The 144,179-nt window shown below is 44.8% G+C and overlaps 2 protein-coding genes across 10 annotated transcripts; one reads left to right on the top strand and one right to left on the bottom strand.

The window, feature by feature from the left end:
- Window positions 1–44,085: 44,085 nt before the first annotated feature.
- AMPD3 (adenosine monophosphate deaminase 3) lies at window positions 44,086–99,117 on the top strand. Of its 8 annotated transcripts, none has more exons than XM_055423389.2 (15): window positions 44,086–44,944; window positions 56,541–56,766; window positions 68,632–68,836; window positions 72,383–72,545; window positions 74,964–75,183; window positions 77,059–77,188; window positions 80,960–81,154; window positions 82,446–82,577; window positions 84,384–84,547; window positions 85,460–85,586; window positions 88,709–88,872; window positions 89,871–89,991; window positions 91,079–91,252; window positions 92,936–93,046; window positions 94,083–99,117. In XM_055423389.2, the coding sequence occupies exons 2-15, from the start codon at window positions 56,546–56,548 to the stop codon at window positions 94,257–94,259; spliced, it is 2,304 nt and encodes a 767-aa protein (XP_055279364.1). In that variant the 5' UTR covers window positions 44,086–44,944; window positions 56,541–56,545; the 3' UTR covers window positions 94,260–99,117. The 8 variants fall into 8 exon arrangements, with proteins under 8 accessions (XP_055279364.1, XP_055279362.1, XP_055279363.1 ...); XM_055423387.2 differs by lacking the exon at window positions 44,086–44,944 and adding an exon at window positions 45,003–45,101; XM_055423388.2 differs by lacking the exon at window positions 44,086–44,944 and adding an exon at window positions 45,126–45,184.
- A 1,538-nt stretch (window positions 99,118–100,655) lies between these two features.
- RNF141 (ring finger protein 141) lies at window positions 100,656–140,320 on the bottom strand. 2 transcript variants are annotated; one of them, XM_055423379.2, is made up of 6 exons: window positions 140,166–140,320; window positions 130,053–130,246; window positions 126,019–126,127; window positions 116,270–116,451; window positions 106,826–106,933; window positions 100,656–101,163 (listed from the first exon to the last, which is right to left on the bottom strand). In XM_055423379.2, the coding sequence occupies exons 2-6, from the start codon at window positions 130,193–130,195 to the stop codon at window positions 101,013–101,015; spliced, it is 693 nt and encodes a 230-aa protein (XP_055279354.1). In that variant the 5' UTR covers window positions 130,196–130,246; window positions 140,166–140,320; the 3' UTR covers window positions 100,656–101,012. The 2 variants fall into 2 exon arrangements, with proteins under 2 accessions (XP_055279354.1, XP_055279355.1); XM_055423380.2 differs by lacking the exon at window positions 140,166–140,320 and adding an exon at window positions 139,791–140,158.
- Window positions 140,321–144,179: the final 3,859 nt, after the last annotated feature.

The following is a 144,179-nucleotide window of genomic DNA, read 5'->3' as shown; positions in this document are numbered from 1 at the left end:
AGTGTTCGGAATCCAGGTCTAGAGCACCTGAGAAGTGAAACCATGGCTGATGATCTTTAGGGATTCCCACAGCGCCTGCTGAGACGGAGGCAGCCCAGGCCCCAGGATGGCACAAAGAGGCCTGGAGCCTGGTCCTCCTGCTCTTACTTGTTTGCTGTGAAATGTAGGGTAAGTCACTTTCCTTCTCTGGGCTCAGAATACTCGTTTGTTCATCTACCATTCATCCACCAGCATAGTAAACATTTTGACAACTCTCCATCTCCTGGCACTGTTGGATAAAGTCTCAGCCCCTCAGCACGGCATTTAAGGCCCCTCATAGTCTGAACCACTGGGAGGGAGCTGGATGAGAGATTTTGTTTGCTGAACTGTTTTTATTCTGCCCTGACTGCCCAGCCCTTCACACACCACCCCTGGAGCCACGGCTGGTCTCCTGTGCCAGGTAGTCTGGCAGGGACACACTCAGGGTACCTGAGTGCAAAGAAGCTCTGTCCTTCCTAGAATTTCCTGGGAATTTTGGCTGCCTGCTACTAAAAGACCCAGGGGTTTTGAAAGGTCTCCAGTCCCTGAATTCAGGTCTAAACCTGGCGATGGGGTGGGGCACAGAGAAGCAGGTTATGATGAGAACCAGCTAACCTGAAGAGGCTCAGTGGAGTAGGTCTCTGGATGCACAGTCCAGGGAAGAAAAGGAAAGGTGGGAGAAGAAAGAGTTCTGTAGGAGTCAAAACCAGGAGAGACCTGGAAGTGGTCATGGGCAGGTTGGTGTGACTCAGAAACGGGGACTTGAGTTTGCTGCTGCCTTGGTGTCCAGATTGTCGGGGAGAGACGGTCTGGGCAAACTGGGTGTGTGTCCTGTTCTGTGTCACTTGATCCACAGTGCTTAGCTCAGCTTATGACATGTGGCTCAGGACATGTGTGGCTCAGAGTAAATTCCGGGTCTTGAACGAGAGCTTTGGGGAAGAGACTTGATCTTTTCCCCCTGGACTTGTATCCAGGAAGATGAAGGCTTGGAGTTGCTGGGAGCCATTTTCCCTCAGCTGTGACATCTGAGATTGAAGTCAACGAGGAGAGCAGAGCAGAGGCAGAGCTCAACTATCATCATTTGAGCCTCTTATGCTGCTTTGCCTGAAGCTGCCCATCCCTGGGATTTTTGGTTTCAAACCCCTCACCTATTATTATTATTATTATTGCTTGAACCAATTAGATTTGTGTGTGTATGCATGTGTTTTCAGAGAAGGCAATGGCAACCCACTCCAGTCCTCTTGCCTGGAAAATCCCATGGACAAAGGAGCCTGGTAGGCTGCAGTCCATGGGGTCGCGAAGAGTCGGACATGACTGAGCAACTGACACACACACACACACACACACACACACACAGAGGGAGCCAGGACCTCTAGCCTGCAGAGGTCTTCAAATGCAGCAGATGGAAGTGAATACTAGAACAGATTATGTAGAATTTGTAGTTTTCTGGACTTACACTCAAAGCAGAAGTGAAGTTCCCTCAATAGTAAATGGTCCCCTACAGAGGAGGACTTTGTTATCCTCAATAACTTATTTGCTGCCTGTATAAATGAACCACAACTTTTATATGTTCCAACTTTCATAAAACTTTCACTTGTGTAACTACATATTGATACCTTGAAACTAGTCCTTTGTCTATCTGCTGATGGATTTTGTGTTTCTTCTTGGTGGCCAATTGCTCCCTGCTGCTGCTAGCAGATGAAAGTCTGGGTCTCTGCCTTGGGGTGGGGTAACAGGAAGTATGTATGGGGAAGTTGGCCTCATTGCCCTCCATGTGCCAAGGGGACCTCTAGTCCCCTGGATGCCCGGGGCCTGGAACTTGCCTGTTGATATAAGATTGCTGAACAGGGTAGTTGCTTCCATCTCCCTTCTTCCCTCCTGTGGTCCTTGCATCTTGTGGGGTGGGGAAGGAGCTTGGTGGCTTGTGTTCTTGGTGATGGCAAAGGTGGTCTTCTGCCTGGGGATGGTGGAGATTTTGCTAATCTGTAGTAGCGGAGAAGATGAGGGTAGCAAGGGATGGTGGAATTTTGGAATAGAAGCCACAGCCTGGACTTCCCCAGGCCCCATGGAACAACAGGAAGATGTCCATGAAGGCTTGCACCTGCCAGGACCCAAGGTGAGTAATAACTGTGATGTTTTTGCAAATATAAAACTGGTTTGTTTAATTAATTATACCTCCTACGTCATTGTTTTCCCTCGAAGAGCCAGTTATAAAGATGATCACTAGAGGGCAGGAGAGACTTCTTTAGCAAGACAGCCGGCTTCCAGTCTGGGCCTGCACTTTTCTCATACCTGGGGCTGAACTGCCTGATGCGTCCCCATTCATACACAAAATGAGAATATGTGTATGGCACACTAGGGTAAGCTGAAGGGAACTTGGGGATACCTGTTTGGGCTTAGTGAAAAATGCACAGCATTTTTTCACATTTTGTAATTATAGTAAGATACAAAGTAAAGGAGAATTCAGTTCAGTTCAGTTCAGTAGCTCAGTCATGTCCGACTCTTTGCGACCCCATGCATCACAGCACGCCAGGCCTCCCTGTCCATCACCAACTCCTGGAATCCACTCAAACTCATGTCCATTGAGTCCAACCATCTCATCCTCTGTCATCCCCTTCTCCTCCCACCCTCAATCTTTCTCAGCATCAGGGTCTTTTCCAATGAGTCAGTTCTTTGCATCAGGTGGCCAAAGTATTAGAGTTTCAGCTTCAACATCAGTCATCCCAATGAATATTCAGGACTGATCTCCTTTAGGATGGATTGGTTGGATCTCCTTGCAGTCCAAGGGACTCTCAAGAGTCTTCTCCAACACCACAGTTCAAAACATCAATTCTTCGGCTCTCAGCTTTCTTTATAGTCCACCTCTCACATCCATACAGGACTACTGGAAAAACCATAGCCTTGACTTGACAGACCTTTGTTGGTAAAGTAATGTCTCTGCTTTTTAATATGCTGTCTAGGTTGGTCATAACTTTCCTTCCAAGGAGTAAGTGCCTTTTAATTTCATGGCTGCAGTCACCATCTGCAGTGATTTTGGAGTCCAAAAAAATAAAGTCTGCCACTGTTTCCACTGTTTCCCCATCTATTTCCCATGAAGTGATGGGACCAGATGTCATAATCTTAGTTTTCTGAATGTTGATCTTTAAACCAACTATTTCACTCTCTTTTTTCACTTTCGTCAAGAGGCTCTTTAGTTCTTCACTTTCTGCCATAAGGGTGGTGTCATCTGCATATCTGAGGTTATTGATATTTCTCCCAGCAATCTTGATTCTACCTTGTGCTTCCTTCAGCCCAGCATTTCTCATGATGTACTCTGCTATAAGTTAAATAAGCAGGGTGACAATATACAGCTTTGACACAGTCCTTTTCCTATTTGAATCCAAAGGAGAATAATAATGTTGAATTTGTATAAAATTCTAAATAAAATTATGTCAAATATTTTACTGTTAAATATGAGTTGACATCCAGAATTGATGGTTTTGAACTGTGGTGTTGGAGAAGACTCTTGAGAGTCCCTTGGACTGCAAGGAGATCCAACCAGTCCATTCTAAAGGAGATCAGTCCTGGGTGTTCATTGGAAGGACTGACGCTAAAGCTGAAACTCCAATACTTTGGCCACCTCATGCGAAGAGTTGACTCACTGGACAAGACTCTGATGTTGGGAGGGATTGGGGGCAGATGGAAAAGGGGATGACAGAGAATGAGATGGCTGGATGGCATCACCGACTCGATGGAGGTGAGTTTGAGTGAACTCTGGGAGTTGGTGATGGATAGGGAGGCCTGGCATGCTGTGATTCATGGGGTCGCAAAGAGTCGGACATGACTGAGCGACTGAACTGAACTGAACATATCTTTCTATATCTAATTTTAAACTTAAATGGAGACATGAAATTTCTGATCAAGATTTTTAGCTATTTCTTCAAATGATGACTATCAAAAATAATCATCATTGATGAGAAAATTCATTCATACAAACTGGTGATAAAGAAATTAAAAACAACTTTATAATGGCTCAAGATTTACAGCAGTTGAATTTAGGTTTAAAGACTATAAGTTTTTGCTCTTCTTCCATTGATTAATGCAGTGCTGAAATTTCTTGTGATAAGGCATTGGATTTAGCATCCATTGAATCTCTTGGATTTAAGTATACTGAAATAATGATGATGCATTAATTTGCATAATGCACATGCATTCTTAGAGCAATCACCCTGCAGCCAGCCTAGATGTAACTAAAAAAAACTCAGCTGCTGAAAAAGATAAGAAGCAGCCCATATACAGAGAGTAACCATTGTCCCGATTTGTCCTGAAGGGTTCTGAATTACATCTTCCAACTTGACATGACTATTCATAGCGCCTCCTTTCAATCAAAAAAAAAAAAAAATTGCATCATTTTGTCAGTTTGGTGTTGATACACATAACATGGATGAATCTCAAAAACATTCTGAGTGAAAAAAGCCAGACACCAGAAAAGTACATGCTGTATGATTGATTTCATTTATTTGAAATTCTAGAACAGGCACAACAAATTTGTATGATGGAAAGCAGATGAATAGTTGTCTGGGGTAATGGGGTGGGGCAGGGGAGTGGGTGATGACTGCAAAGGGGTACATAGGAAGTTTTGCGGCAATGGCAAGGTTTTCTATCTTGGTTGTGGCAGTGGTCACCCTGGTAGATTACCCACATATACACTTGTCAAAACACATAGTTTTGTATAATATATTTAAAATGGATGTATTTTATTGTGTATAAATGATACCTCATTAAAGTTGATTTAAAAAAATAAGATGGAGACTTCCCTGATGGTCCAGTGGCTAAGGCTTGGAACTCCCAGTGCAAGGGGCCTGAGTTCAATCCTTGCTCAGGGAACTAGATCCCACATGCCACAACTAAAAGATGTCACGTGCTGCAACTAAGGTCCAGCACGGCCAAATAAATAAAGTAAAATAAAATAAAGAAAGTGTTCTAGTTTGGTTAAGAGACTATATGGTTTCTGTTCAGGGCTGCCATCTGATGCTGTGCCCACCAGGAACTCCCTCACCTGCCCCATCCCCACCCCTTGGTGGGCACTCTGTCGTCTCTGGGCATGTGGGACACAGTTCTTCTGATCCACAGCGGGCAGCAGCACACACTACAGCTGGTGGCCAGGAGACATATGCTGGTGGGGGCCCCCTCTGCTGATTGGGGGAAGATCACTGTCCTTGCTGTCTAAGGGGCCTTCTTGGGGGAGGGGCAGCCCTCCAAGGAGCTGGAGGTCAGGCTCTCCCCAGGAGTGACCAGCTCACATGGTTTAGCTGCCAATGCACCCCAGGGCTGTGGGCATCACACCATTTTGCTGCACCTCCTCAGTCCACTGGAGGCATGCCTAGTAGAAAGCTCTGGCCTAGGGAGGGTGTCTATGCCAGTCCCTAAGGCTTAACCATGAGGCTGGAGTCAGAAACAGGGAGGACCTTATGTAAAGGGAATGAAGCAACTCCCGTGTCTTGGCCCCAGGAAGTAGGGGAAGATGAGAGTGGGAAGGAGGAGAGACGTGGGAGCTGTCAGATACATGGGTCTTCAATCCCCTTTCCGAACTTTGGTGTAGAATGGGTGTCAGGCACACTTTTCTCTAAAGGCTAGATAGTAAGTGTTTTAGGCTTCCAGGTAGCCCTAGCTCTGTTGCAACTACTAAACTCCACATTGTAATTTGAAAGCAGCCATGGACAATACAGAAGTGAATGACTGAGGCTGCATCAATACAGCTTCATTTATGGATGCTGAAATTTGAACTCACGTAATTTTCATGTGTCACAAAATATGATTTTTCTTTTGATTTTTTCCCCCAACCATTTAAAAATGGAAAAAATATTCTTAGCTCACAGGCCTTACTTACAAAATAGGTGGTGGGCTGGATTTGGCTGACTGGGCACAACTTGCCAACTACTGGTCTAGAGAGGTGTGTTTAGTATGGGGATACTGAGGGTACATGGAGAAGAAAATGGCAACCCACTCCTGTGTTCTTGCCTGGAGAATCCCAAGGACAGAGGAGCCTGGGGGTCTACAGGCCATAGGGTCACAAAGAGTTGAACACGACTAAAGTGACTTAGCACACACTGGGGGTGCAGGGCTTCTGGAAAGGGATGGCTCTTTGATTTCTGGGTTTCGACATAAAGAGGCCATGACCTTTAGCGTTACCAAGACATTCTTAGTTCCTGCTTGATTTGCACGCGAAAGTTCTCTCAGCCCCTGAGGAACTTTCTGAGTACAACCCCAATTCAGAATATGCAAATATATTGTTAGACTTTTGGTCATTTGTTTTTGACTTTCAAGTAAGTTTTTGGAAATCATTTGGCACGACATAATTAAAATAATAAAAGAGGGCCATAAATTGACATAAAAATGTGTGGGGAACCAAAGGTTATGAATAACCAAATTCTGTGTTTTGAGGTCTACAAAAAGGTGTGTGTGAGGTGGCTACCTGAATAAGTTCCAGGGTGGGGGCCTCTTCAGGTACCATTCAGTTCAGTTCAGTTCAGTTCAGTCGCTCAGTCGTGTCCGACTCTCCGCGACCCCATGAATCACAGCACGCCAGGCCTCCCTGTCCATCACCAACTCCCGGAGTTCACTCAAACTCATGTCCACAGAATCGGTGATGCCATCCAGCCATCTCATTCTCCGTCGTCCCCTTCTCCTCCCGCCCCCAACCTTTCCCAGGTACCATTATAGGGAGCTAATTCGACGTGTAGCATCAAGGGTCCACAGTAGTCACTGCGCCTGGCACCCAACGCAGGCAGGCCAGGGAAGCTGTGTTCTGACCGGAAGAGGCAGATTAGTCCGGGCCTGTTTGCGCATGCGTGATGCCTAACGCCGGCGCGCCTTAGTGCAGCCTGCATGCACAGGCGTCCTTCAGCCAACTGTGTTTTCTGCTGTCTCCCTCCTTCCTGGGCCCCACGTCTCACTCTCATTCTGCAGCACCAGATCCTTTCTTCCCTTATTCCTTTCCTTCCTCCTTGTCACAGGCAGTCGTTGGTTTTGCTCAGTTTTGCGTGTGTTTTTTTTTTTTTGACATCACGAGTTGGTGTCCTAGGTTGGCACTGTGGCAAAGCTTTTGGCCCTCCTGCTCTGTCCCTGGTGGGTCGGGGGGAGCTTTCTACTGCACCCACTGCTTGTGAGTTGAGTGAGGGAAAATGGCGGCGTGACTCAGAAATCACTGAGGCTAAACAGCATACCTGGCTACCTCACTCAGTCTTCAGTTGGAAGCCAGCCTAAAAAGTCCTGCTCCCAGGACCGTGTGGTCATCGGAGGACTGGCTGCCCTGACTTCTCTGTTCTCTTCCCTCAGTCCCTCTGCTCTTCCTGTCATTAGCTATGTTTCCTGTGTAGTCAGTAGATTATAACTGTGGGTTCTTAGACCCGCCTCCCCACAGGCGCTGGGCAGGGCTGTGTGTATCCCCCAAGGACCTAAACCAGGGCCAGGCCCAGAGTGGGCCTTGATGATATTTGTTGGCTGGAATTGAATCAGCAGTTCACTAGCAGGATCTGTCCAGGCTGGCTGGAATCTGGGAGCTTTAGCCAGCCCCTGCTGCCTGTCCTCAAGGGACCTTAGTCACCGAGGATGCCTGTGGGTCACTTACTCGAGAACAGTCTGTTGTGTTGACTAACAGGGCATCCTGGGGCGAGGAGGGTTGGGGACCTCGGAGGGTGGGGGGATGCAGATGAGAACAAGGTCAGGGCTCCAGAAAGGGACTTTGGTAGGAACTTTGCCATGGGGTAGGATCAGAGACAGCAGAAGCAGAGAGCGGGGAAGTGAGATCCCAGCCCCAGCCTTGGTCCTGGTTTTCCTGCTGGGGCCCTGCCCTGCTGGAAAGAGAAGCTGGCAGCCTCTCCCAGGGAGAACCAGGCCTCATAGGGGGCAGTGTGAGTGCTCCGGCAACGTCCCCTGGTGACCCAGTCCCTCACCTCCCCTGGGGTCTGACAAGAGGGAGTTTCAGCTCTCAGGTTTCCTCTGCTGAGGTCTTTGGGGGATAACTGCTGTGGGAAAGGGCAATTTTGGGTGGCAAGAAAGGAATTTCTGTGAGGCCCACTATTTTGTGGGTTGGGTGGAGGCACCTGGGAGGCGTTGGAAACTTGGTGGGTGAAACCTGCAGCTTGAGCCTCTGTGGCCTCACTTGGACCTCACTGGTCTGAGTTATGGCTTCTGCTTTCATCTTTAACATGCTTGTTCTTTCCTCCACAAAGGATGGTAAAAGGAGAACTTTTAGCATCCAGCTCTGTTTAGAGACTGACAGGAAGCTCACAGCCTAGAGGCATGGAGGGGGATGTACGATTTAATAAGAAACTGCATAAAATGAAGAGGTGGAGCTTGGGAGGGTTGCCCAGCTCTGCCTGGGGATGGGGCTTGTGGGGACACCTTCCCAGAGCAAATGGTGCTTTTGCAGAAGTGGGTGGGGAGGCAGGAGGATGGTAATTCAAGCAGAGGGAACAGCATTTGCCAAGGCGTGGATGTGAGAGAGTTGAAGCTGTCATCCATCCTTTCATGCAGTCAGGAAGCTTTGCCACAGTGCCTGGGAGGGGAATTCAGGATGTTCTTTTAAGAACTCCCAAGGGGCCCACCATGAGGGGTATGGTCAGCATTTGGGTGGTGTCTGAAAGCATTAAATACTGCTGCTGCTGCTAAGTCACTTTAGTCGTGTCCAACTCTGTGCGACCCCATAGATGGCAGCCCACCAGGTTCCCCCGTCCCTGGGATTCTCCAGGCAAGAACACTGGAGTGGCTTCCACTAAAGCCTCCAGCTGCCAGACCTTGGTGTGCATTCTATTCTTCCAGTCTAGGGGGCTCAGCACTCCCCCTGCTCCTTCACCTCCCCTCAGCCCCAACTGCAGTCCCTAGGGAAAGCCTTGACTTATGAGAAGAAGGCTCAAAACAAGGCCTCTGTGTTTGATGGCTGTGATAGCGGCCACCGCCAGGGTTGGATTCTGTGTGTCTGGTGGGTACAGACCAGCCCAAAGGAATGTGGGAGCCAGTTCCCACGTTTTATATTAATTTTTATTTTATATCATAGCATGGTTGATTTACAATGTTGTGTTAGTTTCAGGTAAGTGATTCAATTATACATACACATATATCCATTCTTTTTCAGATTCTTTTCCAACATAGGTTATTACAGAATATTGACTGGAGTTCCCTGTGCTATACAGTAGGTCCTTGTTGATTATCTATTTTATGATAATAGTGTGTATATGTTATTTCCAAACTCCCAATTTCCCCCCATCTCACCCTTTGGTAACCATAAGTTTGCTTTCTATGTCTGTGATCTGTCTCTGTCTTGTAAATAGGTTCATTTGTATCATCTTTTTAGATTCCACGTGTAAGTGATATCATAAGATATTTATCTTTTTCTGTCTGACTTACTTCGCTTAGTATGACACTTTCTAGGTCCATCCATGTGCTGCAAATGGCATTTCATTCCTTCCAGCTTCCACTTAACACCTGTGTCTGCTTTGATCTCATAACTTCTAAGACAGCAGTATGCTACCCAGTATGTCTCCTGGGAATACTGGCCCCCAGGATTAGGTGTTGGAGGAGCTTAAGCTCAAGAATCACCTTCTCTTCCAGGCACAGATGATTTGGGGATGTTGGCTCCTATGTTGGCAAAATGGAGATCAAACTTACTGAAGTTTGAGAAGTTTTAAAGAATGTTAATAGCTGACAACAGAGTTTTTGTCCTGGACGTCTCAAATTGGAACACGCAATGCTGTACCGAGAGTAAGCTGAGTTAGGATAAATCTGTCCCTACATCCTGGGGCAGCAGCATCGTTCATCTTCACTGCTTTCTCTCTCCTCTCATCTTGACTGGCTCCCTCTGCTTACACATAGCCAGCTTGGCTGCCAGCCCAGCAAGGGTGTTGCCCACAGCTCCTCAGGCTGCTACAGAGAGCTATAGGGAGCTGCTGGCTGGGGAGCGTGATATGAGCCTCGCCAATCAGTATGTGAGTCTTTTTCACTTCTCCTGCTTTCAGCTCAGTGCCTCACCTTTACCTTCCCCAAGTTAAGGATCTCTTATCCTTGAGTTTCTCGGGATCAATTTCTGCAGAGACTAAACCATTTATTTCTCAGCATGATAGTTTCCTGGCAGGGTAGGATTAGGAAAGGGCTCTGGGAGACCCGACTCTTCCTTACAAAGACTTTCTCCCAATCTCCTATTTTCAGCCCGCTTCTCACCTTGGCTCAAATTCGTGAGCCTTGCTGGGGTTTGCTGATTGGAATCAGCGTGCTGCTTGTTGGCATCCCCACCCCTCCCCCGCAGGCACTTTGGTTTCAGTTTTCTCTGCTTTGCTTCATCGACATTACCCAGCCTCTTGCCTCTTCTCAGGATTTGTTAACTCCCCTTGTCCTCTATCACCTTCATGCCATTCTCTTTGCTCTTGTGGGATTCATTCATTTTCAGTTCATCACTTATACTTTAGTGGGTGTCAGGAGGGAATGGAGACACACATGCGTCTAAACCCCTCCACGCTTAAGGGGAAGTCCTGGTCACCATTTAAGACATTCTTTCATCTCTGACAGTCCTTGGAAACTCTTCTTGTCAAGGACACACATTATTTTCACATTGCCAAATCTAGAGGTCACTTCCCTGTCCTCAGCAATCATGTCTCTCAGCAGCATTCCACATACTTTTTCATTGCAGTATAATTGCTTTACAATGTTGTGTTATTTTCTGCTGTGTAACCACATGCATTAGCAATCTGTATATATATCCCCACCCTCTGGGGCCTCCCTGCCCTCCCCCCACAATCCCACCCCTCTAGGTCATCACACAGCACCCAGCTGAGTCCCCTGTGCTGTACAGCAGCTTCCTGCTGGCTAGCTGTTTCACACATGCTGGTGTGTATATGCCAGTGCTGCTTCCACATTTCGTTCCCCGCTCTCCTTCCTCACCCGTGTCCATAAGTCTGTTCTCTACATCTGCATCTCGATTCCTGTCCTGCAAATAGGTTCCTCGACACCATTTTTCGAGATTCTATATATATATGTATTAATATACCGTATTTTTCTCATTCTGACCTACTTCACTCTGTATGACAGGCAGCCTTCCATGTACTTGACCCTCCCTTCTTGAACAACTGTTTGACCTTCATGGTGACCCATTCTTCTGATTTGTCTACTTCATACACTTGCTGCCTTCATTCTCTTTTGCTAATTCTTCCCCTTCTGAGAATCCCCAGTGGACACTTTTCTTGACCCTCTTCTGTTTACCTGTGTACTTTCCCCAGTGAATCTTATCTAGTTCTGGAGCTTTTAATGCCTCCTAAAAGGCAGTGACCCCCACGTATCCATCTCTAGTGCTGATGTCTCTGAACTTCAACTTATTGGACCTCTCTATTTGAATACCTAACAGGCAAAACTAGAACTCCTGATTTTCCCTTAAACCTGTTCCTTCCTGGTGTTCTAAATGTCATGCCCACACATCCAGTTGTTCAAGATCAAAACCCAAGGTCATGCATCACTCTGTTCTTTCCTTCTCCGCTCCTATTCACTTTATCAGCAAGCCCTGTCAGTGCTTTCACAATGTACTATTATGTCTGTTGCTGCTGCTGTTGCTAAGTCACTTCAGTCGTGTCTGACTCTGTGCAACCCCATAGACGGCAGCCCACCAGGCTCCCCCGTCCCTGGGATTCTCCAGGCAAGAACACTGGAGTGGATCGCCATTTCCTTCTCCAATACAGGAAAGTGAAAAGTGAAACAGAAGTCGCTCAGTCATGCCTGACTCATAGCGACCCCATGGACCACAGCCCACCGGGCTCTTCCGTCCATGGGATTTTCCAGGTAAAAGTACTGAAGTGGGTTGCCATTGCCTTCTCCACTATTATGTTTACTTCTTTCTAATTCCACTGCAACTACCCCACGAAGGCCGCCATCATGTCTTGCTTGGATTACACCAGTTACCTCCTGATTTGATTTATCTGCTGTCACCATGACTCCCCATGTCCCTTGAGCCACCTTCCACACTGTAGCCAAAATGATTCCATTAAAAATGTCTATCAGGCCCCAATTCACCTAAAGCAGGCATCAGGAAATGATGGCCTGCTGGCTAAATCTGTCCTGCCACAGGTTTTTATATGAACCCTAAGGGTTCGATCCTTGGGTCAGGAAGATCTCCTGGAAGAGGGCATGGCAACCTAGTCCAGTATTCTCACCTGATAAGTCCCATGGACATAGGAGCCTGGCGGGCTACAGCCCATGGGGTCACAAAGAGTCGGACATGACTGAAGCGATTTAGCACACACAAGCCAAGAATAGTGCTAAAGTCTAGCAAAAAAATCAAAAGAATAATAATATTTCAAGTCACATGAAAGTTATTGTTGTTATTGTTCAGTTGCCCAGTCATATCTGACTCTTTGCAACCCCATGGACTGCAGCACGCCAAATGAAAATTATATGAAATTCAAATTTTAGTGTTTATAAATAAAATTGTATTGGAACACAGCTATAGGCAGTCACTTAGGTATTGTCATAGCTGCTTTTGCACTATAAGGACAGAGTTGTGAGGTTGTGATAGAGCCCTTATGGCCTCAAAGCCTAGAATATTTACTATCTGGATCTTTACAGAAAATGTTTACTGACCCCCGACCTAATCACAGAGAAGGCAATGGCAGCCCACTCCAGTACTCTTGCCCGGAAAGCCCCATGGACAGAAGAGCCTGGTGGGCTGCAGTCCATGGGGTCGTGAAGAGTCAGACACGACTGAGAGACTTCACTTTCACTTTTCACTTTCATGCACTGGAGAAGGAAATGGCAACCCACCCCAGTGTTCTTGCCTGGAGAATCCCAGGGACGGGAGCCTGGTGGGCTGCCATCTATGGGGTCGCACAGAGCTGGACACGACTTATGTGACTTAGCAGCAGCAGCAGCAGCAGCCCTAATCACAAATAGAGTTTAATGCTATGACCATTTAAAATTTGGTGATGGGAGTATATAGACAGCATGTGTTTTCCTTGTGAGAATTAAGGAGTTATTCAAAACATTTGTTTCTTTGGGAGAAACTCTTTGGATTGGGCTAAATCCAACCAGTCCATTCTAGAGGAGATCAATCCTGGGTGTTCATTGGATGGACTGATGCTAAAGCTGAAACTCCAATACTTTGGCCACCTCATGCGATGAGCTGACTCACTGGAAAAGAGTCTGATGCTGGGAGGGGTTGGGGGTGGAAGGAGACAGGGACGACAGAGAATGAGATGGCTGGATGGCATCACCGACTCTGTGGACATGAGTTTGAGTGTACTCCGGGAGTTGGTGATGGACAGGGAGGCCTGGCATGCTGTGATTCATGGGGTCGCAAAGAGTTGGACACAACTGAGCGACTGAACTGAACTGAACTGAAATCTACAATAATTCTAAATAAGGAAGAAAACAATTCTTTCATCTTGTTTGAAGTCTAAGAGTGAAGATGCACTAATTATCAGAAGTTATTTAAAGATTCAGTCAAAACAAGACTTGCTAATGGATTAGAATGAATAATTTCCTCACCTGACTTGTAAACATGCCACTCTCTTGTTTAAGATTCTCCAGTGATTTCTTTTTGCATTTAAAATAAAACCAAAGAGTTTTACCATGGTCTCTGCTCTTCTAGAAACTCTTTTACCACCCTCCATTGTTTCACAGGCTTCAGCCACTTTGGCCTTTCTGTTGTTCTCTCATTTCTGCCTTAGACCTTTGCATTGTTCTTCCTTTTGTCCAGAATGTTCCTTGCAGCCACAACTCCTTCTCATTCATGTGTAAGCTCATATTTACCTCTTCAGAGAGGTTTTCCTAGTCTGTTCTATCTAGAGTAGGCAGCTCTTCTCTCAAATGACTCCCTAGAACATCACTTTGTTTTGTTTGCATATGAAAAAATTCATAGCAAGTGTCATTATCTAAAATTATCTTCTTTATTTGCATATCATTTAACTCTTCCACCAAAAAATTAGCTCTGTAAGGAAGGGCCCTTGTCTGTCTTGCTCATATTTTTGTATCTCCACTTACCACAGTGCTTGACATACGGAGGTGCTGGATAAATATCTGCAATAGATGAATGAGTGACCACGTAAGTTAAAGGGACTAGAGATGGGGACAGATCCTAGAGAAGGGGTTGTAGGTAGAGCAGGCACCTCTAAATGTGTCTCTTGAACTTTTACTTCTTTTCCTCTTTCGAAGCCAGAGTATTACATGAAGGCTGGCAATTTTTTAAAGAGTCAACAAACAGAATTGAAGGGTAAAGGGGAGGACATGACGACTGGGGAGGGGGCTGGCTCTGTAGCACACCTCTGCAAAGATTTTTGTTCTGCTCCTCCACCCCAAGCAGTGCAGCTTTCCCTTGTGATGTTCTGTAACTTTCGTGCAGCTTTCTTTCACAGCTCTTTGTGGGTAATTTTCCATGTGGTCAGTCAGCTCCATCAAGTGTAGGATGTGGAATGGCTGCGATGGTCCTGAGGGTATCCGAGGGAAGGTGTGGTGTGTTATTTGTGCCTGGAACCAATTCCCAGCACTTCTTGGTGTAGGAGAGTCCAGGAGTGACACATAGGATGTTCCTCTGTGGCTCTTTTTAAAGGGAATGGTTCAAAGAAACTCATTTTGCCTCCACATTAAAACTGGAACCTGGGAACTTCTCTGGTGGACTAGTGGTTAAGACTTTGCCTTCCAGTGCAGGGGTACCAGTTTGATTCCTGGCCAGGGAGCTAAGATCCCACATGCCTTGTGGCCAAAACTCCAAAAAACATAAAACAGAAGCAATCCTGTAACAAGTTCAATAAAGATTTTTAAAAATGGTCCACACGAAAAGAATCGTAAACAAACTGGAATCTGTGGTCTACAGTTCCAAGGAGACACAGTGACACAAATTTTCCCTAGGAGTTTGGGCTGGAGTCCTGGAAATGACTACTTAGCAGTTTCCTTTCATTTGTGTTGCTGTTTGGTTATTGAAGTGTTTGATTTGGAGGAAGAAAACAAACAAAAATAGCGACAAATATATTTATAAAAAAAACAGCGAGAGAGAAAATGTTCACCTTTGAAGAAGGCAAAGCGGGAAGCTGGGCCCTTGAGCACATTTCCTTTGTGAGTGACTTGAGGCTCTAGGGGGTCACAGCGCTGCTGCAGAATTTTCTCAAAAGTAGGGAAGTGGTGGGCTAAGCTTTTGGAAACTCTGCCTCCTGTTCTGCTGCCCACAGCCCAGGGCAGGCTCTACCCTGAGGTGAGCTGGGGAGCAGCAGCTCCTGAGGGGGTTTTGCAGAGCTCTCCCACCCCCTCCTCCGTGGCCTGTGTTCCTGGGGCTGTGATTGCACTCCTTCAGGGCTTGGGGAAGAAGGATGCTCAGTCAACTTGCAAGACTAGACCTTTCCTAGCAACACATTCCTAATGACCTAATAGCACAGCTGCTGGGAATTTCCTTGGTCATATCTCAGTGATCTGCGTGCTTGTTGTTTCTTGGGCCCCTTTATGTCTGTCGGACCCAGTTTTTAGTCTGGACTTTGCTTCTTAATTAACCCACGTGCTTGTGTAACAAGCGGCACACCCACATGGGGATGAGGCCGATCCAGGCCTCGTTCTCTTATGTTCTGGCTTGTTATATGAGTTTCTAAGGGTGTGGGTGGGGTAGGTGGGGAGAGTTTTTACTGGATCTGCTTAATCTGGAACCAGGGTCAAAGCAGTGACTGCCTGTTGGAAGCCACCAGGCCAAGGTGTCTTTCTGTCATGGCAGGTGTCTTATCACCATACCCAGAGAGGGGCTTCCCTTGGAACTCTAGAAAGACAATGACAGCAAAAAGGTGAGTCTAGAAGGACTGAGCTGATGCTGGGCAATTAGAACTGTACGAGTGGACTGAAGCGAACGTGTGTACACAGGAAACCACACAGAAGATGAGGAGCTGTTCAGGTATTGATGCTAATTCCTCTTCACCAGGGGACGGTGACAGTGACAGCCAGCCGTGGCTGAGGACTCACCTCTGTCCTGATTCTGTCAGGATCCTCTCCTTTTGTTGTCTCACCCTGGGTTTAGTTCTTAATCCTCTTCTTTGTCTCAAGCTGTCTGCATACCGCATTATCTACTCTGAAATGATTTACTTTCTTAAAATGGGGTTCAGTGTTAAGAGAGGAGAATTTTGAGTCTCTCCACCAGCAGTTGCTCAAAGCTCACAGTGAAGGAGCAAGTCTTCAGCGACTGTGTGTTTGAAGAGGTTTAATTTCACTCAGTGCCTCTGGTTCTGCATGAACTCTTTAAAATATCAGGAACAGCCTTTGGGCCAGGGAGTCAGTATGACATTGAAACAGGCTCCAATCTATAATCCTCCCAAAATGGAAACACTAATTCGAAAAGATATGGGTACCCCAATGGTTCACAGCAGCATTATTTACAGCAGCCAAGGTATGGAAGCAACCTGAGTGTCCATCAACAGATGAATAGATAAAGAAGAGATGACGTATATATGCAATTGAATATAACAAAGAATGAAATTTTGCCACTTGCAACAACATGGATAGATTTGGAGGCTATTTGATTAGTGAAATAAGTCAGATAGAGAAAGGCAAATACTGTGTGATCTGACATATATTTGGAACCTAAGAAAGAAAAACCAGTGAATAGAACAATAAAGAACTCACAAGTATAGAGGACGAACAAGTGGTTAGCAGTGGGGAGAGGGAAGGGGAAAGAGCAGTATAGGTGTAGAGAATAAGAGGTACAAACTATTATGTACAAAATAATTAAGCTACAAGGATATACTATACACCACAGGAAATATAGCCAATATTTTATAATAACTATAAATGGAATACAGCCTTTAATTATTTGAATCACTGTGTTGTACATCTGAAACTTATAATATGTTGTGTATCAACTATACTGCAATTAAAAACAAACAAGTAAACCTGGCCCCAGTGCCGTCTGTTTTACAACTTTGGTTCTGAATCTATCCTGACCAGGTGGCACTAGTGGTAAAGAATCCGCCTGCCAATGAAGGAGATGCAAGAGAAGTGGGTTTGATCCCTGGGTCAGGAAGATCCCCTGGAGAAGGAAATGGCAACCCATTCCGGTATTCTTGCATGGAAAATTTCATGGACAGAGGAGCCTGGTGGGTTACAGTCTATGGGGTCACAAAGAGCCAGACACAACTGAGCATGCATCCATACACTCTCCTGACAGCTCTGCACGCTGTGTTCTGGCTTGCTCTTGATCCTTCCTGTTCTCAACCTGACATTTTTCATCTTTGACCTCACTTTACTTTTTTTTCCTTTATTAGAGTGTAATTGCTTTACAGTGTTGAATTGGCGTCTGCTGTACAACGAAGTGTACCAGCTATATTCACTTTATCTTTTGTACCTGTGCATATTGCTGGCTCTACTCTGCCTACTGCCACCTGGCTGAAATCTTTCGTTCCAGCCTTGCTTCCAAGTGAGTGAAAGTCTCTAAGTTGTGTCTAATTCTTAATGATCCCCATGAACTGTAGCCCACCCAGTTCCTCTGCCCGTGGAATTCTCCAGGCAATAATACTGGAGTGGGTTGCCATTTCTTTCCCCATGGGATCTTCCCAACCCAGGGATCGAACCCAGGTCTTCTGCATTGAAGGCAGATTCTTTTTTTTTTTTTAATTAGAGGCTAATTACTTTACAATATTGTAGTGGTTTTTCCATACATTGACATGAATCAGCCATGGGTGTACTTGTGTGCCCCATCCTGAACCCCCCTCCCACCTCCCTTCCCATCCCATCCCTCAGGGATGTCCCAGAGCACCAGCCCTGAGCACCCTGTCTCATGCATCAAACCTGGACTGGTCATCTATTTCACATATGGTAATGGACAGGGAGGCCTGCATGCTGCGATTCATGGGGTTGCAAAGAGTCGGATACGACTGAGCAGCTGAACTGAACTGAATATACATGTTTCAGTGCTATTCTCTCAAATCATCACACCCTCGCCTTCTCCCACAGAGTCCAAAAGTCTGTTCTTTACATCTGTGTCTCTTTTGCTGTCTCACATATAGGGTCATTGTTACCATCTTTCTAAATTCCATATATATGCGTTAGTATACTGTATTGGTGTTTTTCTTTCTGACTTACTTCACTCTATATAACAGGCTCCAGTTTCATCCACCTCATTTGAACTGATTCAAATGCATTCTTTTTAATGGCTGAGTAATATTCCATTGTGTATATGTACCACAGCTTTTTTATCCATTCATCTGCCAATGAACATCTAGGTTGCTTCTCGTATGAACTACCAGGGAAGCCCAGCCTTGCTTTCAAAGTTCCCCAGTTTAGATCCCTCTGGGGAGCTTCTGCCATTCTCTCTAGTCGAAGGGCAGGATCTAGATGCATCTGAGTGTCTCTTTCAGCTTCGATCTGTGCCTCACACTGGGCCAGGCCATGACCACAGACTGTTGATCAAGGTGGATGCTGACTGCCAAAGGCTCCTTACTGCCCAGTCATTGATTTCCCACCCTCTGGATTCCTACCATTATGCATCTTCCGACTGAGCGGGGCGGGGTGGGGGTGGGGGTTGGTTTTTAACTATTTCATGACCACATACATGGGCTACACATTTACATTACACTTCTGAGGGTATCCTTCTGATAATTAATAATTAATAGTTCTTACATTTGTCCAGTAACATATAGTCAAAAGAGAACTTTAGTATATTCACACATATTGTCTCATGTCCATACTTCTATTTTCTTTTGCCAGAACTACACTGACATATCATAAAGCCCATATGCATTTGTTTCTTCTGTTCTTTTTATGGTTTGAAAGCTCATTTCTTTTTAGAACTGAATAATATTCCATTGTCTGAATGTACCACATTTTATTTGTCTAGTAGCCTTCTGAAGGACATCTTGGTTGCTTCCAGTTTGGGGCTGTTATGAATAAATCTGCTATAAACATCTGTGTGGACATACATTTTCAACTCATGTGGGAAAATACCAAGGAGCAAAATTACTGAGTGTTGTGGTAAAAGTGTGTTTAATTCTGTAAGAATTTTCAAACTGTCTTCCAAAGTGACTATGCCATTTTGCATTTTCATCAGCAATGAATTAGAGTTTCTGTGGCTCCAAAGCCTCATCAGAATTTAGTGTTGTCAATATTCTGTAGTGGTATCTCATTGTTGTTTTAATTTGGATTTATTACTTTGCCAACAAAGGTCCGTCTAGTCAAGGCTATGGTTTTTCCAGTGGTCATGTATGGATGTAAGAGCTGGACTGTGAAGAAAGTTGATCGCTGAAGAATTGATGCTTTTGAACTGTGGTTCTGGAGAAGACTCTTGAGAGTCCCTTAGACTGCAAGGAGATCCAACCAGTCCATTCTGAAGGAGATCAATCCTGGGTGTTCATTGGAAGGACTGATGCTAAAGCTGAAACTCCAATACTTTGGCCACCTCATGCGAAGAATTGACTCACTGGAAAAGACTCTGATGCTGGGAAGGATTGGGGGCGGGAGGAGACGGGGACGACAGAGAATGAGATGGCTGGATGGCATCACCGACTCGATGGACATGAATTTAAGTGAACTCCGGGAGTTGGTGATGGACAGGGAGACCTGTCGTGCTGTGATTCATGGGGTCGCAAAGAGTCGGTCACGACTGAGCGACTGAACTGAACTGAACTGAATGACATATGATGTTGAACATCTTTTCATATGCTTATTTTCCATCTGTGTATCTTCTTTGATGAGCTGTCTGTTAAGGTCTTTTGCTCATTTCTTAATTGGTTCATTTTTTTATTGTTGAGTTTTAAGAGTTCTTTGGATATTTTGGATAATGGTCCTTCATCAGATGTATCTTTTCCAAATATTTTCTCCTAGTCTGTGACTTATTTACTATTCTCTTATTAACTTCATTTTTGTAGATAATAAATGGTATAAATTGTTTAGAGATTACCATACACAAGCACTGTGCTAAACTTCCTACATATATTATCTCATAAAAGTCCTATGAGGTGCTGTGTTTATTGAGGTTCTGGCTTCCCCAATGGCTCAACAGGTAGACAATCCACCTGCCATACAGGAGGCATAGGAGATGCTGGTTTGACCCCTAGGTCAGGAAGATCCCCTGAAAGAGGAAATGGCAACCTACCCCAGTATTCTTGCCTGAAAAGTTCCATCAACAGAGAAGCCTGGTGGGCTACAATCCAAAGGGTTGCAGAGAGTTGGACAAGACTGGGCAGCTAAGCACACAGCACAGCACAGACTGTAAGCAGCAAAAACTAACTCTAGCTAGCTAAGTAAAGAAGAAATGTATTGAAAGGATAGTAGGGTATCACATGGGATAGGAGGCAGAATTGAACAATCAAAATTTAAAAGAGTAGAACCCACTCTTGCCTACTTTTTGGCTCCTTAGAAGGTGGATTTGAAGATAAATCTGGGCAATCCTGTTGGCTCCTAGTTCCTGCTATCTCTTTGTTCCAAATACCACTTTCCTTTGATGGAGAATATGATTGGGCCAGATATGTATCCTCAGGCCAATCAGGTTGAAGGGACGTACATTACAGCCACAGCCACTGGGGCCCCTCGCCTTTGTATAAGGGGTATTCTCAGAGAAAAGGAATCAATGTGAACCAGTTAGTCACCCAAAGGGTGTCTGCTGCAAGCGCATAGTTCTATCAGTCAAAAGGTCCTGGCACTCAAATGTGGGTCATTGAAGCACATTATTAAGGGGATTAAGCGGGAAGAGCTTAGGGAAAGCAGCCAGATACATTAGAGTATCTTGGGGCCGTGATAGCAGGGAGCTGTTCTGTGCCAGGGTTGAAGAGGAAGGAGGAAGTAGTGGTTTTTGAAACCTGTGGAGAAAGCTATAAAGGAGAAAGTGAAAGTGAAGTCGCTCAGTCGTGTCCGACTCATTGCGACCCCGTGGACTGTAGCCTACCAGGCTTCTTTGTCCATGGGATTCTCCAGGCAAGAATACTGGAGTGGGTTACCATTTCCTTCCCCAGGGGATCTTCCTGACCCAGGGGTCGAACCCAGGTCTCCCGCCTTGGAGGCAGATGCTTTAACCTCTGAGCCACCAGGGAAGCCCATAAAGGAGAAAGCTGGCTAAAAAGTAGCTGTGGTTTGGGGGAGAGGGTCACAGCCAACTTTCAGAAAGCCAGCAGTGTGGGATCTAGGGAAATAAATACCAAGTTTCCACTCTCCTCTCACCTGCCCATTTCTTGGACACAATCAGAAGCCAGAGAGCAATGGAGTCCCTTGACATGATTCTTACAGGCCAGCCTCCCGGGACTCCAGCCTCCCTGCAGCCCTCTGCTCTTCAGTGTAGAGAAGAGTGGAGAGTGGATATGGAGAGGCAAATAGATGGCAGCCTGCTGCTGCTGCTGCTAAGTCGCTTCAGTCGTGTCCGACTCTGTGTGACCCCATAGACGGAAGCCCACCAGCCTCCCCGTCCCTGAGATTCTCCAGGCAAGAACACTGGAGTGGGTTGCCATTTCCTTCTCCAATGCATGAAAGTGAAAGGTGAAAGTGAATTCGCTCAGTCGTGTCCGACCTCAGCGATCCCATGGACTGCAGCCCACCAGGCTCCTCCGTTCATGGGATTTTCCAGGCAAGAGTACTGGAGTGGGGTGCCATTGCCAGCCAACACAATACAAATACAAATTTCAGCTCCTGGACAGTGACTCTCAGGTTTGGAGAAGGTAGTGACTGATTTAGATTCACACAGTTAATTGAGACTCAGAGTTAGGGTTTGAACTCAGTCTGACTGCAGACTGATGCTTTTAACCACTTATCTCAGGTGAAATTGCTGAATTCAAACACTGGACAGGCCACACATAACTTAGGTGAGGACTTTTTCTCTATAGACTCCTTGCAACATCCCCTCTTAGCTGTAGCAGCAGGAAGAGCCCATAGTCCCTCAGTAGCGCTGGTTTCCCTGAGAATCTTTCCTCCTGGGCTCTGTGGGGCCATGTGGCTTGGAATATCAGAGGCAGTCAAGGTAGAGTCCAGGCTTCCTGACACCATACAGGCAGCTCCACTCCCCTGGGGGTAGGCGTGTGATCAAGATTTAAATTGCACTCCAATTAAATCTCTCCTCAGGGGACCATTCTCACACTTGGACCTTGCACTTGTGAGAGCTAATGCCCATTCCTCTCACATAAATAGGCCCATTAGTGGCTTAGCTGTCTGGCCTTACACTTTCCTGCTGCTACGGGACGCTCCAGACAAACACATTTCCAATCAGGCATGCAGAAGAAAATATCATTAATAGCAATAATATTCATTCTATGGTTTTATTTCCTTTCCCATTATTTTCTAACTCTTTAACCTATTTAATAAGAGCTAACCCACTCCAGTATTCTTGCCTGGAGAATCCCATGGACGGAGAAGCCTGGTAGGCTACAGTCCACGGGGTCGCATAGAGTCGGACACGACTGAGCGACGGAACGGAACGGAATACCTATGATATAGATGTTATAATATCATATCATATCACTAGGGATTCCCTGGTGGCTCAGATGGTAAAAAGAGTCTGACTGCAATGCAGGATACCTGGGTTCGATCCCTAGGTTGGGAGGATCCCCTGGAGAAGGAAATGGCAACCCACTCCAGTCTTCTTGCCTGGAAAATCCCATGGATGGAGGAGCCTGGTGGGCTATAGTCCATGGGGTTGCAAAGAGTTGGACATGACTGAGTGACTTCGCTTTCACTTTCATGATATACTTCCATGTGCTAGGCACTGCCCTGTTTTTAAATACATGGATTGTCTCATTTCATCTTGACAATAAACCTAGGAGCTAGCTAGATACTACTTAAACCCCACTTTAAGGTGAGCAACTGAAACTTATAGGAGTGAAGTATGGAGCCATAGGCAATAGAATTATTATTAAGTAGATCCAAGATCTGAACCCAGACAACCTGGCTCCAAAGCCCACAGGCCTTAGCCATGATGATGCCTCTTCCTGCTCTGGATGGCCTGTATTCATAAAATAGTGAATTCTAACTATCCTTGTGCCACTTTAGAGGTGAAACTTTAATTTTTTTAGAGAATAGGGGTAGGTAGGCTGCAGGCTGCCAGGGATCATCAAATATCAATGTGCTCCTGTAAGTTTCCATTTGCATTGCAGTAGAGTTGGAGACATGTAGCTAAGTCTGGCCCATTCAATAATGTGGAGGAGTGATATATACCATTTTCAACCCAGGCCATAACCTCCCTGCACTCCGGGTCACTCTCTCTTTCCTGTTTATGGTTCTAGAATTGAAGAACTCTGAGATGGCTAAACTGCCATTTGTAAGGAACTTGTTACTGCATGGGGAGGGCAATGTAGAAGAGTTGCCTGACTTGCATTGGACAGTGACATAAGTGAGAAGTAAACCTTTTGCAGATTAGACCATTTAGAGTTTTGGGTTTATTTATTATTGCAGTATAGCTTATTGTGCTCTAATATAAATTTCATACTGTTACAGATATTGGTACCTCTAAGTAGGGCACGGCTCTAACAGCTTGTCTAGTGGTATATTGAGCAGGAAACTATTGTTGAAGACTAGAAATATCTTAACACTGTAGTGCTGAAACATTATTAATTGATCTAACTTGGGGGCATAACCCATGTTTATTAATAGGACATTTCTAGGAGAAGAGATTGAAAAACAGAACATTAGTAGTGTATGTTGGCTACTGCTGGCTGCAGTTGTCAAGGTACTGCAAGAAAAAGATGAACTCAGAATAGAATCAGCCAGACTGGCAGAATAAATAAAAATCAAACAGACAAATAAACAAACACCTGTGACCCAACTATATGCTCTGTACAAGAGACATGTGTTAGCTTCAAAGACGGAAATAGGTTGAAAGTAAAAGATATACCCCCTCCCCCAGATAGCTATCAGAGAGAAATGAAAACATACATCCACACAAAAACTTGTACACAACTATTCATGGCAGCATTATTCATAATAGTCCCAAAGTGGAAACAATCCACATGTTCATAAACAAATGAATAAACAAAATGTAGTATATCTTCACAATAGAAATTATTCAGCCATAAAAAGAAATGAAGTACTGATTCATATTACAAAGTAAATGAACCTTGAAAAATTATGCTAAGTGGAAGAAACCTGACACAAAAGATCGCATACTCTGTTTATATGAAATATCTAGAATAAGAAAATATTCAGAGTCAGAAAACAGATGAATCTAGGGCACAGAGGAATGGGAAATGGGGAGTGACTGCTAACGATTACAAGGTTTTTTTGGGGGGTGATGAAAGTATTCTGAAATGAGACGGGGGTGACGGCTGCACAGCTTTGTGGGTATACCAAAAAAACACTGAATTGTACTTCTTAAAAGTGTGAATATTGTGGTATAAAAATTTACATCTCAATTTAAATTTAAAAGCACAAGATTAGTAGCTTTGTTAATTAAATTAAATGCAATAGACAAAGTCCAGGATACTGAGGCCTGCAGAGTTAGAAAAGCTGACTGGTTTTGGTTCCCAAATAGTAAGAGATGGGAATTTAAAAGTTTTTGCATGACAAAGGCCCAAAAGATATCTCAGTTGAAAGTGCATCATGGAAAATATCTGATGAAATGTGGGTTCCTTTGTTCCAGCTAGCTTCACCAGCTAGCTTTAAGTAAATCACTCTCACATTGAGAGTATGTGGGGGCAAGAAGGCAAAAGAATAAAGTAAACATGAAAACTATGTCTTACAAATGGAACACTGAAGGTGAATATTGGCAAATAGAATGGTCAGAAATTAAGCAAATTTTTGAGGAAGCTGTATTGTCAAAGAAACCACAGGTCTGTGTAAAAAGTTTTGAGTTCTTTAGTAAAGCCATAAACAACCTCTGGGAGGAAGTTGCACAACCCCTAAGAGAGCATTCTCCCCAATTCTCTCTTTGGACAAAGAGAATAAGGGTCCAAGAGGAAGCCCCTCCCAGGGTGGTGCCAAGGATCACAAAGAACAGTAGAGGAGAGATCCTGCCTCAGGCTAGGCAGTAATTCTAAAGGCTGCCCGTTGGTACGTCAGTGATGTAATACCAATGTATTCAGCAGAGTCAAACCAGTGTAGCTGTGGGACAGTGAACACTGTGGGACTCTCATTCTGCCCTTTCTGAAGGGGAATGTTAACTGAAGTTATCCTATTCTTGTTCCATCACTGCATATTTGTATGTTGGCATGGGTATGGGTCAACTAACCCAGGTAGTTCAGTGTTAAAGAATCTACCTGCCAAAGCAGGAGATGCAAGATACCTGGAAGATCCCCTGGAGTCGGAAATGGCAACCCTCTCAAAAGTATTCTTGCCTGGGAAATTCCATGGACACAGGAGCCTAGAGGGCTATAGTCCATGGGCTTGCAAAGAGTTAAATACACCTAGCAGCAGAGCACCACACACATGGGTATGGGACCCTTTAGTTCTCAGTCTAACAGAAGCCACATGTGTTCCCAACAGAGAGGACTATGAAACACATGACGGATTGGATTTGGGGTTGTTTTCCATGAAGAGCAATTGAAGGTATTGTATTTGTGGGAGAAGGAAACAAAAGGGATATTCAATGACCAGAAGCGTACACTGTGGTGGAGACTGTTATTGTTTACCACATAGGCTTGCCATTGCTCCTTTAAAATTTTCAGCCTGGGATGTTGGCTAATAATTTTTCTTTCTTATAATGTCTTTCTGATATCCAAGTATCGAGTTTTTGCAAGCCTTACTAAATGAGTATGGATGTTTCTCCTCTTCTATTCTCTGGATTCATCTGTTTAGATTGGTGTTATTTATACCTTAAATTTTTGTGATTCCATTTGGGCTTGCAGTTTCCTTTGTGGAAGAGTTTTAACATCAGATTCAATTTCTTTGATAGATATACAACTACTGGTATTTTCTGTTTCTTCTTGTGGCGATGTTGGTAAATTGTATTTCAACAAAATTGAATATTTCACCTAAAATTTTCAATTTATTGACATAAATGTGTGCATGCTGCTGCTGCTGCTGCTAAGTCGCTTCAGTTGTTTCCAACTCTGTGCGACCCCATAAACGGCAGCCCACCAGGCTCCCCCGTCCCTGGGATTCTCCAGGCAAGAACACTGGAGTGGGTTGCCATTTCCTTCTCCGCGTATAGAATGCCAGTTTAGTGGCATCAAATTGTTTATGATACTCTCTCATTATCCTTTTAAAATATGTAAGGTCTGTTGTGATGTTCCATTGCTTTTATACCTAATTTTGGTATTTGTATTCTCTCTCTCTCTCATTTTTTCCCCTCTCTATATCTGCCTTGCCAGACATTTATTAATTGTATTAACCTATTCAAAGAAAACACTTTTGACTATTGATTTTCTCTATTGCATGTCTTTTTTCTATTTCATTGATTTCTGCTCTTTATTCTTCCCTTCTTTTTGTTAGGGGTGAGAGTTAATTTGTTGTTCTTTTTCTGAAAGTTTTTGAGTTGGACACTTACATCACTAGTGTTCAACCTTATTTATTTTTTTAGATTTAGTAGCTTCCCCAATTGCTCAGTGGGTAAAGAATCTGCCTGCAATTCAGGAGACATAGGATCCCTGGGTTGGGAAGATGTCCTGGAGAAGGGAATGGCAACCCACTCCAGTATTCCTGCCTGGAAAATCCCATGATCAGAGGATCCTGGTGGGCTACAGTCCAAAGGGTTGCAAAGAGTCGGAAACAACTGAGCGATGAAGCATGCACACAATATATAGATTTAACGGTATAGGTTTTCTTGTAGGCACAGCTTCAGTCGTGCTGTTGGCCACACTACCTCCCTTCTCCCATACATCAAGTAGTGAAAGGCTCCTAGCTGGTGAAAGTGCAGGATGGAACCTGCATGGAGCTCTGAGTCACTGTTTGGAGGAAAGCCATACAGGAGAGTTGCCTGACCTGCACCAGCTTGTGATATAAGCAAGAAATATAACTTTGATGTGTTGAACTAAGTTTTGTTTGTTTGTTTTGAATACGTTTGCCATAGTCTGACTTATCTTGGCTAATGCAAGAGGGACTGCATCGGTCTATATTAAAGAAGACTTTTTCTCCTTGATTTTTCCAAATATACATACTATGAGACGGCTTCCTTTGTGGCTCAGCTGGTAAAGAATCTGCCTGCAATGTGGGAGACCTGGGTTTGATCCCTGGGTTGGGAAGTTCCCCTGGAAAAGGGAAAGGCTACCCACTCCAGTATTCTGGCCTGGAGAATTCCATGGACTATATAGTCCACGGGGTGGCAAAAAGTGGGACACGGCTGAGCGACTTTCACTTTCACATATATGAGATTGTTATTGTGGCAGGTTTTTACTGAATATGTAGGGGTGCTGGTGGGGTATTACAGCACAGCACACAATAGGAAACCACTTTACATTGAATATGCACCCTCTTCATCCCATAGGAAATTTTTCATTGTTTCTCTCTTTGGCTTGGTCGTGCCCCATAGCCAGGTTTTGGGTTCCCTTCTCTATTTAAGCTCTTTCTTCACAGTTCATATTTTTTCTTCTTCCCATCCTTCCTATTCCAAAGCACCTCAAAACTCTCCAGTTTTTACATATAGCTTTCCCTTACCTTGGATAAAGTAAAATTCCTAGTGTTCTCTCTAATGACCAAAGTGCACCAGAGGTCTGGGATGGAAATGGGGCTGCGAGTAGCCTGTTGGAGAATCGGGGGTTAGGGGGAGCTTCCAAGCCAAGAGGTTTTTTCCCGCAGAATCTAGAGTTTTGTTGAAAAAAATTTCCTGCCACTTTTTTCCTATTTTGGAGGTTTTTATTTCACTTCTTTTATTTTTTACATAGTTGAAATCATGCTCTGTGCTGTACTTTTATAACTTAATGTTTTATCATAAGCATTTACTATATTACTATATGATCTTGGTAAGCACCTTTTTTACATTCACACTTCTTCCTATTTAAAATCACAGTTATCAATCCCAAGGTGTATAAAAAGGACAAAGCAGCGCCCTGAAATCACACCCACTGAACAGAGAGCATTTTATACACTGGGCTATGTGAACTGTGGTGCTGGAGAAGACTTTTGAGAGTCCCTTGGACTGCAAGGAGATCCAACCAGTCCATTCTAAAGGAGATCAATCCTGGGTGTTCATTGGAAGGACTGATGCTAAAGCTGAAACTCCAATACTTCGGCCACCTCATGCGATGAGTTGACTCACTGGAAAAGACTGATGCTGGGAAGAATTGGGGGCAGGAGGAGAAGGGGATGACAGAGAATGAGATGGCTGGATGGCATCACCGACTCGATGGAGGGGAGTTTGAGTGAACTCCGGGAGTTGGTGATGGACAGGGAGGCCTGGCGTGCTGTGATTCATGGGGTCGCAAAGAGTCGGACACGACTGAGCGACTGAACTGAACTGAATTGAACGCATCTTTGGCTTCCGACAGTTGGACTGAAAGAAGAGTATTCAGAAAGTCTGTGGAGTGACTGATTGGACAGAGCTGTCCCTTGTCGTACTGGAACTGAGCCATGGTCCTGGCAGGATAGCCTGGGGTCCTGGTAATCAGGACTGCCAGGCTCAGATGCATCTGACTGTGTCTGGAGCAGTTGCAGGGAGGGGTCAGGAGCAGTCTGCTCTCAGAAGGATCTAGGAATCACTTGGAAAGGGTCCAGCCTGTGCACATTGCTCCTCTTGCCCTATCCTCAGAGCAAGGGGTTATAATGGAAAGTGAATAAAATCAGGGCTGCTTTGCTGATTTCTGTGGGAATATTGGGCCACCTTGCTTTGTGTTCTCTGTAATCGTGACCCATGAAGGACAGGGAGGGGATGGTGGGAGGTATTCTTCCTTCTCATGGGGACAGATTGCATGCAGCTGCCTGGGCCATGAGTGGACCAAACTACGTTGGTCTGGAAAAGGAGGGTCAGAAGCCCTTCACAGCCTGAAGCCTCCTTCAGGCTGCCACAAAAATGGGCCATGATTTCAATATTTAGCCTGATTGGGTATCAGTCACCAGTTAACACAAAGGTTAGAAGTCAAAAAGAGGCCAGAGGGTCAAGGTGGTAACTTTTACCACTGTTCTCAGATCTTCAACTGAGGAAGACAGAGAAGCTAGAGGGACAGGAGGGCTCAGCCAGGTCCCTTGGGTTCACAGAGTTCATAGGAAGCCCTGCGGGCCAGGTTAGAGATAGGAAAACTATGCTAAGAGTAACTCCCAGCTATGGGCTTCAGAGGCATCTGAAGATGTAGGCTAGAACTGTGAGGAAAAGGGCCTACAGGACAAAAGGAGCTGGTCAGGTAATATAAGACAAGTAAGATGACCTGGAATCTGCCTTTATTGGAGGCCTTCCATGTGATTTGTGCAAATGCTTTTTTACCTTCCCTGTTCAGGCCCAGGGAGGTAACACCCTGATGGTACCAGCCCTTGTTTATCATACAGATCCCCGTGGTTCCCTGCACCCTGCTTACATCTTGGTAAATAGTCCTTCTATTAAAATATCTATTAAATCAATTATCTTGTGCCCTTCTATTAAATTATCTACTATTATCTATGTCCCTAATAGTCCCTCTATTAAATTATCTATTAAATCAATTCTCCTAATGTGAATGTAGTATCTGTTTGCTTCTGACCCTACTGATAAAGAAACAATTTTGTTGATAGCTCTGGAGAGGCCCCCTGGAACTCTAGTTCTCAGCAGCCAACTCTGGTGATGGAGGATGGGATTTAAATGGTGGACATCTAAAGGAGAAGAAAGCACAAAAGGTAAGGTCAGAGACTGTGATTTCATTGATATACTTCAGAGATCACTGGTAGGAATGGAATTTGACAGTGCATTTGGGCCTAAGTCACTGGGATGGATAGAGATCAGACAGATCTGATTTGAATCAGCGGGGTGGGGTAGTGGTTATTAGGAGGCAGGCCCATTAATATCACGCGATCTTATTCCACTGCTCTCTGGAGAAGGACTGATCACAAGTTAAGACCCTGGGGGAGAATGAGTGAGTAAAGGTAGAGCCCACTGAAGTAGGAGTAGGGTGGGGTGGGACCTGGCCTTGGAGGGCCTGCGCAGGGTCTGGCCTCTCTAGAACTTTGGCAGAAGGGACAAAGATCCTTACAAAGCAATATGGGGAGGAAATTCTTCCCCACTGACTTCTAGAATATACTCATATGGAAGGAATGTTTGAGAGAGAATTGGAAACTTCCAGAAAACACAGGGTTTGGGGATAATGGGCATGAGGAATTTAAAAACAGGTTTATTTATAAATAAATTATTCATAAATGCTGGAAAAGTGACAGGATTTGGAAAAGTTAATTGGAAAACATCAGCACCCTGGAGCACTAAATCTGGTTTTATTTACCCAGGCCATGTTGTACTTTCTTTAGTAAAATAAGGAATTTATGAGGAAATCAAGCTGTCACTGTATAATCTTTACAGAATGTCCAATCATGAATACGGGGCAGAAATAAAATGGGAGAATATGACTCAGGTATTGTTCTCCTAAATTCTCCCAGGGCCTTTGCATATACTGTTTCCAATGTGTGGAACTTGGAAGGAGGTCGGTTTTTCTTGTTGTGTTCTGATACAGCTCTTGTACTTCTCTTTCTAGCACTGTCACTGTTGAATTTATGTGTTCAAGTGGTCCTTTGATTAATGTCCTGTCTTGCTAAATAGCTGTAACCTCCATGAAGGCAAGAACTGTTCTGCTGACTGTTGTTGCTCAAGGGCCTAGGGCCTGGCGCCTGCTAGATACTCCATAGGTATTTCATGGATGACTGCCTGAAGGACTTTTAGAACATGTTCCCAAGTAAGAACAAGTGAACCACAGCACATAATTCTGCTAATCTTGGGCTTTGTGTGTGTGTGACTGTGCTGGGTCTTTGTTGCTGTGCATGAGCTTTCTCTAGTTGTGGCCAAGTGAGGGCTACTGCAGTGGCTTCTCTTGTTGCAGACCATGGGCTTTAGATGTGCAGGCTCAGTAGTTGCAACTCATGGGCTGTAGAGCTCGGGCTCAGGAGTTTTGGCGCACAGGCTTAGATGCTCTATGGCATGTGAAATCTTCCTGGACCAGGGATCGAACCATGTCCCCTACACTGGCAGGTGGATTCTTTAACACTGAGCCCCCAGGGGAATCCCTAACCTCAAGCTTATATTTCATTGTTCTGTGTAAAGACCTTTTTCTGACACCACACTAGCGTGCTGGGAACATTGACACCAGATTCAGCATGGTAACTGCCCATATTAGGACTTCATGAAGAAGGGTGGTGAAGACTTCTTAAGTCAGCTAGAATCCTGCCCTCACAGAACAAAAGACACACAACTCCTTTGATTTCCCTAAAATTGTCAAAAGGTTTGTTTTCACCTCAGAGGTCTTGCGTCTCAGAGTGGTTGCCACTAGTATGCAAATATCATGGTGCTCTGACTCCATTGGAGAAGTTCTGGATGGTGATATCTAAACTGTACTGCACTCTTCCCTGTTTTCTTTGATGGGAGATTTTAGGCCTGGTGTAATCAAGTTAATCACAAAATCTATGGCAGTTATATTTGGATGTTACAGATCTGCTCGGTGTGGCCAACAGGAGATAAGCGGGAGTGTGATATGGTGGCTTCACTAAAAGACATTTGGGATGTGCTGTATAGCACAGAGCACTGTATTCAATATTTTTTAATATCTATAATGGAAAACAATCATATAGCTGAAATCAATGCAGTAACTGTCTTTCAATGACTGGCTTCTTTCACTTAGCATCATGTCTTAAGGTTCATCCATGTTGTCACATATTATAGGATTTCCTTGTTTCCGAAGGCTGTATGGATAGATCATATTTTTTTTGTTGGTTCATCCATCAATAAACATTTAGGTTGCATCCTCATCTTCCTATTGTGAATAGTGCTGCAGTAAACATGGAGTGCTAATATCTCTTTGAGATCCTGATTTTAGTACTTTTGGATAACTGTGCAGAAGTGGGGTTTCTGGATCATACGGTAATACAACTCAATAGCAAAAAAAACCACCCTAATTACCCAAAGTATAAATGGGCTAGACACTTGAATAGACACTTCTTTGAAGAAGACATACAGATGGGCAACAGGTAATTGAAAAGATATTCAACATCATTAACCATTCAGTTCAGTTCAGTCACTCAGTCATGTCTGACTCTTTGCGACCCCATGAATCACAGCACGCCAGGCCTTCCTGTCCATCACCAACTCCCAGAGTTCACTCAAACTCATGTCCATTGAGTCGGTGATGCCATCCAGCCATCTCATTCTCTGTCGTCCCCGTCTCCTCCCACCCCCAATCCTTCCTAGCATCAGACTCTTTTCCAGTGAGTCAACTCGACGCATGAGGTGGCCGAAGTATTGGAGTTTCAGCTTTAGCATCAGTCCTTCCAATGAACACCCAGGATTGATCTCCTTTAGAATGGACTGGTTGGATCTCCTTGCAGTCCAAGGGACTCTCAAGAGTCTTCTCCAACACCACAGTTCAAAAGCATCGATTCTTTGGCGATCAGCTTTCTTCACAGTCCAACTCTCACATCCATACATGACCACGGGAAAAACCATAGCCTTGACTAGACGGACCTTTGTTGGCAAAGTAATGTCTCTGCTTTGTAATATGCTATCTAGGTTGGTCATAACTTTCCTTCCAAGGAGCAAGCGTCTTTTAATTTCCTGGCTGCAATCAGCATCTGCAGTGATTTTGGAGCCCAAAAAAATAAAGTCTGACACTGTTTCCACTGTTTCCCCATCTATTTGCCATGAAGTGATGGGACCAGATGCCATGATCTTCATTTTCTGAATGTTGAGCTTCAAACCAAACTCTTCACTCTCCTCTTTCACTTTCATCAAGAGGCTTTTGAGTTCCTCTTCACTTTCTGCCAGAAGGGTGGTGTCATCTGCATATCTGAGGTTATTGATATTTCTCCCGGCAATCTTGATTCCAGCTTGTGCTTCTTCCAGCCCAGCGTTCCTCATGATGTACTCTGCATATAAGTTAAATAAGCAGGCTGACAATATACAACCCTGACATACTCCTTTTCCTATTTGGAACCAGTCTGTTGTTCCATGCCCAGTTCTAACTGTTACTTCCTGACCTGCATACAGGTTTCTCAAGAGGCAGGTCAGGTGGTCTGGTATTCCCATCTCTTTCAGAATGTTCCACAGTTTCTTGTGATCCACACAGTCAAAGGCTTTGGCATAGTCAATGAAGCAGAAATAGTTGTTTTTCTGGAACTCTCTTGCTTTCTCCATGATCCAGCAGATGTTGGCAATTTGATCTCTGGTGCCTCTGCCTGTTCTAAAACCTGCTTGAACAACTGGAAGTTCACAGTTCACATACTGCTGAAGCCTAGCTTGGAGAATTTTGAGCATGACTTTACTAGCGTGTGAGATGAGTGCAATTGTGCGGTAGTTTGAGCATTCTTTGGCATTCCCTTTCTTTGGGATTGTAATGAAGACTGACCTTTTCCAGTCCTGTGGCCACTGCTGAGTTTTCCAAATTTGCTGGCATATTGAGTGCAGCACTTTCACAGCATCATTTTTCAGGATTTGAAATAGCTCAATTGGAATTCCATCACCTCTACTAGCTTTGTTCGTAGTGATGCTCTCTAAGGCGAAGACCATCCCCATAGAAAAAAAATGCAAAAAAGCAAAATGGGTGTCTGAGGAGGCCTTACAAATAGCTGTGAAAAGAAGAGAAGTGAAAAGCAAAGGAGAAAAGGAAAGATATAAGCATCTGAAGGCAGAGTTCCAAAGAATAGCAAGGAGAGATAAGAAAGCCTTCCTTAGCGATCAATGCAAAGAAATAGAGGAAAACAACAGAATAGGAAAAACAAGAGTTCTTCTCAAGAAAATTAGAGATATCAAGGGAACATTTCATGCAAAGATGGGCTCGATAAAGGACAGAAATGGTATGGACCTAACAGAAACAGATGATATTAAGAAGAGGTGGCAAGAATACACAGAAGAACTGTACAAAAAAGAGCTTCACGATGAAGATAATCACGATGGCGTGATCACTCACCTGGAGCCAGACATCTTGGAATGTGAAGTCAAGTGGGCCTTAGAGAGCATCATTAACCATTAGGGAAATGCAAATAAAAATCACAATGAGATATTACTTCATATTTGTTAGGATGGTTATTATCAAGAAAACAAAGATAAGTGTTGGCAGCTGCTGCTGCTGCTAAGTCACTTCAGTCGTGTCCGACTCTGTGTGACCCCACAGACGGAAGCCCACCAGGCTTTCCCGTCCCTGGGATTCTCCAGGCAAGAACACTGGAGTGGGTTGCCATTTCCTTCTCCAATGTGTGAAAGTGAAAAGTGAAAGTGAAGTCGCTCAGTCGTGTCCGACCCTTAGCGACCCCATGGACTGCAGCCAACCAGGCTCCTCCATCCATGGGATTTTCTAGGCAAGTGTTGGCAAGGATGTGTATATCCACTGTAAATAGTATGGAGATTCCTCAAAAAATTAAAAATAGACCTACCATATGGTCCTTCCTCCCTCTTGCTTCATGAGACATGGATGTGATGACTGAAGATATAGTTGTAAGCTTTTCTTAGCAGAGGACATGCATGCCTGTATGCTAAATTCCTTCAGTTGTGTTGGACTTTTTGTGACCCTATTAACTGTAGCCTGCCAGGCTCCTCTGTCCATGGGATTCTCCAGGCAGGACTATTGGAGTGGGTTACCGTGCTCTCCTCCAGGGGATCCTCCTGACCCATGGATTGAACCCATGTCTTTTATGTCTTCTGTATTGACAGGCAGGTTCTTTACCAGTAGCACCACATGGGAAGCCCTAGCAAAAGAAGGGTGACTGCTAGTTCCCACAAGGATGAGTTCACACTTGAGGTCAGGTAAGCTGGTGACTGGCTCAAGTGGGGTTTGTCTGGAATATGGTTGTAGATGGGAACTATGCAGATGGGCCAGTTTTGGGGAACAGTTGACAGGTAATAGACACCAGTGACTTCCAACTGCTTTGTTTCTCTTTCTCAAAGACTCACCCTTCAGACAAATCATGAGCCATGGGGACTTTTGCCCACCCTGAACTGTTTTGGGCTTGTCCAGTGTTCTCTTCCAGCTGTCTGAGGATTTCTGGGTGGAGTTTCTGAGTCATAGTGACCTTTGTGTTCTCATTTCTTGAGATGTGTGGATTCTCTCTCCTCTGGCAGCTACCCTCCATTCTTTCCCGAGTCCTTCCAGTCTGGAGCTCGACTCTTCCTGCTTTGTTCCCTCACAGCACCTCTTAAACCACCTTGCCTGAAAGTTTGGGGATACTCAAATGGTTGATGAACAGCCATTTGCCCTGGACCTGTTCACACTTAATGGTTCAAATAAACAGTGGAGTTGTGAAATAACAGGTTTTTTAAAAATTCAATTTTGGAGGTTTTTTAAACAATTTTTTATTGTAATAAAACATATAAAACATAAAATTACCCATTGTAACATGAACAATGCTGCATACATTTCAGTGGCATCAGTTACATTCACAATGTTGTACAATCATCACAAATTTCTGATTTTTGATTTCCCAGATCAAAATTTTATGCAGAGTCCTCCTCTCTCACCCAGAGGTGTCATTATCCTCAGTGAGATCATAGTAAGGATCATTCTTAAATAATCAAAATTCAGGATCTGGAAAAATGTCTGTGCTTCTCTCTTGTACAATGTAAATTGCTCCTATTCCTCCCTGGTAGAATTTGAGGATGGATTGGGTGTTGACCGTACAATAAGGACTGAGGGTGGCCAAGAGCCTGGAAGCAGGCACTGGGGGACAGGACATCTCCAGGTTCTTGCTTCTGCTTCAACCTCTGACCTTTGATCTTATTGTTCATTAAATGGTTGGGCGGGCAGTTCTGAATTAGGCATTCAGGAATTGAAAAGAGGATGGCCTGGGACTAGGAGGGATTAGAGAGAGGCGATAGCCAGGAGGGATCTTGGGAATGAATATGGCCTAAGGGGAATCTGTGTGTGTGTGTGAGTGTGAGTGTGTAGGGTCAATGAGGGAAGCCTGCATCTTCAGGAGACAGAGGTCATAACCTCATCTGAGGCTCTGCTCTGTTCACTTTCCTCTTTTCCCTCCCTGATGATTCTGAAGGGCTATAGTCATGCTACATTTTGATACCTGAATTTCAAATTATAAAGTATGAGATGAAGGGAGTTTGGGGCAGATAATTTGGGGCGTTCAGATGATGACTTAAATGTGCAAGATGTTTGATGTGATTCCTGCCTATAGGAATCCAACGGCAGAGTCTCACCAAATGGTACAATGGTTAGGCTGATGGTAGAGTTCGGAGAGTATGAAAAACACACAAACATGGGAATGAGCTGGAGCTACAGCCAAGCATGGTCTTGTGCAGAGTCTGGAGGGAAGGCAGAGACAACAGGCCATTCTTAGATGGGGAAGAGGAGTGCTAATCCCTAGGCTTCAATTTAATTACAGGGACCATGTGCCCAGGTGGGTCCTGGGGAACAACAGCCCCTGACTACTGAGTAGGTGTTCTGTGGGCATGCGGTCTTGGCCGTGGACCCCAAGCTTCGAATCCCCACCCACTGGCCCTCTTCACTCCAGTCCAGAGACTGGCTTATACTCTAAGCCCAAGGTCCCCAGTCACCCCAAGTGCACATGCCCTGGGTCTAGACCTAGCTCTCACTCACACTAATTTTCAGAGTGCTCAGGTTTGTCGCTTTCCTTTCTATATTCCATTTCAGGAAGAAGGAACTGGCTGTTAACTGTAAGGGTAGAGTCCTATCAGACTCTAGCTTGCTTACAGCTTATTGGTCACACAGAAGTCAAACATTGCTGGGGAGGAGGGGGTTCCCGGTGGCCTAGTGTTTAGGATTCCAAGCTTTCACTGCAGTGTCCCCAGATTCATTCCCTGGTTGGGGAACTGAGATCTGCTGCGTGCTATGTACAAAAAGAAAAAATTCCTGGGGAGGAAATTGAACCTCCAGCTGGAGTGGCAAGGCAGGTCGGGGAAGGCTGTACCCCCAGTTATGCCACAGTATCAGTGGGGGCCACAATGCCCTTCCACACTGGAGCCAGGAACACTGCCCCAGGCACGCTTCTTCCAGCCACCAGTCGCTCTGGATGGACTTATTTCTGTCCCATTGTTAGATCATATGTCATGATTTCAGTCCATTCAATTAGAAGGCCCTGGGGCACTTTGGTTTAAAAACTGGATATATTTGCTGAGATTCTGCTAAGCACTATCAGAAGCAGAACCTTCTCTTATTTTCTCCTTGGGGAGATTTATGCTTCTGCAGTTCAGGAAAGAGTTGTTGTTATTGTTCATTTTCTGAGCCGTGTCCTACTCTTTGTGACCTCATGGACCGTAGCCCACCAGGCTCCTCTGTCCCTGGGATTTCCCAGGCAACAATACTGGAGTGGGTTGCCATTTCCTTCTCCAGGGGATCTTCCCAACCCAGGGATCGAACCTGCATCTCCTGCATTGGTAAGCGGGTTCTTCACCACTGAGCCACCAGGGAAGCCCTCAGGAGACAGTAAAAGGAAACAGAGAAACTGGTTATTTGGAGGTTGCCGTGCCATCTTAGATGTGCGTGTGTGCATTGTCGAACAGTTACCCAGAGCAGGGTGTTAGTAGGAGCCAGAGGGATGATGCACAGACCCCAAACACCTCTGGGCTCCCAAAAGGCTCAAATAGTCCCCGCCTGCCAATGATATCAGGAGTCAGAGCACTTGGGGAGGTAACCAACGATTCTGAGGCTCTCTGAAGTGTTCAGATCTGGATGACTGGAGGGAAGTGCAGGTTGGAGGAGAGGGCTCAAGAAGTCTCCTTCTGGTGGCTGAAGCCTGGAGGAGACACTGGTGGTACTGCTGGGGGAAGACAGTGGGGCAGGGGAGGCGGTTTTGTTGGCAGCGACGTTTGGTTTTCACGTTAAACTGAGGCTACAGGAGGGATGGATTAAATCAGTGGTCTTCAAAGTGGAGTGTTTAGGATGGATGATCCAGTGGGATATAAAAGAAAAACTTAAACTTGTACTTAAACAGACATAGCATGAGGATATCATGGCTTCAGTTCCAGATCACCATAATAAGGCAAGTATCACAGTAAAGTGAGTCACAAGAATTTTTTGGTTTCTCAGTGCATATAGAAGTTGTGTTTATGTTATACTGTAGTTGGGACTTCCCTGATGGTCCAGTGGCTAAGACTCCACGTTCCCAATGCAGCCCAGGGCCCAGGTTCGATCCCTGATCAGGGAACTAGATCCCATATGCCATAACTAAAATGTCCAGCATGCTTCAATTAAGACCTGGCACTGTCAAATAAATACATAAAAATAACTATTAAAAAGTATATGTTATAATATAGTTGCTTAAGTGTACAATAGCACTATGTCTAAAAAATTATATAATCAAAAAATATGAAACAAAAAAATTACAACAGTAACATCAAAGATTACTGATCACAGATCACCATAACAAATACAATAATGAAAAAAATTTGAAATATCTCGAGATTTTCCAAAACATGACACAGAGACATGAAGTGAGCAAATGCTATTGGAAAAATGCTTCTAGTAGACTAGGTCAACACAAGGTCACCACAAAACTTCAACTTGTTAAAAATGCAAATTTGCTAAGTGCAATAAAGTAAAACAGAATAAAATGAGGTATTTCTGCTTTCAGTTCAGTTCAGTTCAGTTCAGTCGCTCAGTTGTGTTCAACTCTTTGCGACCCTATGAATCACAGCACGCCAGGCCTCCTTGTCCATTACCATTTCCTGGAGTTCACTCAAACTCATGTCCATCGAGTCGGTGATGCCATTTAGTGTACAAATAAATAAAAAAGTCGAGTTTCACCAATACTGTCTGTATGGATTGATAAAGCATGCTTCCTCAACACTTTTGCCACGGGTCCATGTCATGTATCCTAGTAGAGGGTCCCCAGGGAAAGGAGGGAAGGGGGTGACAGTGATACCCTCACTGGTTCAGTTACTTTCAAGTGAATCGTGTAGCCCAGGTTAGATAGATTACATCACCTAGCTATCATTTAACTAATGCTCACAAAAGGGACAAGTGGGTTGAAAAGGTTCCGGCAAAGAAATCCAAAGACTGAAAATGCAGTTGGCCTTCTGTATCTGTGGGATCTGCATTGGCAGACTCAACCAACTGTGAATGGAAAATATTTTTTAAAAGTTCCAGAAAGTTCCAAAAAGCAGAACTCGAATTTGCAGTGTGCCTGGCAATGATTTACATAGTATTTATATAGTATTTGGTATTGTAAGTAATCTAGAGATGATTTAAAGTATTTGGAGGATGGTGCATAGGTTATATGCAGATATGCATTTTATATAAGGGACTAGAGCATCCATCGGAGAAGGCAATGGCACGCCACTCCAGTACTCTTGCCTGGAAAATCCCATGGATGGAGGAGCCTGGTGGGCTGCAGTCCATGGGATCGCTATGAGTCGGACATGACTGAGCGACTTCACTTTCACTTTTCACTTTCACACATTGGAGAAGGAAATGGCAACCCACTCCAGTGTTCTTGCCTGGAGAATCCCAGGGACAGGGGAGCCTGGTGGGCTGCCGTCTATGGGGTCGCACAGAGTTGGACATGACTGAAGTGACTTAGCAGCAGCAGCAGCAGAGCATCCATGGATTTTAGTATCTGTGCAGGTATTGGAAGGGACACTGTAATATGGATAGTGCAATCAAAAGCAAACTCAGAAAAAAATGGCAGAGCTAAAAAGTTCCTACTATTTGTGTGAGATTCGTTATGATGATATCTCTGACATGGAAATCTATCAGAAAAAAAGTTTAAATTTGTTAAAAAAATGCAAAACATGGATTTATATCACTACAGTTAACAACCAGCTGAAGGGTATATCAGACCTTGAAGTATTAACTGATAATAATCTAAATATCCCATCACGATCAGCAAGATATGTGCATTCTATCCACCCACAGTGTGAAGACAAAACTCTACAATTTTTTCCAAGTCATGTGATGCTTAGTTGTGTGTTTTTATGAACTATTATTGGGAAGGATTGGGGGCGGGAGGAGAAGGGGACGACAGAGAATGAGGTGGCTGGATGGCATCACCGACTCGATGGACATGAGTTTGAGTGAACTCCGGGAGTTGATGATGGACAGGGAGGCCTGGCGTGCTGTGATTCATGGGGTCGCGGAGAGTCGGACACGACTGAGCGACTGAAGTGAGTGATTAAATGTAATAAATATGTTTAGAAATCCCTTTTGAGTAAAATATCTTTTATTTAACAAAATCTTTTTATTTAATAGTAAAAGACAAAATGTCAGTCAATATCACTGGGAGAAAACTACTGTTCTATTTGCCATGGTTAAAGTGACTGAAGTGGTACAGAGAGAAGATGGCAACACATAAAAATGCATTCTGTTGAAAAACACATTATCATATTTGAGAAAGGTTTAGAACACATGATAAGCTGTGGAATTTGGCTATATGATCGGATGCCAGTTGCTAACATGTTTCACTTCAGTCTTTTCAATGATGGCGTTAGTAAGGGAATACTTTTTGTCCTCTACTAAAGAAAAAATGTGTTTTTAATGTGAATGATATATCTAGTATAATATGCTGTAGTTTTTATATGTAAGTTCAGTTCAGTTCAGTTCAGTCACTCAGTCGTGTCCGACTCTCCGCGACCCCATGAATCACAGCACGCCAGGCCTCCCTGTCCATCACCAACTCCCGGAGTTCACTCAAACTCATGTCCACAGAGTCAGTGATGCCATCCAGCCATCTCATTCTCTGTTGTCCCCTTCTCCTCCCACCCCCAACCTTTCCCAGCATCAGAGTCTTTTCCAGTGAGTCAACTCGTCGCATGAGGTGGCCAAAGTATTGCAGTTTCAGCTTTAGCATCAGTCCTTCCAATGAACACCCAGGATTGATCTCCTTCAGAATGGACTGGTTGGATCTCCTTGCAGTCCAAGGGACTCTCAAGAGTCTTCTCCAGCACCACAGTTCAAAAGCATCAATTCTTCGGCGATCAGCTTTCTTCACAGTCCACCTCTCACATCCATACATGACCATGGGAAAAACCATAGCCTTGACTAGACGGACCTTTGTTGGCAAAGTAATGTCTCTGCTTTTTAATATACTATCAAGGTTGGTCATAACTTTCCTTCCAAGGAGTAAGCGTCTTTTAATTTCATGGCTGCAATCAGCATCCGCAGTGATTTTGGAGCCCAAAAAAATAAAGTCTGTAACCACTAATGGAGTGGCTGCCCAGACTGGAATACAAAACTATGGATTGGGGGCAGGGAGGGACTCCATATGAAACTCATCAATGGCATCATTCACTTACAAATTGCAACAATATAGAAATTGAAGTTAGAAGAGCCAAAATATAGGATGTGGATAATATGGTTAATTTGAAAAAAATTAAATACAGTAGAATCTTTACAATAATTTATAATGGGATGTGGATGAGACTATGAACATTTTTTATATTAGTCAAGGTTTACTGATCATCCCAAGGGAAAGAACTTAAAAGTTGTGGAATTAAAAGATGTGTTTCTTTAAGAAGAGGGCAATTGGACTTCCCTGGTGATACAGTGAATAAGAATCCACTGGGGACATGGGCTCGATCCCTAGTCTGGGAAGATTCCACATGCCATGGGCAACTAAAGATTTTGTACCACAACTACTGAGCTCTAGGGCCAGAGAGCCACAGCTAATGAGCCTCTGTGCTGAAGCCCTCAAATCCTAGAGCCTGCCTGCTGGTAATACTGAAGCCTGTGTGCCTAGAGCCTGTGCTCTGCAAGGAAGAGTAGCCCCTGCTTGCTGCAACTAGTGAAAGCCCTTGCACAGAAATGAAGATCCTGTGCAACGAAAAATAATGAAAAAAAGGAAAAAAACAGTTATTTCAAATTTGCTGGCCTCTTGCTTGTGACTGTCTCTGTGTGTGAACTCACACGGAAGTGCACACACACATCCCCACACCCACTCCCCCCTGCACACACACACATATATATACACACACACAATGTATCCCTTCAGGTAAAGGTGATGTTTTGGCAATGAATATGACTGTGCTTTAAAATAATCACGTTATGGGGAAAGCACTTTGAAAATTGATGTTTGGAACTGTTTCTATTATTATGTGATTTTAATGCCAAAATGAAGTGTCTCATTGCCAACTATAGAGATTGGCATAGCCACAGCCTTCAAAATTAAGAAGTACATTTTTAAAACCCATTTTGCATTCTTCCAAATGAAGAATTTCTGGAGTTTAAAAAATCCCATTGTTAAAAATATCCACAGAAACAACTGATGAAAATGAAACAGCTTCTAAAACATCAACCAGCTTATACTGGTTTTTGCCTCCCCAACTAGACTGTTGAAACAGCACCAGCTTAAACTGGTGTTGCTTCCTTCAAATAAGTTCATCAATCAAACCTTGACTTATTTTACAAAGACAACAGTGCAAGATGGGAAACCATCTCTCCAGGATGACTCCCAACCAAGAATCTTCAGTCTACAGAACTCAAAGAATCAAAGGTTGACACTGGAACCCTTAACAAAGCAAAGGAAAACCTGGCTTCCAGTAGCATGACTAGCTTATATGTTCTGATTCAAGACTAGCCAATCAGCTTCCAAGTTTGAAATTCCCCTAACCCCTTAAATTTTACCCCAACCCTGGATCATGGAGACAGATTTGAGAGCTTTGTCTCCTGTCTCTCTGCTGGTCAACCTCGCAATAAAGATTTTTTTTTCGCCTCAAAACCAGTGACATATTATTGGCTCCTATACACATGAGGCATTGAACCCTTGCTTGATAACGAAAACATCACTGGGAATGAAGTCTTCAGGGACAAAGAAGAGTTTTCTGGGGGAACATCACATTTGCAAAACTGATATTAGATGGAATTTAAGCAGTGAGAATTATGGTTTAATAAGTGCAGTGAAAGATAAAATTCTTCTATTTGGGTGTATTTATCTTTGTGAGGTTTTCGTTTTGCAATAACAGCCATTAGAACTAAGTATTGACATTAACTGAACTTAAAAGCATACTTTCTAATCTCATAAAATATTAAAGTAAGACTTATTAAAATCATTTTTAATCATGTTGCTTTCACTAAACAGAATTTTGGTAATAACTTTAAAGTAAAGGGGGAAAAGGTATTAAAAATGAAATTATTTAAGATTATTGTTTCATCTTTACCAAATCCTTTAATAGTTTTTGTGAGTGCTCAGTCGCTAAGTCGTGTCCGACTCTTTGTGACCCTGTCTGACTGTAGCCCACAAGGCCTCTCTATCCATGGGATTTCCCAGGCAAGAATACTGGAGTGGGTTGCCATTTTCTTCTCCAGGGGATCTTCCTGACCCAGGGATTGAACCTTAGCATCTCCTGCATTGCAGGGTGATTCTTTACCACTGATTGACCTGGCAAGGGAGAAGGCAATGGCACCCCACTCCAACACTTTTGCCTGGAAAAGCCCATGGATGGAGGAGCCTGGTGGGCTGCAGTCCATGGGATCGCTAAGAGTCGGACACGACTGAGCGACTTCACTTTCAATTTTCACTTTCATGCCTTGGAGAAGGAAATGGCAACCCACTCCAGTGTTCTTGCCTGGAGAATCCCAGGGATGGGGGAGCCTGGTGGGCTGCCGTCTATGGGGTCACACAGAGTCGGACATGACTGAAGCGACTTAGCAGCAGACCTGGCAAGTGTGCGTTATATATTTATACAGCTACATGTACATAAAACTTACACATAAATTGTAAATAGCAGGCTAGGACATAGAAGGAATAAATCTTGGTACATGAATAAGATGATGTGAAGGCAGTTGGCACCATCAGGACACTGATGAATAGTTTCATTCCCCCGTGATGACCAACTTGATGTGAGAAATTACAGGGAGAAAGAGTTGAGAATAGCTCCCAAGTGTGGCCTGCGGAAGTGGGCAGTGGTGCTGTCTTGCGGAAGGCTGAAATGTTACCCAAACAAACTTGGGTCCATTGACCAATCTACTGACACCAGCTTGTTGGGAAGTGAAGGGAAGTGCATCATTTGCTGCAAGGCCAAGCAAGGAGTATTGGTGGCTAAGGCTCAAAAGACCTGAACTCCCGGATGGATTGCAGGGAAGTGTTTTTAAAGACAGGAAATGGGTCACAGGGTGCGTGAACAGCTCGTGGACAGTCTTCTGATTGGTGAGATAGTTGGGAGTCAACGTCATCAACCTTCTGGTTCCAGTTGTTGGAGGTCTATGTGCTTGTTGATCAACATACAGTTAATGTTTTTCAACTGGTGTGGGTTTCAGTGTCTGCAAAACAGCTCAAGGTTATGGCTCAGATGTTATCTATAGCCTTCCAGGAGGAGCTAAACATTCTTGAGTTTGTTTTATAGCTAAATTGTTATTATTTTATCTTACTTGTCTATTTTCCTCTGTGTCAGCATTTTCTCACTTCTCTGATTAAATCTGCTTCTGGGAACTCAGGGAAGGCCTAGATGCTAAGTCGTGTCCAACTTTTGTGACCCCATGGACTGTAGCCTGCCAGGCTCCTCATGGGATTCTTTAGGCTAGAACACTGGAGTGGGCTGCCATTTCCTTCTCCAGGGGATCTTCCCCATCCAGGAATCGAACCCAGGTCTCCTGCACTGCAGGCAGTCTTTACCAACTGAGCTAGGAGGGAAGCCCTAGGATACTAAAGTTTTCCACAAACAAAAAGCGGGTGGAGGGCATGGAAGGCGGGAGGAGGCTGTTCCTTGGAAGGATCTATAGGATCCTGCTTGGTTACAGAAACACAGGAACAAGAGCAGGTTCTGGCACGTTCCTGGGAGGAAATTAGGAGTGTGAGTTTGGACACGTTTTCCCAGGCTTTGGAAACTCTGGTGGAGATATGTCCAGTAAGTTGGATAGACCATTTGCAGCTCTGGAGCATTCCGGAATGATGAGGAGGTTCAAGAGTCATTAGCAGGCAGGAGGCTGTTAAAACCGTGGGAGTGGGTGAGAACCCCAGAGGAGGCAGGCAGCTCAGCGGTAGAAAACCCAACAATGCTGCAACGAAAAGCCAGGCCCTGGAGGCTGAGAACCCAGCAGTCATCACTGGGGTATGTTGAAAATCTGGGGTTGTGGGGGGGCGCGGCCGCCAACTCTGGAAACTGTACTCCAAGGGTTCCAGGAAGGAAGGTGTGGTCAGCAAGTTCAAATGCTGGGGAGGGGCGAGTTGGGGCTACAAAGCACTCACTGGCTTCTGGCAACTAAGAGGTCAGTCCGGACTCGCAGGGACGGGTGCATAAGCCCAGGGTTGGAGGAGAGGGAGAGAGGGAGTGTCAGCTCAGTTCCGGGGAGTAAGTCACCTGTTTGGGGACCGTGACCCCAGCATCTCTCCTTGGGACAAGTTCCGGCAGGGGAGGAGGTTCGGGAAGATCGCACACAGAGGCGAGCGCTTCGGGGGCCGGGGCTGGCCGCGGAAGCGAGGTGCGAGGAGCCGGGCTGGCCCTGACCCCCGGCGGCTGCGGGCGCGCTTCCGGCCGAGGGACCCATCGCCGCCGCGGCGCCCCTGGGGCGCTCAAGTTTCCAGCTGGCCGCGCGGCCCGGTAGCGGCGCTCCAGGTAGCGGCGGCCCGGCGGGCGGGCGGGCGGCGGGCAGGGCAGACCTGCGCGGCGGCGGCCCGGCCCGCACCGCTCTGTCGCCGGCTCCTCGCGTCCTCTCCGCTCCGCGCCCAGGTAGGTCACCGGCTGGGGCGGCGCGAGGACCCCGGGCTTCTCCCCTGCGGGGGCGGCCTTCCTCCTGCCTCCCGGCGGGCCCGGGACGCCGCAGAACCGCGCCCTGGGAGCGCCGGTCCCCGCCCCTGCTGCGGGACTCTCCGCAGGCTCCCGCCCAGCGCCAGCGGCGCGCAAGGCCTGGCCGGGGCCGGCTCGGCCCGGCAGCAGTGCTCGGCAGCCTTTCCGCGGTGCTGGCTGTGCGCCCTGCCCCGCTCCGCCACCTGTGTTCCAGCCTGCGGGCCGCCCCCATCGGCCCACGGCATGGCCCTGTCCCCTGAACCCGGTGAGTGCGCGCGATGCTGCGCTCCTGACCTTGGGCCCACGCCCCGCGGCCCCCGGCTGCCCGGGGCGGGAGTCGGAGCGCCCCGGGGTGGGAACTTCGGTCCTGGGCTTCCTCGCCCGCTGAGAAGGTGGCTCCGACCCCAGGCTCACCGCTTGCCAGGGCTCTGGCGTCTCCCAGTCCCTGTGATAGCCTAGGGTTCAGGGTCCTCGGGTAAGCCCGCCGCCGCATCTCGGCTCCCTGGCGACTGATTTCGGATTCGAAAGGTTTAGAGAAATTAAGGGGTCTGGGACTTGCCGCCACTTAAGTACCTGGACAAATTTCTGGGTGCTTGAGGACTGGCCAGATGCCAACAGCTAAAGACTTCCACCTGAAGGCAGGGGGATGGACAGGATGGCAAGGTGACGGGATCAATGGAGGCCTTCATCCTTACCTCTTTGGCTCTTTCCAGGCAAGGGGGGTAGGTATACTGCATCTGGCAGTCTGCTTTGTGCCCTTGAACTTCCTGGTAGTTGCTTTGCCAGTGGAACTGCTTGATTTGGCAGGCAGAGGCCTCTGGAGTAGGAGAGGCTTGCTAACTAGAGTGTCATTTCCCCTAACTGTTGGGTCCTTGTGTGTGAGTGGAACCTTGGTGATGACAAATTAGCAAAGGAGCTGAGTGAAGAAAGCTGGAAACACTCGGAGGAATTTTAGCATGGTCCTGAGCCCTTGTTGACCATCCCCCTGGATGTGGTAACCAACATTTGGCCACTTTTAGGGAGAAATTGGCTGCAACTGGAACTCTTATAGGAGAAATTCCTCCCCTGACTGAAGCATCAGTGTAGCTGTAGAGCCAGGCAGCCATGGAGCCTCTGTCAGCCCTCACCTTCTAGTGTACTGATAGCTAGTTTGGAGTAGTTGTGTGCTGTGCTTAGTTGCTCAGTCGTGTCCAACTCTTTGCAACCCCATCGACTGTAGCCCTCCAGGCTCCTTCGTCCATGGAATTTTCCAGGCAGGAATACTGGAGGGGGTTGTCATTTCCTACTCCTGATCTGCCTACAACTCTGGCAGAAACTCTGAGGAGCTGCTCTAAAGATGCCTGTTTGGGGCTGCCCTAAGAACTACAGGACTTTCATGAGTGGCCTGTGGGAGACTCTTAGACCTCTGAGCCCCACCCTCAGCCCAACCTTGGTTCTTCAGAGATCCTCAGTAAGGGGTGAGGGACTCTCAGCAAAGTCAAGAAGCTCTTGGAGAGATGAGCTCTGCTTTCCTTGTCTTCACACTAGGTCCGTCCTCTTTAAAATGGCTTTGAAATCAATTCCTGGTCTTGAAAATATCATGGGCAGATAAAATACAGCCTTAGGGTTAAACACGGAGAGTATCTTCTCTCCCTGTAAGCTGCTCATCGGTCTTTTGGTTCTTCCCCCACAAACACTAATCTCTTATTTCTTCTGCGTGCTGCTGCCTATCTAGGACAGGAGACCATGGCTCTGGGCTCTGATCTAGGAGGGGCTAGGACTGGAGAGGGTGGGGTCCTGACTTGAGTGCTGGCCATGCAAAGTCAGCAAGAAGTATCACTTATAGAGGAGAAGGTTATTTTTCCTGATCTGGTTTCACATTTGAACATGGTTTCCTTTTCCTTGAACCCAAATAGGAGTTGAGACAATACCTGGCACATATTAGTGCTCAGTAAATAATGCTGAATGAAAGGATTTGGCGTCTAGATGAAAGGTCATGTTCATTTTCTCTGTTGGACTTTCTCACAGCTAGTATCAGGATGATAATGATGTCAAGAGATGGTACTTATAAAACACATATTATGTGCCAGGTACTATTCTAAGCACTTTACACACGCTAACTGATTGTCATGGCAACCTATGAGGTTGGCACTGTTATTATCCCCATTTTATAGGGAATAAAACTGAACCAGAGAAATCAGTGACTTGTCCAAGGTTATGTAACTTAGTGGTGAAGCAAAATTCAAACCTGAGAAGTCTGGCTTGAGTCCATATTCTTAACCACATACCGTACTGACTCTTGACATTGACGTAGGTAGATTCACCACTTAGCTCATTGACTCATTCATTAAGTTATGCATTCATTCATTCAAATATTTCTTGATACTTACTATGAGGATTCAGTAGTGAATGAGATGGGCAAGGTCTGTCATGAGGGTGATATATAGTGAGCGAAACCCCTTTGCCCAACCTCTCTTTGAATCATGCACACCTCAGAAATGAGAACATGAACCCCATATAGACAAGGCCACTGCATCCTTTTGGGGAGAGGGGAGTGGTATCTTTTTGGATAAGACATAATTTGATTCCAGCCTTTCCTGTTTGTTGGGATTTTGTAAGGGACAGTTAAGTGGTAAAAGTGAATGCAGCCTGATTTGGCACAATAATTTTATATCCTTGAACCTCATAAATATTGTAGGTTTTTATATCATGGAAATGAAAATAAAAAATTGTGTGTAGTCTGGTCTCCTGGCCAGGAAATGCAGGCCTGGGCCTGGTTATCATAGATTGTCTTTTTTTTCTTAAATTCTATTTTTAAAAAATTGAGATATAGTTCATGTATAATATTATATCAGTTATAGGTATGCAGCATAGTGATTCATAACTTTTAAAGGTTATATTCCATCTATAATTATTGTAAATTATTGGCTATATTCCCTGTGTTGTACAATATGCGCTTGTAGCTTATTTATTCTATACATAACAGTTTGTGCCTCTTTATCGCCTACCCCTATGGTGTCCCTCCCCCTTTCCTTTCCCTGCTGGTAATCACTAGTTAGTCCTCTGTACTGTCTTTGTTTTCTTTATGTTATATTCATTAGTTTGTTGTATTTTCCTAGATTCCACAGGTAAGTCGTATCATACAGTTTTTGTCTTTTTCTGTCTGACTTATTTCACTTAGTATAATACCTTCCAAGTCTATCCATATTATTGCAAATGGCAAAATATTCTTTCTTATGGCTGACAATTCCGTTGTATATATGTCCACATCTTCTCTATCTGGCCATCGCTGATGGATGCTTAGGCTGCTTCCATGTCTTGGGGACTGTAAATAATGCTGCTATGATCATTGGGGTACTTTCGAATTAGTATTTTCATTTTTTCAGATCTATATCCAGGAGTGGAATTGCTGGGTCACATGGTAGTCCTGTGTTTTGGAGACGGAAATGGCAACCACTCCAGTGTTCTTGCCTGGAGAATCCCTGGGACGGCGGAGCCTGGTGGGCTGCTGTCTGTGGGGTCACACAGAGTTGGACACGACTGAAGTGACTTAGCAGCAGCAGCAGCAGCATGGTTGTCCTGTGTTTAGCTTTTTGATTTTCCACAGTGGCTGCCCCAATCTACCTTCCTCCTAACAGTGTATGAGGGTTCCCTTTTCTTCACATCCTTGCTGACATTTTTTATTTGTGGTCTTTTCAATGATAGCCATTCTGACAGGTGGGAGATGGTATCTCATTGTGGTTTTAATTCACATTTCTCTTAATGATGTTGAGCATCTTTTCATGTACCTGTTGGCCCTCTGTATGTCTTCTTTTGAAAAATGTCTATTGAGGTCTTCTATCCACTTTTTAGTTGAGTTGTTTGTATTTTTGATGTTGAGTTGAATGAGGTATTTATATATTTTGGTTATTAGCCCCCTATTGGTTATATCATTAGCAGTATATTCTTCCATTCAGTAGTATCATAGATTGTCTTAATGTTCTTTCAAAAGGTAAAAGACTTTGAGTTTGGGACCAGTGTTCCTCAGTCTAGGAGGACTTCTGGGCCATGAGGAGCAGAGATGTGTTAGGTTCAAGGAGGAATTGTTAGTTCCTGAGCAAAGTTTGCTCTCCCAAGACAAAGCCACAGTTTCCTTCAAAACTACCGCTCTTCTGGAGGGTCTTGCATCCTTCCAGTGGGACCCTTGGCCATTGTCCCAGCCTGTGTCATTGTAGTGGGGCTGCTGCCCATCTCTCTTTGGACATGATGGAGTAGATCTCATGCTAATCGCTGGGGCCTGGGAAGGCAGCTTTTTCTAGATTGGAAAATGAAGGCTCAAAGTGGAAGGCATTTTCCAAAGCCTATGCCCAGGATATGCATAGGTATTTTTCCCTAGGGTGTCAGTAGTGGAAGGGTCAAATAAGTGTGTTGGGTTAAACAAAGTCAAGCAGCTTTTAAAAAGTCATGGTTTGTTTATTTTTGTCTGCGTTGGCTCTTCGTTACTGTGCATGGGCTTTTCTCCAGTTGCGCTGAGCGGGGGCTGCTGTCTAGTTGGGGTGCGCAGGCTTCTCACTGCAGTGGCTTCTCTTGTTGCGGCTGCCTGGCTCTAGGGTGCACAGGCTCAGTAATTGTGGTGTGAAGAGTTAGTCACCCTGCGGTCGTGTGGGATCTTCCTAGACCAAGAATCGAACCCATGTCCTCTGCTTTGGCAGGTGGATTCCCAACCACTGGACCACCAGAGTAGTCCCCTCAAGCAGCTTTCTTGACCAGAGGATTTCTAAATGTTTAGAATCTTCTAGTAGGAATCGTGTGTTTGAATTCCCATGAAGGACTATAGTATGCAGTATTGTGTAAGCCTTCTGGCATTTTATGTTCTACAGACTACACTTTGGAAAATGCTTGTTTAGACCAGAACTTTCCATGGTCTGGTTAAAGATCTAGAATAAGACTCCCTGGATGTGCTAGGTCCAAGTCTGTTCTCAGATGCATGGGCTAGGATGCTCCATGGCAGCCCCATCCTAACCCCCCTCCTGTCCCAAACACCCTAGCTGAAGGAATCATTTGCCTCTCTTCCCTCTGGCAAAATAGTACTAAGGGCTCAGGTTTTTTTTTTTTCCCCTCCATTTTGAGGTCATTTAATTATTTAATGAATACACATGACCGTCCCTCTAGGTTGCTTGTAGCCTGCTGGTCGCACTGTTTATGAAACAGCTGTGAGGACAGGTGGGTCGTAATCTCTGGGTAGCTAAAGCCCAGCAGCAGCCCGAGGATCGTGTGTCAACCCGTAATCCCACTCTGTACGCACAGGAATTATTATGCGGCTCAGGAAGGCACAACCTCACGATTGGACATGAGAAGGTGACTCAGGTCCAAGCCAGGGCTGGAGCTAGCCACCCAGTAAACAACTGGTCCCATCCTCTCTGGGCGCTTCTCCCCAGGATTTCAACAGCAGCACAGAAATAGCCCTATTGCTCATGGTTATTTCCCAGACCCACGCCACCGCTCTAAGTCCCTGGGAGGCCGCGTGTCTGTTGAGAGCTTCCCCACAGAGGACTGTCTTTCTCCTAAAGGGCGGGTGAGGAGTGGGGCTTCACGGTCTGGGAGGCTGTAGTGATCCACCCGAACTGCTCCGTGGGTTACCAGGGGCAGGGAGCCCGGCAGCTGCTGGTGGCTTCATCCAGCCGGCCCTCAGGAGGCTTCTCCAAGCTGGAGGCCCACGTGGGAGCCGAGGGCGGCAGTAAGGAGGGGAGGCTGGGGCAGGTGGGCTTGGCTGGGGCAGATGGGAGGCGCTTCTTTCCTGGGTGGGGGGGGGGGGCGGTTGGGTGGGCCAGTAGGCCCGCTGCTCTGGCTGAGCTGGTCGGGTTGCCCTGCCATCTGTGATGTATAGGTCCCTTCCGGGAAAGGAGCCGATCAGGCAGTCTCTCATCCTCCCCTGCTCCCGCCCTTCTCTCCCCTCGAGGTTCTGTCCTTTCCCTCTCTTAGGGGTTGGGGGAGGGGCTCGCATTGGCAACTGGACCAGAGCCCCTTCCCTCCGCACCGCCAGTCTTGGGGTGCTCCCAGGAAGGTTGCTTCTGGGCGGAGGGCCCTCTGAGGGGACCAGGGCAGGCTGGTAAGATGAGTCGGGTGGCGAGGCAGAGCCTGAAGTGGGGTTCAGAAACGGAAGCGTTGCAGGTGATGGTATGGCAGCTAGTGCTCAGCTCTCAGGAGGGGTCTGGACGTTCGAGGAAGGGGGTGGCTTATCGGCTGTGGTTGGTCGGGAAGGCTGAATGTACTCTTGCCTAGGGCAGCAGCAGCAGCTTGAGTTTCCTGCTCTGAAGGGGGTTGTGAGTGGGGCCAGGACACCGCTTTCTGGACACAGCAGCCGTGATAGCTGGCATTACCTGGGCCCTTTAGGACTCTTGGAAATTTTCCACTTCCATTTCATATTCACGGAAGAATTTCCAGCCCAGGCATATCTTGCTGTTGCGCAGGGCTGCTCACAGATATGCAAAGCAGAGACCTCCCACCCCAGCAGCAGACAGAGCCCAGCTAGCTGCACTCACACTGACTCAGCTCAGCCTCCCGGGCAGCACGCAGCCTTTGATCCGAGTGCGTCACCTGGATGGCATCCTCAGGAGCAGCCATGGGGACCCCAGCACCAGGCTCAGGTCTGTGTTGTGGGTTCTGACCATGGGAGTCTGGCAGGAGCAAGAAACAGCTTCATTTGTGTAGCGAGGGGATTTTTAAGAGGCACTGTGCCCCTTTTCTGGAGAGGCTGTGATGCTGTGAAAAAGTGCCTGTTTGTTGAAACTGGTGGCATGTTACAGCTTTCTAACTTTGAGACACTTTGCCGCCAAGCTCACTGGAGGGTGTGGTATTCTATGTCACAACGACATAAGCTGTATCACTAGCCAATGCCAGTGAATTCACAGTTGAGCCTCCCAAGCATGCTGGCTTCAGCTGACAAGTGGTTGAAAGTCAGGCTTGAACTGGCAGTTGGAGCTGAAGCTCTGCTGGGCTTTCCTACACATGCCTGGCCTGGCCGGGGTGTCTGGGTCTGAGAAGAGAGGCAGGCTCTGGAGGGAGGGGTTGGCAGGTGGGACTTGTCTGCCAATGATGTGCAGAAGACAGCAAATATCCAGAAGGCTCCTAAGACCCACTGACTTAGCCCAGCACCCTGACTGGGTTACTTGGTCAATTCTAAGGTGTGGAGTAGTCTTCACCAGTTATTTAAGATGTTGGTAGTAGTGCTGCTGGGGATTCCTATGGATACTGACACAAAGAGGTCTATGGGGAGATGGTACTCTGTGATTCTCTAGTCTTTGGTATGCCCCGTGAATCTGGGGTGAAGAGGCTATGGAAGGAAGCATTTCCCTAATTATTGACCCCAGGACCTGTTTCATAGCAGCAGGTATTGACTTCTGATGAGACCCAATATGGAAAAGATGGACTTAAGCTATTTGAGCTAAAGAAAAAGGAAGATCACTTGTAGAAGGATGCATCCTGTAAAGTATGTTTAGTTGACTTGAGTAAACTAAAAATGCGACGTGGAAAAATTGGCAGGATCTGGCATAAGAGCCCACAGACACAAAAGATACCCCCAAGTGGCCCACTTCTGAGGGGATGTGGCTGGGTCATGCTTGTGCACGTGTATTTAGGGGGGTATAAGGAGGTGGTTGATGAAAGTGAAAGAGGAGAGTGAAAAGGTTGGCTTGAAGCTCAACATTCAGAAAACGAAGATCATGGCATCTGGTCCCATCACTTCATGGGAAATAGATGGGGAAACAGTGGAAACAGTGTCAGACTTAATTTTTTTGGGCTCCAAAATCACTGCGGATGCTGATTGCAGCCATGAAATTAAAAGACGCTTACTCCTCGGAAGGAAAGTTATGACCAACCTAGATAGCATATTAAAAAGCAGAGACATTACTTTGCCAACCAAGGTCCATCTAGTCAAGGCTATGGTTTTTCCCGTGGTCATGTATGGATGTGAGAGTTGGACTGTGAAGAAAGCTGATCGCCGAAGAATTGATGCTTTTGAACTGTGGTGCTGGAGAAGACTCTTGAGAGTCCCTTGGTCTGCAAGGAGATCCAACCAGTCCATTCTGAAGGAGATCGATCCTGGGTGTTCATTGGAAGGACTGATGCTGAGGCTGAAACTCCAATACTTTGGCCACCTCAAGCGACGAGTTGACTCACTGGAAAAGACTCTGATGCTGGGAGGGATTGGGGGCGGGAGGAGAAGGGGACGACAGAGAATGAGATGGCTGGATGGCATCACCAGCTTGTTGGACATGAGTTTGAGTGAACTCTGGGAGTTGGTGATGGACAGGGAGGCCTGGCGTGCTGTGATTCGTGGGTCGCAAAGAGTCGGTCACGACTGGGCGACTGAACTGAACTGAACTGAACTGAAGGAGGCGGTAGTGAGCAGCTCTGATGCTGTTGCAGCTAAAGGGCTGAAGCTAACGCAGAGATGGGTCTTAAAGGTGGGATTCCTTTTGGACCAGCCTCTTTCTGGTGTGGAGTAGGTGGGAGAGGACCCTGATGGCCCAAATATGGGATGTAGACATTTGATTAGTTTTCATATTTTTCTCTTTTTAGAACTCTTGAGTCTATTCATTTTATTTTCTTTGTTTTTGTGCAGATGACATTACAATAGCATCAACGATCAAAATCAGATACTGCATCTCCCACTGGCGGTCCTGCCATCTGGTCATTTAAGGGTGTCTCTTGCAGCCCTGGTCCATAAGGGGACGCAGTTTCGTATCATTGTAATCAAAGCTTGGGAACAGTTTCATGTATTAGTTTTTTCATTTGCTGTTATCTTACAAGGTATTTTTTTATGTGATAGCACTGCCCTCATGATTATAATTTTGGTTGCTTCATGTTCTTTTTCAAGTGAGTGTGCTCTCATCTGAACCTTTTAAAGCTATTTCTATGAAGAGTGCAGGTAAACATCTTTGTGCATTTTCCTTCCTTCAGATTCTTTTCTTAGAAGCAATTTCTCAAGTGGGCTTACTCTTTCAGATGCTTGAATGTTTTATGGCTTTTGCTGCCCCTTGCCTGGAGCCCTTTAAAGATCTGGAAAGCTACACTTGACAGAGGCCTTAGAATGTTGGTCCAGGCTTGTTCACCCCTAGCAGCTCCTCCTGGGTCCAGCTCTTTGTCTTTCTCTCCATTTCTTTCTTCTGTCACCTTCTTCTCTGGCCTCTGCTCTGATGGTTTCCAGCTTCCTCTTCTTTGCTATCAGGGTGTGGAAATCTCCACAGCCAGCCGTTCCTCTTCATCTGCGCAGGATGCTATCGTGGTCTCTGCTGCCACAGACCAGCACAGTTGCGTCCTGAGCTGCCTCTCTCCTCCCACTCAAGCCCCGAGCGGTGAGAGAGGCCCAGGAAAGGCCTGGCCCTGCGGGGGGAAGGAAGGAGGAAATTGGTTTCACAGTCTAAGGGCCGCAGAGGTATTGTAGAATACCTCTCTATATAACCTGCCCTTTAAGCAGCCTGCTTTCCTCCTTCCTGTCTGTGTCATGAATTAGATCCGCAGGCCGCAGAGAAGACCAGAGCAGCAAGCTCTCCTGGAACCAGAAACCTCACTGGTACCTAGAATTACAGTGCTTAGAACTGAGAGGGCCTTGGAGACTGCTTCGTCCGGTCCCTTTATCTCACAGATGAGAACACGGGGAGGCATAGAGTGACTGCCCCAACTGCTCAGCATCCCTCCTCCCCTGAAAGTGCTTCCTCTCCCTGCCAGAGAGCAGCTGGGCACTGTCTCAACCGTCATCCTCTGTCTGCCTGATGAAACTACGTCTCTCTTTAAACCCTCCTTAAAGAAACCAGGTTGACAGAAAGCTCCTCTCCTGGAGCTGTTCCTGGTGAAAGTGGCTTGTGGCAGGGATACAGTACTAGTCTGGTCCATAGGTGGGATGCTGGGGACAGCGAGGGGACCTGCCCTGACCCCCAAATGGGCAGAGAGAAGCCACACAATTTAGGGGTTCAGAGGACAGATGCCAGAACCAGATTCGTGTGCTCAGAGCCCCTGAGCAGAGGCTCAGAGAGGAAAGGGATGGGAGCCAGTGGCTGAGAACAGCGCAGGTCACAGCCTGCTTATTAGAAGTGTGACCCTGGGCAAGTTAGCTCTCTGTGCCTTCATTCTCTCATCTGTAAAATGGGAACAGTAGGATTAACCGAGTTAGTACATGTATAGGGCTTGACAGAGCGCACTTCCTACATGCTGTATAAGTGCTGAAAGACAGGCAAAGAAAAAAATCAACCAGGTGGTTTAGGCCGGCTACTGATGGTGAGAAGCCGGTGTGCAGAGGAGGTAAGGGCAAGCTTCTTTGAGGATGTGAGTCTTCAGCTGGGCTGTGAGAGGTAACGAGTCTCCCTGTCCCCAGATTTTTATTTCACTGGCTGTCCTGTTGGGCGTTCCAGAGGGTTTGGGAGATGGTGCCCCTGTGGTTTCCTTTCAGCAGCAGTTCTCATTTTGTGTCGTGAGGAATGCAGCTGTCGATCTCCTGGGCTCTTGTGCCAATCATTAGACCCTTTGGGCTTTGGCCTTGCACTCCATGCAGTGGGGAGCAGGTTTGTTCAGTGTGGCACCCCACACGGCCTCCTCATCGTCTACAGGAGGGGGTTTTGAACTCTCCCCTCCACAGGAGGTGGAAAGGGTGGGGCTTGCCCCTGCACTGAGGATTCCCTGGGTTTGGGAAAACAGTAGAACACTTGGTTGGACAGTTCATGCTTGCACTTCTGAACATTTGCTTTCTCATGAGATGTAAGTGGGCCTATACCTTTCACATTCACTCGCTTATGGAGCTAGTTGTAAAAATTGGCCTGTTGGGTTTGATCCGGGGAATTCCTGAGTAGACAGCTGACCCCAAAGACTGGGGCACCGGCCCTTTTTGCATGCCTTCTCCTGCCCTGCGCACCAGTGGCTCAGGGAGTCTAGTAGTTCTTGGCTCACGTTGGTTTTCTTTTTCTGCCAGCCGAGATGCCGCGCCAATTCCCCAAGCTGAACATCTCCGAGGTGGATGAGCAAGTCCGGCTCCTGGCCGAGAAGGTGTTTGCTAAAGTACTCCGAGAAGAGGACAGCAAAGATGCCCTGTCCCTCTTCACAGTCCCCGAGGACTGCCCCATTGGGCAGAAGGAGGCCAAGGAGAGGGAGCTGCAGAAGGAGCTGGCGGAGCAGAAGTCTTTGGAGACCGCGAAAAGGTTTGTCCCCCTGACCTGGTGGGATCATGCAGACACAGGTGGGCTGCGGGCGCTTGTCTTGTGATGAGGTGCCTTGTGTGAAATCGGCTGTCCTGGGAGCTGAGTTTAGTTCTTAACCAAGACTATTTAACTCACACGTATTCAGTGAAGGGTGTTGTGCCTTTGGTTGAAAAGATTGAAAACCACTTTCTCTCCTACTCTTTTAGAAACAAATCATATGCCTAAATACTCACGATTCCAAATGACATTTCCATCTTTCTAGAAACTTGAGGATTTCTTGGGAAACATCAACTTTACTTCTTTCATCACTTGATAAGTACTTTGCATTGTTAATTAACTCAGCTCACTCTTTGCCAGGTTTTGTGCTGGGCACTGGGGATATATTAATGAACTAGGTATAGTCCCTGCCGTGTAGAGCTTACAGTTGGTCTAGACAATAATTGACTGGACAAATTAATTGAGAAATGACAAGTTGTGATAAGTGCTGTGTCAGTCAGAGTCTAACCAGAAAAGCAGAAACTCCTTGAGTATTGGAAGTAGGATGTTTTCACAGGAAATTGGTTACAGAGGTGATAGAGAAGCAGGCAGTGGGGAGAGAGGCTGCCCAGAGAGTAGACACGGTAGGAAGCAGCTATCACCCCAGACTGGAGAGACAGTGGAGGGAGGTGGGGTGGCTGGAGCTTGGGGTGGAGGAGTTGGAACTGCGGTGGCCTTTCCAATAGAAACTGGAGCCTAGGGGGTGATGCACCAATTGCAGAGATGGCCTCCGAAGGCAGAGATGGAGACGAGAGATACCTGGCTTTAATCTTTCCGGCATGTTCTGGTTTCCCCCACTGGTTGCCACTGTCCAAGCCTAGCCAGAAGCCAGCTGACACATGGAGAGGGAGAGTCCTTTTTCAGATTAGGTAGTTAGGGAAGGTGACATTGTAGCTGATGCAAGGGTGTAAAGTAGCCAGCTACTGTAGAGCTGGGTGAGCACCTTATAGGTGGAGGAGCCAGGACAAAGGCCCTTAGGTAACTTCAGGGAGGCCTGTGTACGGTAGAGGTGTGGTTAGGGGTGAAGTGCCATGATCTGCATCTGGAGGGGCAGGCAGGGCCCAGATCAGATGGGCCTGTGCTCCCTGATAAGTAGTTTGGATCTTTACGTGCGCTCGGAAGGCTTCACCTTTCAGTTGATCTCACCTGTGTTGTTTGTGTGCTTAGTTGGTCACAGTCATGTCCAAATCTTTGTGACCCCCATGAACTGTAGCCTGTCAGGCTCCTCTCTCCACGGGATTCTCCAGGCAAGAATATTGGAGTGGGTTGCCATTTCCTTCTCTAGGGGATCTTCCCAAACCAGGGATTGAACCTGCATCTCCCCTGTCTCCTCCATTGCAGGTGGATTCTTTACCCTCTGAGCCACCTGGGAAGCCCATCTCACCTGGGAGAGCAGAATTAAAGAATAGAAAGCTTTGAGAAAGTGTCCGGTGGGGCTCTGGCTAGGTGCCTGCCTGGCCGGCACACTGCAGACCTAAATAGCTAAGGTAGTGGCACTTGAGCACTCTCTGCGCCCCAGTCCGTCGTCAGGTCCTTCCTAAGGCACCGTCTGACTTTAAAAGGCAAGTCCTTTCTTCTCCTGGTGGTATAGAACTTCAGTACTTTGGTAACATTTTTTAGGAAAGTAGTAAAAAATCAAGTATTGGTATAAGGGCAAGAACAGAGCTTTATTGTACAGAATGTAAGTGCTTTCCTTCCTCTGAGGGGCTGTAAGCCGTGAAGTGAAGGGGTTGTTGGTGTTGATAGCCAGTGAGGTGGTCACAAGTTACCCTGGAGAGTAAAGCAGAGCCTGGCTGTGGAGACCCTCGTCCATACTTTGCTGGCTGAACAGATGTTATGAAGTGAATGCTCTGCAGGACCTTCTGTCTTCTGAATTGAGCATTTTGGACCCTTAATAATGAGAAGAGAAGGAGTCCTGACATTTTGTATTACTAGAAATGATAGGTTTCTGAGGTCAGTTTCCATTACAGAGAGACACTGGACCTGAAATCTGCAGAAGAGATTCTTCTGTTATCAATGCCCAGGCTAACAGCAAGCCTTCTTATTCTTGAGTCCAAATGATGCTACATGGTTTCCAGAAATTCCTCTGCAAGCTTCTCTCCAGAAGTTTCATTCTTTCCCTACTTGTTAGGTTGTGGTGGTCTTGGCTTGCATCTGTCTGCCCCCTTTGACTAGAAGCTCCCTGAGGACTGTGTCTGACTCCCACTGTATCCCAAGGATCCAGCCCAGAACCTCACCTGTGTTGGAGAGCAGTGGTTATGTGGGAGGAGAAAGACATCCTGTTTCTCCACTGCCATCACAGACACTCCCTCAGAGTGGCCATGGCTCCCTGGATCGCTGTGTTCTGCCACTCACTGGGATGCTCTGTGACTTTGGGCCATTAGGAAACCTCTCTGTGCCCCAGCTTTTCACCATCTGTAAAGTAAGACCAGTCAAGAGCTACTTTCATGGGATGTTGTGAGCAATGAGGGAATTAACATGTAAAAGGCTTAGGGCAGGGCCTGGATGACGGTAAGCCCCATGGAAATTTTATCTATTTGTCCAACTTTCTGTAGCAGACATGGGCAGCAACCTTACTGTGGGCTAAGTTAATCTGTATATTAAACTTTGTTGTTCAGTTGTTCAGTAGTGTCTGACTCTTTGCATTCCCATGGACTGTAGCACACCAGGCTTCCCTGTCCTTCACTATCTCCTGAAGTTTGCTCAAACTCATGTCCACTGAGTCGGTGATGCCATCCAACCATCTCATCCTCTGTCGTCCCCTTCTCCTCTCCCTCAGTCTTTTGTAGAATCAGGGTCTTTGCCAATGAGTCTGCTCTTCACATCAGGTGGCCAAAGTCTTATAGCTTCAGCTTTAGCATCAGTTCTTCCAATGAATATTCAGGGTTGATTTCTTTTAGGATTGACTGGTTTGATCTCCTTGCTGTTCAGGGGACTCTCAAGAGTCTTCCAGCATCACAGTTCAAAAGCATCAATTCTTTGGTGCTCAGTCTTTTTTTATGGTCCAACTCTCACATCTGTACTTGACTACTGGAAAAATCATAGCTTTGACTAGATGGACCTTTGAATGCAAAGAAATGCCTCTACCTTTTAATACACTCTGTAGGTTTGTTATAGCTTTTCTTCCAAGAATTAAGTGTCTTAATTTTGTGGCTGCAGTCACTGTCCACAGTGATTTTGGAGTTCAAGAAAATAAATCCTGCCTCTGCTTGCACTTTTCCCCCATTTATTTGACACTAAGTGATGAGACTGAGTTCTATGATCTTAGTTTTTTGAACGTTGAGGTTTTTTTTTTTTTTTGGAATGTTGAGTTTTAAGCCAGCTTTTTCACTCTCCTCTTTCACCTTCATCAAAAGGTTCTTTAGTTTCTCTTCACTTTCTGCCATTAGACTGGTATTATCTGCTTGTCTGAGGTTGTTGATACTTCTGGCAATCTTGATTCCAGATTGTGATTCATTCAGCCTAGCATTTTGCATAATGTACTCTGCATATAAGTTAAATAAGCAGAGTGACAATATACAGCCTTGATGTATTCCTTTCCCAATTTTGAACTTGTCCATTGTTCCATGTCCAGTTTTGACTGTTGCTTCTTGACCTGAATATAATTTCCTCAGGAGGCTGGTAAGGTGGTCTGGTATTCCCATCTTGAAGAATTTTCCACAGTTTGTTGTACAAACTTTAGCATAGTCAATGAAGGCTTTAGCATAGTCAATGAAGCAGAAGTAGATGTTTTTCTGGAATTCTCTTGCTTTTTCTATAATCCAACGGATGTTGGCAATTTGGTTTCTGGTTCCTCTGCCTTTTCTAAATCCAGCTTGTACATTTGGAAGTTCTCCATTCACATACTGTTGAACCTTGCTTGGAGGATTTTGAGCATTGCCTTGCTAACATGAGAAATGAGTGCATTGGTATGATAGTTTGAACATTCTTTGGGATTCTTTTTTCCAGTTCTGTGGCCATGGCTAAGTTTTCCAAATTTGCTGGCACATTGAGTGCAGCACTTTAATAACATTGTCCTTTAGGATTTTAAATATTTCAGCTGAAATTCCATCACCTCCACTAGCTTTGTTTATAGTATTGCTTCCGAAGGCCCACCTGACTTCACACTCCAGGATGTCTGGCTTAGCTCTAGGTGAGTGACCTCACCATCCCCATTACGTGGGTCATTAAGATCTCTTTTGTACAGTTCTTCTGTGTATTTTTGCCACCTCTTCTTAATCTCTTCTGCTTTTGTTAGGTCCACATTAAGCTTCCGTTCCGTTCCGTTCTGTCGCTCAGTCGTGTCCGACTCTTTGCGACCCCCTGGACTGTAGCCTACCAGGCTTCTCTGTCCATGGGATTCTCCAGGCAGGAATACTATCAAGTGGGTATTCTTAACTTGATTTTACAGATTAGGACACATAGCCAGTAAGTGACCCAGGTCTTTTGAATGTAGAACCTCACACTTTAACCACGAAGCTATCCCATCTCCAGTCAGGCCTGGGGTCCTTGGTTCCATGTGGAGACACTGGGGACTGCTCTCCAGGATGTAATTGCTGGCTGCTGAATGAAATGGAGGGAAACCTGGCCCACAGCTCCCTGCTGCCCACTGGCTACTTTTATGCCAAAGCACAGTCTGGTCCCTGGACTACTTGTCAGACGTCCTGGTGTCCTCTGGAGCTGTGCACCCCCAGTTTTAGCTTTCAGCCTCGCTGCTCAGTAGAGGCACTGTTATGCAAATATTCAGATGTGAACCTTCTGGAGGAGGAACCCTCTCTGCCTGCAGCTTCCTCTTTTTCTCTCCCTTGTCCCTGACACTCTGGAATGTAAATGGTAACATGGAGCCCTCCCTCAAGGAACCCCAAGGCCTGGAGCCAGAAGCAGGATTCCAGATACCCAGAGTCTGTAAACTTGTGTTTCAAACTGTGACATTAGATGGGACTTCCAGTTTGGAGAAAGGTCTCCCTCGCCCTGGCTCCTCTGACAAGCCCGAATCTTTCTGGTACTTGGAGAAAGCTTTTTTGTACAACCATTCTCTTTTCTCTCTTATTATTAAAAGAAAAATTTAAAAAAGACTGTTTAAAGTCTAATGTAAAGGCACTAGCTAGAACTTGGAAGTAAAACAGCTTCTTAGAAAAAGAATGAGAAACTTGGATTATGAGTAAGAAAGATGAGCGCCTGAAACACGGACGCCAGCAGTTCTGAGAGCTGAACTGGGCTCAGTCATAGACCTCCCAGGGCTGGGGGACCTCTCCAGGGAGCTGGCACCCCAGGCTGCTCAAAGAGGCGCTCGGTTTGCAGGCCAGATCAGGAGGTCAGCAGTGACGTCTTGCTGCAGGGACCTCTCTGCCTCCTTAGGAAGATGACATTGACCAGGCCTCTATTGAGACTCAAGGTGCATCAAGGTGAGCGGGAGGGGTAGGCTGTCTATGGAATCAAAGTTAGGAGGCAAAGACAAGAAGACTGGAAAACCCTGCTGGCACCCAGAAGCTCTCTGCTGTTCACTTTGAATCTCATCATCTCACCTAGCCAGAGCTCACCCACCCTGCAAATGTACATAGCTGAAATGTAGCCAGCATGGGTGACAACCCTGTAAGAATATCTGATGTGCAGCCAAAAATGCACATCAGGGCTCCTTCGGTGCTCTACTTCTCGTTTTTAAGCAGCTTTATTGAGGTGTAATTCACATACCGTATAATCCATTCATTTAAAGTGTACGATTCAGTGGTTTTTTAGTATATTCGCAAGGTGCAACCATCACCACAGTCAATTTTAGAACATTTTTTCAACCCCTCCCCCCAAAAGAAATCCTGTATGTTTTAGCTGTCACCCCGGCCCCAATTCTCTCACCCTGTCTTCTATTCTTGTTTCACACTGAGTTCTAATAAGCTTGGTTATTTTGTTTCTTATCCTGTGACAGATTTAAGGAAGCAAATTAAAAGTGGGAGAGGGACTTCTATAGGCAGAGTCACAGGTGTGTTGTGCGGTGATTACGAACTCAGACCTTGGAACCAGACCAGCTGGGTTCCTGGCCTGTGTCTTAGACTGAGTGCCCTCAGGCAAGGACCTTTAGGTTCCTATTTCCTGATCTGCAAAATGAGGATGATGGACCTACCTTGTGAGAATTAAATGAGCTAATAAGGATGACTGCTTAGCACCCGTGCTTAGACATCATTAGTGTTCCTGTTTTTGTTATTATTTAACAGTTCACAGTGAGAGAGGAAACAGAATAATTATGAAAATCAGACGCAAGATTTCAAAGCACAGCAGTCTTGGGACAAAATAAGCTGGTGACTGAATAACGCGATGATGACGCTGAGTCATGGAGAGAAGTTTCAATTATGTTCAGCATGCACTGATTCAGATATAGGAATTATGAATTTCATTTTTAAAAGCCACACTGAAGTTTTTTTAATTTAGAGTATAAAGGGCACAGCCATCTGATGGGAAGAGCGAACTCATTGGAAAAGACCCTGATGCTGGGAAAGATTGAGGGCGAGAGGAGAAGGAGAAGATAGAGGATGAGATTGTTGGATGGACTTGAGTTTGAGTAAACTCTGGGACATAGTGAAGGACAGGGAAGCCTGACCTGCTGCAGTCCGTGGGGTCACAGAGAATCAGACACGACTTAGCGACCAAACAACAACAAAAGGGGACAGAGTTTATCTGAAAAATTTAGCTCTCCAGAACAATGACTTCCCTGAGCAAACTAGATAAACATATTTGTTATGAATCGAACATAGCACAGCTAAATCATTTTGTTTTATGAAACTTCTTCAGTTCAGTTCAGTTCAGTCGCTCAGTCGTGTCCGACTCTTTGCGACCCCATGAATCGCAGCACACCAGGCCTCCCTGTCCATCACCAACTCCCGGAGTTCACTCAAACTCATGTCCATCAAGTCGGTGATGCCATCCAGCCATCTCATTCTCTGTTGTCCCCGTCTCCTCCCGCCCCCAATCCCTCCCAGCATCAGTCTTTTCCAATGAGTCAACTCGTCGCATGAGGTGGCCAAAGTATTGGAGTTTCAGCTTTAGCATCAGTCCTTCGGGTAAGTCACGTCTAAGTTCAGGGCCATTGACAAAGGAGCTTCATTTGAAACAGGTTTATTTATCTGCTTTTAAAATTAAGAAGAGAGTTTAAGACTTAACAGGTAAGGAAGATAATACTTCACTGTGCTCTCTGGGGAGGAAGAGTAGCTGAGAAGGACTGGGGAGAGGGAGAGAGAGGTCCATAGAGACCTACACATGGTCAGGAGTGGTGGGAAAATAGTGGGAGGTCTCAGGGGGAGGTGAAGGGAGGGATGGTTGAGGTTCTGAGTCTTCATACTGATGGGTTTCAGTGCAAGTCAGCTGCACCCACGCAGTCAGACACACCGAGCATGTGCTCTGTGCCCTCTGCACACCTGCCTTTTGGGGCCCACCATGCAGCATGTGTCACAGCCAGCTTGCCCACCTTCTCCTTTTCAGATAGGCTGAGACCTCTGGTTTCAATCACAGAGTAGGTGTCAGCTCTTTAACTGCTCCCCTCCTTAGACCCAGGGCTCCACTTCCACGAGAATCAGGGGAAGCAGTAGGAGCAGATGAGCCTGTGAGAGTGGGAATGCCTGCCCTGCTTGACGCCTTCAGGTTCAGATTGTTAATAAAATCTTGTGCTGCTGTGTGACTCCTGCTTTGAGCCTTTAGCATAGTAATTCTCATCTGGAGTGGTCTGAGCTGCCAAAACAACCTGAGTGTGTGTGTGTGTATGTGTATAGAAGGGCTTCAAACAAGTCTCCCATTCGGGAACGTTCCCCTCTCCCTCTGGGAATGAGGCAGGGAGCCTTCTCTGACCCTCCTGCTCTATGGCTCCCACCCTCAGTCTGGGTTAGAGTCTCCTCTGGGATCCCGAAATATCAGGTCGTCTCATCACACTAACCATGTCGTATGATGATAATCTATTGAACCATCTGGACATTGAGGTCAGCCTCTGGAGTCAGAGGAGTATTTTGTCTGCCCGTCTATCCCCAGGACCTGGCACATCGGTGTTGAGTAGAGTGAAATCCATTGTGCCTCCTGACCCACTGTATGTCATTCAGAGCCTTTGGTGAGAGGTTCCCCTGGCCAGACTTTACAGGGCAGTGGCTGCAGGCCCCTGAGAAGATGCTGACTCTTCTGTGGAAGAGCATGGAGGCTCTGGGGCTCTTAACTGGAGTGCTTAGGAGCAGGGAAGGGCTGGGGAGTGGGCAGGGTGAGGGTGAAGACAGAGAGTGACAGGGACAGGCAAGGGCCATAGAAGTGGTGGCGGCAGCAGACAGGTGCTGAGAGGTGCCTACTGACAGCCCAGATGACCAGGTCGTGTCCTTGAGCTGAGGGTCTGGTGGGACAGGAAGGTCCCTGCGGCCCAGGAGGGAGGACACAGCTGCTCCTTGGCCCTTTGGGCCCTCAGGCTTGGCCTGCAGCTGGTGTCCTTATAGCTCCGCACCCTGCCAGTTCTTTGGCAGGAGTGCATTTCTGCCAGCTGGACTTGTGGGTGGGGAAGGGAGGGGTGGGCCAGCTGTGGCGGAGCGAGCTGGCTTACTCTGTGTCCCAAGGGCTCACACGGTGGGGCAGCAGGTGGAACTGCGGACGGACAGATCTCGGCCCGTGATGAGGAAGTGGTTTCTAACAGTGGCAACAGATCATGTTTTGTTCACCTTGTCTTTGCATGCTTGGCTCAGAGTAGGTCCTTGGGAAATGGTTTTTGAATATATGATTGACTGCTGACGTCTTATTCAGAAATGCAGTGAGCTGTCCGACACTGGATGTATTCAGACAAAGGCTGCCTTAGAGGATTGGGGTGTGTAGCTTTAAAATCCTTTCCAGCCAGGATACTGCATGGTTCTACAATTCAGAAAAAGCATGTGGTCACTTCATTGTTGCGATGCAGGTGGGGCTGGTCTGAAGCCTTGAGAGGGCTGGGACACACACAGTCACGCAGCTGCTGCTGTCCACCTTTGTGGCTGGGCCTCAGCGGCAAGAATGGAAACGAGGTGTGGACCTGTGGTCTACAGAGTTCCTAGAACATCCCCCCAGAGATGTCCTTCCCTAGTCTCCAGACCCTCTGAATGTGATGAGGCATCGCTCCTGTGATCATGCTGTGCTGTGTGGCTCAGTGGACCTGCAGGTAGGGAGGTGAGTGGGCCTGACCTGGTCACAGCAGCCCTTAGTGCAGAGAGTTTGCTCAGGGGGTCACGGAGGGGGAGGTCAGAGATTCCGAGTGCCAGAGTCAGGCACTGTGCCAGGCTTAGAAGATGGAGGGTGCCATGTGCAAGAATCAGAGGGTGACCCCTGTCCCATAGCCAGTGAGGAGCCAGGGCCTCAGTGTAGGGCCACTTGCAGATGAACTTTCCAACCGCCTGCATGAAAGCAGACTGTTGAAAGTAGACTCTTTCCCAGGGTCTCCAGTTCAGAGGCTAGTGTGGCCAACCTCCTGGTTTTGGCCTTTTGATACCCTGGGCATGCATAGAACCCAGCCGTGCCCACCTGGACGTTTCACGTGCAGATCTGTGCGACAGCGAGTGGGGGTTGCTTGCAGTCACCAGGCCCATGTTTATCGTGCAGCCATAGAGATGAATGCAGGGCCCTCTCCTTGAGCTCTGTTTAGTTTTTCTAGTTTTTTTAGAGACGGCCTAATGGTTAGCTCTGATTATTCCAAGCACTTGCCTAGGGTGTCTGGGCCTAATCTGTTGTTAAACCTGTACCTTATCCCTACAAAGTCCAAATCCCCAGCCTGTGTTCACCTGTGATAATTTTGGAGCTCACCTGGTGACCCAGACTAGAGTCATCATGGATGTCTTCAAGAAGGAGAATTTGCTGTGGGGGAGGGGGGCAGGCGGGAACCAGCTGGTGGCTTATTCATGGGGGCAGAGGAATATGGTCATTTCTCGGATAAGCCTGGTGGCCTCTTGCCTTAAGCAGCCTTCCAACTTTCTGATCATGGTTGGTGTTTTATTTATTTTTTTAAAATTTTCTTACCTGTTTGTCATCTTAGGTATCACCTTGCTTCTCCTTAGCAGGACTGGTCCTCAGGCAACATTGGCTGAGGCTTGTGGGGGTGAAGTTGACAGAGGGATTAAAACAGTGACCTGGTAGGCTTATGAGTGACATGGAGGCCAGAGTCTTATGGGGTCTGGCTGAACCTGCCAGAACACGAGAGGGAGCCCAAAGTAATGGCTCCTCTAGGTGTGAACATCCGAAAGATGCTAAAGTGGGAACCTCATCACTTCAGGTGAGTCTGCCGCTAAGGAATGATCGACAGGCATGAGTTGGCATCTTCCTTGGAATGGGATGTTTGACTCAGCTCCATGTGATGGATGGATGGCGTGCTCAGAAAAGCCTGACTGGATGTTCCTGGAGTTCGGCCTGGGTTTCCTGAACAACCCAGTACATCTATTATGCAGGGTCAGGGGCAGGGCAAGGACAGACTTCTGAAAAAGGACCACCTCCAGTTTCCAAGTGTAAACAGCCTTGTCCCTGAGGAGGTGATAACACATATGGGCGGATAAGAACCAGAGACCTGCAGCAAGCGGTGGGTGTATACATAGAGCAGGGAACTGTGGTTCCTGAAAAATCGGCTGTGGGTCTGTGAGAAAAGGTCTGGCCAAGGGCCAGGAGGAAGACAGCTGCTTCCGGGTGAATCATAAGGTCTGTTTACAGATCAACCGATTTCTCCACACCCAGTACTTGTCACTGGTGCCTGGAGAAGGGGGCAGGTGCTGGGGGCTCTGGAGGGTCACGGTTCTCACTGAGTCCTTCGCTGGTGGCGTAGGCTCTGGTTGTGCTGGGACAGCACCCAGGACACTGCTGGGCCCCACGGCACAGGAGGGCGAGCTGTCAGCTGGTTGCTGGCGTTGGACATCACTGGGTAGCAGTGCTGGGTTCCCTCGGAGACGGAAAGAGACATGGGAGAGGGGAGTGCTGATGGCGTCACCTCCCTGCTGCTGAACTTCCTGCCCAGGGACCCTGGAACTTGTGGTGGTGTCATTTGAAACATTACCGATTAGTTAATGAGGAAGGTGAGTATTCACAAAACAGTCTTGCAAATAAGCATGAGCTCACGACAGTTTAAACCATCCTGTGCCTACTTCCCTAAGAGTTTGTGAAATCATATTTTGGTGTCAAGGTGACGGGTCCAGAGGGCCTGAAATTGATGCTGATCCGTCGCTTTCCCATTACAGAGCTACAGATCTGTGCCTGAGCCAGCAGCAGGTGGAGGGTACTGCCAGGCTGGAGGAAGGAGCAGCAGGGGAGTTGGGGTACCAGGGAGGTGGAAAGCTGAGCACTAGCTGCCTGGCTACGATTTTGTAGAAGTCATTTCACATTCTGGACCCCTGACTCTTCCTTTGTGAAAACAGGAGGTGGGACTGGTTGATTGTCAGTCTCTTTTGGCTCCAGTGCCCCAAGTTATCAACTTTGTGAAATGCGCTGTAATTGAGACTCTTCACATGCTGGGACTCAGAGTCTGGCTTATCTGAAGACAGCATGCTGGCCAGTTTGACAGCGTCCTCACCTCTTCTGCCCTTGGAGTTAGACCCCTGCTGTGTGGTCTGCTCTCTGTCTCCTGAGACATTTGCCTACTTACTTGCTCCACATGCTGTGCAAACACAGCCCAAGCAGTTCTTAGTGGCTGCATAGAGGGGTGTCTGGGATGTTGCATGTGGAGAGACGTGTGTGAGAGGAAGGCATGAATAATTAGAAACGTCTGAACGGTCGGGCCAGCACCGCTGATTAATCAGAGCCAAATTCTCCTGCCGTGTCCGTAACAGAGAGCCTTCATCACTCTGCCCGATTAGCTGCCGTTGTCTCTCACTTTTGCTTGTCCTTGACTTCTAGAAAGAAAAGTTTTAAGATGATTCGATCCCAGTCCCTCTCTCTGCAAATGCCGACACAGCAAGATTGGAAGGGTCCCCCGACAGCCAGTCCGGCCATGTCTCCTGCAACCCCCGCGCTCCCTGGAGCCTCTCCCCTGCCTGCGCCCGCGCCCTATGCCATGCCCGAGTTCCAGCGGGTCACCATCAGTGGAGACTACTGTGCTGGGGTAAGGCGTCTCCGTGGGCTCCCTGGAGGCTGTGTGAGTGTTGTATAGTGCACCTTGTGCAAAAGCTGGGGTCCCTTGGGGTCACGCCCAGACCCCAAAGCCTGGCTTGGTCTGTGAGTGTCTGGGAGATGGCGGGCAGAAGTCTGGAGAGAAGGAGGGTTCTAGGCAAGGTGGTGGGTGTGGGTGTGTGTCTAGGGTACTGCTGTCCTTGTGGGGAGGGCCTGGGGCTGCAGGCTGGCACACCGAGTGGCCTGTAGTTTCCATATGGGCTCTGGGCCCAGAACCCTGCTCTCTGTTCCTGTAGCCCATTGGAGATGGTTCCAGTGTGGGCCCTTTAGAGTTCTCAGATGTTGAATGGATTCACGTCCTGGTGCTGATTGGTTTGCGTGCCATCAGTTATTGCTGATTTCAGCTCTTCCTCTGTGCTTGGACTCATGTTCTTAAATACAGGCCAGACCCTCGAACCAGGAAGAGAGAGTGTTGACAAGAATGTGATCAAGCTTGGTTTGTACCAAGTCAGTGAACTCAGCCACTGAAAATGTGCTAATTTCACCTGGTTGGATGCTGAATTTTTATTGCTTCTTGAAGATAGATATCACTTAGCACCAGGTTTGATTCTGTCTTCCTGACCTCAACCTACTACTCAATAACAAGCCTCAGTTCAGTTCAGTTCAGTTGCTCAGTCGTGTCCAACTCTGTGCGACCCCATGAATCACAGCACGCCAGGCCTCCCTGTCCATCACCAACTCCCGGAATTCACTCAAACTCATGTCCATCAAGTCGGTGATGCCATCCAGCCATCTCATTCTCTGTCGTCCCCGTCTCCTCCCACCCCCAATCCCTCCCAGCATCAGAGTCTTTTCCAGTGAGTCAGCTCGTCGCATGAGGTGGCCAAAGTATTGGAATTTCAGCTTTAGCATCAGTCCTTCCAATGAACACCCAGGATTGATCTCCTTTAGAATGGACTGGTTGGATCTCCTTGCAGTCCAAGGGACTCTCAAGAGTCTTCTCCAGCACCACAGTTCAAAAGCATCAATTCTTCGGCGATCAGCTTTCCTACTGGCTTGTTATTCTCTCTTCTTTTTAACAGTACTTTTAGGATATGCAGTGTATCTGAGAAGACAGAGTGACTTATTAATCTTATAAATTTTCTTCTATTTTAACAAAATCAATAGAAGGTCTCCACATGTGGCTTATAACTTCAAAGGCCCCCAAATTATGTCAGTTGTCCAGCTACCCGATTCGCCTCCCCTGAGGCAGTCCTTGGTTTTGGTTTCTTATTTATTCTCATACAGTAAACTGTGTACCTACCGTGCTTATGTTTTCTATGCTCATGTAGTTGATTTATTTGTTTTTACACAAATGGTGGTTACCATACATTATACTGAGCCGAGGTTTTCCCTTAACAGTATGTCTTGAAGATAACGCTATATCATCATATCAAGAACTTCCTTGTTGTTTTTTTTAAAAACAAGTGCATAATATTTCACTGTGTGGATGAACCATTCTTTAAGTTCCTATCTATGGATGGGGGTTTTGGTTGGATTGAAAATAGCACAGGCCTTGTTTGGAGATATAGCATCCTGACCAGGAATCCATGGTGCCCACCCAACTTCCTGCCTGTGGGCAGAGTGGCCAGAAGGGAGCGTAGAGGGGGTTGAGAGCCAGCTGAAGGGAGGACATTGGCTGGTGTGTTAACCGGCTCTTTTCCATCAGTCTCCTTGTTGGCACATTGTAGGGCACAGAACCTCTGAACTGGGCGACTGGTCCCCAGAGAGCCACCAGTTCGTAAGTGGCAGGCTGACCTTGCCGGTCGCCTTGACCCTGCCATGGGTCTGCTGCCAGGCCTGAGGTGTGCAGTGGTTACAAGCTGGCTGGTCTGTGGGGATGCTGAACTCGTCCCTGATACCTCCAGGCCTGGCCCGAGCCCCGTGCTGTGATGAGTCTGTTGGTCCTGCAGATGAAGTGTTTGGCTTTGTCGTGGGCAGGAACAGAGTTGTCTCCGGTGTTGTCTGCTCACCTGTGCTCTCAGAAGCCATCAGAAGGTGCAGAATGGAGTTAACACCCCCTCATGGGGACATCTGGAGTCAGGAAAGGAGAAGCTACTTCCTGAATAAAAAGCAAGGGGGAAACAAAGTAGAAGTATAAACACATGCATGGGAAAGATATATATCTTTCTCTGAGGGGGGAGTGGGGAGGGGGTAGAGTTTTAGCTGCATCTGAGATGATCTATTTATGTAAACATGTAAGACATCCGAAACAGTGATGAAAAATGTTAGAGTTGTCGGCTCTGGAAGGTGGATGCACAGGTGTCTGTCATCTTCAGGGCTTGTCTGTATGTTTACAACATTTCAAAACTAAAAATAATTTTTTTTTTAACTGAAGCAGAGGGGGCCCCAGCCTTCCTCGCTCTATGCTCCATCTTGTACCTCCCTTTTCCGCATCTCTTACCCCCTCTTATGAATGACTGACTGTTTAGCTGCTAATTTCCCCCAGCACGTTCAGGTTTCTGCGACACACATCCTTCCCAATAGACAGAGATGAACAAGTCCACTGGGAGGTGGGCATTTATCTCATTTGTCTCCGAGTATGAGGCGGCTCTGGGAAAGCAGAGCATCCTTGGACTTCAGGAATCAATCCGTTCGGGGTCTGAAGTGTGACTTTCTGACTTTCTGTGACTTATCCTGTCTGGGTCTCTGTTTCCCCAGTTGGGAGATGAGTGGCAATGAGGACCAAAATGAAACTCACGGAAAGGATCTGTCCCATAAGCGTCTGTTGCTTGGGTGGACTGGGGTGATTGCCAGATGAATCAGAAGCCTGGGGTTGGCAAAGCAGCAGACTGAGCACTCGGAAGGACCCATGTATTTTCTTAACTGATCATGATGATGCTCACTCCGTCAGGGACACGGTCCAGGCTGGGCCTCTTTGTGTGCCGGGTGCCACAGCAGCTGGCTTGTGGTTTGATGTGCTGAGTGCTGGCCTGGGGTGTGCACATTGGAGTACCTGCCTCCCCCAACAGCCCCAAGTTTCCTGTGTTAGGGGGTTCCGTGATTTTCCAGGAGGACTCCTAGGACTCAGTGCATAGCTGCACTCATGACTAAGATTTAATACAGTAAAAGGATGCTGAGCAAAATCAGCAAAGGGAAGAGGTACATAGGGCAGAATCTGGAGGAAGCCAGAGGCAAGCAGCCCCTCCCAGTGGAGTCACCAGAATGCACTTAATCCCTCAGCATTCACGTGTGACAGCACGTGTGAAGTGTCACCTTCCGCGGAAGCTCATTAGAGACTCAGTGGCTGAGATTGTTACCGGGGCTGGCTACATGTCTGCAGAGCACACCCCTCAATCCGAGGCTTGCACAAGAAAATCAGGCATGCAGCATACATCACGGTGTGTGTACAAACTGTCAGGCAGAGGGAGCCACTGTGCCCGCCATGGTGGGGATGCTCCTCAGACCCAAATTACCTGCCGTCTGTCCTGGACCCAACTTGCGGCAGATCTCACTAGGTCAGCGGCCTCAGGCCTGCTCTCTGAACATTTTCCTGCAGATCACCGTGGAGGACTATGAGCAGGCTGCCAAGAGCCTGGCCAAGGCCCTGATGATCCGGGAGAAGTATGCCCGCCTCGCCTATCACCGCTTCCCACGCACCACGGCCCAGTACCTGGGTCATCGGCGGCTGGACACTGTGCCTCTGGAAGAGGGCCTCCCAGGTAAGGTGCTGTGGCAGCAGGTGGGCTTCCAGGTGGGGCACGGCCCGAGAATTGGTCAGGATGTTTTATTGATTGGATGTGTTTCCCTCAGATAGTGTTTTAAGGGCAGAGCCCTGGTATTGGCTTCTCCTACACTGATTTTTTTTGCTAGTTTCCCCAAGGGTTGATTCCATGTGCCCCAGGTGCCTTGCTTTGAGCTGAGCTATACAAGTTGGGGGGAGGGGAGGGGCGGAAAGGCAGTCTCTGATCTTGGGAGATGGGCAGTCTCAGCCTGGATATTTAAACACAGATAGTAAATACCAAATTAGTGGTGAGGTGCATGGATTGGGGGTAGGTAGAGAGGGTATGTTCTCAGGGCAGGGAAATTGACTCTGGAGTCCAGCATACTCACATTCCGATCTAAGCTCCACTTTCTAAATACCTAAATCCCACTTTCTTAGGAAAGGAGGGCATTTCTCCAAACCTCAGTTTTTCAATCTGTAAAATGGGAATACTAACAACATCTATCCTTTGGGCCTATTGTGAGGATGAAATGAGAGAATGCATGTGGAGTAGTTGGTGCAGTTCTGGATCTTGTGCATGCTCAGTTGCGTCTGACTCTTTGCGACCCTATGGACTGTAACCTGCCAGGCTCCTCTGTGCATGGGATTCTCCAGGCAAGAATACTGGAGTGGGTTGCATGCTCTCCTCCAGGGGATCTTCCTGATTCAGAGATCAAATCTGCATCTCTTATGTCTTATGCATTGGCAGCCGGGTTCTTTATCACTAGAGCCACTTGGGAAGCCCCTGGATCTAGTGAGTGATTGGTATAGTAGTTTATGCTAATGCTGTGGAGTTCAGGGAACAGGGGATCGAAGAAGGCAGGATGCTTTCTGGTGGAGTCTGTTTGGCCTGTGAAGGATCCAGGAGCAGTAGGGGCTGTAAGTTAAGCAATGCGAATGGAGACAACAGGAGGCCTCAATCGTGAAGGTTGGTGGTGGGGGAGTCAGATGAGGGCCTGGTGGTCTGTGCCAGCACCCAGGACCCCGGGTGGAGTTGGTGCCAAGACGTCTCCTCTCCGGCTTCCCGGAAGCTCTGAACCTGGACTTTGAGCATCTGTTACCACCTGGGGCTCTGGGTCTCAGCCCTCCCGGGCCCAGTTCCCTGTCTGTCTGAGGGTTGATCCCACCTGCTCCACTGCTAGCAGGCAGAAATGACTGTCAAAGGTGTATTTTATACAGAGCAGAGTCCTGGGGGCCTGGGTGTGAGTGTGGTGAAGTGCAGGATGTGGTTGACCCAGGCTTTTGGACTGCCTGCCTCTCATGGGCACTGCCCCACGTTTGGGACTCACGTGCTGGCCTGTGGCCATGCCTGATGGGGGTGTGTGTGGCATCTCTTCCCCTCTCTCTGCTGCCTTAGCCCCTGGGATGGCTCACGCCTGCTCCAGGGATAGTCTGTTCTGAGCTCTGATGGGAGACACTCAGCCAGGCGCTCCGCCTTCCTTCCTTCCTTCCATTGATGATTCCAGGATTTCCTCCTGCCTGTGCTGGCAGCGGACAGCCCGGACCCTATGGAGGGTTGGCTGATGTGCAGAGTTGAAGCCCCTAGTTCTGCTACTTAGCATAACCTGTTCCTTGGCCAGAACAGAGCTTATTGAGAGCTAGGAAAACCCACTACAAGAGTGATGAAAATAATGCCCTATGATACGTTTACACAGCATCTTCCTCTACCTGCTGCTGCAACCCTCACAGCAGCCCATTAAGGCAGGGCATCATCCTCAGCTGAGCAGACAGGGTCGGGAGGCAAAGTCCCAGTTTGCTCGAAGTCATAGCTGGGAAATAGCCAAGAGGTGTTTTCTGACTCCTGTGGGCTAACAGCCCACGGTGTGGGGACAGACAGCTCTGTCTCTGGGGACACAGGCTCCCTATTCTGTGCTTATGGGGAGGGCTGGCTTCTCCATCTTGCCCCTTGGCCGCCCTGGGCTCAGGAAGATGTGGAAGGACAGGAACAATTATATTCCCACTGGGCAGTCCCGGATCCTGTCTGTTCTCTTATTAGGAGAAGATGCAGCTGCTTGTCTTAATAAGCTTCATGTCCCTGAACTACCTAGAAGACTGAAGCTCATTTCAATTAAGTTAGAAAAAAAAATGAAGTGCCTGCCACAGGCCAGGGATGGTTCTAGGAGATGGGGATTCAGCAGTGAGCAAGATGACCATTTACCACCCAAGATAAAGACGAGAAGTTATCTTACATACATAGCGGCAAGTGATAAGGAGACAAAATAAAGCAGGGAGGGGGAGGTGAGATGCTGGGGCAGGTTGGGGTGGTTAGGTTTTAGGTCAGACGACCAGGATAGGACTCACGGAGCATGTGACTCTGGAGCCCCTGTGAGCTCCTGAGGTCAAGGGCATTTTGCTATCACTCAGTCCTGTCTTTCAGACTTTCATCCTCCCCCTCTGCCTGAAGAAGACCCTTATTGCCTGGAGAATGCTCCCCCCAACCTGGGCTACCTGGTTCGCATGCAGGGAGGCATCCTCTATGTGTATGACAACAAGAAGATGCTGGAGCGCCAGGAACCCCACAGCCTACCCTACCCTGACCTGGAGACCTACACAGTGGACATGAGCCACATTCTGGCTCTCATCACGGATGGCCCCACGTAAGTCCCCTTCTCCCTCCATGACCAGGTGAGTCCAGCTGTTTCTGCAGGAGCGCTGCTCTGTAGGAAGGGACCAGGGCAGGCCTTCTGCTCTGGGCTTTCCCTCAGTTAAACCACCCTAGAAAGAGTGCTTTGTGGGTTTCTCTCTTTTCCCCGGGCTTTGTGGGCTTCTGTGACAATTTTTCTTCAGATTGGCGTATTCTTCGAGTTGCTACTGCCTGTCCCTTCCGCATGCACAGGTGTGGAGCTGCTGCTGGCTGGTGGCCACCTGTGCACCTTAAAATGACGGTCACCCCTCACCCCAGGCAGGACAGCAGCGATGCAGAGAGTGACCAGCCCGGGGCTTTAGGGTAGATGGTGGGGGAGCTGTGAAGACTGTTGCTTCCGGTGTTGGTTTTTCCATGTTTCTGGAGCGCGGAGTGCAGGGAGCTTGGGAACTCTGAGCCACAACTCCCAGGATGCTTGTAGGCTTAGCTGGAGCTACCCTGGCAGGGAGCTGTCTTTTCCTGAGTTCGGGCTCTCGCTCCTCGGTGAGCATTTAAGGGAATCAGCAGTAGAGGTTGTGCATGAGTGCCCAGCTCGGGGGAGCAGAGGAAGCTGGTCACAGCTGAGGGACTTCTTTCTTGCCTTGCCATTTGGGTTTTGCTGGGAGTGGGGTGACGCCAGTTTCCAAGGGAGGAGAGTGGGCCCCAAGGGGATAGACAGAGTGGGTTGAGGTCCTTGGTGATCCGAGGGCAGAGGGAAGAGCTGGGAGGGGAGAGTGGGGTCCCTGGGAGCTTGCCTCAGCCAATGTGAACAGTAGGTCTGAGGGGAAACCTTGGGGACAGGGCTGTTCCAGGAGATGTGTGAGCAGTAGCTGTCCTGTCCGGGAGACTGTCAGGGTGAGTCCTGCCGGGAGAGGGACTGGGAGAGATGCCCTTGGGAATCCTGTCTGACCCAGACTCTCCCATGCTTGGCTGTGGGCTCGTCCTGGCACACATATGGTGGTGCTGGTCCAGGCTTGGTGGCCGCTCTTTACAAGGGTCTCTGTACCTGGGTGCCAAGGGATCTGTGTGCATCTGGGGGCCACAGGGAAGCAGGGTGACCCAACTTGTGGTTGCATGTTCTATGTAGCTGTGGCACAGGCACGTGGCCAGGCACCTGGGCTGGGTGTGGGCTGAGAACAGTGGGTGCTCCCACCCCGCAGTGGGCTTTGCAAGCTGGTGGGGACATCAGTTCTTTCATGGACTTCTGTCCTGGTAACAACACCCCTATATCCCTCATCTGCCTACGATGTAGAACATCCATCCCTCGTCCTGAAGCCTCAGGGTTGAGAAGTCTTTCTGGGTGTCATTCGGTCACAGCCAAGGTGGGAAGGTCATGCCTTAGGATTTGACTGTATTATTGATCTTTTGGACAGAGGTGAAACTCCTTTCAAGGAATGAAAGGTGGTAGAGGATAGATGGGAGGGTGGAGAGATGGAAGGGCTAAAAGAGGGAGACTTTCTTTGAGTATCCACGAAGCGGAGTTAGACCCTTCACACCCTAAGCCAGTTTAACCCTCACTTCAGTCTTGGGTAGTGCCATCTCCATATTTGTTCATTAGAGACAGCAGCTTGAGATTAATTGCCTAAACCTGGAAAGCTCATCCAGAAGGAATCTGTATGAGGTCAGCTCTCTACTACCCCCTATCGATTCTCCACGCGTTTCATAGAGCACGTGGCTATGGTGACATAGTTCAGCGGGGTCTGTGGATAGCTGGCCCCTTCTCATCCCTCCCTGCTCCATCCTGACCTTCCACCCAGGGCTGGGTCCCCACAGACACTGGAGGTCTGCAGACTGGAGGACTGATGCGACTTCTCCTCAACTGTGGTTTCTTCTCCTTCCCAACCTGCAGGAAGACGTATTGTCACCGGCGACTGAACTTTCTGGAATCCAAGTTCAGCCTTCATGAGATGTTAAATGAAATGTCTGAGTTCAAAGAGTTGAAGAGTAACCCCCACCGAGACTTCTATAACGTGAGAAAGGTGTGTCAGCAGGCCAGCGTTCAGAGCTGCAGTCCGGGGCTCATTCCAACCCATTCCGGCCCTAGCCAGTCGGGGGCTGGTCCCCCGTGTGGTCTTCCTATGAACAAAAGGAAAACTGGCCAGCTGTCTTCCATGTGTCCGGCCACGCCTTAGATGGTACTTGTTACGACTTCGTTGTATATCTGTTAGAATGTACCATCCTCCTTGAAAAATAGAGCAGGGCCTATTAATTGGTTATAAGAGTTGAGACATAGAGGATGCCTCAGATTTATCATGGATCGAAAACCTGTTATCAATGTTAAGACCTCTTTGGACTTGGGGGAGTGTGGTTCTGCTTCCTTCTGGACCGGGTGTGTTTAAGAAAGAGTATCCGAAGTGCTTCTCTCTCTGCCCTCCTCTAGAGTGGATGAGCAGCCTCCACCTGGGCTCAGGGGCTGCAGTCGGGACAAGCCTGTAGGTTAAATGGTTGCCGCCTCCTGCTTTTCCACTTTATTCCACGTAACTAATATATATCAAGCATGGGATCAGTGCCAAGTGAGGGGCATTTGATGCTGAGTAAGGGTCGCTTTCTGTCCACAGGCAGTTCCCAGCTGGTTACTATTAGTTTGATAGGGATGTGATAGAAGTGTCTTTCAGGAAGAGGTCGGAACTGAGCTGACTTAGAGTGAGTCACGCTCAGCTCCTGGGCTCTGAGGCTTACGTAAATGTCCTGGGGATCTCCAGGCAGAGGTGAAAGGGCATGTGCTGGGCACCCCCGGCATGGCATGTTTACCCTCAAGCACCGTCTGTTTCTTCTCTGTGACCCTCAGGTGCTCAGAGAGATGGGTGCCTCCGTCAGTAGCCCAGCTCCTTTCTATCTTGCCTACATGAACCCTACACCCTGGATGGGTGTCCAAGGAAACTCCTCGCCTGGCTCTGGGCAGCCCTGCCCTCTGCACACGCGTGTGCTCAGGGCCGGCCTGCCTCCTGCAGCAGTGTCCTTGCTGACTGCACCAGCTCCGACACCATTTGCTTCTGAAGCGGGGCCCCTGTGGGTGCTGATGGGCTGGCCAGCTGCTCTCTGGCCACTCTGTGGGCGAGAGTCCTGGGGGCAGGGGTGGGGGCTGTGGTTACATACCAGAGCCAAACCTCGAGCTCTCTGTCAGTCTGGGGGTTCATGTACTCTCTGAGCAGAGATGCTTTGAGTGCTGTGCTGTGCTGCACTCCGGCTCCACAGCCGTCCATCAGCACAGGCCAAGGTCTGCTCCAGGTCAGGCTGTGCCTGCCCCTCCTTGTCTCCTGGGTGCTAACTGCTCTTACCCTGGAATTCTCTGCGAGGGGAGGAGAGCCGTTTCTAAAGTCCAGGATGGGCTGGGAGTGGCCTTCACACTTCCAAGTGGCTGTCAGTGTCGTGGTGGCCCTGGTCCGAGGCAGGAGCTGTGTGTGGTCATGGGTCAGTGTGGGTGGTATTGTGAAATTACCTGCAGCAGCACAGCAGATCATGGGTCCTGGCACCATGAGGCCCAACCAGCAGGTGTATGCAACTGAGATGATTGTTTTCAGCTCGGAGCTGAGAACAAGGGGCTGAGTGTGTTTGTTGCTTGGCAGTGGGGTAGGATTAGGCCTTACCCACTTTGGTTTAAGTTTCATATCAGGGAGAGCAAACAGTTTTCATCTTCTGTGCCAAACTTTACCAATGGGGAGTGGCTACCTGAGGCTATTCCCAAAGCTTACTAAAGGGTGCTGTAGTTGATTATTGATGTCTGCCATGGATGTGGCAGACCCCAGCTCGATTCCTGGGTCAGGAAGATTCCCTGAAGAAGGGATAAGCTTCCCACTCCAGTATTCTAGGGCTTCTCTGGTGGCTCAGGTGGTAAAGATGTGGATGCCTGCAGTGCAGTAGACCTAGGTTTGATCCCTGGGTTGGGAATATCCGTTGGAGAAGGGAACAGCTACCCACTCCAGTATTCTGGCCCGGAGAATTCCATGACAGAGGAGCCTGGCAGGCTACAGTCCATGGGGTTACAAAGAATCAGACACAACTGAGTGACTTTCACTATGGATGTGGAAATAGTGTTGGCTTAGAGGCCAGGTACTGGCCAGCCCATTTAGAAACCACTGTTTGTTTAGACCCAGATCTTAGGTGAAAGCAAGGAATGCTCTTGGATCTTCCAGTGAATTAAAAGTTCTGACTTCCAATTACAGGCTCTTTTACTTGTTCCTAAAATAATCACCTTGGTAATTTTGAAGTTCGGATCAGATGCTTGCTGGATTGTCCAGTTGTTTTTCTCCCTCATCTTGTGACTCACGGGGGTAAGCACAGGCTGCACCCTCTGCGGTGTGTCACTGGGATGCCGGAGTATAGCAAGAAAGCCCAGAATGTGCTAAGTCATGCTGAGGTGGTTGAGCCCAGCTGTGTCCGGACGGCTGAGCTAAGGCTGGCTGAACTTCGCTTGTGCCTCCCCCACGAGCCCAGCCTGTCCCTGAGGGGCCTGTGCTTTGGGTGATGTTTTAACTTTTGGTGCTTCCTTTCTCTGATGCCCAGTGGTCTGTCTTTCTGGTAGGAGTGGCGGGATTAAAGGCAGGAAGGCCCTGAGGAGTGAGTGATGTGGCAGGTGACAGGGGCTGGCTGCTGGAAAGCTCACAGAGGTTCAGTGGATTGGATGTCGGGTTTGGCATGACTTGGAGATGCCTGGCCAGCTGTGGACAGCATTCCTTGGCCTGAGGTCAGCGGCCTCCTCACCCCAGCCCTGGCAGATTGCCCAGCTGGCCGCAGCAGGGACTGCAGAGTGTGGGCTAGTGGGTGGTAGCACCCTGGCCTGTGAGGTCACTGCCCGCTTCCCTGGGACCTCCCGCAGGCCCTTTGGCTTTATGGAAGAGGGTCAGGCTGCCCCCTGTGACTTCAGGTCATCCCTCAGCTTTGCCAGGGCTCTGTTTCTTTAGGGCTGGTGGCTGAGGGGAATGCTCTGGGGGTTCTAAGAGAGGTCAGTGGCAAGTGTGGGATTTTGTGGGGCATTACGTGAGCCCTCGGGGTTCTATGAGGAGGAGGTGGATATCACTGAAACTGTCGGAACCTCCTACACCTGTTCATTGGTCCGTTCATCCATCCATTGATTTCACATCATCCCGGGCTCTGTGGTAGGCACTGGAGACTTAGATGCATCGGACACGGTCCCTGTCCTTGAGGACTGAGCTTCCAGTCTGGTGAAGAAGTAGACAGAAACTTCTGAGAGAGGACTGGAGGGTATATACAGTGCGGGATGTCTGTGCCAGGGTTCTAGGTTGGACAAGGGAAAAACTCATTCGTTGTGTTTGGGGGATCAGGATAGGCTTCTGTGTGGAAGAGGTTGTAGAAGAAGGTGGATGAGATTGGTGGGGGGGAAGGAGGACATCCGGGCTGAGGAGGAGCGTGGCTCCTCGGGTACCTGTAAGTGGGGTGTCCTGGCTGGAGCGGAGAGCGGGGCAAGGTGAGACTTAAGACTGGAAGTAAGCCTTGAATCCCAGGCTAAGGAACTTGGGCGTTTTCTTGAAATGTTGGGCAGCACTGATGTGTTAACAGGGATAATGGATAGATCTGAACTGTACTTAGAAAAGGTCTCCTGATGCTGTAAGAAGGGGGATTGGGCAGCAAGGCTAGAGAGGGGAAGACCAGTTCTAGAAGAGATATGGGGTGGGGCAGTCCAGTACCAGGGGAGGTGCTGAGGCTCTGCACTCAACACCGAGGCCCGGGGGTCCTGGTTCTCGATGCTCAGGGAGGTGGCTTGGCTCACCTGCTGGGGCACCGTGTCGCAGGTGGACACGCACATCCACGCCGCTGCCTGCATGAACCAGAAGCACCTGCTGCGCTTCATCAAGCACACGTACCAGACGGAGCCCGATAGGACGGTGGCCGAGAAGCGGGGCCGGAAGATTACCCTGCGGCAGGTGTTCGACAGCCTGCACATGGACCCGTACGACCTCACTGTGGACTCGCTGGACGTCCATGCGGTGAGTGGGCCCAGCCCCAGGGCCTCATGCAGTCCTGGTGGAGGATTCAGCCTGCTGGAAAGCAGCCATGATTGGTCTTGGAGAGGGGCTGGCTGTGTAGGCATCTCTTTCTCTTCCAGCCATGGGAACTGTGAGAGGCAGTTTGTCCTCAGAGAGTAAGGACTGGAAGCAGCCTTGGGACAGAGGGTGTGATTTGGAGTCAGAGACATTCCCCTTCTAACTCCCATTTCCGCTACGTAAGAGTTAAGTGCCTTTGAGTAATTCACTTGAGCTTTTATTTCCTTGCTTATAACATGGTGACTACCATGTGCCTTAACGACATTACAGTGTTATTAAAATCCTAAATGGTGGTACAGCTGCTATAGAAAACAGTATGGCAGTTCCTTAGGAAGTTAAATATAGAATTACCATTTATTCCAGCATTCCCAATCCTAGGTGTATACCCCAAAGAATTGTAAGCAGGGACTAAAACTGATACTTGCAACAGTGCTTCTCACAGCATTATTCACAGTGACCAAAGAGTGTCCATCACCACTTGAATGGATAAACAAAATGCGCGCACACACACACACACACACACGAATATTATTTAGTCCTGAAAAGGAATAAGTACTGATAACCTGCTGCGTTCACGGATGAACCCTGAAAACATAAAGAAGTCAGACACAAAAGGACAAGTACTGTATGATTCCACACATGTGAGGCAACTGGAACAGGTAAACTCATGGAGACAGAAAGGAGAAGGCTGGTTGCCATGGGCTGGGGAGAGGGTCATAGGGAGTTACTGTTTTGAGGACATAGTTTCAGTTTTAGAAGATGAAGAGAGTAATGGGGACAGAGGGTGGTGATAGCTGCCCAGCAGTGTGAATGGACACGTAAAAATGGTTAAGACGGCACATTTTGTCTTGTATACATTTCACTACAGTGAAAAAATCTTAAGCCAGACATGGAACGAGGAGATGCGGAGAAAGGGCCTCATGCGGTCTAAGCAGGAATAGGACACGCGTTATCACTGACGGCTCAGTATTCTCTGCTCGCTCAGCCAGCCCTGCTCCTAGAAGCATGCGGACCTTGACCCTGCTCGACAGAGGGTCTCAGGGAAGGACCCCAGGGCTGACCGAGTGAGGACGTGTGGTCCCAGCCCTGGCACTTTCCAAGCTTCCATGCACAAACTGACATAGGGGGTGCCTTTGAGTGTGGCTCGCGGAGGCCACATTGTAAAGGCTGGAGGAGGCGTGTGTCCGGTGGCTGCAGGATAGCATGGTGAGCTGGCTGGTGTCTCTTTCTCCAGGGCCGGCAGACGTTCCACCGCTTTGACAAGTTCAACTCCAAGTACAACCCTGTGGGGGCCAGCGAGCTGCGAGACCTGTATCTGAAGACAGAAAACTACCTAGGAGGAGAATACTTCGCTCGGATGGTCAAGGTGAGTGAGCCCTGGGCATCTCCAAGCCCTCCTCGGGTTCCCGACATCATCTGCGTTCAGGGAGCAGGGGCCTGAAGGGTCTCCTGTCCTCTTCCCCTTCCTGCCTGCCTGTCCATCCAGCTCAGGCGAGGTGCAGGTGCCCAATGCCCAGGGCTGTGGCCCTGGCCGCCGGCTTCCAGGTGGGCAGGAAGTGCTGTGTATGGACTGTGCTGACTGCAGGCAAGAGGAAGGGGAGGATGTCCATCCCAGGCCAGCCCTCCACATCCAGGCTTGCCGCTCTGTGTGTTTGCAGCCTGCACTGGGTACAGGTTCGCTCTGTTTGGGGACGCTTCTGCTGCCGGGCCTCTAGTTACATGTGTGACTGTGCAAGCCCAGGGCTTTCTTCCCCACGAAGGTGGAGTGAGTGCTAACAGGAGGTGTAGGTCAGGCCTTCTGAGCCAGGGAGCTGGTGGCTGGGGGAGCTGCAGAGTCTGCTGCTGGGGTCAACCCTTGGGCTGACCTATCGGGGACCAGCCTCGATATGGCCCAGGGTATCCTCGGGATGAACGGCGTCGGCGTCAGAGAGAGAGAGAGAGAGAGAGAGAGACAGGGGCTGATGATTCCTTGGTTTACGCAGGAAACCAATAAAACCCCAGCACGGGGTTTGCTCTGTTTACGTAGGCCGCAGGCGCCCTCTCGAATCACTGGAGGTACCCCACCAGGGCACCCCCTTGAGTGGGTCTTAGAAGCCCAGGCAGATAAGTAAACTCAGAGGGCCCAGCGCTCCAAGGATCTCAACCAGAAAAAGGAGAATAGAGAAAAGGACGGAAAAAAAGAAAGAACGACATGGGGAGACCAAGCTTCAGTGAGCAAGGCCCAAAACTTTATTTTCCAGTGCTGCTTTTATACCCTAAGTTGTGCACATAAAAAATAGAGAAAGAGAGGTATAGAGTCACGCCAAAATCACGCGGGGTCAGCAGTCTTGATCCTTATCAGGATCAGGGCTCATTTTTGTATGTCTTGTGATATACAAAAGTTTTGGGTGGTTTACATCATCTTCTGGCCAGGTGGCCTGCTAACAGTTTATGGCCCTCTCTCCTAACAAAGGTTAGTTAGCTAGAAAAAGTCTTATATTCTTTTAAGATGATTTTCCTAAAGTCAGGTGCTATACACATGACAAGGTTACATTCCTATAAGGCACAGGTGTAGTGAGCTACAAGAAAGGAATTTATTAACTTAAGATCTGATGTGGTTAAATCAAAGGCTACTACTTATATTCTCTATATGTGATTAATATATTTCCAAGGATACAATAGATAGAGGAAACTTTGCAGCAAGCATTGATTCAACAATGAAATCTTTTTTAGTACTATTCTAATGATTTTAACTTCTTCAACAGATTTCTGTATTTTAGAATATTAGGCTTTCTGTCCTTGCATGGCTGGGAGGCTATAAACAGTCACACTCATAGTTGTAAGAGCCCAGACAAACTTGTCATGCAAGTTAGAAAGCTATCAGAGGGGCTTGGATTGGAACACTCCTATTAAGCCAAGGAGAACTTTTTAACTACAGCTCTGAATTAATGTTTTCAGAGAAAGGTGGTTGATGGGAAGCCCCCGTAAGTGTTAGAGGACTTGGTAAGAGGCGTAAGATAGTAAGGCAGTCAGACTCCGGTTTTCTTTGGGGTAGATGCTCAGGTAAGTCCAGGGGGTTCCTTGAGTCCTGATTAGCCTTTGCCCGTCAGGCCTCTTCCCCAATTGACCTTTGCCACGGGTAGGATTTCCCTCGCTGGCTCCCGGCACTGACCTGAGCTCTTCTTGGTGCCAGGAGGTGGCCCGGGAGCTGGAGGAGAGCAAGTACCAGTACTCAGAACCACGGCTCTCCATCTACGGCCGCAGTCCCGAGGAGTGGCCCAGCCTGGCCCGCTGGTTCATCCAGCACAAGGTCTACTCACCCAACATGCGCTGGATCATCCAGGTGCCCCGGATCTAGTAAGTGAGGCGGCTGCTGTCTCCCCGTGTCCTCTGGCGTCGCCAGCCTGTCCCGCAGGATCTGCTGAGCCTGTTCCAGTGCCAGCCTAGGCCTAGTGCCCCGGGGGCTCCCCTGCAGAGAGGGGCGGTCTGCCCAGATGTGCTTGTGCTGCTTCAGCACTGTTCTTGGAAGAACATATAACTGCAAAGGCCTGGTGGGACTGTGCTCAGTTGCTCAGTGATGTCTGACTCTGCGACCCACTGACTGTAGCCCACCAGGCTCTTCTGCCCATGGAATTTTCCAGGCAAGAATACTGGAGTGGGTTGCCAGGCACTTCTCCAGGGGTTCTTCCTGACCCACAGGTTGAACCCATGTCCCTTGTGTCTCCTGCATTGGCAGGCTGATTCTTTACCACTGCACCACCTGGGAAGCCCTGGTGGGAACGACTGCCCATCTTCTTGGCACTGTGATTTGAGGATGGACTATCTTTTTGGGTGAGGCTGGGAGTCTGCATAACCTGATGGGGGCCTACACTGCTGGCCCACTGCCTGGATATGGCTCAGACTGCCCCTGTCCTCTCCAGTCTGGGCAATATAGTGCGCCTGGAATGGCTTGGACTTGTGGTTTAGGGGAACTGAGCTGAGTGGCAGGGAGTTGGATCAGCGTGAATCCCAGTGCCCCCCTCCCAGTGTGGCCTCTACCTGAAGAAAGCTCACTGATGGGCATGGGTAGGTGCTGAGTGTGCCAGCCAGTGCTTGGTATTGCAGAACTTGGCGAGGAGGGGAAGGATCTGTGTTGGAGCCCCACCTCTGACCCTGCCCTGGGTGCTTAAATGGGGACTCGCACTGCCTGAGGAAGGGACCAGGGCTGGTCTCTGACAGGTCGAGGGGGCTGTTGGGACCACCTTTATCGGCAAGTCTCGCTTTCCCCAGTGACATATTTAGGTTAAAGAAGCTGCTGCCAAGCTTTGGGAAGATGCTGGAGAATATCTTCCTGCCCCTTTTCGAGGCCACCATCAACCCTCAAGATCACCGAGAGCTTCACCTCTTCCTCAAATATGTAAGCATGGGTGGTACCCAGGTGATGTGCCCAGCGAGGGAGGGAGAAGACTCCCAGCAAGTTGAGTCAGCTTACCTTCTAAGATCGTGTCACTGGTGTGCCCCAGGCATGAAGTGTCCAACTCTAAGAAGCTGAATTTCTAGAATAACAAGCTTCTTGCAGAGAAGGGATGTTCCCTTCTCCTCTGGCGTGGCTCTACAGGCATGGGTGGGGTGCTGGGAAGGTAGCCATGGGGCAGAAAGACTGAAGAGTCAGTTCCTGACCAGGCGGGGCTGAAAAGACCAGGCCCGCCCCAGCTGCAGACATTTCAGACTCCTGCTTTCCCCTAGACACCAGTGGTCCTCATACCTTGTTTGGTTAAGCCCCACAAAATATATTTTTCTGGTTAGTTGTGGGAGAGGGGAGAAGGGTAGAGAAGAGACTTAACTAGGAAGGGCATCGGGGGCAGGAGCTTGTCCCGCCCTCTGGGTACCTGCAGACGGTGAGAGGCAAGTTCAGCGCCTGGTGGAGGTTATGGTATGGATGGTTTCTGACAGGGAGGGAGGCAGGGAAGATCCCAGAGGGCTCAGGGTGAAGAGGCACGGGTGGAGGGATGGCTGAGTGTATCTGTAGGGGGAAGTGTTGAGGGGTGCTGGAAAGTTTGAACAGGAGGAGGGCCAGCGTTGAATTTATGTCTTAGGCCATCAACATGCAGGCTATTGAGTGAGGAAAGCCCTGGAACAGAAGGTAGCTGGAGGTGGGGGCAGGGGGGCAAGGTGAGAGTTGGGGGCCTGCTCCAGCAGTAGAGACGTGAAGGGGGCTTGAAGTAGTAGTAACAGCTCACACTGATGACCTCCCTGGCCCGGTGATCCACACCATGACGCGATCTCACCTCACCCTCATGACTGCCCCATTTTACATCATTTGGTAAGGCAATGGCAAGCCACTCTAGTACTCTTGCCTGAAAAATCCCATGGATGGAGGAGCCTGGTGGGCTGCAGTCCATGGGGTTGCTAGGAGTCGGACACGACTGAGTGACTTCACTTTCACTTTTCACTTCCACACATTGGAGAAGGAAATGGCAACCCACTCCAGTGTTCTTGCCTGGAGAATCCCAGGGACGGGGGAGCCTGGTGGGCTTCCGTCTATGGGGTCACACAGAGTCGGACACGACTGAAGTGACTTAACAGCAGCAGCAGCAGCCAGCATGATTGTGCGTTGCTGTGTGTTAAGACACTGTGGATTATCTCACTTAATCCTTACAGCAGTCCTGTGAAGCTGCTGCTGCTGCTGCTAAGTCACTTCAGTCGTGTCTGACTCTGCGTGACCCCATAGACAGAAGCCCACCAGGCTCCCCCGTCCCTGGGATTCTCCAGGCAAGAACACTGGAGTGGGTTGCCATTTCCTTCTCCAATGTGTGAAAGTGAAAAGTGAAAGAGAAGTCGCTCAGTCGTGTCTGACCCTTAGCGACCCCACGGACTGCAGCCTACCAGGCTCCTCCATCCATGGGATTTTCCAGGCAAGAGTACTGGAGTGGCTTGCCATTGCCTTCTCCGCCTGTGAAGCTACTAGCTCCAATTTATACACTAGGAAACGGAGAGACCACAGAGCTAAAAAGGGGCAGGACTGGAATTCATACCCAGGGTCCTGACCCAAGTGTCATCGATCCCATAGGATCCTGCCTCCCATTAAGGAAAGTGAGGGGTATACAGGTGGTGGGTGCAGTTGGAGAACAGATGGGGTTTGGGCATGGCCTGTAGGTGAGCAAGGGGAGGAGTCAGAGGGGCCCTTGGTGCCTGGTTTTGCAGGGGAGCAGGTGCTGTGCCTTTAGGAGGTCACTGCCAGCTGAGCGGGGAGTGGAGAGGCTGGGGAGGAGGAGGAGTTGGGGTTTGGACAGATTCTGTGCTTGAGGCCCTTGGGATGTCCAGTTTAGGGTCCTGCATGGGGGACGCAGAGCTCAGGATAGGGGCTGACACTGCCTCCGTGCTGGGCCCTGAGAGTTCAGGAGCAGCGCGGAGCTGTGAGTGCAGACAGAGCAGAACTCGAGGTCACTATGGCCCCCAGATGTGTCCAGGCCATGCTGAGAGCTACAGTGGGGACTGTCATTTCCTTTGACATATGACTCTGACAGGGAAAGTTCTGGCAAGACCTTGGTGGTCCTTTGCTCCCCTGGGCCTCTACTGCCCAGTTGGGAACAGGAAGACCTGGCTGGGCCTGGGCTGGGAGCCCCCAGATTGGGCCAGTCCTTCAGGGGCCCCTTCCCAAAGCACTGCTGTGGCTGAGTGATGGGAGCAAAGCGGCCCCGCATGCCGGCTGGGAGCCAGGTCCTCGCCGGTATGTCTTACCTCAGGGCCCGACCTCTGGGAGGAGGTGACAGCAAGAGGCTGGTGACTTGGGTGGGCTCATGGAGTGTAGGATGGGCCCAGTGTTGGTGTGAGTATGCTGGGGGGAGGGCATCTTCTGAGCTGCTCCGACCCTGCTCAGAGGGCAGGCTCCAGGAGCCAGGACTCAGCCCTCCAAGAAGCCCTCTTGGATGGCGCCCACCTTGGCCTGCTTGTGAGGCATCCCAGCGGGTTTCTCGTGGCCACCCCAGGGCATCCTCCACCTGCATCCCCAAAGAGTGCAGACCCCGAGTCCATTTAGGCTCAGCTAGTGGTCTCACATGGGCAAGTGCCTTCACCAGCCCTGCTCTGCTTTCAGCCAAGCCCGCCCTCGCAGGGCCACTTGAGCACTGAGTTAGCTGATGTGTGTGGTAGGTGCTTCAGGTAGGGCCTGACACCCCGTAGGTGTCTGGAGATGCCTGTCGCCTTCCCCGCACAGCTGTTGTCACTGCTGCTAATGGCACAGCGGAGGACGGGAGGTGAGTCCAGCCGCCTCACCCTTCACCTGGCCTGGCCTGAGATTCCCTTCACTGTTGCCGCCACACAGGGGCTTGGTGCTCTCTAGACTGGCTTCCCGGGTACCTCTGGAAACCCTGGAGGGACAGCCTGGGGCGCTGTGCCCACTCCCCATCCCTGGGAGAAATGTGGCTCAGGCAGGCCCCAGGGTCCCCGGCTGAGAGGCCCCGGGGGCCAAGCCTTTTAACTCTTCGCTGTGGCAGCCCGTCTGCCGCCGCTTGATGCAGGATCCCTCCTCCTGCCCAGGTGACGGGGTTTGACAGCGTGGATGACGAGTCCAAGCATAGCGACCACATGTTCTCGGACAAGAGCCCCAGCCCGGACGTCTGGACCAGCGAGCAGAACCCGCCCTACAGCTACTACCTGTACTACATGTACGCCAACATCATGGTGCTGAACAACCTCCGCAGGTGGGTGCCAGCCCCGCACGCCGGTGCCAGCCCCGCACGCCTTGCGCACTGGGGTGCTTCCCCGCCCACCGCCCTGGACCTGCACCGCAGGGCCGCACACACACGCACGGGCCGCTCGCTGCAACAGACACCGTCACGCATACGAGGCAGCCAGCCCCCGAGCCTGGACACACGTGCCCACACACACACCACACCTCTGTGTATGTCCATCCCTGACAGGTTACAGATACATGACCTTCCGACACATGTTCGCTCACCTCCACCCCAATGGTGTTCATATGTGTGTTCATCCATTCAACACATCACAGCACTGCCAAGTGAAGGCCCTGTCCTGGGCCCAGGACACATAATAGGGAACAAAACAGACTGTATTCATGCCCGCACAGAGCTTCCATCCAGTGGTCTTGTGTGCCCAGGCTCCCCCAGTGCACACACCCAGGCGGGGTCCAGGCGGCAGGATGCTGAGCGGTCCTTCCCACCCCTGCTGGGTCGCGAGGCTGAGGCCTCAGCCAGCGCTAGTTTCTGGGTGTGGGGCTTTTGAGTGGGACCACGACTGAAAGGAGACGGCCAGGGGTGGGGTCCTGGGCTGAGCTTTCTGAGGCAGGGGCTCTAGTTCAGCCCTGTTGCTGCCCTGCTCACGGGCTTCTGACATCTGGCTCCACTCTCTGGGACTGCCCCCTTCTTACAACAGAGTCTGGACTCGATGGTTTCTCAGGGCCTTGCCTGCTCTGAATCTGGGCTCCCAGGCCCTGGGGGAGAGGAGAGGATGGATGGAGGACTGGGCCCTCTCTCTGTTCCCCAGAGATGGCATCTCTGGTTCGGAGGAGCTCTGGGCCTGGGTCTCAGATTCGGGGAGAGGTTGTTTCCAGGGTGCTGTGTGTCAGCGGTGCTGACCCTGCCACGGGTGACTGTCTGCCCTGGAGTGGGCCCTGAGCGAGCGGTGCAGGCCCATGGGTAGGACCAAGGGTCCTTTCTCACCATGAGCCTCATGCCTGCAGGGAACGGGGCCTGAGCACGTTCCTGTTCAGGCCTCACTGTGGGGAGGCCGGCTCCATCACCCACCTGGTTTCCGCTTTCCTGACTGCCGACAACATTTCCCACGGGCTGCTCCTCAAGAAGGTAACTGGGCCCCTCATAGACGCCTGCCCTGCAGTGACAGTCCCACCCTGGGGCTCCCCTGGGGAGGATGGGGACTGTCTGGACTCTGGCCATACCCTGGGAGGCACTGGCCAGTGATCCAGAAATGCTGGTTCTTTTTCTAGGCTTTGCTATCTGTAGTCTCTTGGTTTTATATTTAATTATTAAATCAGATCCATCACAATTTAGGTTTTCGAAAAAGTGGAGAAATGGAAAAAAAAATCCTTACTGCTATCACTTAAATAAAAAAAGCATCATTAGCTTGTTATTATTTCTAATTCCCATTTTTTTTTCCAGGGCATATTTTTAATAAGCTTATCATAACAAACAGTTCCTTCTTTGTCCCTTAACTTTGTTTCACAAGCATTTTTCTACGCTGTGACATGAGATCTGTGCTGCTCATCCTAAAGGTTGCGGAAGGACAGCTCTTCTCCAGCTGTTGCACAGAATCCATCCGACTTTTTGCTTGTGTAATTAATGCTGCCATGAACTCTATGCATTCAGTCTTCTCCATATTTTGACTCACTTCCATAGGAAGGGTATTTGCTCAAACTCCTCTCCTTCCCTGTTCCTAGGGGGAGTCTAGCCATGCCTCATGTTTCTGTGTGGGGTTGGTGCTACATCAGAGAACCACTCTAGCCCGGTCATATCCGCCCCTTTCCACCTCCGAGGAGTTGCAGTGTGTACAGTCACAACCTCAATGTTTGTGGTCAAGCAAAACAACAAAAGTGGGGCATCTCCAAGGGCTGACTTGTTGGGGTCAGTGCCTGGGAGAGGAGAGCTGAGACGTAGGTTGGGGTCAGCCCGGGGCCTGGCAGGTGCCCTCCCTGCCCTGAGCTGTGCTTCCGGTCTGGAACCAAGACGGAGCGCTTCCAACAATGGGCAGGGGAGCAGTCCCAGGGAGGGATGGGCCCCAATGCAGGAGAGAGGTGAACACAGGGGGTGGGGTTCAGAGTCCTGGCAGGGCGCTCAGGGGCCTCCCACAGACACTGCCCGGAGCCCTGGCTTCCCCTGGTGAAGGCTCCCCCGCTTTGGCTCTTGTCCCCTGAGTTCGGTGGTTCTTTTGCAGAGTCCGGTGTTGCAGTATCTCTACTACCTGGCTCAGATCCCCATTGCCATGTCTCCTCTTAGCAACAACAGTCTGTTCCTCGAATATTCGAAAAACCCTCTGAGGGAATTCCTGCACAAGGGGCTTCATGTTTCTCTCTCCACCGATGATCCCATGCAGTTTCACTACACGAAGGTGAGGACTTTAGGGGAAGATGAGGGCTGTCATCCTCCCACGGAAGGGACCTGAGCACACGGTGCCTTCGGGGTGGCACTGGCGACCAGTGAAGACAAGAGGAAGCTCCTGGTGAGGAAAAAGTGTTCCTCCCAGAAGCCCTTTTTTGGAGTTCTTGAAACCATGAGGATTTCTTTTCTTGGCCTTTCATTTTCCCTTCCTTTGATATTCCCTAGCTCTGTAATATTGGCAGAGTTACTTGTGTTAAAAATGTTAGCTATCATTTTTGTTACCACTCTGATTACTAGGAAGTTGTGGATCTCTGGGACAGCGAGGAGGAAGGGAAAGGTGGTATGGTGCATGGGGCCCAGTCACCAGTGTACCAGCACATGTGGGTGGAAATGAGACCAGCCACAGATCAGTAAAAAACAGAAGTGCCTAGGTCTTCTAGGACAGGCTCCAAGCTTCTGGTCTCAGGCGTGCGTGCTCAGTTACTACTGTGTCTGACTCTTGCAATCCCATGGACTATGCAGTCTGCTATTCCTCTGTCCATGGCATTTCCCAAGCAAGAATATTGGAGTGGTTGCCATTTCCTTCTCCAGGGAATCCTCCCGACCCAGGGATCAAACCGCATCTCCTGCATTGGCAGGCGAGTTCTTCTTTACCACTGAGCCACCAGGGAAGCCTCTGATCTCAAGCCCCCTTTATATAATGAGGAACTGAGGCTCTCAGAGAGCTGAGGTTGACGTGCCTTGTAACTAGCGAAAATTAACTGTGTGAAATTGAAAAATATTAACTCATGTAAAAATAACACTAATAAATCATGAAATGTTAACACAATTCGCAGTTTTTATGAGAAATAACCATATTTCCAAACTTTGATAACAAAATAGAGAATGGCATTGCTTTACATTTTTGCAAATCTCCTTAATGTCTGGTTTGATAGAAGACAGCTGGATTCTCATCTCTGCTTCTGCAGTCAATCTGTTGTGACAAATTGTTTTTACCAAAGTGCATGAAGAAATCTTGCCTCACAAAATAAATACATAGTTGGAAAAGGGAGGACCTTTCAAAAAGCCTTGGGGATCGTTAGGAACCCTGGGACCATGTTTTCAGAACCACTGCCTAGGATACAGAGGCAATGATGTGGCAAAGAGGTGATAGAAGGACTTGTGATAAATGTGAGGTATTTCACAACTGAGAAAACAAAGTGAAAGCACAGCTCAAGCTTAAATCCTCCTAGGCTTTCACTATCTCACTACTGATCCTTGATCACTTCTCTAATTAATGCTCCATCTCTGTTAGTACTTTACTCAGATTAACTTTTATTTTGGACAATCTTAAGAAAAAGGGTTAACTACAAAGCAAGGCTGCAGAGTGGGTATTAAAAGTGTGCATGGCAGGGAGATAGGCACAGGAGAGCAGGCTGTGTGCTGGGTGCAGGGCCTTGAACATGGTGCTGGTCAACAGATAAATCTGCAGGTGTTCTTTGATATCTGTCTTTGGTTACCTGAACTTTCACACAAAAAAGATCTTGGGAGTTTGTGACTTTAGGGGGAGGGGGATGTTGTTTTATCGTCCATGTGCCAGTTCTTAAGGAAAAATGAAATCTGCAGTGTTCGTCTGATGTTCCTAGCTTGGGAAATACGTGAAGCATTGAAATGGACAGACTCCCATCTAACGTTTCCTTTGGGGGGAATCTAGGAAGCGCTTATGGAAGAATACGCAATTGCGGCTCAAGTGTGGAAGCTGAGCACATGTGACCTGTGTGAGATCGCCAGGAACAGTGTGCTGCAGAGCGGCCTCTCGCATCAGGTACCGCTCGTCCTTTTCACACCGTACGTCAGATGCCTGCTGTGTGCCAGGCATTTTTTCGGCCCTGCCTCTGGGGATGGATGAAACAAGCAGGGTCTCTGCACATTCTAGGGGAGACCGCTGGGGAGACTTGTGAATTTTCATGGCTGCTCTGTTGCCTTTTTCAGATCTCTGCTCACATGTCACCTCCTTGGAGAGGCCTTCCCTGATCACTCATTCTATAGTAGCCACACACCTGCCCTCATTATCCATTCCTTAAGTCTGTTTTTTTTCATAACATTTATTACTACTGACATTGCCATTATGTAGTCATGTGTTTTTCTGCCCTGCCTTCCAGAATATAAGTTCAGCATTACATCCCTTGGGTCTGGATTAGACTCTGGCACATAATAAGCACTATTTGAGTGCTGCTCAAATAGCTGAACAGTACCTAGATTGAACAGAAAACTCTAGGAATGGGACCCAGACATCACTCATTTCTTTTTAACAGCTCCCTAGGTGATTCTGATGTGGAGCCAGGGTTGACAACCACTGCTCCAGAGGGTGTCTGTGTCCCTGGGCAGCTCCCCTGGGCAGTGTCAGTGGTATAGGGAGAGGGCTGCACTGTGCTGCTCTTGTTGGACGCTGATGCAGATGAGAGGTAAGGCTCAAGATTCATTCTGTGGGGACTTGGTTCCTTGGACGGGTTGTCCCCGGGCACATCTGTGTGCCCTTGTCAGCTCTCGGGAGAGACTTCTAGAATCTTCATGCCTTCACCTTGCTTTCTTCATTGCCAGCGGCTCTTACAGTTCTTGTCTTTCTGATCAAGGAAAGCACAGTTAGAAATGAAGGGACTGAATGTGGTTATCAGGGTGACATCCTTGAGGATAGGAAGGCAGGAGGAATTCTGTAACAGCTCTGTGGGGAAACATGTCTTAATGGAGGACCTGCTTTGGAGGAATAGCCTGATTTGGTATGGCTAAGTCTGAGCTGCCTTGTGGATATAGAAAGTGAATATAAGGTATATTGTTTCATTTGTATTTCTTTTGGTCCATAGGAAAAGCAAAAATTTCTGGGACAAAATTACTATAAAGAAGGACCTGAAGGAAATGATATTCGAAAGACAAATGTTGCTCAGATCCGGATGGCATTCCGATACGAGACCCTGTGCAATGAGCTCAGCTTCCTGTCTGATGCCATGAAATCAGAAGAGATCACAGCCCTGACCAACTAGTTGAGCGTTGGACATGCGTTTTAACTTTCTGGTTTAATTTCAAGTCTGCCGTGATTAACAGTGGTTAAGATACCAAACTAGAACTTTCCTCCATGGAGAGGATACCGCTGAAGAACTTTCAAACTAGTGAATTTTGGTTGCACTGTTCACTTTAAGGTCTAACATGCCCATTTTGGTGGCTTCCCTGGTGGCTCAAAGTGTCTGCCTGCAATGAGGGAGACCTGGGTTCGATCCCTGGGTTGGGAAGATCCCCTGAAGAAGGAAATGACAACCCACTCTGGTATTCTTGCTGGAAAATCCCATGGATGGAGAAGCCTGGTAGGCTACAGTCAGTAGGGGTTGCAGAGTCGGACACGACTGAGCGACTTCACTTCACTTCATGTCAATTTCTGTTAATGTTTTGAGTAATAGATGGTGACTCCTCCGTGGGGATCTGGGAGCTGGACACTTGTCTGTACTAATTCCTAATTTTCCAAATGATCCTCTTCAAAGTGCTAATGCTTGCATTGTGGGGGCCAGGATCTTACATGGTCCAGTGCCCACTGATACGAAGTCTGTGTGGTTTTCTGCCATAGTCCTCTCTATAAACCCTGCAGACTTGTTGGTAGTTGTTCATTTCAGCCTCTCATGGGCTGGCTGCCTTAAAATCTACTTCAAAGCTCCCTTTCATAAAGGAGCTACTCTGAGAGAATTAGAGAGCTTCCTTCTTTGCCTGTTTTTGTTTTTAACGAGTTTTTAAAACTTTATTTAGCCTTCCTCCCTTCATATTTGGGAAACCAGATATTCATATCACAGCCATCACTCTATTCTGTGTCTTGGTTTCCTCATCTGAAAGGTGAAGGTTTGGATCAGATGAGTGGTTTTCAGTGGTGTTCTGTGAGCTCAGCTCCTGGACCACTTCAGGGCAGGGAATGAGAAGGGGGTTGAGGCTCTGAGGTGCTGCTTTTACTTCAAGGTGACTCAGCTTTCATCGGTTTTATACTGGGGCTTCTATGTATTTACATTTGAACTAAGGACTTTGAAAAGCACAGGACTAGATGACCTCTGTTCCTTTTGACTAATATTCTGAGATTGTAGCCCAATTACCATTTTACTTATGAATGGTTTTGGCCACAGAAGTGAAATTTGATTAAGGTCACACAGCTCTAGTAAGTAACAGGATCAGAACTAGGTGTCCCTAATCCTAATCTAGTCCTTTCCCCACTATTCTTTCAGGCCTGACACATTTAGATTTTTTTTTATCACTGTAACTTGGTGCATTTTCCCCCCACAAGGTGAGCTCTCTCCCTTACCTATATGCAGACCGCTTCAGAATATATGTGGTCCCAGGGGCCAGGTAGAAAGCATTTTTAAAGACCAGTCTGAATTGAACCTTTTCCAATGTACTCTGCATCCGTGTTACTAGTGCCTGGTACATCGTAGGTGCTCAATAAATGTGTATTATATAAAACTGAATGAATTTCCTCTTTTGGAAATTTTTTAAGGTTGTATGCTCCTGGAACTCAAGAGGTTGCTCAAGGACCTTCCTTTCTATCTCTTTGGGCAAATGTAGACTAGAGTAAGCCCTTGTGAATCATTACAGACTTAGAAGAACACTATTTTTGCCTGTGAAGATGCTTACCTGGCTTTAGGTTGTCTTGTCCTGTTACTTTATAATGTTTATCTCCTCCACTGGTCAGCTTAGCATATGGAACAATAAATACAGTCTTTTTACGAAGCAAACATATGCTATCTTATAGCTAACCGTGAAACTGAATGAAAACCAAGCATTTATCTTAGGCACTCATTATTTTTGAAAAGCCATTTATATACATTTGCCTGAACATAACAAGTATTTTACAGTTTTTCATTGTCATTTTATGTGTATCAAGCATTTAATTATTAAATAAAGTCTGTTAGGACTGTGGTTCAATAGTTTTAAACTATTTTAGGCAAATCTTTTAAGTTTTAAAGAAAAGATGTAGGCATCATGAAAAGCCATCAGTAATAATTACTAATTTATCTTTTCTGAATCAATATTCAGATATGGATGACATTCACTAGGAAAACTCAAAAATTTGAACTGAAGCTTGCAAAACCCAGGAGGGAAACTTTTGCTCGTTTTTTCTAACTTCTGCTGTAACAGTTCATGAGTAAAGTCTCACATGGTCATTTTCTTTTCCCTGGATATATCTCCTCTTTTCAGTCAACACCTGTTGGATTTTACCTGACCTGCTCGCTTTTCAGATACCTTTTTCTATAGCACGATGCACTTTTATTACATCATCAACCTAATTGGCTTTTTTAGGGTGACTTTCTTTCGTGATCACAGTTGGAATCAAAGCCAATTGTACACTAGCCCACGTTTCTAGCAGAATGGTTTTTGAGACATGCTTACACTAAAGGGCTCAAGTTTACATTAAGTGTCACTTGAAACTGCCTTGTTGAAATGATCAATGTTATTGTTCTGTGCCTCATAAAAACCAATCACAGCTCCTGGACTGGTGTTTACCAAGGTCTGTCCTGCACCTTTACTTTGTCTTACCTTGGATAAGGCAGAGTTAAAAGCACATCCCTATGGCTTTCTCTTTACTTGTTTCTGAGTGCCATGAAGGTGAAATAATATTTTGATCATTTTCTGAGATCATAGACGCAACTGAAGGTGATATAGTGGTATATACCTAGGTATTCTCTACCTAAAAACTATGACTGTTATAAAAAACAGGTATAACTAACTGTAATACAAGGAACACTTATCAGACATAGTTCCTTGAGAATTTTTATATCTTCAACCTCTAAAGAAATATCTTATTAGGGAGTATGCCAGAGTTAGACTATAAACAGCTGCAAGATTGTAAAATAAATCTGAGGGGCTTTTATGTCTTTGACACCAAAATGTGTACTTCTCCATGATGATACACATTAATTACAAACTGCTACTCCTCCTTATAAATGGTTTTCCCATTCTCAGCACTAAGATTCTAGCCTGTTTCTCGAATTCACTCTTTTATAGAAATGATCTTACAAGGTAAAATATCAAAACCACCACAGGGTAAAGTATTTTATTATTTTTACTATCCAGTAGGGCCACCTCCGGAGAAGGCAATGGCAAGCCACTCCAGTACTATTGCCTAGAAAATCCCATGGATGGAGGAGCCTGGTAGGCTGCAGTCCGTGGGGTTGCTGAGGGTCGGACACAACTGAGCGACTTCACTTTCACTTTTCACTTTCACACACTGGAGAAGGAAATGGCAACCCACTCCAGTGTTCCTGCCTGGAGAATCCCAGGGACGGTGGAGCCTGGTAGGCTTCCGTCTATGGGGTCACACAGAGTCGGACACGACTGAAGTGACTTAGCAGCAGCAGGGTCACCTCAGGCGAAGAGTTGACTCACTGGAAAAGACTCTGATGCTGGGAGGGATTGGGGGCAGGAGGAGAAGGGGACGACAGAGAATGAGATGGCTGGATGGCATCACCAACTCGATGGACATGAGTTTGAGTGAACTCTGGGAGTTGGTGATGGACAGGGAGGCCTGGCGTGCTGTGATTCAAGGGGTCGCAAAGAGTCGGACATGACTGCGCGACTGAACTGAACTGAGGGTAACAGAAAGACATGAAAACAAATGAACATCTGTTGCTGTTTATGTTATATTGTCATTGTAAATGTCCTTTATAAATGTGGGTGATCACCTGATTTCTCTAATCTCCAAGGAGCTTTCTTACTCCTAGATAGAGAAAGTAAGCTGGAGTTAATGAAGAAAAAGACAGTTAAAAGTGCAAATTCTTTGGACTGCCTTTTAATGAATCCAACTTCTCAATGACAAAAATCACTGAACCAAAGATACTTTCAAGCAGCCTTATTACCTATATTAGGTGTAAGTAAATCGAGTCTAATTTGAAGTGTTTTAAAACATAGCACAAAAACAGCACAATCCACCACAACACAATACAAAACAGTCCTCTAAGGAATATAAACACTTGGTATATAAAAACTACTTGATAAAAAATCTCAATTACCTAAAATTTACTTGCTAAAGATTATTTATTGCACAATACATCAGTTTGCCCCAAGAACAAAACAGATACTATTATCTTCAACTTCTCAATTCAGTACATAGTCAAATCCATTTTCTCAAACTAAAATTCTACAGTTATTATGAGTAAACCCTTTGTTATTAAGACAGGGAAACTTTATAACTTACAAATTTCTTAAGAGTTCATGAAACAGCTTCATAAATCCTAGAAGGCACACATATTTCCTATCATAGTAAGTGCATTTAAGTACTTAATATTTAAAAAAGACAAGCTGTACAGAATACAAAAAGTACACATTTCATCCATTAAACAAATTTACAACTTTTACAGTTAGTTATTACAGTAGAACCTACCCAACATTCACATCTAAAGAATTATTACCCAGTTTAATGGAGTGAGCAAAAAACTGTGCTCATTTATTTGATAAGGCTAGTAAAAATATATTTCACAGTAGATCAGTTAGTGTCTTGGAGCTTATATTGGAAAATAAAAAGGTTTGGGCAACATCAAGTCATTGGACTCACTATGAAAAATAATTCCTTGAAAGGCGAAGGATTCTGGGGGATAAAATCATTGGCTATACCTGGAAAGATCCAAAAATCTGTAAAGAAACTTTATTCATTTTCAGAAACATTCTAAATTGGGCAATCTGAATGAGACTCAGCAAATCTATAAAGACAGTACTTCATGGAACATATTTTAGAAGACTTTTAAAGACTTTTATCTCGAAGTTTTGAAAATATGTTCCATGGAGTACTGGGGAATCTATGGAGGAGAATCAGGTGTCTAGATTTTGACTTGGATTTAACTGAATTTTTTTTTTGAAAAAAAAAACAAAAAACAAGTCCCATCATACAACTTTTTTCTCATCAAATTCCAGTATACCTGTAATCACCAGTGCCGAACATGTTTTTGTTGGTTTTGTTGGTTTTGTTGGCTGACTTCATAAATATTTATTGTGGTACATAAATTTATATAAGGAAATGTATAAGAGCAGGGTCGGGGTAGCTGTAGTGTGTGTGTGTGTGTGTGTGTGTAGGTGTAGTGTGTGTGTGTGTGTAGGTGTAGTGTGTGTGTGTGTGTGTAGGTGTAGTGTGTGTGTAGGTGTAGTGTGTGTGTGTGTGTAGGTGTAGTGTGTGTGTGTGTGTAGGTGTGTGTGTGTGTGCGCAGCACATGTGTGTAGGGATTTTGAGTAAGATTTTTACTTGGGAAAAAAACAGTTCTGCTGCTGAAAGAAAGTGTGAACACCACAGATAAAGTCTGTTTCTAAAGAGCCTGCAAACCAGAGGAAGGGGCTTTCTCAGGTCACACAGCCTTCAGTGCACTGCCAGGTCGACAGGACAGAGACCCCAGTACTCATTTTGTACAAACAGCTGCCTCCATCATGAAAGTCAACCAATAATAGTATTATATTAGGGGGTAAAATTCAAGCTACATTTGGTCAGACATTTTTCCTAAAAATTACTTACTTGCATTCTAATTAAAGTCCCCAGTATCCAAAAATTCTGCCGTCAATAAGCAGCAACTTAAATTGTATGCTTTGGTACTTCAGAAAATAGTAATATTTGTAACATATCAATAATAAATCAGAAAATTATGTGGAATGTTAAAACACTTTTTAAAGATATCAGGCCCTAGTTTATTATATGCTGAAATGTTAATGTGTAGCATAAAATTTTACTTTATAAACAAAATTTTTAAAAAATGGCTCAAGTGCTACTGAACATCATATCTATACTCTTTCCTGGTGTTTCAAATGAAGTGCAGTGAAACAGAAAGTAAAGTTATCTCCTAATTTTCAGGGGTGTTTTGTGTACATATGGTTAAAAAGCTACATACTATTTTCTTAATCTAAGAAATTTGAAGACTCTGGGACCTCAGGAAGATGCCTTCAAATTAAGAAAATAAAAGCACCATAAACCAACGTTAAAGACTTACCATAATTTGGACATAAAACTTTGGGTCTATGATGAAGAAAAACTTCCATCTGAATCTCCAGGATAAATAAGTATTACCAAAAGCTATTTAGAACAGTTTCCCAGGTGTAGGAAAGCATTTCTAGAATAGCCAAGAAGACTCCCCAGCAGAAATCCATTTACAAGGCAAAGTCCTGCCCTAAATTCATAGTTTTCACCCAAATTACACAGCATGGGGGGAAAAAAAACACTTAAGTTAAAAAACATGTAGATCCAAAACATACTGTTAATGTTATGAAATAATTACGGATTATTTCAAGTAAAAACTATTAAAAGAGCAACAGTCAACCACAAGGGGGCGTAAGTGTTCCTTAGATCCCAGCAGAAAGACTAATTTAAGTAGTAACATGCACTCTGATGTATTATACATTTTTAGTTAAGATTTTCTCTCAGATGGCTACAACTCTTTAAAATTCAAGGTTTATTTTAAACCTAACTAAATAGATTCCAGAATACTCTTGCCCTGAAAAGTAACAGTGTTTCAGAAGCCCCTGGAAATGTTAACTCAGCAAAGAATTCAAGAGCATTAGTCCTAATATGTATTAGAACAGATAAATAATAGGAAAACATGGTCTAAAACGGTAGCAAATTTTAGTTTATCACAAGTGGAAGACAGGGAAAGTTTATCAAAATAAAAGGACAAACTGTCAGAATAGCAGAAATAAGAGGGTGGGGGGAACTGCCGTGTCTGTGCTGCATCCCTGCCCTCTCCCCACGACTGAAGTATGTGCAGCCCACACCAGCAATGGAGCACTGCACCAGGTCATGGCCGATGGGGCTGGCCTGCCTCATCAGCCATGTTAAGAATATAGTTAGCCATATCATCTTCAGTGGGTGCATCTGACACCACCCAAGATTCATTTGCTCCAGTCATTTGTAGGCGACAAATAGGGCAATTCCTGTGTCGATCACTCCTATTAGAGAAATCAGATAAAGAATAGTTTGTTTTCTTTTTCTGTTTAAAACAATGAATTTGAAATGTAATACATGTACATTTTTTTAAAAAAGAAATAGCATAAAAGTGTATAGTGAAAAATACATATCTTCCTCCTACCCTAATCTTTATTATCCCCAGAGGCAACCACTGTTAACCAGTTTCTTATATATTCTTCAGTTTTTTATATATTCTTCTAGAGACAGACTATCTATGACCAGCTTGTGTGTGTCTACACATCACTGCTCTTTTTTTTTTTAACAAGTATCAGCACATGTTAGAGCTGCCTATTCAAAATAAACACAGACTGTTTAGATAGGCCATAATTCATTTAACTGATCTCCCATAGAAGGAAGGACATCTAGGTTTTTTCCTATCTTTTGCTGTTATAAACAATGGAATGGAAGCATTCAAGGCTTAAAATAAAAAAATCTGGGGGGGGGGAAAGAACTTATATATAATCACTTAAATAAGATTATGTTTTCCAAAGGGATTTTTTTCTCTTATTAAATATTACTTTGGAAATTAAAAACATAGCATATTTGAGCCAGAAACATGTCACAGAGGAAAAATATTTTTCTCTTTATTGCTCAGTGAAATCTGAAACCAAAGTAATTAAATTATATCAATTGCTCTTTGGCTTCTGTGCAAAAATTTAGAAATCTGTTCTAAAAACTAAATGTGAAAGTAGAGCTAGCATATATTGTTCAGATTCATTTCTGGTTCTTCAGAGATAGTTTTTAAGATAATTATCTGTGTTCCTCTGTGCACAAAAGTCACAATTTTAAAACAGTCGATTTCTGCTTCTGGCCAAGTGACCAGATTTATCTTCCCACTTAATACAACTAAAACACTGGACAAAATACATGAAATAATGGTTTTCAACACTAAACAAAGATGACAAAGGATTATAATCCCAGAGAGATGGGGAACAAAACAAGGTGAGCCCTATAATTACCCAGCTCACTGCCTCTGAGAGTTTCCATGCCACAGAGAGAGCAGGGGAAACTGAGATGGAGCCTGGTAGACTCCCTGAGTTGACAAGACAAGAGCAGAGGACGCCAAGACAGCTAATTCATAGGGTAAAGTGCTGGACAGGAGAAAGCTACACAAAGGGAGAATCCCAGAGTCTACTGAAGGTCCCTGTAGATATATTCAGCAGAGTAATGATGATTGTGTGCAAGTCAGGCAACTACTGAAGCCCAGGAATCACTCAAAAGGATCTGAGGGGACAGTAACCAAAGCTCACAAAGGGCCTGGACATTGCCTGTTCCCACCAGACAGAGTGGAAAATCTTGTAATTCATGGAGCATCGGGTAGAGTACTCTGAAGGCTTGCCTCGGCAGGGCATAATTAGCTCTAAACTAAACATCACTCTGGTCCTGCCTAACAAGCCATAAAAGCAAGACTCAAAAGGATCAAACTGTTTCCAAGTAACTATATTCCAGAACAAAGCTCAAGGATTTTTATAGGAATACAAAAATATCCAGTACCCCAAAAGGTAAAAAATCACAATGTCTGGAACCCAGCTAAGAACTACCATTCATACAGAGAAGCATAAAAATACAACCCAAAATGAAGAAAACAATCCATCAAAACTAATCCAGAACTGACAGATACATCAGAATCAGCAACAAGAAAATGAAAGGTTATGATAACTATATTCTATATATTTAAAAAGCTAGAGGAAAGACCACATATTAAGCAGAGACTGGAAGATATTAAAAACTTGAACTTCTGGATGAGGACTAAGATATCTGAATTAAAAAATACACTGGGTGGGATTAATGGCAATAGACTGCAGGAAAAAAAATCAGTGAATTTGAAATGATATAGCAGTATTAATTATCCAAAATTAAACACAGAGAAAATGACTCAAAAAAGAAGGAAAATAGCATCTGTGAGCTGTGCAAAAGTGGTCGAGTACATCAGTGGCTGGAGTCCCAGAAGGAAATGGGACAAAAGAGAACAGAAAAAGATGTTTAAGAAAATACTGGCTGAAAAATTTCCAAAACTCATATACTATACACCTACAAATCCAAGGAGCTCAATGAATCTTAAGTGCAAGAAACATGAAGAAAACTAAGGCACATCAAAATCAAACTGCTGAAAATCTGAGATGAAGGGGAAAAAACCTTAAAAGCAGCCAGAGGAAAAAAGGCATATTACCTACAGATGAAAAAAGACAAGGATGAGAGCAGATTCCTCATAGAAAATGTTGTAAGCAAGAAGATGGTGGAGCAATGTCATTAAAGTACTGAGAGAAAAACTATTATCAGTCTAAAATTTTATATCCAGAAAAAAATATCTCTCAAAAAATGTTTTGCTGTCATTCAATAAAATTCTATGGAATTTATAAAAAAGAGCTAATAAATCATTATTAAGGTTGCAGGATACAAGACTGATACACAAAACTGCTTATCTCTAGTATATAGAAATACAATAATCAAAAATTGAAATTTAAAAATAACATTTAAAGTAACATAAAAATTATAAAATACTTAGGGACAGATCTGTCAAGGATATGCAACACTGGGAAACTATGATTGATGACAGAAATTAAAGAAGACCTGTGGGAGACCTGGGTTTGATCTTCGGGTTGGGAAGATTCTCTCGAGAAGAGAAAGGCTACCCACAGAATTCTGGCCTGGAGAATTCCATGGACTGTACAGTCCATGCGGGTGGCAAAGAGTTGGACACGACTGAGTGACCTTTACTTTCACTTTCCAATAAATGGCGGAACATAGTGAGATGTGGGCTGGAAGACTTAATACTGTTAAGAAGTTTTATTATTGTTTAGTCACTATGTCTGACTTAACACTCCCCAAATTATTTAACTCAATCCCAGTCAAAATTCTTATAGACTTTTTTTGGTAGATATTGGCAAGCTGATTATAAAATTCACACTGAAACCATGAAAGATCTAGAAACATCAAAACAACTTTGGAAAAAGAACAAAGTTAGAGGACTAATACTACCTGATTTTAAGACTTACAAAGCTACACTAATCAAAGTAGTATGATATTGGTGTGAAGTAGACAGCAGGTCAATAGAACAGAAAAGACTCCAGAAATACTCACCTGTATTTTAACAAATGATTTTCAACAAAGGAGAGAGGCAATTTTAGAGAAGAAAAGACAGTCTTTTCAAAAAACTGTGCTGGAGCAACTGGAAAGCCATTAAGGGTAACATAAAAACTTTTTGATCCATACCTCACACCATACAAAAATTAACTCAAAATGGATCATAGATCTAAATGTAAAATCTAAAAACAAATCTTTTAGAAGGAGAAATGGAAGAAAATCTTCATGACCTTGGTTAAACAAAGATTTCTTAGACATGACACTAAAATGATTATTCATTAATCACAAATTGAGAAACTGGACTTCATAAAAATTAAAAATTTCTACTCTTTGAAAGACATTCTTAAGAGAATGAAAAGATAAATCACAGAGTTGGAGAAAATATTTGCAAATTATATATCTGATAAAGGGCATGTATCCATAATACAAAAAGAACTCTCAAAACTTAATACAAAAACAACTAAGTAAAAAAATGGGCAAGTGGGATCATCAGTACCATCTTTCTAGATTCCATATATATGTATTAATATATGGTATTTGTCTTTCTCATTCTGACTTATTTCACTCTGTATAATAGGCTCTAGGTTCATACACCTCATTAGAACTGACTCAAATTCATTCTTTTTAATAGTTGACTAATATTCCACTGTGTATATGTACCACAACTTCTTTATCCATTCACCTACTGATGGACATCTAGGGAGCTTCCATGTCTTAGCTATTGTAAATAGTGCTTCAGTGAACACTGCATCAAAGGAGACACAGACATAAAGAATAGACTTTTGGTCACAGTAAGGGAAGGAGAGGGTGGGATAAATCGAGAGAGTGGTGTTGAAATATATATATTCAGTTCAGTTCAGTCGCTTAGTCATGACCGACTCTTCGCGACCCCATGAATCACAGCACGCCAGGCCTCCCTGTCCATCACCAACTCCCAGAGTTCACTCAAACTCATGTCACAGAGTTGGTGATGCCATCCAGCCATCTCATTCTCTGTCGTCCCCTTCTCCTCCCGTCCCCAACCTTTCCCAGCATCAGAGTCCTTTCCAGTGAGTCAACTCGTCGCATGAGGTGGCCAAAGTAGTGCAGTTTCAGCTTTAGCATCTATTACCATATGTAAAATAGTGGGAATTTGCTGTATGACACAGGGAGCTCAAACTGGTGCTCTGTGACAACCTAGAAGAGTGGGATGGGAGGGAGGTAGAGGGAGGTGTAAGGGTGAGGGGACATATGTATTCCTGGGGCTGATTCATGTTGATGCATTTCAGAAACCATCAAAATATTGTAAAGTAATTAACCTTCAATTAAAAATAAAATACAATTTTAAAAAAGAAATGGGCAAAAGAATCTGAATGAATATTTCACCACAGATGAAATACGTATAGATGGGAAATTAGCATAACAAAAGTGCTCAGCACCACCAGTCAGCAGGGAAAGGCAAATTAAAACCACAATGAGATACCACTACACATCTATTAGAATGGCTTACAATTAGAATGACAAATACCAAGTACTGGCAAGGCTGTAGGGCAACTGGAACTTTCATACACTGGAGTGTAAAATGGCACAACCACTTTGGAAAACACCTGGCAGTTTCTTAAAAAGTTAAACATACACCTACCATATGATCTAGCCATCCCACTTGTAGGTATTTATCCAAGAAAAAAGCCAAAATGTACGTCCATAAAAACAGCTGAGCACAAATGTATACAGCAGCTTTCTTTGTAAAAGCCAAAAATTCAAAACAACCCAATGTCCATCAACAGGTGAATGGATAAAGAAGCTGCACTATATTTGTACAATGAATACTACTCAGCAATAAAAAGCAAGGAACTACTGATACATACTACAACAAAGTAAATCTTGAAAAAATTATAATGAATGAAAGAAGCCAGACCCAAAAAGAGTATATACTGTATGGGACATCCAAATTATTTTATAGTGAGTGACTGAAACCGTATTAGTGGTTGTCTGGGGACTAGGAGAAGGGATTGGGGGAAGGAGACCTTACAGTGGGCATGAGGAAACTTGGGGGTGATGGATTTGTTCATTATCTAAATTGTGAGGATGATTTTTATAATTATATACATATATCAAGTTGTACTTTAAATATATACAGTTTACTGTATGTCAATGATAAATTTTCTTAAATGCTTGATTCTTATTTTGTAAAATAATGAGCTTGCCTAGCCGTTCTCTAAAGTTCTCCTCAGGTCCAATATTCAAGGATTAATATTATTCTTTCTAATGACATATGGAGGGAAAATGTAGAAAAGAGAAAAATGGAAGGAAAGGAAAAATGTTTGATTCTAGACTCTAATCAGAGTCTAGAACCTCTTTACAGCAAAAGTAAATTGTCAAAACTAAGCTACATCCTCACATTTTATAAACGATGTATAAAAATATTTTAAGCAGTAGGAGGCATGTCATAAAACCCAAAGTATTAAAGAACAAAGTCTCTTATACTTAACTACAATATATTTGCATTTTCTGAAGTGTATTCACATACACTTTCCCATTTGACCTTGGCCTACCCCATGAAGGCAGCAGATTACTTACCACTTGTCAATGCACTTCTGACAAAAGCTGTGAGCGCAGGGCAGGATGAGGTCAGCTCGACCATCCATACAGATACAGCACTCTTCCTCGTCAGTCAGCTGCTTTACCCTGCAATGTGAGAAATGAGCTGGAGCAGTGATATTCTCTGTTGTCACTGTGCTGTGAACTTTGTTTCCATCGGCTTAAAAAGCATAATCAAGCATGTATGTGATCTCAACATAAAGCACAACATGACTCATGCAGTATCAGAGGAAGATAACCTGTATTTTAGGGAGAGCAAACATATTAGGGAAGAAGTACTAGAGGGGAAATTTCATAGAGAAAAGACTGGATAAAAGATAAATCCTGAGATGGTTTAAAAGAAAATATGGACTAAAACTGGAAATATTCAGTTTATGAATATGCTTCTGAAAATAACTTAGCCCATTTTAATCATATTGAATTTTTATACATGAATTCAACCGATATATGATTTATTCACCAAGCAGGATATAAAGCTCTCTAAAATATGGGCCCTGCCAACAGGGTCTATATAATATGCTGCTGCAGCTAATGGGCATATAAATGAAAGAAAAACTTAGTCTTAAGGTTCAGGTACTATATGAAATATGAAAGAGATAGAATGCAAATTATCTGTCCTCAAAGAGCTCTTTCATCTCGGGAAGAAAAGAGATGTTCAACCTTCTACTCCAGGCACAACTTAGAATGCCCCTGAATGAGCCAAGTGCCTTTGTATGTCGTGTTTTCCTTTCCTGGAATAACCTTGTGAGTTTGGCAAACTCCAACCTCTGTTACTCAGCTCAAGATACCATCTTCTCTATGCTCTCAAAAACCAACATTTTCCTCAACTAAAGGTCTTAAATACTGCATTTTATTGGCTGTTTATTGGTTAGTCTATCCATAAACTATAAATTCATAAGGAGTTTGTCTTAGGTTCTCAATACATATTTCTTGAAGTGATTTAAATTTGTTTTTAATCTTTGTGCTATTCTGTAATGTTTAGGTTTTCTTCATCAAGCATGTATTGCTTTTATAATTATACAAAAATTAAATGTTCCAAAGTATAGCCACTAGACTATAAACTTCTTAAGGGTAGAAACTACCTCTAACATGTTTTTATTCCTGGCTGTGCTTATACCCGGAGAAGGCAATGGCAAGCCATTCCAGTACTATTGCCTAGAAAATCCCATGGATGGAGGAGCCTGGTTGGCTGTAGTCCGTGGGGTTGCTAAGGGTCGGACACGACTGAGCGACTTCACTTTCCCTTTTCACTTTCACACATTGGAGAAGGAAATGGCAACCCACTCCAGTGTTCTTGCCTGGAGAATCCCAGGGATGGGGGAGCCTGGTGGGCTTCTGTCTATGGGGTCTCACAGAGTCGGACACGACTGAAGTGACTTAGCAGTGCTTATACCACTGTATGTAAGTCACTGATATAGTAATTTAAAATCTGTCAATTTGTATATAGAAAATAAGTGAATGTCAAATGTGCATTACGTGTAGTAAGTGCTAAGTAAAGAAGGAAGAAAGTATATTTCAAATCTGTCAGAAAGATAAGGTAGAAAAATGACAGGATTTCGATAGAAGACATTCAATGTGAATAAACAAAGCTAAACAGGTAGGGAAAAGTGTCTATCAAGCAGGCTGGTATGAAAGACTGCTTAAGTATAGCAGAGATAATCTGATCCTTGTATATCAAAAGAGTAAGTTTAAACTTGCTTTGATAGTTTAATCAAGGGGAAAGTGAACTCCCATTGGAAATAATGCTTTAGGAGCTCAACTGGGAGAGCAGTATGAGGGACAGTCTAGAGAGAGGAACACCAATTAGATCCTTATTTCAGTAATTCACCTGGGACATAATTAAGCCTGGTCTAAGAGGCTGTATGGGCTCGATAAAGGACAGAAATGGTATGGACCTAACAGAAGCAGAAGATATTAAGAAGAGGTGGCAAGAATACACAGAAGAACTGTACAAAAAAGATCTTCCCGACCAAGATAGTCACGATAACGTGATCACTGACCTAGAGCCAGACATCTTGGAATGTGAAGTCAAGTGGGCCTTAGAAAGCATCACTACTAACAAAGCTAGTGGAGGTGATGGAATTCCAGTTGAGCTATTACAAGTCTTGAAAGATGATGCTGTGAAAGTGCTGCAATCAATATGCCAGCAGATTTGGAAAACTCAGCAGTGGCCACAGGACTGGAAGAGGTCAGTCTTCATTCCAATCCCAAAGAAAGGCAATGCCAAAGAATGCTCAAACTACCGGACAATTGCCCTCATCTCACACGCTAGCAAAGTCATGCTCAAAATTCTCCAAGCCAGGCTTCAGCAATATGTAAACCGTGAACTCCCAGATGTTCAAGCAGGTTTTAGAAAAGGCAGAGGCACCAGAGATCAAATTGCCAACATCCGCTGGATCATGGAGAAAGCAAGAGAGTTTCAGAAAAACATCTATTTCTGCTTCATTGACTATGCCAAAGCCTTTGACTGTGTGGATCACAATAAACTGTGGAACATTCTGAAAGAGATGGGAATCCCAGACCACCTGACCTGCCTCTTGAGAAACCTGTATGCAGGTCAGGAAGCAACAGTTAGAACTGGACATGGAACAACAGACTGGTTCCAAATAGGAAAAGGTGTACGTCAAGGTTGTATATTGTCACCTTGCTTATTTAACTTATATGCAGAGTACATCATGAGGAACGCTGGGCTGGAAGAAGCACAAGCTGGAGTCAAGATTGCTGGGAGAAATATCAATAACCTCAGATATGCAGATGACACTACCCTTATGGCAGAAAGTGAAGAGGAACTCAAAAGCCTCTTGATGAAAGTGAAAGAGGAGAGTGAAAAGGTTGGTTTGAAGCTCAACATTCAGAAAACAAAGATCATGGCATCTGGTCCCATCACTTCATGGGAAATAGATGGAAAAACAGTGGAAACAGTGTCAGACTTTGTTTTTTTGGGCTCCAAAATCACTGCAGATGCTGATTGCAGCCATGAAATTAAAAGACGCTTGCTCCTTGGAAGGAAAGTTATGACCAACCTTGATAGTATATTAAAAAGCAGAGACATTACTTTGCCAACCAAGGTCCATCTAGTCAAGGCAATGGTTTTTCCCGTGGTCATGTATGGTTGTGAGAGTTGGACTGTGAAGAAGGCTGATCGCCGAAGAATCGATGCTTTTGAACTGTGGTGTTGGAGAAGACTCTTGAGAGTCCCTTATACTGCAAGGAGATCCAACCAGTCCATTCTAAAGGAGATCAATCCTGGATGTTCATTGGAGGGACTGATGCTAAAGCTGAAACTGCAATACTTTGGCCACCTCATGCGACGAGTTGACTCACTGGAAAAGACTCTGATGCTGGGAAAGGTTGGGGGCGGGAGGAGAAGGGGACGACGGCGAATGAGATGGCTGGATGGCATCACCGACTCTGTGGACATGAGTTTGAGTGTACTCCGGGAGTTGGTGATGGACAGGGAGGCCTGGCGTGCTGTGATTCATGGGGTCGCGGAGAGTCGGACACGACTGAGCGACTGAACTGAACTGAAGAGGCTGTATATTGTCACCCTGCTTATTTAACTTATATGCAGAGGACATCATGACAAACGCTGGGCTGGAAGAAGCACAAGCTGGAATCAAGATTGCTGGGAGAAATGTCAATAACCTCAGATATGCAGATGACACCACCCTTATGGCAGAAAGTGAAGAGGAACTAAAGAGCCTCTTGATGAAAGTGAAAGAGGAGAGTGAAAAAGTTGGCTTAAAGGTCAACATTCAGAAAACTAAGATTATGGCATCTGGTCCCATCACTTCATGGGAAATAGATGGGTAAACAGTGGAAACAGTGTCAGACTTTATTTTTTGGGGCTCCAAAATCACTGCAGATGCTGATTGCAGCCAGGAAATTAAAAGATGCTTACTCCTTGGAAGGAAAGTTATGACGAACTTAGATAGCATACTAAAAAGCAGAGACATTACTTTGCCAACAAAGGTCCGTCTAGTCAAGGCTATGGTTTTTCCCGTGGTCATGTATGGATGTGAGAGTTGGACTGTGAAGAAAGCTGATCGCCGAAGAATTGATGCTTTTGAACTGTGGTATTGGAGAAGACTCTTGAGAGTCCGTTGGACTGCAAGGAGATCCAACCAGTCCATTCAAAAGGAAATCAGTCCTGGGTGTTCATTGGAAGGACTGATGCTAAAGCTGAAACTCCGATATTTTGGCCACCTCATGCGAACAGTTGACTCACTTGAAAAGACTCTAATGCTGGGAGGGATCGGGGGAGGAGGAGAAGGGGACGACAGAGAATGAGATGGCTGGATGGCATCACTGACTCAATGGACATGAGTTTGAGTGAACTCCGGGAGTTGGTGATGGACAGGGAGGCCTGGTGTGCTGTGATTCATGGGGTCGCAAAGAGTCAGACACAAGTGAGCGACTGAACTGAACTGAACTGAAGGGGGCATTGCAAAAGACAAATCATTAGGATGTGGTAATAGAGTAAATGCTGTGCTTCAGGAATGCATAAAAGAGGGCAGTCTCTGAATTGAAATTGGGAAACTGAATGAAAACCTTGATGGGTGTGGATCTAATGTATTTTAATTTTTCTATATTTATTTATTTCAATGTTTATATGCCTTTTAGGTGCAAGGTAATGCTAAAAATCCTTCAAGCTAGGCTTCAGCAGTACGTGAACTGAGAACTTCCAGATATACAAGCTGGATTTAGAAAAGGCAGAGGAACCAGAGATTAAATCACCAACATCTGCTGGATCACAGGAAAAACAAGGGAATTCCAGGAAAACATCTACTTCTGCTTCAGTGACTATATTAAAGCCTTTGACTATGTGAATCACAACAAACTGGAAAATTCTTAAAGAGATGAGAATACCAGACCACCTTACCTGTCTCCTGAGAAACCTGTATATGAATCAAGAAGCAACAGTTAGAACCGGACATGGAACAACTGACTGGTTCAAAATTAGGAAAGGAGTATGTCAGGGCTGTATATTGTCACTCTGGTTATTTAACTTATAAGCAGAGTACATCATGTGAAATGCTGGGCTGGATGACTCACAAGCTGGAATCAAGATTTCTGGGAGAAATATCAACAACCTTAGATATGCAGATGATAGCACTCTAATGGCAGAAAGTGAAAAGGAACTAAAGAGACTCTAGATAAGGGTGAAAGAGGAGAATGAAAGAGCTGGTTTGAAACTCAACATTCAAAACACTAAGATGATGGCATCTGGTCCCATCACTTCATGGCAAATAGATAGGGAAAAAGTAGAAACAGTGACAGACTTTATTTTCTTGGACTCCAAAATCACTGTGGATGGTGACTGTAGTCATGAAATTAAAAGGTGCTTGCTCCTTGAAAGAAAAGCTATAACAAACCTGTGCATGCTAAGTCACTTCGGTTGTGTTCAACTCTTTGCAACCCCATGGACTGTATAACCTGCCAGGATCCTCTGGCCATGGGATTCTCCAGGCAAGAATACTGGAATGGATTGCTATGCCCTCTCCAGTGGATCCTCCCAAACCAGGGATTGAACCTAAGTCTCTTATATCCCCTGCACTGGCAGGCAGGTTCTCTACCACTAGTGCCACCTGGGAAGCCTTTGACAACCCCAGACAGCATATTACAGAATAGAGATATCACTTTGCCCACAAAGGTCTGTATAATCAAAGCTATGGTTTTTCCAGTAGTCATGTATAGATGTGAGAGTTGGACCATAAAGAAGGCTGAGTGCCAAAGAACTGATGCTTTTGAATTGTGGTGCTGGAGAAGACTCTTGAGAGTCCCTTGGACAGCAGGGAGATCAAACCAACCAATCCTAAAGGAAATCAACCCTGCATATTCATTGGAAGGACTGATACTGAAGCTGAAGCTCCAATACTTTGACCAAGAGCCAACTCACTGGAAAAGACCTTGACCCTGGGAAAGATTGAGAGCAGGAGGAGAAGGGGTTGACAGAGGATGAGATGGTTGGATGTCATCACCGACTCAAAGAACATGAGCTTGAGCAAACTGCGGGAGACAGTGGATAGGGAAGCCTGGCGTGCTACAGTTCAAGGGGTCACAAAGAGACACAACTCAGAGACTGAACAACAACAACAAGGTGCTATGTATTGTGCCAGATCCAAAAGAACCGCAGTCTCTTCTCTTGAGGAGCTTACCGTTTATCTCTAAGGATGTGGACTTGGTTGTCAGTAGCAAAGAATATAACTGAATCCATAAAGAGTGACAGACAGGGTTTTGAAGGTTAGAGTTTAAAACTGAGGAGCAGAGGGCCACAGAGAACAAAATTCTGGATGGAGGTAAAAGAAAGAACAGGAGATACAGAAGCAGCCAATTGAAGCCATACTATGGTTCACTTGATTTTTTTTGCTACCTTCCTAGCAGTACAGTTCGGAGAAGGCAATGGCAAGCCACTCCAGTACTCTTGCCTAGAAAATCCCATGGATGGAGGAGCCTGGTAGGCTGCAGTCCGTGGGGTCGCTAAGGGTCGGACATGACTGAGCGACTTCACTTTCACTTTCACACATTGGAGAAGGAAATGGCAACCCACTCCAGTGTGCTTGCCTGGAGAATCCCAGGGACGGGGGAGCCTGTGGGCTGCCGTCTATGGGGTCGCACAGAGTCGGACACGACTGAAGTGACTCAGCAGCAGCAGCAGTACAGTTACCAGAAGAAGGAGGGAGAAAGTCTTGCTGTTTGTCCTTATTAGACTACCTGTAGAATGGAGAATTCAGTTCTCTGTCCCCCTACTACTCTGAAAAATAAATTTACAGATAAAAGATCATCCAGGAAAGCCTCTGGGATATAGAAGAAACCAATATAAACAAAGGTTGAAGGAACTGGGGAGGTTTATCCTGGAGAACAAAAGGCTCAGTGAGAATTTGACTAGTGTGTTCAAGTATTTGATTGCTGAGAGAGAACAGACTTGTTTGGTGGAATTCCAGAGGGTACTGTCACTGAAATAAGTAGAAAACAGTAATAATTAGTAACAATGATAGTTAACTTTTATAGATATATATTTTTATGAGCCAGGCACTGTTCCAAGTATTTTACATATACTAACTCACTTAACTCTCTCAAGAGTCCTATGAAGTAGACCTTATTACTGTCATCTTTTAAAAGATGAGGATACTGAGTAGAGAGGTTTAATAACTTGTCCAAAGTGACACAGTAAGGAGTAAAGCCAGGATTTGAACACAGGCAATTTGGTTCTAGAATCTGTGCTGTGCTGCCTTAGGAGAGCCAGATTTTGGCTCTAAGGAAAATTATCCAAAAGGGAAAATTACAGTGATTAAAGCCATTTGTGTATCAAAAACCTTGTCGTGCTGAGGCAGTGAGTCCCACACAACTGCAGGTGTTCAAGCTGGACTACCACTTGGCTAAATATTGTAAGTCTTGCTACGCAAAGTGCTATCCATGGGTAAGCAGTAGTGACAACACCTGAGAGCTTGATAGAATCTCAAGCTTTTTCTCAAAACCACTGAATATCAAAGTTTAAGAAGCACTGTAGTATAGGACCTTCATGCACCAGGGAGTACTAATGCAGAAGTTAGGAGCATGGCTGTATTGCCAGACAGGCCCGAATGTGAATCTCCGTTAGACCAGTTTCTAGCCATGTCATTCATTTGTTTAAACCTCAAGTTGCTACATCTGCAATGAACCAATATTTGTATTCCCCTGGGATTGTGGTGATTTAATGGGTTTATAAAAAAGGCTTCCCTGGTGGCTCAGACGGTAAAGAATCCACCTACAAGGCAGGAGACCTGGGTTCAATCCCTGGTTTGGGAAGATCCCCTGGAGAGGGCATGACAACCCACTCCAGTATTCATGCTGGAGAATTCCCATGGAAAGAGCAGCCTGGCAGGCTACAGTCCATGGGGTCGCAAAGAGTTGGACATTGAGCGATTAAGCACAGAGCACAATGAGTTTATACATGTAAAGCACGCCTCACAATGCCTAATACCCTAAGTACTTAGTAAATATAAAATACTACTAGAAATAGGTACCAGATATAAGACTGAATCAAATAAATACCTCTCAAGATCCCACTCAATCTGAAAAGTCTATTTTTCTATGAACTAAGTATATCAGGGTGTAAAAAACAAAACCCCAAAATATACAAAGGCAAGTAGCAGCCCTAACCTACGAATTAGGCATTGAGTTTCCCAGTCTAGAGGGCACATGAAAAGGGATAACACTCTTACCTTCCTCATTAAGACGACTGCAATAAGAAAAAGTATTACTTTCATTTTTTACCACAGAGCCTAGTAAATACTATTTACTATTAAATGCTATTTTCAACTTTCAAAATACTGAAAAAAAAAATCACCATTTTGAAGAGGGAAAGGACTAAAAAACAGAAAATCAGATGTCTGTCTTTGAAAGATTAACTTAACAAAATACAGGCAAGATAAACCTAAATGCTACCTATAATTCTCTAAAACTCATCTGACATTTCATCAGTGATACTTGTACAGCCCAAGCCTAGAAAACCAAACAATCCTATTAAAGACAAACAGGAAAGAATAATTGAAAATACAATTGTACTACAACATAGTATTTGGAAACCAGTTGGTTAAGAATGGATCGGAAAATGCAATTGTAAATGGAGCAATAAAAAATGAAGTTCTTGTTAAGCATATTCTTAACTTTAGGTAAAAGATACTGTCAATACTGATTTGTGCTGTCTACCCTGTATGACAATAAGACAGAATGTCAACATGTCTAGACCTACGTAAGCCTTTTTCCAGTGAGGCATTCACAAATTTAAATTATGGTCATGGCTGTCAAATGGCAACAGGTGGGTGCATTCACATGCCAAAAGCATTATGGAGAAGGAAAAGAAAGTTTAGATAGAACAATAATGTATTAGGCCTGAGTAAACAAGCACCATCACAGAAAATGCTGGCTGACCTCATTTCCTTCTGGTAACTCAGTACAAGCAATATGTGCACCAACTACTTGTCCATTCCAGAATGGACTGCCAAGTCCTGGAGCCAATATTTTACAATATTAATGCTCCAATTAGTCAGATACCTTTAAGAAAAACTGAAATGGTTTTACCAGATTCTTGGACCTAATTCCTTGAAGAGCTTTGATTGTCTAAGATCCTAAATGTGTATTACAAGAGGGTATTAACTATATACCTTGTCATTAAATGCAAGCAGGTTGAGTAGATTCATGGAAACTGGGTTGATAGAAACATTACCTGCTGTGAACCACTTTAGTTTTTCTTTAATGTGGCACTCTAACAATGTCCAGAAACACAGAATAGTCCAAAAGCACATCTGGGATATAATACCATCTGAGACAAAAAAGTAATGTGATTTAAGAAGTCACAGATACCATTAGCAAAAATATTACTGTGATATTCAGTAGTTTGCATGCTGGAAAAGAGAAACATGGCATTTATGCACTGCATACCTTCCCATCCAAAGACTAGCCTGACAAGATGTTACAGATGCTGAGTTTTCATCAGCGTCTTCAGAGGTGGAGCTCTGTGCCAATACTCCTGCTGCTTGACTTGTGATGTCTTTATAAAGCTGGATAAACTGGTACAAATTCATGATCCGTGATGCTTCCACAATGCCACTGCTTTTGTTAATCTAAAAATACAAATAGAATAAAAAAAAAAAGTTCATAATCTTTCTGACTAATTTTTTCCCAAAAGTGGAACAACTGTTTAGTCACTTAGGAAACAAAGTTTGCAAATTACCTAACAAGAGAGCAACAGTCTGAGCAAATGAATAATATCACATCCTCTACGTTTGCAGGGTTCAAAATATACAATGTTTTCTCATGTGATAGTCAAAATAATCTGTAGGGTTGATTAGGCATCAACCTGTTTAGTAGTAGAGGTCAGGCAATTTTCCCAGACTTAAAAAATGAATTTTAGAGATAAATCCTTTTAATTTACTTAAAGAATTTCTTAAAGATTTATTTGACTCCAACAACCATTTGCTATTCTACTATAACTGCAAGAGATTAGTTTCTTGACTATCTTAAGTTCTATTACATACCAACACTTACAAACTGAAGCAAAAAAACTACAATAAAGTAAATCCTAACAAAAAGTGGTTGAAGTTTTCCCAGAAAGTCATTTTGAACTTTAGCATGAAGTAGAATCATTAGCCTACAGGTTGTAACTCTCCCCACTCTAGCTTACATTCTTTTTTTTGAACTCATATTGCACTTTTGATGTCTTTTTTCTTAAAATATATTTTTAATTGCAAGCTAACTGCTTTACATCTAGCTTATATTCTTTTTAAAATATTTATTTTATTTTTGGCTGTGCTAGGTCTTCATTGCTGCATGGGCTTTTCTCTACTTGTGGTGAGCAGGGGCTACTCTTGAGTTGCAGAGCGTGGGCTCTAGGGTGTGCAGGCTTCAGTAGCTGCAGCTCCCAGGCTCTAGAGCAGAGGCTCAACAGTTGTGGTGCAACAGCTTAGATGCTTTGCAGCACATGGGACTGTCCCAAATCAGTGATCGAACCCACGTCTCCTGCACTGGCAGGCAGATTTTTTACCTCTGAGCCACCACCAAAGCCCCGAGCTTACGTTCTTAATGTGAGGAGGTACTGGGGGCAAGTGTGAGATAGTAGGTAAGAAGAGACAATACTGCTTTCATCTGTCTTGGGAAGTCACGTAGTATGGCATATATTCTCTTTTCAAATAAGCAAAGACAGGATTGAGGGCATCATATTCTTGGACAAAGAACTTGAAGTAATCAGAGACAGATTATAGAGATGTGAAAGACTTCCTGTCAACACAGGAGATACACAGAAGACAGTGGGAACTATTAAATGCAATTAAAGTATGAAATCTATTACATGCATATCAAAGTATATGGAACGAACAAATCAGAAAGCATTTAGAAAGAAATGAAGAATAGAGGGAGAGATATAGAGTAGGCCTTAAAATTGTAAATGAAAGTTTTTAAAAGTATTGCTGGAACTGGGTACATGAGAAAGTGAAGTGGTTCGATTACATTAAAAAACATGTTACAGCAACATTTCAATATTTTGAAGAATAACAGTTGTAATTAGCATTTTTTGTTTATTACTTGAGAAGACAGTAAGAGAAAAAAGTTAAGAATCAAGTATGAATCAGACTCCATATTGTGAAAATGGAAGAACCATTTCTAATAGAAAATTGATTCCATTTGGGGAAGGTTAAGAATCTATCTGGAGATGCAAATATGTAAGATTCTTTGTAACAGATTATACATGGGGTAGAAAACAAACAGAATTACAGGTGACAGGAATTTAGGTGGGGTAACAAAAAAAGACTTTCAGAGCTGAGGAAACTGAGCCAGTCTTCCTTCGGAAATGCACAGTTCATTAGAAATTAGGGAATAATTCACATAAATTTAATATTTAATAGCAAAGTTTATCAAATTGCAATTTTTAAGCTGAAGTATAGTTGATGTATAATTATAGGTATACAATACAGTGATTCATAATTTTTAAAGGTTCCACTTATAGTTACTATAAAACTATCTATATTCCCTGTATTGTAAAATATATCCTCGTAGCTTATTTTACACCTTATAGTTAGTCTTCTTAATCCCTTAGCCTTATAAAGTCCTTCCTCCTTTCCTCTCCCCACTGGCAACCAACAGTTTCTTCTTTACATCCATGAGTCTACTTTTTTGTTATATTCACTACAAACTATAATTATTATAATCATAGGATTTACAAAACAAATGTTTACCAAGTATCCATTATGTGGATGTTATAGCTACTGTGTAGGTACTACTGCTCTAGCACTAGTGACACAGTGTATAAAAACCAGATAAAAATCCCTGCCCTCATGAAGATTACTCTATAGGTTGGAGAGACAAAATATAGATAAGATGGAAATAAGTGTTACGAAGAATATTAAACAGAGGAGAGAAAATGCTGAAAGGCTGCAGGGAAGGCCTCACAGAGGTGCCATTTAGGAACTAAAGAGGTCCAAGAATGAGTCATGTGGGTATCTGGGGAAAGAACATTCCAGGATAAGAGAACAGGAAGTGCAAAGGCAGATGTGAACCTGGCCAGTACCATACTATCTTGATAACTGTAGCTTTGCAGTATAATCTGAAATCAGGAAAGTTGATTCCTCCAGCTCCATTCTTCTTTCTCAAGACTACTTTGGCTATTTGGGGTCTTTGGTGCTTCCATATAAATTGTGAAATTTTTTGTTCTAGTTCTGTGAAAAATGTCATTGGTAATTTGACAGGGATCACACTGAATCTGTAGACTGCATTTGGTAGTATAGTCCTTTTCACAATATTGATTCTTCCTACCCAGGAACATGGAATATCTCTTTACCTGTTTATGTCATTGATTTCTTTCATTAGTGTTTTATAATTTTCTGTGTACAGTTCTTTCGTTTCCTTCAGTTCAGTCGCTCAGTCATGTCCGACTCCTTGCGACCCCATGAATCACAGCACGCCAGGCTTCCCTGTCCATCACCAACTCCCGGAGTTCACTCAAACTCATGTCCATTGAGTCGGTGATGCCATCCAGCCATCTCATTCTCTGTCGTCCCCTTCTCCTCCCGCCCCCAATCCTTCCCAGCATCAGAGTCTTTTCCAGTGAGTCAACTCGTCGCATGAGGTGGCCAAAGTATTGGCGCTTCAGCTTTAGCATCAGTCCTTCCAATGAACACCCAGGACTAATCTCCTTTAGAATGGACTGGTTGGATCTCCTTGCAGTCCAAGGGACTCTCAAGAGTCTTCTCCAGCACCACAGTTCAAAAGCATCAATTCTTCGGCGATCAGCTTTCTTCACAGTCCAACTCTCACATTCATATGTGACCACTGGAAAAACCATAGCCTTGACTAGATGGACCTTTGTTGGCAAAGTAATGTCTCTGCTTTGTAATATGCTATCTAGGTTGGTCATAACTTTCCTTCCAAGGAGTAAGCGTCTTTTAATTTCCTGGCTGCAATCAGCATCTGCAGTGATTTTGGAGCCCAAAAAAATAAAGTCTGACACTGTTTCCACTGTTTACCCATCTATTTCCCATGAAGTGATGGGACCAGATGCCATGATCTTAGTTTTCTGAATGTTGAGCTTCAAGCCAACCTTTTCACTCTCCTCTTTCACTTTCATCAAGAGGCTTTTGAGTTCCTCTTCACTTTCTGCCATAAGGGTGGTGTCATCTGCATATCTGAGATTATTGATATTTCTCCCAGCAATCTTGATTCCAGCTTGTGCTTCTTCCAGTCCAGCGTTCGTCATGATGTCCTCTGCATAGAAGTTAAATAAGCAGGGTGACAATATACAACCTTGACACACTCCTTTTCCTATTTGGAACCAGTCTGTTGTTCCATGTCCTGTTCTAACTGTTGCTTCCTGACCTGCATACAGGTTTCCAAGAGGCAGGTCAGGTGGTCTGGTATTCCCATCTCTTTCAGAATTTTCCACAGTTTCTTGTGATCCACACAGTCAAAGGCTTTGGCATAGTCAGTAAAGCAGAAATAGATGTTTTTCTGGAACTCTCTTGCTTTTTCCATGATCCAGCGGATGTTGGCAATTTGATCTCTGGTGCCTCTGCCTTTTCTAAAACCTGCTTGTTTCCTTAGGTAAGTTTATTCCTAGATATTTAATTCTTTTGGTGAATGGGACTGATTCCATAATTTCTCTTTCTGATTTTTCATTGTTAGTATATAGAAATGCAAGTGATTTCTGTGTATTGATTTTGTATCCTGCAACTTTGCTAAATTCACTGATTAGCTCTAGGAATTTTCTGATACTATCTTTAGAGTTTTCTATGTACAGTATCAGGTCATCTGCAAACAGTGAGAGCTTTACTTCTTCTTTTCTGATCTGGGTTCCTTTTATTTTTCTTCTCTGATTGCCGTAGCTAGGACTTCCAGAACTATGTTGAATAACAGTGGTGAAAGTGGACACCCTTGTCTTGTTCAAGACAGTATGAAAAAAAAAGAAGACGGTACTGGCACAAAAACAGAAATACAGACCAATGGGACAAGATACAAAGCCCAGAAATAAACCCATGCACCTATGGGTACCTTATTTTTGACAAAGGAGCAAAGAATATACAATGGGGCAAAAGCAGCCTCTTCAATAAATGGTGTTGGGAAAACTGGACAGCTACATATAAAAGAATGAAATTAGAAGACTTCCTAACACCATAAACAAATATAAACTCAAAATGGATTAAAGACCTAAACATAAGACCAGAAACTATAAAACTGTTGGAGGAAAACACAGGCAGAACACTTGACAAAAATCAAAGCAAGATCCCCTATGACCTATCTCCTACAGTAATGGAAATTGAAAAAAAGTAAACAAGTGGGACCTGTTTAAACTTAAAAGCTTTTGCACAGCAAAGGAAACTATAAGGAAGGTAAAAAGACAACCCTCAGAATTGGAGAAAATAATAGCAAATGAAACAATTGACAAAGGATTAATTTCCAAAATATATAAGCAGCTCTCATACAACTCAATACCAGAAAAACAAACAACCCAATCAAAAAGTGTGAAAAAGACCCAATTAGACATTTCTCCAAAGAAGACATACATACATGTGCTAACAAACACACGAAAAGATGCTCAGCATCACTCATTATTAGAGAAATGCAAATCAAAACTACAATGAGATATCACCTCACACTGGTCAGAATGGCCATCATCAAAAAGTCTACAAACAATAAATGCTGGAGAGGGTATGGAGAAAAGGGAATGCTCTTGCACTGTTGGTGGGAATGTAAATTGATACAGCCACTATGGAAGATGGTATGGAGATTCCTTAAAAAACTAGGAATAAAACCACCATATGACTCAGCAATCCCACTCCTAGGCATATACCCTGAGGAAACCAAAATTGAAAAAGACACATGTATCGCATTGTTCACTGCAGCACTATTTACAATAGCTAGAACATGGAAGCAACCTAGATGCCCATCAACAGATGAATGGATAATGAAGATGTGGTACATATACACATTGGAATATCACTCAGCCATAAAAAGTAATGCCTTTGAGTCAGTTCTAATGAGGTGGATGAACCTAGAATCTATTATACAGAGGGAAGTAAGTCAGAAAGAAAGATAAATATCGTGTTCTAATGCATATATACAGAATCTAGAAAAATGGTACTGAAGAATTTACTTACAGGGCAGCAATGGAGAAGCAGACACAGAGAACAGACTTGTGGACACGGGGAGAGGGGAGCAGAGGGTGGGATGTATGGAGAGAGTAACAGGGAAACTTACATCACCATATGCAAAATAGACAGCCAATGGGGATTTGCTGTATGGCTAAGAAACTCAAACAGGGGCTCTGTATCAACCTAGAGGGGTGGGATGGGGAGGGAGATGGGAGGGAGGTTCAAAAGGGAGGGGATATATAGATACCTATGGCTGATTCATGTTGAGGTTTGACAGAAAACAACAAAATTCTGTAAGGCAATTATCCTTCAATAAAAAAATAATTAAAAAAAAAAAAAAAAGTGAACCTGGCAAGGAGCCCAGGGAGGCTGGAACAAGATGAGAGAGGGAAGACTGGTAGATGAGGTTAGGGAGTGAGGTAGGGCCAAATGTATAGGACTTTGCTGATCACAGTAATGACTTTGGCTCTTATCTCAAGTACATGGCAAGTCACTGGAGGGTTTTGAGCCAAGGAATATTAAGACCTAATTTCATTTCAGATTACGAGTGGAATAGACTGGTTGTTGATCTGAGACTAGACAGAATGGGGACAAGGGCAGAGAAGCAAGGAGATGAGTTAGAAGGCAACTGGAATAATCCCAGTGAGAAATGAAGGTTGTGAGGAATAAGGTGATAGTAGTAACAATGGTAAGAGCTGGTCACATTCTGAATATATTTTTGAAGGGCAACCTGACAGGATTCACTTATGCACTGACTGTGGGGTGGGTATAAGAGAAAAAGAGAAGTCAAGATGACTCCAAGGTTTTGGTCTAAGTAACAAGACAGATGAAAATAAGAGAATTCATGAAGCTTCTAAACAGCCACCTGAGTCCATAATTTTATTAATTTTCTAATATTATTTCCACAGAATATTCCATTTAAATGTTACTTTTTTGTTTAAACTGGTGGAAGAGGGGTTTTCTGTGATTTGTAGCTGATGGCAATTTAAATGACAGAGGAATGAACATTCTAGATGAGGGAACTCAATAAGCAGAGGCATTGAGATGGAAAAGTTACAGCTATACAGCCTTAAATTAGTTAAGCCTGGTGAGACTGTAGACTGCAAAAGGGGACAATGAGAAAACAGAAAAGACAGTTTGGAGCCATATTGCAGAAGGCCTCAAACGCCAGGTTAATGAGTTGGAATTATTATTTTTAACATTTATTTAAATCACTGGATCTTCACTGCTGTGCACGATCTTTCTCTAGTTGCAGAACGTGGGGCTACTATTTGTTGTGGTGCGCAGGCTTCTTTTTGCAGTGGCTTCTCTTGTTGCAGAGCACCAGCTCTACGGCACACAAGCTTCAGTAGTTGCAGTACAAGGGCTCAGTAGTTGCAGCTGTAGGGCTCCAGAGCACAGGCTTAGTTGCCCCGAGGCACGAGTGATCTGCTGGAATCAGGGATTAAACCCGTGTCCCCTGCTTTGGCAAGCAGATTCTTAACCACTGGATCACCAGGGAAGCCTGAGTTGGGACTATTTTGAAGCCAAGGAAGAATTGTTGAGGAACTTTAAACAGAAAAGTGATCTGATGAGAGTTGTGCTTTAGAAAGGCTATTCTCATAGCATCACAAATTAGAATTAGGAGAGGGGTCTGAAGGTGCAGAGACTAATCACAGAATCTAAGGTAATCTAGATGAGAAGAAAGAGGGGCCTAAGTATTAGTTACAGTCTCCTTGAGAGTGTGAACTCTGTCTTACAAATAAACTCAAGTGAAACATAATAGAGGTAAAACTGAAAAGATCAGCTGAATGGTTACTGTGGAAGAGAGAGCAAGAAAAGGAGAAAGAATGTATATTTTTTCAGAAATGACCTTTGTCACTAGTTTTTATAAATTTACCCATGTATACTCTGAGGTAGACTTTCAAATAGTCCTGAAAGATTGTGTGCAGTGTAAACTCACAGACAATGGGAATATGGGAGATACTTAATTTGAATAGATTTTACATGTTTTAAGCCCAGTTCTTCATTTCTTCTTTACCTTATTTCTTTGAAAAGTCAAAGATTGCAGATTCCCAAAGTTCTTTTGGGGAGTATGCATATTTAGCACTGTGAAAAACCCCTAAATAATTTAATATAAATATAATCCCCAAAACAAACACAAAATGGAAAAATATATGGTTGCAATACAATTTTTGAGCCCAGGAGTCAAACTATAAACAATAAAATGTGACTGTGGATCAAGTTATTTCAGCATATCTTCTGTTATTTCTAAAGGTGCAGAGATAATACATTCTGTTATTTCAGCATGTATTCTCTTTCTTTTTTTTTTTTTAATTTACAATGTGTTTATATCACTCACTGAGTACATGGCATTTAAAAACAACATCATTACAGAAAGATAACAAAAATACAAAGTCTTAAAACCTATAGGATATGGAAAACATTATCCACTGAGGCCTTAAATGTGGTAAACTTTACATAAAAAGGAAAAGCAATGAGTCTACAAGTATAGAGCCAGTTTTAGAAGTTAGCAAGATAAACAGAATAATCATAAAGAAAAGTAAGCACCTAATACATCTTTCTTCTCACCTAGATTACTTTAGATTCTGTGGTTAGTCTCTGCATCTTCAGACTCCTCTCCTAATTCTAACTTGTGATGCTATGAGAATAACCTTTCTAAAGCACAATTCTCATCAGATCACTTTTCTGTTTAAAATTCCTCAACAGCTTGTAACATATTACATACTATATAAAGTTACACTGCTACCCAAACTAGTATCATATTATCTACTTCTGATGAATAATGTAAAAAAATTTTGAATAATGGTTCTCTGGCAGCTATTATAGTGCTTTTTAAAATTTGGACTTAAAAGAAATCAATAAGCAAATGTTCACTGTGGATAGACCCAGTTGAATGGTATTAAATGATACTGTGTATTTTCTCTAAACCAACTATAAACTTGAATAGGTGCCATTCAACTTCAGTCAAGGGTGGAATTGGTCCACACTTAGTCAAGTATGGAATTAAGATCTTGGTCTTTGCTAATCTAATCCTCTTAAAAGTTCTTTTATTACTGAAATAGATTAGACCTTCAAATTTGATCAACTAAACATAATTAATCCTACTACACTTACAGCTTAGTAGTGGCAATAAACCTACTGGGGAAATGTGGCATATTATTTGGGTAACATCCAGGATCCATGATACAAAAGAAAAAAAAAAATCTCCTTACCCAGGAATTCTTTATAGATTGATCAGGAGTTGAATTAAGGACATTCATGATTGCCCAACTTATTGTTTATAGGAATATGGATGATTTTATTGTATTTTAGAGCAGGGGCTGGGATAGGAGTAAGCTTAATAAAATTCATTCCTTCATCTTCACCAAAAGTTTACTGGCCTCAAAAGGTTAAGAATCACCTATTCTAATCTACCCATTAGTGGATAAGGCTTCCTGATACTCTATGACCGCTGCCATCACAGTTGATATACTCATTTATCTTAAATTTAACTATGAATAAAAAGACACAGTGTGTCTCTTAATTGATGGTGAAAATCCCTTAATTAACTAAAAATAACTTAAAAAAACCCCAAACCCACAATTCATTGTAAAACTAAAAATTACTTTTAACCCCCCCAACCAAACCAAAAAAACCAACCCTTTCTAATGGATTTTTAAATTATCATTTAACAAGTAAAACCTAGTGTTTTTTAAAAGAAATGATAGCATAAGATATTTTAATTTTTAAGAAGTCATCTTAGAGCTATGTAGGGTATCACTTTAGGATTCCACAGTCAGTTAAAATCCAAAAAGAGAGGTACACGATAAAGATGAGAGTTTACTACTGCCTTCCTTGAGTATAAAAATTTCTGCTATATGGCAATTATATAACCAGTGAAATTTAATTAACCTGGAAGAGCCATCAAAATTATTTTACATAAGTTTTACAAATAAATATTAATAAATACCAAATTATAAATATTTCTGCTGTATTATATTATACTAATAAATACGGTTCTAACCACCCAAATAGTTTAAGCTCAGAGCTGGAAGTTTCTATCACTCTTACCTTGGTACAGACCACTCGTACAACCACTTTCCAAAAGGCAGAGGAATCAGACCCAGGTTGTACCTCAAAGAGAAGATGTTTCTCCTGGCCAGAAGCCACTTTAGCAGTTCTGAAAATAGGCAAACACATTCATGAATTTTATGAAAAGTCATATAAAATAATGGAGCTATGAGACCAGATTCAAGAAAGTTTAAGTGAAGAAAACACAGAAAGGCAAGTAACAGTGATTGTAATAGTTAGATTCTTAAAATACAGGGATAGAAAATGTTTTGACTATACACACACAATTTAATTTCCAAAATGGACAGCATAGTGGAATGATGCTTATAAATCTATTTTTTTCAGATCTATATCTCAATGGTCTTTAAATTTCTAATAAAGACATTTAGGAAAAAATGTGTACAAAGAATCAGGTACTTCAAGAAAAAATTTAGCTGGTTTCATTTATCCCAATTTTGACTACTGCCTCAGATAAATATAAAATGTGAAAAAATCTTGCTCTTGGTTGAGTCTTTTTTTAAGGAACAACATATATTTTTACAGATAATTTGAAACTGGATGAAGCAAATGACTTTGAGACATATAACTTTACTCTCTTCCCCTAGCAGAGTCATTCTACTTTACAAAGAAAGAGAATACTAACATAAGAATATAACACTTTTTAGGATAACTCAATATTGTGCATAAGTGTCAATTTAAATCAGTTCAAAGACATAATTAAATATTGCAGCTCCTTTTTTTTTAAATCATTACTCACATTTCTCTTTGAACACCAGTGGGGATATCACATTCAGAACTAAGTAACTTTCCACTAAATAAATTGAGGCCATTGAAAATTAAGTAACTAGCCCTAGGTAACAAAATCAGCCAGTTAAACTAGTACTGCCAGTTGTCAGTTCCATTTTCTAGCTATCAAGTAATGCTTCTTTTATGTAAGCTTAACTGTGTAACTCTCAGACAGCACTGAATTTGTGAAATGTCCAACTCTGGTCCACGGGAATTGGTTTTAAGAAGCAAATATAGTCAGAAACATTCTGTGCTAAATAAATAAAAGGGAGACACACTATACCACTGTCTCTGTATTACACAGTAAGCTTAGCTTGTGGATGCTTTCACAGGACACAATTTATCCAGTATATTTAGACCAAAAAACAAAATTTCAAAGGACAGACTAGATTTTTTTGTATATAAGTTCTAAGACTTTAAGGGATGACAAATGTCATTGATTACGCATTAGAAAGTTGAAACAATAAACTTTATAAAAAAGTATTTCACTTTTATGATACTATTAAATTCACAATCCAATTTTATTTCCTAGGAATATGTTCTCAAAAGTAATGCCTCAAATGCTACCATTTGTATGATCTTAAAAAAAAAGAAAATAAAATGCTAAGAGTTTTAAAAACCATGACTACATTTTTATTATAAAAGATCAGACAATAAACAAACAGTGTAAAATCCCCCTTATCTGCCCAACTTTCCATCAGCTCCCCAGAGACCCAGTGTGTATCCTTCCAGTTCATTTTCTATGCATTTACATACAGGATCCATCCCTACAACCCTGCAGGGTTCTTTTTTTTGGCTTGTTTGCTTTTAATGAGTGAAATCCAATGTTTTTTTTAAAAAAATGCTCTTCTAATATAACTTTTAAGAGTTAAGAATGCTTTCTTCTTCATGACTGGCTAATAATAGGATGCTCCAGCCATGTCTATAAAGAGACTGTTATTTCTTTCTTTTTATCTAAGTGTTCTAGACAGCCAGATATGTCTCTTATCTGATACAGCTATAACAAAACTTAAGGAGTACATTCATGTATTTTACCCTAAACTATTAATGGTGACTATAATATAAATTGATAATACTAAATGGTCCCAAACTGCTAGGTGATTTTGTTTGGCCTTTTCCAGGTTTAAGGAGAGGTAATGTGGGATAGTGAAAGAGGAGAGTGAAAAGGTTGGCTTGAAGCTCAACATTCAGAAAACTAAGATCATGGCATCTGGTCCCATCACTTCATGGGAAATAGATGGGAAAACAGTGGAAACAGTGTCAGACTTTATTTTTTGGGGCTCCAAAATCACTTCAGATGCTGATTGCAGCCATGAAATTAAAAGACGCTTACTCCTTGGAAGGAAAGTTATGACCAACCTTGATAGTATATTAAAAAGCAGAGACATTACTTTGCCAACCAAGGTCCGTCTAGTCAAGGTTATGGTTTTTCCCGTGGTCATGTATGGATGTGAGAGTTGGACTGTGAAGAAAGCTGATCGCCGAAGAATTGATGCTTTTGAACTGTGGTGTTGGAGAAGACTCTTGAGAGTCCCTTGGACTTCAAGGAGATCCAACCAGTCCATTCTAAAGGAGATCAATCCTGGGTGTTCATTGGAAAGAATGATGCTAAAGCTGAAACTCCAATACTTTGGCCACCTCATGCGACGAGTTGACTCACTGGAAAAGACTGTGATGCTAGGAAAGGTTGGGGGCGGGAGGAGAAGGGGACGACAGAGAATGAGATGGCTGGATGGCATCACCGACTCTGTGGACATGAGTTTGAGTGAACTCTGGGAGTTGGTGATGGACAGGGAGGCCTGGCGTGCTGTGATTCATGGGGTCATGGAGAGTCGGACACGACTGAGCGACTGAACTGAACTGAATGTGGGACAGTGGGAAGAACTTTAGATTTAGGGAAACCTGGTTAATTTAGGGACATCAATACTTGAGAATCACTTTAGGCCTCAGTTAAAATGTCTGTCAGCCGAGTGCCCTGCACAAACTCTGTGTTCAACGAATGTTAGCTAAGTTGAACAGACTAAAGAGAGAACCTTTAAAAGGTTTAAAAGGCAATGCCAATAAGTTATAACTATACCCTCAGGGAGATAGAAGATACATATATAAAAAGTCAGATACGAGTGCTGCTAGAGGAAGACTTAATAGAAGTGACATCTGCTCTTCTGTCCCTAGGGAGAATATACAAACAAAAATGGAGTATTTTAAAAGTATACCAATCTGGGGTCATCCAGGGACAAAGAACCCTGTGTATTTTAATATCTTCTATACAGATCAGTATAAAAATTGATTTAATAAAGAATAATTCACAAAGAAAAGGCTAAGTTCTATTAGGTGTGCTCTTTAAGGAGGCAGAGAAGTTTATATTCCATCTTAGTAATCCATTCAAGAATTAAGTAGAGATTTAAAGAAAGTGAAAGTGAAAGTTGCTCAGTTGTGTCTTACTCTTTGTGACCCCATGGACTATACAGTTCATGGAATTCTCTAGGCCAGAATACTGGAGTGGGTAGCCTTACCTTTCTCCAGGGGATCTTCCCAACGCAGGGATTGAGCCCAGGTCTCCCGCATTGCGGGCGGATTCTTTACCAGTTGAGCCACAAGGGAAGCCCAAAAAAACTGGAGTGGGTAGCCTATCCCTTCTCCAGGGGATCTTCCTGACCCAGGAATTGAATCAGGGTCTCCTGCATTGCAGGTAGATTCTTTTACCAACTGAGCTATTAGGGAAGTCCATCAAAGATTAAAAGATGATCAGAGATTTAAAGATGATAGCTAATTAGAAAACATTTATAAACAAAACATCCTATTCTTCAGTGATAACAAACGAATTACTACCATATAGGCATGTATCTGGCAAAATAATGGTTTAGTGGACAAACACAGATTTATTATCTAGATGAACTGGTTGACAGTCAGAAACCTGAAGAGCCCTTTGACTATCCTAGGTGCCTTTCTCTAGATGACTAATTGGTATATCCTCTTCTGTTATGCACCTTCTTCAGTGCTTTCAAACAAAGGTCAATTTATATGCCTATGATCAAAGTTCAATTTTAAGTTCTTTCTTTTAGTCCATTTCAAAATATGACATATTTTGAAATAGTCACATAGAAAGCCTTAAGGCAGTCAGTAAATACTTGCTACCCACTGCTGCTGAAAACACTGTCTTACCAATCAACACTTCTGGTTATTTCTCAGTCACAACATTGGAGCATATGTTAGGGAGAAAAAATATAATGAAAAAGAGCAAGTCTTACACATCATTAAGTTCTGCCACTCTTCCAAGAAATTCTTCATAAGTTAAGGAGCCACTTTCTCGAACCAATGTGACATGTTTTGCTACTTTTTCTGGTAACTTGTTAAGAACCAACTGTGTCTGATCCGAAATTTGCTGTCCCATGATGAGATGATGTCTTATGAAATCCAAAAGGAGTGTTGCTTCACATAGTTTCTGTCAAATATACATAAAAGTTACTTTTATGTACAATATAAAAATGACAATATACCCATCCCTTCAAGAAAATAAAAACAAGAATACTTTTAAGTGAGATCTCAATAAACTCGCATGAACCTAAGGTGGAATTTAAACTATAAGGATTTACAGTTCTATTTTTCTAAAGATCATATAGTTAAATAAGAAAATAGGATTCATTTATCTTATTGGGAGGGTGCATTTCTATAATTTTGCCTACTTGGCAACCATTACACACACACAGGCATTTAATTGACTATATTTAATGGGAAGCTTATTTATCTCATATAATTTTCCTAAAAACATTTCCTGACTGCTCACCATATGTCAGGTTTCAAACTAAGGGCTTTCTTATACTATCTCATCTATTTTTTCCAATAACCCTAAGAAGTGGGCATTATTATAGCCCTAGTTGACAGATGAGGAAATAGAATTGAGTGACTTATCTAAACAGTTGGTAAATGGTTGAAGTGAACTTTAAACTCATGTTTTTTAGATTCTTGTGCTTATATTCTTCAGTTCAGTTCAATCGCGTCTGACTCTTTATGACTCCATGGACTGCAGCACGCCAGGCCTCCTTGTCCATCACCAACTCCCAGAGTTTACCCAACTCATGTACATTGAGTCGGTGATGCCATCCAACCATCTCATCCTCTGTCGTCCCTTTCTCCTCCCACCTTCAATCTTTCCCAGCCTCAGGGTCTTTTTAAATGAGTCAGTTCTTTGAATCAGGTGGCCAAGGTATTGGAGCTTCAGCTTCAGCATCAGGACTGATCTCCTTTAGGATGGACTGACTGGATCTCCCTGCAGTCCAAGGGACTCTCAAGAGTCTTCTCCAACACCACAATTCAAAAGCATCAATTCTTCAGCGATCAGCTTTCTTCACAGTCCAACTCTCACATCCATACATGACCACTGGAAAAACCATAGCCTTGACTAGACGGACCTTTGTTGGCAAAGTAATGTCTCTGCTTTTTAATATGCTGTCTAGGTTGGTCATAACTTTCCTTCCAAGGTTATATTCTTAAACACTATAATATTCTATGATGTATAATCATGATATAATAGATCAGCTAAAATTTTTACTGTAGAATTACTATATTTATAAATGTGCAACTTAATTCTAATTGTAAAATATATGTAAATTTAACAGATTTTTCAGCTAACTGAACTATCTTACATTTTCTGCTTAGGAAAAAAAAGATAGTGCTTTTGCTTTTTAACTCCTCTAGGTATTTTAAACTTAGAATTTGTGTAACTTGTTTTCTAAATATAAAGGTGATATTTTAGTTAAAAGGCTAGATCACTAATAACCTACTATCAATGGAGATCAACAAGTTACTGAATTGACTTAATCACAAAAATTTATTTAGTAATCATTTAAATCTTTAAAGATTCTATGTATCATGGCTAGAGAAGAGCTGGATATGTTTATTCTAGATAGTTTTCTTTCCTTTGGTTAAAATAGAAAGTAAGATAAACTTTTAGTATTTATCTATTCTGATATGTTATATAACTGAATAAAGAAATTCGATTCAATATATATACCACTACTAATAACAGTAAAATCAACTAATATTTGTTGACCACTTCGTGTTACAATATTCTAGGTACTTTACATGTAGTCATAAATTTAGTCATTTAAGTCCTCGTGATAACTATTTTATAGATGAAGAAACAAGACAGTTAAGGAAACAAGCACAGAGAGGTTAAAGTAACAAAGTCACAAAGCAAGTAAGAGTTTTTTAAAAAATAAAATTGGAAAAAGAAAAAAGCATTAGAATAAAAAAAAAAACTCTAATTGCCCCTCCTCCAAGAAATTCCATTTTATTTACCCATCAAAGACTATCATTTTACCTCACCTGAATTAATACTCATAACATATAAAACAGGTGAAATAGTAACAATTTATAGCAAAAGTTTTGTCAGGAAATCTGCTTTAACATTTAATTTAAAAAAAAGTAAAAGTTAAAACTAAAATATTATCTAACTTTAAAATATAAAATCATTTACAGTAAGTTTTCAGTAACCATAAATATGCAAATCTTGTCTTTTGGTATTCAAATCTAATATATTTGAGGCTTATTCTTTTAGTCACTTTAAATATAGAAAAAGTACAACTGTTCTAAAAAGAAAAACTCGACAATTACTGTTTTGAATCTGAGCCTACTTGGCAATGATAAGTATGTATTACAGAGAAAATGAAAGGAAGTTGTTGAGGAAGATCCAAGGCACTAAAAAAAAATCGCTGAAGGCAAAATTACATATTTTAAATAAAGCCAAGTGCATTCATAACAACTGTATTCAAAGAGAAACAAAGATTTTAGCCTAGAGGAGATCTCGAGAGTATTCAACATTAGTGACTCCTGGATTTCACCAACTAGTCAAGTCTCAAAGCCCCGTGGTGCTGCACATTTGTTTCTAAGTAAGGACAGTGTCCAACAATAAACAAACAAACAAAAATCCCTAAAATGTAACAAAAAATTTAAGAACTTACAACCTAAGAAATAGAAGCATATATTAACAATACTAGAATAAAAGCCCTTCCCAAGAAGGCTGTAATTTCACACTGACATATACTACATACACTAACACTACTGTCCTTATTTTTCTTGTTCTAATTCAAATGTGTGAAAACATCATCAGGAGCCAAAGGTTGTACACTGGTGCTAGGAGGCCACTGTTACACAGCCTTTGAAAAATTAAATTCAATAAGCACCATATCCCCTGCACTGTGCTATGTTCTAGGGTTTCAAAAGTCAGTGCAAGAAACATGGTTCTTGCCATCATGGAGCATCTGACACAGTGGGGAAGAAACAGCAATCACATAATAAATACATAACTACAAAATGATAGGGCTTCCCTCATAGCTCAGTTGGTAAAGAATCTGCCTGCAATGCAGGAGACCCTGGTTCGATTCCTGGGTCAGGAAGATCCCCTGGAGAAGGGGTAGGCTACCCACTCCAGTATTCTTGGGCTTCCCTTGTGGTTCAGCTAGTAAAGAATCTGCCTACAATGCGGGAGACCTGGGTTCGATCTCTGGGTTGGGAAGATCCCTTGGAGAAGTAAATTCCCACTCCAGTATTCTGGCCTGGAGAATTTCATGGACTATATAGTTCATGGGGTCGCAAAGAGTCGGACAGACTGAGCAACTTTCACTTTCCCAAAATGGTGCGAAGCCAAACGAGTATAGGGTATTGAAAGCCTAAAGCCTATAAAATGGGGACTTGACCTAGTCTTGTCAGAGAAGTCCTTGGGCAAACATTTGATCTGACATCAGTCAGTTACCCAGAGAAGAGGGAGAGGGGCATGGCAAGGGGAGGACAGTCCAGGCAGAGGCTACAGAAAGTGCCTAACACAGGGAGGCGTATGGTAACTTTGAGGTAATTAAAAAAAACTCAAGTGTGACTAAAGCCTAGACAGAGGAGAGGGAGACTGCCACCAAAAGATGGGATGTTCACCATTTTTGTTGATGACAAAGACAGGACTGCATGCCTGCTCAATCTGCAATGACTAAAACTGGAATGAATGATATCCACAGAATACCAGAATCAAGACTGAAAGTGGATCCTTATTTTCTGAAACTGAATAAATTATATCAAATATGACTAACTTGTTTAGGATCTAACCTAAGTATGTTTTAAAATGCATATAAAGCACATAGGTAACATATGCCTAAAAGTAATTAAAATATAAATGGTCTGAAGGTTCTAGTCAAATACAGTTAAGAAAGATGCTAAAATAATCCTAAATTCTTGCTAGAAGCAGATGTCCAGAGCAAGTGCCTAAAATTCCACTATGCTCTATAATGGTTCCAACACACTGAAATTTTATAATGAGCTCTAAGGAGTCACACTTTCTGTTTTAACTAACTAATTAATCAATTAACTTGACTGCACAGGATCTCAGCTGCAGCACTCAGGATCTTTGATTTTTATTGTGGCAAGTGGGATCTTCAGTTGCGGCCTGAAGACTCTCAGTTGTGGCATGTGGGATCGAGTTCCCCAAAACAGCGATTGAACCCAAGCCCCCTGCATTGGCAGCAGAGTCTTAGCCACTGGACCACCAGGGAAGTCCTCCAAGTAGCCACACATTTAAAGAGCACAATCATTTGAACATAATTGGGAAAGCACACAACATGTTACGGATCTAGAAAAGGAAACAAAGCAATTTATTTCAGATAATCACGGTTTAGTAACAACAGGACAGGTTTGTTCAAACTCTTGAAGAGCTTTCACATGGAAGAGGAAGTTAACATTTATTTTATATAGTTACACAGACCCAAATGGCCAGTATAAATTAGGCTGATTTCAGGTCAGTATAAGAATTTTCTATTATCCACAATCATCTAGAAGGGTTGGAGAAGGCAATGGCACCCCACTCCAGTACTCTTGCCTGGAAAATCCCATGGACGGAGGAGACTGGTAGGCTGCAGTCCATGGGGTCACAGAGAGTCGGACACGACTGAGCGACTTCACTTTCACTCACTGGAGAAGGCAACGGCAACCCACTCCAGTGTTCTTGCCTGGAGAATCCCAGGGATGGTGGAGCCTGGTGGGCTGCCGTCTATGGGGTCGCACAGAGTCGGACATGACTGAAGCGACTTAACAGCAGCAGAAGGGTTTTGGGCAATCATCTTGAAGGGTTAAAAGCACGTGTGCCAGCTTTCATTGGAAAGGTGGAGGTGCTTAAGCAAAAATAAGCTCATCTAATTAGTGTTTTAGAGAAAATTCTTGCTTGGATGAGAAGTGGAGAAGATGATCTCTAACCTAATATTTCACTCTCAAAGTGAAAACTTAAATTCTCTCTAGCATTCCTATATTGATTTAATAAAAATGCAATAAAATATTCTAATCAACCAGACTGAAAACTACATTATACCTATAATTCCTAACAAATAAAAAATTAAACTTTTGAAATATATGGTCTTAAGATTTCATGTACAACATTCAGTTCAGTTCAGTCGCTCAGTCGTGTCCGACTCTCCATGACCCCATGAATCACAGCACGCCAGGCCTCCCTGTCCATCACCAACTCCCGGAGTTCACTCAAACTCATGTCCATCGAGTCGGTGATGTCATCCAGCCATCTCATTCTCTGTCGTCCCCGTCTCCTCCCACCCCCAATCCCTCCCAGCATCAGACTCTTTTCCAGTGAGTCAACTCGTCGCATGAGGTGGCCAAAGTATTGCAGTTTCAGCTTTAACATCAGTCCTTCCAATGAACACCCAGGATTGATCTCCTGTAGAATGGACTGGTTGGATCTCCTTGAAGTCCAAGGGACTCTCAAGAGTCTTCTCCAACACCACAGTTCAAAAGCATCAATTCTTCATTAATGATAATTTAATCAATATGCTCACCAAACAAATAATAGAGATCTGGTTGCTTGTTTACTGAGTTAGAAAATGGTGCCTTTTAAGAGGTAGAATTGTGGAAGGGAGGTTCCAGAGGGAGGGGACATATGTATACCTATGGTTGATTCATGAAGATGTATGGAAGAAACCAACACAAAATTGTAAAGCAATTATCTTTCAATTAAAAATAAATTTAAAAGTAAAATTAAATTAAAAAAAGGTAAAATTGTCATTATATGCAGATTTCATGATATTATATATAGAAAACCCTAAAGATTCCACACAAAAACCACTAGTTCTGATAAATTTAGCAAGGTAGCAGGATATAAGATTAGCACACAGAAATATGTTTTAAAATTGCAGCCCCACTCCTTCCAAAAACAAAAACCTTAAACCTGACCAAGGAGCTGAAAAACTTATGTGCTCTCAGAACTAAAAGCACTGATAAAAGAAACTAAAGATACATGCATATTTATGGCTGAGTCCCTACACTGTTCACTGTAAACTACTACAAAATTGTTAATCAGCCACACCCCAATACAAAATAAAAAACTATAGTTTTTTTAAAAAAAAAAACCACTTTGAAACAAATTAACATTTACTAAACAAATTTTTTGATTTCACTTAGAAAATTCTGATATGATACATTAGCTGCTGCTGCTGCTGCTAAGTTGCTTCAGTTGTGTCCGACCCTGTGTGACCCCATAGATAGCAGCCTACCAGGTTCCTCTGTCCCTGGGATTCTCCAGGCAAGAATACTGGAGTGGGTTGCCATTTCTTTCTCCAATGCATGCATGCATGCTAAATTGCTTCAGTCGTGTCCGACTCTGTGCGACCCCATGGACAGCAGCCCACGAGGCTCCTCCGTCCACAGGATTCTCCAGGCAAGAATACTGGAGTGGGTTGCCATTTCCTTCTTGGCACATTAGCAATCACATATATTTACTCATAAAAGTTTAATTCATTAAAATTATTCCATACAAATACATGCTTATATATAAATCATAGACATATGACCTTGATTAATAAACATTTGCTAATATATTTAGCAAAAAAAAAAAAGAACTACCATATGATCCAGCAATTATACTCCTGGGTATATATCCCCCCCGAAAAAGAAAATGCTGATTTGGAAAGGTACATACACCCCTATGCTCATGGCAGCATTATTTACAACTGCCAAGATATGAAAGCAACTTAAGTGTCCATCAACAGATGAATGAATAAAGAAGTGGTATGTGGATATACAATGGAACACTACTCAGCCATGAAAAAGAATGAAATCTAGACATTTGCAGCAACGTGGATAGACTTGGAGGGTATTATGCTTAGTGAAATAAGTCAGAGAAAGACAAATACTGTATGGTATCATGTATATGTAGAACTAAAAAAAATAAAACTAGTGAATATAAAAGAAAAAGACTCAGAGAGAACAAACTGGTGGTTACCAGTGGGGAGAGGGGACGAGGGAGGGGCAAGATGGGGATAGAGGATTAAATATACAAACTATTGTGTATAAAATAGATAAGCTACAAGGATATACTGTACAACACAGGGAATACAGCCAGTATTTTATAATATAAAATATTATCCCCTCAAAAAAGAGAATGGTCCATTTTGTTTCTGTATGGTTTTGAATCAGTGTCCTAACTTTGAAGAAAATTTATAATTTGAAGCAGCATATTAACTCATCTTGTACCTGTACTTGGTATCAGGAAACCTGATTATTAACTCCTCAGATTAAAAGGGAAAACTATCTAGAGACTACAGAAAAAGCACGGAACAGTGCCTCTCAACCTGCTTAAGTAGAGAAGCCCCCTGATTCACAGTTCATTTTGAATACCATAAAATGATAAATATGAGTCCATCTGAGAATAAAAATATGTCTCTGCAATCTAGATGCAATAAAATCACAATCAAGGGTGCATGCATGTTCACAAAACAATCTGCTGAGGCCACCCTCTAGTCACTCCCCACAGGTTTTTCAATGTCCCTCTTTGGTGACTCGGCACATTCTTCTATCACAGCACACATCATCAGTTAGGTCACTTGACCATCCCCCTCTGTGAGCTTCTTGAGGGTAGCAGCTGTGTTCTTTTCTGGCAGATATATAAGCACACAATAAATGTTTACCAATGGATACAGTAAATACTGTTGACAGTTTGGGGGTTTTATTATTCACTTAGTATTTTTTTGACTTTTGTTAACTTGTTCAGTCATCTACTAGTTGGGAGAGAAGCTGACATGAAAAAAACACAGGGAAGAAAAAATATAAAATATATTGTTAATGTTTACGTGAATTGAGAAGTATTCATTATTTGGTATAAGCAAACTACTTCCTGTAGATCATGAAACAGCAGTATTGAACAGGAACTTAATTTGTAAACCACTGGCATACAATTTAGCAAAAGATAAATCTTTGGTCAAGACTTAAAGAACTTGCCGCTCTCATATTATTATGCCCGTATAATTTAGTCCTTTCAAGCAGGATAACAATGTGCTTTCAAAAAACATTTGAAGGATTTTCTAAATAAAGAATAACTGTTATTTTGAAACTCATAATATCAAGGATTCCAAAAATGCCACATTCCCTAGTGGGTGGTAACTCATACACTTGATCACTTCTTTTTCTAACAAAATGAACTTTTGTAGTTCAAATATTCTTTATAAAGATATAAAAATCACATCATGGGTAACTGGAAAAAAAAACTTAATGAAATTTAAACCATATCCATTCATAAAAGGATTAAACAAAGATGAAAAGCCTAGAAGTGTAACAAGATGACTAGTTCACAAATACTGAAGTATTTAGAAAACCTCTCTGAAACCTGTTCTCCATGAAATTTTGTACCAATTTCTTTACTTAAAAAAGAGATATTTATAGTTGAAACTATTTTCACTGTTATTTAGCATCAGTGATGCTAAAAGTACTAAAAACTAAGGTTCCTAAAGATACTATTTTTATTACTCATTATACTCAAACTCTAGATCATAAACAGATTATCAGCTGTCCTGCAAGACAAGAAATTAAGAGCAGTTATAAAAGACCATACTGAAACAATTAGACTAGTCTGAGACACTATAGAGTCTGGAATGGCTGTTACAGACTCAAAGATCTTAATCAGACAAAAATTTTATACGAAGAAAAACTACTAAAGGATAGTACTTGGAGACTGAAAGCATGGATTTTTGGTATCACCAGGGTGTTTACTAGTACATTTCATATCTGGAAAAATGCACTAACTAGACTTTGGACCTTCTCTGCCTTTGGGGGAAGAGAAAGAGAAAGGAAGTATGGCATGTGTTTCAATACGAACTAAGAAGGCACAGGTGGTAACACACACCAAATATAAAAGTAACACACACCAAATATAAAATGCACTTATATCAAATGACAAAGAACATATTTTGAAAACATACAATCATATTCTGAGGAAAATATTTAGAAGCTGCGGTCGGGCAGCATCAGAGGAAAGGAGAAATACTCATACTATTTTTGTGTTCTGAATTCAGAAAGCATCGCTTCTTAGAGGGAGATGCTTTCCAACATAGAGGCGGCTAATTCAGGATTGTTGGCCTGGGGCCCCTCATGTTCCAGATGAAATTCGGAAAGGATGGACCTCATGTTATAGCAAGAAGAATGGCGAGGGAAGATCTTCTCCATATAGAAGATCTAAGAATTATAAACCATAGGAAATGTCACGGCCGCTTTATAAATACGCCAGAGACAAGAACTGAATCATCTGGCACCGTTAAACAGGCCAGGGTCAGAATACAGAGACGTACACTGAAAGGGGCTGGGATAAATATTAACAATAACACTAAGCCCACATTCTAATACGGTAACACGATAAAAATAACAAATCATTCAAAAGCGACATAAACTTTCCCTTCCAGGAATGATTATTACAATTAGTAGTAAACTTCTGGTCTTTGCCGGGGCTCATGGGTTTGACAAGTTCAGGCCTTTCGGAAGGGGAGCAGCCTAAGCTGGTTTAGAGAGGGTGGGCGGATTAAGTAGACGGACTTGGATATTTCTGAGCCATCACCCAGGCAAGGCTTTCTAACATGGGGTGTCCACTGCAGCGGGGCGCACAGGCTTCCAGCCTCACCAGTGCGTAAACTCCACACACCCGCCACCCTCCCACCACCGCCGCTCCTCAAGCGCACCTGCACTCGCAACCAACAGCTACGTCCGCCGGCCGACTGACTGCGCCGGCGGCAATATTCAAAAGCAGGTCCGCGCTCGAGGAGAAAAAGCCTCTCTCCTGGTCCCCCAGAACCACCTGCCCGAACGGGACAAGCCACTTCCACGCCCTGTCACTGGAAACCACCGGGTCAGAGACAGTGCGACCATGAAGGGCCTCCCAAGCCAGCTCCTCTCCCTAAGCCGAGGCCTAGAAACTGCGGCGGCAGGGCGGGGCTCGACTCCCCACGGAAGCCCGGCGCTGCAGCAGAGGCTTGGCTGGCGTTCCTACTCCCTGCTGGAGGGCCGAGGAGCAGCTGGAAAGGGAACCGGCAACAGGCTAGCGCTGCGGAGCTCACCCCAGGTTCAAGGCATCGCGCTTCCGGGAGCCCCGGGGCCGCCTCAGCCAGCCTCACAGACCCGCAGGCGGCGGCGACGCCGGCACCGACCACGACCCGGTCGCACTTCAGTGACGCACAAGCCCCGCCTCCCGCGCGTTGCTTGGAGACGGCGCCCAACCCTCTCCAGACCTTCGACTAGCTGGCTGCGCTTCTTCCGAGGACCTAGGAGGCCTTGGCCTCGGGGGCCATGCGAGAGGGAGGGGTGGCGGCGAAGGCCAGAGGGAGCCGTGCGCTAGAAGCACCCGGCAGCAGAGGCCTCGCCTGGCAGGTTCCTCAAGTCTAAGGCTCTGTGGCCGGCAGTGGGTGCGGCCTGGCCGACTGCTGCCTCTTCTGGCCCCATTCCCCTAGCGAGAGCCCACTTGGTTACAAAAGGCACTGCGATCCCTGATTTGGTCAATAGTTGAATTCCAAGTCACCCTTATAAGGCCTCCAACCTCCTACTGGTCATAGCTACACAAGTGAAAGTCGCTCAGTCGTGTCCGACTCTTTGCAACCCCGGTGGACTGCAGCCCGCCAGGCTCCTCTGTCCTTGGAATTCTCCAGGCAAGAATACTGGAGTGGGTAGCCATTCCCTTCTCCAGGGGATCTTGCCAACCCGGGGATGGAACCCAGGTGTCCCGTATTGCAGGTGAATTCTTTACCATCTGAGCCACCAGGGAAGCCCATTTCATTTCTTTTACATGAAGGGGGCCCATTATGCTCTCCTAGCTAGAATAAGAGCATTAAAGAGAAATACGGGAAATAGCCAGCACAGGGTTCAAACCAGTAAGCCCCGGTAAATGACTGTTATTATTTTGAACATATGTTGGCGAGATCATGGCTTTTCAGAACGTCCCTAGTGGATAATTGATGTCTATTAAGCATCTGTTGTGTGCCAAGTACTATACTAGGCACTTTTTAGGCATTGCTTTTGTTTAAATAGTGCGCTTCAGGTTACACAGCCCGTGAAAATAGAGCAAGGGTTTAGACCCAGGTATGACTCACACTATCATCTTTATGCTTAACAGCTAAACTACTTAAGCTTGTTGCCAGGCAAGAATGCTGGAGTGGGTAGCCATGCCCTCCTCCAGGGTACCTTCCAACCCAAGGATCGAACCCGTCTCTCTTGGCAGATGGGTTCTGTACCACTAGCACCATCTGGGAAGCCTAGACTTGCCCTTTAAGAATAGGTAGTATTTGTTGACCATTTACTATGTTCCAAGCCATGTGGTGCTAGTGGTAAAGAATCTGCTTGTCAATGCAGGAGATGCAAGAGACAGGTTTGATCCCTGAGTTGGGAAGATCCCCTGGAGTAGGAAATAGCAACCCACTCCAGTATTCTTGCCTGGAAAATTCCATGGACAGAGGAGCCTGGTGGGCTACATTCCATAGGGCCACAGCAAAGAGTCAGATACAACTGAGCACATGAGCACAAGTCCTGTTCTGAGTACTTTAAAGGTATTAATTAATTTAATCCTTACAGTAATCCTGTGAGGTGTGTAAGTATTATTAATATTCTCATTATAGTTGAAGAAAGAGGCTTAAGAAAGTCAAGCTTTCCAAGGTCAATCAATTAGTAAGGAGCAGAGGCAGATTCAACCCAAGCTGACCAAACCCTGAGCTTCTTATTTAAACTGTCTAAATAAGATAGACAGGGATCAAGACCATCCCGATGGAAAAGAATTGCAAAAAAGCAAAATGGTTGTCTGGGGAGGCCTTACAAATAGCTGTGAAAAGAAGAGAAGCAAAAAGCAAAGGAGAAAAGGAAAGATATAAGCATCTGAATGCAGAGTTCCAAAGAATAGCAAGGAGAGATAAGAAAGCCTTCCTCAGCGATCAATGCAAAGAAATAGAGGAAAACAACAGAATAGGAAAGACTAGAGATCTCTTCAAGAAAATTAGAGATACCAAAGGAACATTTCATGCCAAGATGGGCTTGAAAATGGACAGAAATGGTTTGGACCTAAGAGGAGCAGAAGATATTAAGAAGAGGTGGCAAGAATACACAGAAGAACTGTGCAAAAGAGATCATCACGACCAAGATAATCACGATGGCGTGATCACTCACCTAGAGCCAGACATCTTGGAATGTGAAGTCAAGTGGGCCTTAGAAAGCATCTCTACAAACAAAGCTAGTAAGGTGATGGAATTCCAGTTGAGCTATTTCAAATCCTGAAAGATGATGCTGTGAAAGTGCTGCACTCAATATGCCAGCAAATTTGGAAAACTCAGCAGTGGCCACAGGACTGGAAAAGGTCAGTTTTCATTCCAATCCCAAAGAAAGGCAATGCCAAAGAATGCTCAAACTGCCGCACAATTGCACTCATCTCACACACTAGTAAAGTCATGCTCAAAATTCTCCAAGCCAGGCTTCAACAGTATGTGAACCAGGAACTTTCAGATGTTCAAGCCGGCTTTAGAAAAGGCAGAGGAACCAGAGATCAAATTGTCAACATCCGCTGGGTCATGGAAAAAGCAAGAGAGTTCCAGGAAAACATCTATTTCTGCTTCATTGACTATGCCAAAGCCTTTGACTGTGTGGATCACAAGAAACTGTGGAACATTCTGAAAGAGATGGGAATCCCAGACCACCTGACCTGCCTCTTGAGAAATCTGTATGCAGGTCAGGAAGCAACAGTTAGAACTGGGCATGAAACAACAGACTGGTTCCAAATAGGAAAAGGAGTACGTCAAGGCTGTATATTGTCAGCCTGCTTATTTAACTTATATGCAGAGTACATCATGAGGAATGCTGGGCTGGAAGAAGCACAAGCTGGAATCAAGATTGCTGGTAGAAATATCAATAACCTCAGATATGCAGATGACACCACCCTTATGGCAGAAAGTGAAGAGGAACTCAAAAGCCTCTTGATGAAAGGGAAAGAGGAGAGTGAAAAAGTTGGCTTGAAGCTCAACATTCAGAAAACTAAGATCATGGCATCTGGTTCTATCACTTCATGGGAAATAGATGGGCAAACAGTGGAAACTGTCAGACTTTATTTTTGGGGGCTCCAAAATCACTGCAGATGCTGATTGCAGCCATGAAATTAAAAGACGCTTACTCCTTGGAAGGAAAGTTATGACCAACCTAGATAGCATATTACAAAGCAGAGACATTACTTTGCCAACCAAGGTCCGTCTAGTCAAGGCTATGGTTTTTCCAGTGGTCATGTATGGATGTGAGAGTTGGACTGTGAAGAAAGCTGAGCACTGAAGAATGGATCCTTTTGAACTGTGGTGTTGGAGAAGACTCTTGAGAGTCCCTTGGACTTCAAGGAGATCCAACCAGTCCATTCTAAAGGAGACCAGTCCTGGGTGTTCATTGGAAGGACTGATGCTAAGGCTGAAGCTCCAATACTTTGGCCACCTCATGCAAAGAGTTGACTCATTGGAAAAGACTCTGATTCTGGGAGGGATTGGGGGCAGGAGGTGCAGGGAACAACAGAGAATGAGATGGCTGGATGGCATCACCGACTCGATGGTCATGAGTTTGAGTCAACTCCGGGAGTTGGTGATGGGCAGGGAGGCCTGGCGTGCTGTGATTCATGGGCTCGCAAAGAGTCGGACATGACTGAACGACTGAACTGAACTGAAATAAGATAGTGTGAGGTCATTAGGGCCAGGTCCATGGCCTGTGTACTCTTAAAAATTTTTTTATTGAAATATAGTTGATTTACAATGTGTACTCCTTTTTTATACCTTATGGAGAGTGTATTGAGGATTATCTCCTTGAATATCAGCTCAAAGCCTGGAATTCAATAATTGTTCAACATTTGGACATTTGGTGAATATTTGAATGTAAGAAAAGCAAAGAGCCTAAAAATGAACCATACATAATGAATTTTAAATATCTAATTAAATAAGGTCCTATAGTTGAGCCTAATCTGGGCCAGGAGTTAGGTCTATATCTCTGAAAAATTGCCTTCAATTAAATATAGAGTAGGAGATAAAGTAGGAGATTCTAGTCAGTGCAATAAAACTAGACAAAGAAAC

This window comes from Moschus berezovskii, chromosome 14 (genome assembly GCF_049115385.1).
Source record: "Moschus berezovskii isolate FMDL1 chromosome 14, NW_MosBer_1.0, whole genome shotgun sequence".
NCBI lineage: Eukaryota > Metazoa > Chordata > Mammalia > Artiodactyla > Moschidae > Moschus > Moschus berezovskii.
This window is presented reverse-complemented; position numbering and strand designations above follow the sequence as displayed.

Excerpts from the sequence above, each read along its gene's own strand:
- AMPD3 (XM_055423381.2), top strand. The coding sequence starts at position 52,179 with ATGGCATCCTCAGGAGCAGCCATGGGGACCCCAGCACCAGGCTCAG. Across the intron at positions 52,225-56,540 it reads GACCCCAGCACCAGGCTCAG|CCGAGATGCCGCGCCAATTC; the intron begins GTCTGTGTTGTG and ends TTTTTCTGCCAG. Across the intron at positions 91,253-92,935 it reads TGCAGTTTCACTACACGAAG|GAAGCGCTTATGGAAGAATA; the intron begins GTGAGGACTTTA and ends GGGGGAATCTAG.
- RNF141 (XM_055423379.2), bottom strand. The coding sequence starts at position 130,195 with ATGGGACAGCAAATTTCGGATCAGACACAGTTGGTTCTTAACAAGTTA. Across the intron at positions 116,452-126,018 it reads TACGAGTGGTCTGTACCAAG|ATTAACAAAAGCAGTGGCAT; the intron begins GTAAGAGTGATA and ends TTGTATTTTTAG. Across the intron at positions 106,934-116,269 it reads GCTAGTCTTTGGATGGGAAG|GGTAAAGCAGCTGACTGACG; the intron begins GTATGCAGTGCA and ends CTCACATTGCAG.